The sequence below is a fragment of the Somniosus microcephalus genome, chromosome 8 (genome assembly GCF_052327205.1).
Source record: "Somniosus microcephalus isolate GS21.2 chromosome 8, FLI_Smic_1.0, whole genome shotgun sequence".
Taxonomy (NCBI): domain Eukaryota; kingdom Metazoa; phylum Chordata; class Chondrichthyes; order Squaliformes; family Somniosidae; genus Somniosus; species Somniosus microcephalus.
Genome location: NC_140994.1, coordinates 135,229,493 through 135,334,490, shown reverse-complemented (window position 1 = coordinate 135,334,490; position 104,998 = coordinate 135,229,493). Strand labels below are relative to the sequence as shown.

The 104,998-nt window shown below is 44.3% G+C and overlaps 1 long non-coding RNA gene across 1 annotated transcript; it reads right to left on the bottom strand.

Annotated features, from left to right (window-relative positions):
* Nucleotides 1-32,884: 32,884 nt before the first annotated feature.
* On the bottom strand, nt 32,885-103,741 carry LOC147113807 (uncharacterized). The gene is made up of 3 exons (XR_015079274.1): nt 103,477-103,741; nt 42,946-43,147; nt 32,885-33,617 (listed from the first exon to the last, which is right to left on the bottom strand). It is a non-coding gene; the product is annotated as an uncharacterized LOC147113807 (long non-coding RNA).
* Between the last annotated feature and the right edge of the window lie 1,257 nt (nt 103,742-104,998).

The following is a 104,998-nucleotide window of genomic DNA, read 5'->3' as shown; positions in this document are numbered from 1 at the left end:
CTACACTTTGGAACAGAAGACTGTACAGATAGGGGCCGACATTTTAGATATTACGACCCACCTTGGTGGGACGTTTTTGAAAGTATAGAGGTCCCCTCCTGGATTCGTATGGCATCCCACATCTTAGTAGTCTGTCAGCTAGGGATCGTCCTCTACCTGGTTTGTGTCCAGTGTAGGAGAAAGGGTCCTGGGGTAGAATTTAAAGCGAAAATGTTGTGGAAGGACCAGTATGCCCGGGTGGAAGAAGAAACACCCATGTGAGCTTTGTGTCGCATCACTACCGAGTGATGGCAGATTCGTTTGTTATTTTTAATAAAGCTTGTTACTTCCATTCGTTATTTTTAATAAATATGGTTTTGGCCTGATGTTAATTTTATTAAAGATTGTATGTTGTAATAAAGTTTTATGATGTCCCAAGTAGTGCAGGAGTATTGGTCCCCTCCGTGCTTGGATTATTGTAACAGATCATATTTTCTATCGATAGATGCCTGCCGTGCACTGCGGTTTTCTCTAAGTAAGGGGAATGTATGTGTCGGGGGATCGTGAATAGATAAATATTGGGGAAGGTTGTTTCTGGGGGGTCAGAAATTTTGCTCACCTTGATTGGACACTTCAAGCAAGTTTCAGTATCCTAGGGAGGACTGAAAGGATTCGCAAATTTCATGTCTCCCCCAAGGATTTACTTTTGGTTTATTAAAGAAACCCTGGTTGGACTGAGTTTAAAATCCAGGGCACAACAAGATGGCTGCGGTCAGCCTCATGGCCAAAGCCTGTAAGTTTCACTTCGGACTGACAGCTTGTATTCTGATGACTGTGAGAAGGAACTTTCCAGAACTTGAATGCAGACAGACCTTCTGCATTTATGCTTTAGAAGCAAACCCAGTGGCATTCGGGCCTCTGATTAAAAGCCATCAAGGCTGTTTGCACAAACAATCAAGAGCAGACAGGGCCTATTGAATATATAGTGGGACAAGCTCAGCTGCATTCAGGCCTTCGTTTAGAGCACGTCAACATTGTTTACCTAAGTACTTCAAAACGATCAACGGGGCATTCAGACTGGAATGGCCCCATCATGAAACCAGTTGGACAAAGGGGAACACTGAGTAGACCAATAAAACTGATTACCAGCCATCCAGGTCGATGGGCCCCGATCGGTACCTTTTGTATGAGTTTCAATACGTCCAGATTAGACAAAAGAAATGAGCTGATCTGGCGGGAGATGAGGGCTACCGGGAAGGGTATAACTAGTCCCTCGGGAGGCCATTTCTCTCTCTCGCTCCCGCCTCACCTCCGGTGCCCTGCCTTACCATCAACCCAGCAAGAGGATCGTCGACGAAGAGCCCGTCCAGGGAAGTAGAATACCCGCAGTTACTTTTAAATTACTGGGGTATCTCTCCTTTGGGCGGTGAAAACCTAAGACATCAGCAGGCAACAGGGCACGGAGCAGGCATTTCAACATCCTAGACTGGTGAGCATCAATTTTCTGGCCCATCACAAGATAATCTAGATAGGTGTAAAGGGTGGGAGTTAAAGGGAATTGCTAAAGTGTCATTTTAGTCAATTTCCCTCGATGTGTCCATTTCTCCTCGCCCGTTAAGTGTAATTGTGCTGCATCCATAGTGATTTTCTCTGTATAGTAATTGTTCTCTATTTTAATAAACATTGGTTTTCTTTGCACCGAACCACTGGTCTCGTTTGTCTATATCGCTACTTGTAAAAAAGTCCGGTGGTCAGAACCAAAGGGGAAGCGATTCAAACCGCACGGGGCTGGAGCAGCTCAGACACACTACTGACTGACCAGACACAAACCCCAAACTAAAACCCCCTACGGGGTAATATATTAGCATGGATAGAGAATTGGCTAACTAACAGAAAGCAGAGAGTCGGTATAAATGGATCATTTTCCGGTTGGCAAATGATAACTAGTGGGGTGCCACAAGGATCAGTGCTGGGGTCTCAACTATTTACAATCTACATTAATGACTTGGATGAAGGGACCAAGTGTAATGTAGCCAAGTTTGCAGATGATACAAAGATGGGTAGGAAAGCAAGTTGTGCAGAGGACTCAAAGCATCTGTAAAGGGATATAGACAGGCTAAGTGAGTGGGCAAACATTTGGCAGATGGAGTATAATGTAGGAAAGTGCGAGGTTATCCACTTTGGCAGGAAAAATAAAAAAGCAAATTATTATATAAATGAAGAAAGACTACAAGATGCTACAGTTCAGAGGGACCTGGGGGTCCTTGTGCATGAAGCACAAAAAGTTAGCATGCAGGTACAGTAAGTAATCAAAAAGGCAAATGGAATGTTGGCCTTTATTGCAAGGGGGTTGGAGCATAAAAGCAGGGAAGTCCTGCTACAACTGTACAGGGTACTGGTGAGACTACACCTTGAGTACTGCATGCAGTTTTGGTCTCCTTATTTAAGGAAGGATATACTTGCATTGGAGGCAGTTCAGAGATGATTCACTAGGTTAATTCCAGAGATGAGGGGGTTGACTAATGAGGAAAGGTTGAGCAGGCTGGGCTTATACTTATTGGAATTTAGAAGAATGAGAGGTGATCTTATTGAAGCATATAAGATACTGAGGAGGCACGACAAGGTAGATGCAGAGAGGATGTTTCCCCTCGTGGGGAAATCTAGAACTCAGGGCACAGTTTCAGAATAAAGGGTCGCCCTTTTAGAACTGAGATGAGGAGGAATTTCTTCTCTCAGAGGGTCGTAAATCTGTGGAATTCTCTGCTCCAGAGAGCTGGGGAGGCTGGGTCATTAAATACATTTAAGGTGGAGATAGACACATTTTTGCAAGATAAGGGAGTGAAGGGTTATGGGGAGCGGGCAGGGAAGTGGCTTTGAGCCCAAGATCAGCCATGATCTTATTGAATGGCGGAGCAGGCTCGAGAGGCCAAGTGGCCTATTCCTGCTCCTATTTCTTATGTTCTTAACAATGTAGGATAGTGCTGCACATTCATTATTTTTAAACCATGTGAAGCCAAGTTGCACCGATTGAACTAAGCAACTCGAATCATGCCTATTACTCTATTACTCTGTATGTTTATACTCACTGGAATAAAGCAGCTTACAATTCAAAGAAAGCTTCATTTTATCTAATGTTACATCAGCCCACCTTCACAGAAATTGAAGAAGTACATCTTCAAAAGACACGAAAATCCAGTCTAGAGAATAAGGGAGCTCTTTTGTTACATTCCTGGGCCCCACTATCCTACAAGTAGATATAGGGCAATATGAGGTTATTCCCATAAAAGTAAAAGGCTGAGACTATTTATGGGAGAAACTGATGCCCCTGAAAAGGTTTCTATGACAGACTATAATTCGTAACAATGATTTTCGCTGGTGATATTGCTCTATAAAAAACAAAATGTAATACCTGATGTTCTCGTCATGTGGAAGATGAGATTGTAAATAAAGGAAAACTTAGAATGGTCCATCTTCCACAATCTATGGCAGTTGAACTGACCAAACTAACTCCTAGTTTTATAATTGAGCTATTCTAGTTTGTACATTTTTACTTTTGACCTTATTTATACTTTCAATGGATCACATTATTTTGCATTATAACAATGGACTTGTGGCATGATGAGAAATTGATTATAGAGATATGATAACACTTAGATCTATGTGATACTTCTGGTCTAAAAATCTACAGTGCTTCTTTTGCTTTGTTCCAACCTGGCCAGATGTGTTTCCAAAATGTTCTGCTATATCTCCCACACTGTCTTAACATCGCCATCTCTGCCTTTGTTTTCTTTCCGTCTTCATCTTAGTCAGCTCTATGCTTCACTTTTCCCCATTCTTCCATAGACCAAAGTTTCTGTCTTTCACTTTTCCTACCGTATCCTTTCTCTGTCTTCTCTCTTATTCAGCTCTGCCCTTGACGTTTCCCCACTGAATCCCAATGTCATCAGTGTCCTTGTTCTTTCCTGCCCTGTTCTGGAGCACAACTCAAAGTGCATCAGAGAATGACAGGGACAGGCTAAGCTGAGTTTTTTTTACCATATATACATTTATTTTAGCTTGAAATAAAATTGAAAGGAGAATATCTTTTAAGTTCAATTTTTTGCATTGAGCAAAGTGAAAAAACAGGTCTGACTGGTTGAAAGCTAATACTGAAGATGGAAGATGCAACACTCTGCCAAAGATAAATGAAGTGTGCAATGCAGGCGTGATTTGTGACTGTCTGACTTTGTGATCTTACCCTATTCAAATGAATGATGGTGTCTCACACTGGAGTGTGTTCTCGTCTGTTTCTCTCTGTTCTTTTCCTGCTGTCTCATGAGGAGTCAGACTAGGTCAACAAGGACAGAGCTGATAGGCGAGCGAGACAGGAAACATGCAGTAGGTTGGACAAGTGTGAATTTATAGAGGGTGGAATATGGAAGGCCTGGGAGAGAGAGTGTGGTCAAACCCTTTGGTAAGAATCCGTTTGCATGACAGCACAAACAGTATCCACTTGCAATACATTAAAAGAACGACAAATTAAAATCAATATTCAAAAGCACCAAATCCTTTCCTGCCGACACCTATGGTGCCCTAGAACCTTGGCAGAATCCTGGAGAGGTTGTGATGGGGAGGGCACAATTTTTCATATTTCCTGGTTGTGTCCAAAGGAAGAAGAGATGCACAAAAGACTGGAGTCAGGCTGGAATTTTCTCAAGGGAGGCAGGTTGGGGGCGGGGGGCCTCTGAGGCGGGCGGTGTAGTGTATGTACCCGTCTATCTTTAAGGGAACTACTTTAGGTGTGGCACTATTTGTTTGGCTTCTGTATACTGTAATACCGATAGTGACCACACCAGTATATAAGTGTTGTGCCAGGAGTTATTGGGCAGATTCGCCCGGACCTTCGAATAGTAAAGACCTGTTTTGTTTGTTACTTCTGAAGTCTGTGTATTTATTAACTGCACAACCCACAGACTTTACAGTGGCGACAAGTCCGATCGTACCCTGCGGCAAGATTACCAAAGCAAGAAGAGCGTCGAAGAGAGGCAACCGCCCTCGTCTTGCTGCTGGAAGAAAACACGAGGCTGCAGCAGGAGAGAGGTGGAAGACTTTAGCAACAAAAGCTTCCATTAGCAACAGGCACTGACTACCCTTCTACCACGGTGCGGAGTGAGCCGATCAGCAGGGAACAAGGCGGCCGAAGAGACTGTGAGTAGGGGAAGGTGTAGAGAATATCCAGAGGATAAGGGCAGAGCAATCGACCTCGGTCGAGGGGGAGCTGTGCCGGCCAAAAGTCGGGTCCAACGGCGTCGGGTGACAGCCGGACCGCGATCGGCGGGAAAAATCCGGGCAGCGACCGCAGCCACGAAGCGCTGAGCCTGCGAGTAGGCACGGGAAGAGAAACCCAGCCGCAGCCGGGGAGGGAAACACCGGTCTGCGAGAGGGCTGGGGAGGCGAACGGGAACCGTGCGGGTGAGAGCCGGGTGCGGAGAGAGAGACTGCGAGGAGCCAGTCCAGCGGCTGAGCTGTTCTCCACCAACGGGGTACTCAGAGCCGGCAAAACCGAACGTGCGGGAGTGGGTGAGAGACACAGCCGAAAACGGGGTGAGAGACTGCGCGAGAGCCAGTCCAGCGGCTGAACTGTTCTCCACCAACGGGGTACCCAGGGCCGGTAGCACCGAACGTGCGGGTGAGAGAGCGACAGAGCCGGGTACGGAGAGAGAGACTGCGCGAGAGCCAGTCCAGCGGCTGAACTGTCCTCCGTTAACGGGGTGTACCCAGCGCCGGTTGGGCCGTGCGGGCGGGAGGAAAAGACATAGCCGAGTAAGGGGAGCTGTGCGGAAGCCAGCCAGCGGCTGAACCTGTCCGCTGTGGGGGAAGCGTACCCCTTCCACCGGGAAGAAACGCGGGAAGCCGCTATTAGGCGGAGAAGACGCCAGAAGCGGGAAACCGCCATTGAAGTGGGTGGGGCGAGAAAGGAAGAGCGGGAAACCGCCATTTTTGCGGGAAAACCGCCATCTTGATTGACATACTGCCATTGAAGTGGGCGGGGAGAGAAGGAAAGAGCGGGAAACCGCCGATTTCGCGGGAAAACCGCCATCTTAGAAATACACAAATAAATAAGAATACTTAAAGAAATACTGGTGCTGCTCCCAAGGGAAGAAAAATGCCTAAGCGAGGGAATATTAACGACTTTAATTCGGAAATAGAAGACTGGGCCACGTACGTGGAACGCATAGAGATCTATTGCGAAGCCAACAAAATAGAGGAAGACGACAAGGCGATAACATTGCTAAACTCGATGGGGGCAAAAACATACGGGCTCTTGAAGCATCTAATAGCACCAAATAAACCAGCGGCTCAGACCTTCTAAGAGATTGTGGCTGTGCTGAAGGACCATTTGAACCCCACACCGCTGATGCTGGCTGAACGATTCAAATTCTACGCAAGAACACAGAAGAAAGACGAAAGCAATGCGGAATACTTGGTCGAACTGCGTAGGCTAGCGAAATACTGCCAGTTCGGAGGGAATCTGACAGAAGCGCTGCGGGACAAGTTCGTATGCGGATTGTCCAAAGAAGGGACGCAGAAGCGACTACTGGAAGAGAACGACCTCACACTGGACACGGCTGTCCTTATAGCTGCATCGCACGAAGCCGCAGCGAAAGGAACGGCGGAAATGCAACTAAAGGCGGCGGCACTTGGGGTGGACCAAATTACTTCAAGCACAACAAAATGCTACTGTTGTGGGAAGACCACGCATGACCAGAATCAATGCTGGTTTAAGAACCAAGAGTGTAGGAAATGTGGCAAACTGGGTCACATCGCGAAGGTATGCCGATCCGGGAAAAAGACCAATAATCAAAGGAAGCCACCACAAGAAAAGTACAACAAGGTACACAAGGTGGCTGAGAAGAGTTCAGACGAACAGAATTCAGACTCAGACCCAAACAACCAGGAGCTGGGTAGGCTGAGAATCCACAATGTGGGTAAAGAAACGGATCTACAGGCCATCTGGGTCATACTAAAAATAGCTGGAGTCCAAGTAAGAATGGAGCTGGACACTGGATCAGCTCTATCAGTCATCAACCGAAGGGACTACCACCGGCTATTCTCTCACATACCTTTAAGAAATACCAAGTTCGTATTACAGGCATACACGGGGCATAACGTATACCCCGTGGGGAAAATAAGAGTCAAGGTGAGAGATAGGGGTAAAGAACACCCAAGAATGAACTTGTACGTATTACCTGAGGGAGGACCACCACTTCTAGGACGGGAGTGGATTAAGAAAATAGACATGGAATGGCATTACCTAAAAGCCATAATGAGGGAGGACTCGGTGCAAGCTATTAGCTCAGATTCTGAAATGGATGATGATAAGACCAAGTCGAATATGGAAGACAAGGCTAAAAGGGACTTGCCGACGATGGGAAAGAAAACGAAGACATGCAGAAGGACTTATGGTACCAAGAAGAATAAAGCTGCAGAGCAGAACTCCAGGTTGACAGAGAATTCTGAGCCTGTTCAAGCAAAGGATTCATCCATGACGGAAGAACACCGAGCTCGGACGCAAACTTATGTCAAAGTACGACAACAATTAGAACAGTTGAGTGACCGTCTCGTACAAGAGATGAAAAATATGGAAAGGTTCTGGGACACCGAATGGGAGAACCTGGAAAGACTACAGAGACAGCTAGCTCAAGCAGAGAGCGACCATAGAGCCATCGTGGTCAAATACCAATCACATTCCCCTGATGCTGTTCAGGAACTAGAATATTTACAGAATGAACCAAAGGAAGAGGAATCTTCAGGGAGCCAGGATTTTATTCCAGTTCTGCTCTACGACTCCTTACAAGCAGAGTGTGAGAAGTTGAAAGAACAGTATGAACAGGCCCAGGCTACAATTCTGGAGGGGGTTAACTCGGCAGCCTCCGAAAAGCTAGTTTCAGTAGAAGCATATGAACAACTAAAGGTTGAACATGAGCAAGAAGTCCAACGGCTGCAGGAAATTCTTGATGAGCTCAAGGCCAAGACAGACTCATCGGTAGGAGATCCATCCATAGATGAGAAATTAGAGGTGAAAATCATGGCAGAGCATGAAAGACAGGATGTCCAAGAACTTATAAAAACATTGAAGGACACCCAAGACAAATATGAGGCGGCAATGACCGAGGTTCAACAACTTGAAGAACAGATTCAACTGGGAATCCTTTCAGTGGAAGAACAGGACACTGTAAGAATGGTCCCTGAACATGAACTAGAGAGCATCAGGGCGCAACTTTTCCGAGCGCTGAAAGCCAAAGTTCAAGAGGAACATAAGGTGGAAGTATTGGAGAAAGAGGTGGAGGAAATGGAGAAGGCTCTGATCCACCGTGTTCCCAGGGAAGAGTTAACGGTCAGCCAACTCCTTCATATGCTGAAGGACAAGACTCTGCAAGGGGAACAATCTGAACACGAGCTTTAATCTTCAGGGGGAACGAGTTCGGAGCTCTCAAAAGTCACGGAGATAGCTGAGGTGGTAACACAAATTTTACAAGGATGCCAAAAGTACGTTGAATCACGTCAAGGTGAACAGAAGAATGTGGAAACCGTTACTTCAGTAGAAGGGTTAAATAGCCTGATAACGCAATTACCGATGGAAAGGAAGGTATTGAACTCACAAATGAGGTCCGTCGTGAAGGAATGGCAGATAACCCAGGAAGAGCGGGATGAATATGAATGCATGAAGAAGGCTTTTCAAGAAAGATGTTTAGGGAAGGAACCACCGTCAGCTAACGTCCAGACGGGTGAGGAGGAAGAAGAAGTCTCTCTCGCTGGCCTAACTCAGGACGAACCCGAATATTACCATGACCTGTTTAGTGACACTGAATATTACGAGGATGTGGTCTGCCCAGCTTGTGATGAAAACTCTCAAAGTGCTGAAATCCAGAGGAAGCACTTAAGGTCTATGGAACATAGAGAGTTGGTGGCGCTACAGCTGGCAGCCGAGAAAGGAGCTCCGAGAGTTTCAAAAAGGCAGAAAAGAAAAAGAAGAAGCAGAAGATAATAACTGTCTAAAATATATTAGCACTTCTACCATTCCAGGCGGGACATTACGAAAGGAGCTAAATTAGTTGAAAAACTGGAAAATGTCAAGACAGCCAGTTGGTTGTAAAAGTCCGCACTGCTGGTTCAACAGGACGAAGGTTCAAGCTGTTACGTCAAGAAAAAGGCTATGGAGGAGTCACGCTAGCCAGGTAATCCAGCTACACCAAAGAAATGTTGTTCGGAACGAGTCAAGATCAGAGACTGAATCTATGAACTATTTCTGCAGAGACTGAACCTGTGAACTGTTTCCACCGAGATTATATTTGTAAATTGTTTTCTATGACATTGACTCCACCGAGATTATGTCTGTAATTTGTTTTATAGGAAGTTGAAGATATGTATGTTTAACGGGGACTCTGTAAGTAATAAGCTAAAAAGGGAGGATTGTAGTGTATGTACCCGTCTATCTTTAAGGGAACTACTTTAGGTGTGGCACTATTTGTTTGGCTTCTGTATACTGTAATACCGATAGTGACCACACCAGTATATAAGTGTTGTGCCAGGAGTTATTGGGCAGATTCGCCCGGACCTTCGAATAGTAAAGACCTGTTTTGTTTGTTACTTCTGAAGTCTGTGTATTTATTAACTGCACAACCCACAGACTTTACAGGCGGGAGGCTGGGATTCCCACAGTCCCTGCCGACTTTATTGGCAGGGCCTCAAGAACAGGAATATAACTTTGTGAGCTTTAAAAGATTGATGTCTTTATGAAGGTGTTTGACAAATCTTTACATAGAATCATTGTAGAAATTGTTCGTTTTTCAAAATTCTGATAGGTTTGGAGTGTAATCAGTAAAACATTGGCCGCGATTTTATTAATGGAGGCGGGTTGGGTGTGAGTCAGGTGTTTTCCAGCTCCCAGTCCTGTCCCTAGCTGCATTCGGCCCACAGACGTGATTTTGCCTTGATTCACTTTGTTAAGCCTGCCCTGCAGGCTTGCCAGCCAATTAGCAGGAAGCCGGTCAGATGACCTCATTTGATGATGCGTCATCTGCCGGTTTCCTTACAGGGACCATGCACAATTTTATTTGACAGTTGATTTCTCAGTGTTTGACAGCATTGAGGTGCTGAAAACACTGACAATCACTGCACAAAGGTGACCTCTTGCACCCTGGCTCTCCAATGACTTCCCTCCATAGGCTGGAATAGATGGCAGCTGCAGGTGAGGTGACAGAAGCGATCTGTCACTGGTGAGAGAGGTTCTCCCAATGAGGTGGTACTGGGCATGGATTTAAAAACTTGTAACCTAAAGAAAAGTGTAAATGTATTAAAAATGCAGTTCCCAACATTTTCTTTCCTCTGAGACCCACCACGTGCAACGTTGGATCCTTCTGCAGCTGTCATCAATCCAGAAACATTACAGCAGACTCACAACACGCCACACTTACCTGGCGTGGTGTCCAGACGTCGGGAAACCTGAGCCAGAAGCGGCAAAATTCAAAAATAGGCTGTCAACTACTGGCAACTACCTGTTAATAGGCACGTAATTGCCTTTAACCCTCTTCCCGCCGCTAGGTGTCGGGTCAATTCGCAAATCGGGGACCCAACACTTGGGAAAATTGTTTGGAGGCAGGTTGCTGGCGGGATTGCAACCCGTCGTCAATCAAAATGATTTTAACCTTTGACCCACCTCCAAACCCGCCCTCTGAGCGCTGACAAAATCCAGCCCATTGTTTCTTCTGTATGGGACCCGATATTTGCCCAGGAGGCTGAAAACGTCCGAAGAGCCTGGCAAGGCTGGGGACGACAGGACATCATTATTGTTTTTTGATCCGTTTCTCACCCAGCATCTGGACAAATTGGCAGCCTGGCAGGAATCTGTAGCCGGGACCCTTGGGGATGCTACCTGGCAATCAGGAGGAGGGAAGGCCGGGGATTGTGGTGGGTAGGGGGGTAGGTCAAGGATTGTGGATGGGGGAACCATTGGCGATCTTCCGGGGGTGGGGCAAGACCGATGGCTTCCTTGTGAGGCCTGAGGGAACACTCCTGCTCCTCCTGGCCCACAAGAAGTGCTGAGAAAGGCATTTTAAACTGTAGAGCCAGCAGCTCCTGCCTCCCCCTGCCCCACCCCCCTTTCACTGCCAGGGTTCCTGACCCCTGGAAAACCCATGCAGCAGCGGTGAATATTAAATCGAGCGCCCAAAAAGCAGTGCACAGAGTGTTGGGGACGTATTCCTCATATTTAAATATTTAACACCCCCCCCCTACCTGTTGTGTGTGGGGAGGGGGTGGTTGATATCGAGTGGATATAGATTGTGCATTGACATGAGAAGAATAAGGGGAGATGTTAGTAGAAATGTTTTCACACAAAAGGTTATTAGAACATGGAATGCATTACCATAATTAGCTACTGAAGCAGAAACTATAACATTACTTAAAATGGAACTGGATAAGTATTTCAAAAAGCATGTAAAAAGACAGGACAGGAACACAGGATTAGAGCAATCCCATGTTTGAATTCCTCCAATCAGGTTTCCGCCCTTGCCACAGTACCGAAACGGCTTTCAACAAAGTCACAAATGACATCCTTTGTGACTGTGACAAAAGTAAACTATCCCTCCTCGTCCTTCTTGACTTGTCTGCAGCCTTTGACAGGGTTGACCACTCCATCCTTCTCCAATGCCTCTCCACCATCGTCCAGCTGGGTGGGACTGCACTCGCCTGGTTCCATTCTTATCTATCTAATCGTAGCCAGAGAATCACCTGCAACGGCTTATCTTCCCGCTCCCGCATCGTTACCTCTGGTGTCCCCGAAGGATCTATCCTTGGCCCCCTCCTATTTCTCATTTACATGTTGCCCCTTGGTGACATCATCCGAAAACACAGCGTCAGTTTCCACATGTACGCTGACGACACCCAGCTCAACCTCACCACCACTTCTCTCGCACCCTCCACAGTCTCTAAATTGTAAGACTGCTTGTCCGACATCCAGTTCTGGATGAACAGAAATTTTCTCCAATTAAATATCGGAAAGACCGAAGCCATTGTTTTCGGTCCCTGCCACAAACTCCGTTCCCTAGCCACTGACTCCATCCCTCTCCCTAACTTCTGTCTGAGGCTGAACCACACTGTTCGCAAGCTTGGTGTCATATTTGACCCTGAAATGAGCTTCCGACCACATATCCGCAGCATAACTAAGACTGCCTATTTCCACCTCCGTAACATTGCTCGCCTCCACCCCTGCCTCAGCTCATCCGCTACTGAAACCCTCATCCATGCCTTTTGTTACCTCTAGACTTGACTATTCCAGCACACTCCTGGCTGGCCTCCCACATTCTACTCTACGTAAACTTGAGGTCATCCAAAACTCGGCTGTCTGTGTCCTAACCCGCACCAAGTCCCATTCGCCCATCTCCCCTGTGCTCGCTGACCTACATTGGCTCCCGGTTAAACAACACCTCGATTTCAAAATTCTCATCTTGCTTTCAAATCCCACCATGGCCTCGCCCTTCCCTATCTCTGTAATCTCCTTCAGCCCCACAAACGTCCAAGATATCTGCGCTCCTCTAAGCCTGCCCTCTTGAGCATCCCTGATTTCAATCGCTCAACCTTTGGTGGCCATGCCTTCTGTTGCCTAGGCTCTAAGTTCTGGAATTCCCTGCCTAAACCTCTCCGCCTCTCTACCTCTCTTTCCTCCTTTAAGTGCTCCTTAAAACCTACCTTTTTGACCAAGCTTTTGGTCACCTGCCCTAAGTTTTCCTTATGTGGCTCAGTGTCAAACTTTTTTGTCTTTTAACACTCCTGTGAAGCGCCTTGGGATGTTTTACTACATTAAAGGTGCTATATAAATACAAGTTGTTGTTGTAGCTCTGGTACAGTTATGATGGCCCAATGGCCTCTTCTGTACTGTAAGCCCCTCCAGTTCATGTGATCATTTTTCAAGTGTGAGCTTGTGTGTTGCTGGTTTATTGAACTATGGAAGGCATCACAGCTATGCTCAATTTTGTTCTCTGGTAACATCCACACACATGCACTTTCCATTAGATGGCAGTCAGGAGTTGGAATCCTCCCCTCATTTTTCTCCTCTCCTTTTCCAAATCAGGGGTATAAAAAAAAGAAAAAAAGAAAGACTTGCATTTATATAGCTCCTTTCACCGGACATCTCAAAGCACTTTACAGTCAATTAAGTACTTTTTGAAGTGGAGTCACTGTTGTAATGTAGGAAACGCAGCAGCCAATTTGTGCACAGCAAGGTCCCACAAACAGCAATGTGATAATGACCAGATCATCTGTTTTTGTTATGTTGGTTGAGCGATAAATATTGACCAGGACACTGGGGATAACTCTCCTGCTCTTCTTCGAAATAGTGCCATGGGATCTTTTACATCCACCTGAGAGAGCAGACAGGACCTCGGTTTAACGACTCATCCAAAAGACGGCACCTCCGACAGTGCAGCACTCCCTCAGCACTGCACTGGAGTATCAGCCTAGCTTTATGTGTTCAAGTCCCTGGAGTGAGACTTGAACCCACAACCTTCTGACTCAGAGGCGAGTGTGCTATCCACTGAGCCACAGCTGACACGTGGGGCAATTAATACTGATGCATTTTCTCAGCCACTGGTTTGAATAGACCACCTTTATTGATGAATAAGATACTGACTTGCATTACATCGATGCCGACAGCAAAATTAAAACTTCCTCTGAGTTGCATGAGAAGAATGGTGCTCCGTCTCTGCTGCAATGCAACCTTATGGACACTAGATGTCCCCATACTACTAACCAAGATTTTTCATGGCACAAAACATTTGAGCAGATGCAGACAGGTTCTCTTCAGCATTCTGATTCATACATGCAATGTAAAAATCTACAGATTTATTAATTTAGTTCCAATTTTCAGTGAGGCTTGCTGCTGCTACCCCTGTGTGTCTTTGTATCATTGTGACTCTAACTTGCTTATTGAATGGGTGCTGTCTCCATGAAAAAGTTTTGGTGGAACCTTTTCCTTGGGAAGGAAGAGTTGTATATCATTTTGGTTGCAATGATGTATTTCAACATGTTTATGTCCATGTACATAAATCACTAAAACCTAGTGCACAGGTTTTTATCTCCAGGGGGATGGAATACAAAGTGGAAAAAGTTGTACAGAGCCTTGGTCAGACCCCGTCTGAGGTACTGTGTTTAGATTTCGACACCACACCTGAGGAAGGATTTATTGGTTGGGGGTGTGGGGAGGTGGTGTGGGCACAGATTCACCAGAATGATACCAGGGCTGAGAACAGGTTGCATAAACTTGGCTTATATTCCCTTGAGTTTAGCAGGTTGAGGAGCGATTTAATTGACGTGTTTTTAAAATGATAAAAGGATTTGATAGAGAGAGGCTATTTTTCCTCTGGTGGGAGAATCCAGGACATGGGGGCAGAATCTCAAAATTAGAGCCAGGCCATTTAAGAGTGAAATCAGGAAGCACTTCTTCACACAAAGGGTAGTAAAAATTTGGAATTCTCTTCACCACCGCGCACCCACGCACCCCCCGCCCCCCCCCGCCCCCACACCCCCCACCTCAAAAGGCTGGATTCTGAAATTGAAGCTTTCATGACTGAGATTGATACAGGTATCATGGGAAATGGATCAGAGGTAGGTAAATGGAATTGAGGTATGGATCGGCCGTGATCTAATTGAATGGCGGGGCAGACTCAAGTGGCTGAATGGCCTACTCCTGTTACTATGTAGATTAGTGTTCAAATAAGCTACAACGATGCATTGGTGTTACTAACAGATGTTTCTCTATGTCTACTCCTGTACGGTGATGTTTTAAGTGAGAAGCCAGATGCATGACTAGTCAACAACATAAGCAGCAAAGTAAAAGATCCCTGAGGAACTTGCTGCTTCAGCATAAACACCTGATGGAAAATAAAGGCTTTTTCTTTGCAAGAAAAATGTAAGTACAATGAAAATTGGGGAAACCTGAGCCTCAAAGATATGATGCATTGTCAACCCAAATTACTCTTAGCCAGAGGCTATCGTACAAGTCTAATTGTTACAGATAAGAATTGGAACAATAACTGTGTTGGCAGAAATCATATGGTGCATTGCTCTTGCTAAGAAATGTGAGATTGTTTGATAACATTATGCAGCTGTACTAGCCTGAATTCTGCCTGTCTTGGTTGTTCCTTACTGAAGGGGGCAGAGTCTTCATGAAAGGGCTCAGGAAACATTTCCTGGGCTTTTGTGGTGATATTTTGAAGTGCATCTACATGTCATTTGAATGTGACATCTGTGCAATGGAAATTATAGCCCATCTCCCTCTTAAAGCAAAATATTTGCAAAGCACTTTCATGAAGCCAAGGCCCTTGTAAACATGAGTGTTGTAATAGGCAAATGGGTTGTGTGAGTCTGTATATAGTTACTATATAAGGATATATACTTTGTTCATGACATGGTGCAGACCAGTATTATAGTTAAAAGCATACTGTGTATATATATTCAACACAATTCCATTATCTCTTTCTGAGCAGGCTATTTTATTGTCAATACACAATGTTTTTGTTTATCAATGTAACAAATTTATTAAATGATAATTTTTCCATAAGTCAGCAACTTTTGATGGCACCTTCTGTGAATCACACATGCTTTTGATGTTCTAGGTCTTGATTCTATATTTTATCTTCTTCATCATCTTCTGATTACTGCTTGTTCCTCTAACTTCTTTTGAGTCAAGATCTTAGTTCCATTGCCTTGATTAGTCAGGTGAGACCTTGCGAGGAGTTCGCAAATTCTTCTTGTTATGTTGTGCTTCAAAAGAGCTTCAGACTAAATCAGAGGTGGAAGGCTCTCTGGAAGATGGTTTGCTACTGGACAGCACCAAGAAAACTCCTGCCTCTCAGCTACAATAAGAAATGGTGGCAAGGCCAGAAAATCTCAGGTATCATTTCGTTCTGCAACATTCCCTAATCTCTTGTCTGCAGGGGTATTGTTGCAACATGGAAATACAATCTGTCAACCTTATGTTAATTCGTTCTTGTCTCCGCATTATTTAATGCGCTAAAAAGACAGTGGCTTTGTGTTTCCTTCACCTGAGGAACAGCCTACTGGTGAGGCTTTCTGTCAAGCGGCACATATGACCATCCATTTGGGTGAGGTACCGTAGGTCTCCAGCACCCTAAAATGAGTCACTACTTTCAAGGGAAGGAGCAAAATAAGAGTGTACAGCTCCTTTTAAGCAAGATGTCAGTATTCAATGGCTTCTGACAAATCAAAACTATGCACATTAAAGCAAATCTAAAATCAATACATAAATACATCTTGTTTAAAAGTATTAACTACAACAACAGCTTGTATTTATATAGCGCCTTTAGCTTAGTAAAACGTCCAGAGGTGCTTCACAGGAGTGTTATCAAAACAAAATTTGACACTGGGTCACACAAGGAGATATTGGGACAGGTGACCAAAAGCTTGGTCAAAGAGGTAGGTTTTAAGGAGCGTCTTAAAGGAGGAAAGAGAGGTAGAGAGGTTTAGGGAGGTAATTCCAGAGCTTGGGTCCTAGGCAGCTGAAGGCACGGCCACCAATGGTTGAGCGATTAAAATCGAGGATGCTCAAAAGGCCAGAATTGGAGAAGCGCAGATATCTGAGTGTTGTAGGGCTGGAGGAGGTTACAGAGATAGGGAAGGGCAAGGCTATGGAGGGATTTGAAAACCAGGAAGATTTTTTTTTACAAATTACATGCTGTAATTTTATTGAAATCAGAAAGCTTCTCTGATCCTTTACTTATCATTGCTCAGAGACCTTTTGAGATCTCACCCAGAGAGCCATTCTCAAATGTTTTCCCTTGATATATAGCTAATAGCTCCCAGGGGAAGAGGGAGAAGTGCTTGCACAAGCATTTGTCAGCGGGGAAGCATTCCGACTGGGAGGAGGGGAGCCGAGCATGGCGGCCAGAGGCCGGACCGGAAGCGGGAGAAGCAGGCCTGGGCCGTCGGACCATGGAGCCGGCGACGGTGAGGTGGAGGCCGCGGTGACCGGAGGATGTGTTCGGCAAGTCGGGAGGAGGCAACGCAGCGCATTGAGCAGCAGCAGCAGCCACGATGACTCGCAGTCCGACTGGGAGGAGGGGAGCCGGGAATGGTGGCCAGAGGGTGAGCGGGAGAAGCAGGCCACCACACATGGAGCCGAGCCGGCAACCGTGAGGAGGAGGCCGCGGTGACGAGGAGGACGGAGCGGCTGACGGACATCGTGCTCCCACTGCCACTGGATGCCAAAGAATTGACTTTCTGAACACGGCGCTGTAAAAATAGCTGACGTGTCCCTACGGGGAGTAAGCATTCCATTGTACTAGTACATATGGCAAATAAAATTGAATTGAATTGAATTGAATTGAATTGAAGTATGGGCAACATGTACTCAGAGGCAGCAGATAAAATGTTACTTTTCCACCTCCTTTATCTACCAGTTTTCTTCCTCCTCTGAAAGGCATGGACTCCTTTTGAACCTTAAAGTGAGTGTCAGCCAAACCTAATCCTGTCCCCTTACTCAAAATCCACACCGAGTGCATGTTCAAAATTTGAGTCGGCTGTCAATACCTTCTCGGGTTCAGTGGTGCCACTCACTCACTTAGATGATCTGAGAGTCTTAATTTGTGTAAGTTGACTCGCACTGCCCTATATCTACCTGCACAATTGAGTAATCCAGGAATCTAACTATAGTACCCCCTTGTGATCTGAACCAGATATTTCTAACTTCCCAGCATTGTCCTTCTCATAGCCTTTTTCTGGGCTTCACTACTTTGTTTCATTAACCTGGCGGCTAGTGTCTGTCTTTGTTTTATTCCCTTGCTGCTCACGGCCTGAAAAGGAAGGCTTGGCAGACCTCTTGCACAGAATCAGTGACTGCCCAACACAATGGATCTGAGCTGCTTATCGATTACCAAGAAAATCTAATAAATTGTTTATTATTTATAGTCTGCGGAAAGAGATTCAGTTAGCTCACTAGCATCTTTAACTACCAATTGTCTCACTCCCTTCTTTTTATTGGATGAGTGCAATGTGCTTTAAAACATAACATTTAAAATAACTTTTTTTCCAAATCCCTTCTGAGGAAAAATGGTCAAAGATCTTGAAACAGTACACTTCCAGCAATGAAGCAGGGTTTACTGGATAACAACAACTGCATTTATATAAAATTCTTCATGTCAAAGATGGGTCCAAATGATTTAGATGCAGCCAACTGGACACCAAGCAAAAGGCAACACAGGTAGATGGAATGAGTTGGAGCGGTGTGATATTTTGAAGGTAGAAAAATGTTGTCTTGATGACCGCTTTCTTCACCACACCTATTCTAAGTTCTGGATCAAGCAATACACCATGCTTTGAACTACTGGATTTGATCCGAGGTTGGTAGAGTTAAGAAGATAAGTATGTAAGAGCTGACAAGAATCAAAAAGGATGGCTTTGGCTTTACCTACATTGAGCTGATGAAAATTTTGATTTGTCCAAGACTTGTTGTTGAAAAGGCAATTGGAGGAGAATTGAGCAATAGATTTGGAATCGAAAGGCAGAGATAAAGCTGAATGTCAATGGACTTGATCCTGTGATTCAGAATATTGTCACCAAAGACAAGCATAGGGACCAAGGAAAGAGTTTTGGGGTATGCCAGGAAAAGGGACATGAGCAGTTCCTCCCCCGCCCCACCCTCCACCCCCGCCTTGCTAACCTGGGATGCTGAAGCATAGAGACATGGTTCTCGAGAAAATATCCTGACTGGCAGCAGATAAAGCCTTTTATTAAACAAATTGAACTGCAAGTAATTATAGCTTATAGCAAAGAGGTTTGAAGGGCCTTGTTCAAAAAGGGAAGATAATTGAACAGCTTGTTTTGTTGTAAATGCTTTCAAAAGAATGCTTCTCTACTACAGTACTTAGAATTGTATTATTGTGGAACATGAATATTCAGTTGCATCTTACCGACTGAACCTCGTTCGTATACAAAGCATAATATGTATTATTTAATATGATTAATTTCATTTTGCTAACAGTAATTTAGTGCCTTAAAGTGCGGTGACATTTTTTTATAGGGGAGCTGCCAAAAGCAACATTCAATTCTTCTCCAAACTGTGGTCTGCAGAGGATGTTGTGCTCCCCATTGCTGGGGAAGACCATGGAGTGGGATAAGGAAATCCACAAACTCTCCCAGTGGAAATCTCTTTATTCAGTTTGCAGGAGGCTTCATCTGGTGGCCCTGATAAGACCACCTAGATGATGGCACAGAGCTGCTTAAAAGCACCCATTATTATCCAACCATACTGTGCCATGTTGAACTGTCTGAGAATTATGTTTTTGTATCACATGGACACAGTTAGTCCATGTCCTGTGTATTTTATTTGTATAGGTTTAGCTTATAGCAGCAGATCTCCCGTGGCATTGTTATTGGTAGGTTGGAGGATATAACGACCAGATCACTGGCAGAGCAGGCTTTATGTCCACTCGTCTCAATCCACCCTGACCCTGGCGGATATTGTGGGTTCTTGTTGATTATAATAGTTATGCCTGGCTCCTAGCAGTACATCCGTTCCCTCTGAATCACCCATCTTGGAAGGGGGGTAAATCGCTGTGGCACTTGCCATGGCATAGTATGGCTGGCAGTGCAGGTCTGGATAAAAATTGTATTTGTATTTTTTTTTTGTAAAGTTTTTGCACTGTGATCAATTGACATTTAATTTGAATACACCCACCCACATTTCTCATGCTCACCTGCCCAGGAACTATCCATGCCTCTGTTGTCACACTATCCCTTCCTTTTCCTATTGTCCTCTTGCTTCCCTTACCCCATTGAAGTATTCTCCCCTTTTCTTCCTTGTTGCATCCTTCCATTCCTCCTCACCTCACTTGTCCCCCTTTTACCTCTTTGTTGCTTTTCTCCCCAAGGATAGGCAGCCAGAGGTTACTTACTCTCTGCCTCTTATCACTTCTACCCCCTCCTTGTCATATGCTTATGGAGGGAGTCACAACACGCAGGGAGGTTCTCTTCCCCTCCCATGGGCGGAAGAGACCTCCCAGGAGACCAACACAGCCAGGTTGCACAAGCAGGGATGTCATCAGGAAGACCTGGGTACACTGGCACAAACGTTTCAATGCTCTCAGTAGATCATGAAACATTAGTACAAAGCCACACTCAACCTTATCCTGCTGTGCCTCTCATCACATCTCCATCTCACTAGCCACCCCTCACACTCACCCTCATCCTAGTGCAATCATACCAACTAACAACACACAAGGGTAGCCACTTGGGTGTTTTATCCAATGTTCATGTAAAGTTTCTGTTAATGTGCTATTAAACATTGAAACCTTTATTTTCAACACTTTCCATTCTTGGACAGATTTGTGTTCACCTTTGGAAGTGGCTTAGGGAGTTGCAGTGCATGGTGAGACATAACGGTGCCCTCCGCAATGGTGGTGAGTGTAAAAAGAATGGCTTGGACATTGTGGGGATGCTTTATGGTGTTGGTGTGGGGTGGTGCCAACCTGGCGCATCATGTGGTAGCCAGGGTGTACAGCATCAAGTGAAGTAATTCTGTCCATGGTGAAGACATCCCTGACCTCCTGGGCAGCAATGTGCTTGGGTGCTGATGCCCTCTGTCTTGTGCAGCATCAGGTGATTGCGGAGAAGGTTGGTGTTGTTTTTGGTGCTGCTGGCATTGGGGCTGACCGTGGTCAGATTCTGAGGACCAATGTTGATGGAATAGATGTCAGGTGAAGTAGAGATGACAGGAGCATTCTGTCAATGGTGTGAGAGTTCTTCCAATGAGGTGAGAGTGGATGGAGAGTGGAAAGTGGAAAGCCTGCAGAATCTGCGCTGGAAATTGTCTGAGAAACAGCTTATGGTTGAGGAAAGTGATGATCTGTCAGGTGGGAGCTTTTACTGTACATTTGAAGCTGTCAAGTAATCATGGCCATGAAGTTAAAGTTAAAAAGTAAGTTAAAAAAGCTTACATTATAATGAGTCTAACTGGGTCGCCCGCCACTGCCTGTCGGGTCTGCTCAGCACTGACAGACCTGACATTGGGAAAGGAGCGTTGTGGTTCCCGACCCACAGTCAAAAAAAAAAATACTTTCCCATCCAACCTGCCACCGATCCCGCCTGCTGACACCCTGAAAAATTCCGGCCACTTGGATGAGGGGACCAAGTATAATGTATCCAAGTTTGATGACGATACAAAGCTAGGTGGGAAAGTAAGCAGTGAGGTGGACGCAAAGAGGCTGCAAAGGGATATAGTCCAGTTAAGTGATTTGGCAAGAAGGTGACAGATGGCAAATAATGTAGGGAAGTGTGAAATTATCCACTTTGGTAAGAAGAATGGAAAAGCAGAATATTTTTTAAAAGGTGAGAGACGAGTAAATGTTGGTGTTCAAAGGGAATTGGGGTCCTTGTACACGAATCACAAAAAGTTAATGTGCAGGTACAGCAAGCAATTAGGAAGGCAAATGGCATGTGTAATGTATACATTGAAGGGACTACTTTGCTTTGTGGATGTACATCCTTAGTTGCGAGCGTATATAACAGACGCGTATCGATTTGTATAGTCAGTGCCGAAGTTCCAGTTAACCAGTAAAGATCACTTGAAGTTACTCTCAGCCTCTGCTGCTTTATTATTTTATGTAGTTGTGTATAGCGGTACAAACACAAAAAATTGGCGACGAGAATTATGAACCTACGTCTTCCTATTCTGGCATCGCATCCAGAGGACACCGAAACTTGGAAGAAAGGAGCAAGAAGGCAGAGAAAACGGAGCACGCTTGCTAAGCTAGGCAGGGGATACGTAAGTTAAGTGAAAAGTGCACAGGACTTGCATGACGCTAGCTAACTAGTAAAGAAAGAAAAACGGGTTTGGAAAAAAAAAATTGCAGCATTTGATAGCAGCATTGAAGACTGGGCAACTTACATTGAAAGAGTGGCGTTGTACTGTGAGGCTAACGGAGTGGGGGTAGAAAAGAAAGCCACTGTTTTGCTAAGTGTTATGGGCACAAAGACATATGGGCTGCTACACAGGTTATTAACCCCTGAAAAGCCAGCAAACAAAACATTCAAACAAATAGTGGAGACACTCCAAGACCATTTAAGCTCCAAACCACTGCTCATAGCCGAAAGATTTAAATTCCTTAAACGGAACCAGAGCAAAAATTAAAGCATTTCTGAATATTTGACAAAGTTGCGCAAATTATCAGAACATTGCCAATTTGGAGTGGGCTTATCAGACGCATTGAGGGACAGATTTGTGTGTGGCATGCAAAATGAAAGCACACAAAAGAAGCTCTTGTCTGAAAAAGACCTCACATTGGAGAAGGCTCTGAGTATCGCAATATTAATGGAAGCAGCAGCACGTGGCGCTTTAGAAATTCAACAAAAATCCCTGGAATATTCAACTAATAAAATGTCACTGAAACAAGAAAAGAAGTGTTATCGCTGTGGCAAAATGTCACATGACCACAATGACTGTTGGTTTAAAGACAAAGGGCTAGAAATTCAGTAGGCTTTGCGCCCAGTTTTCGCCCAAAGAGGGCTTTTGCACCACTTGATGAGGTTGCGCCGATATTCAGCGCTGCGGTAATGGCGGCGTTAGCCAGTAGCGCTGCGCCGCCGCCGATGACGTCATCGGTGTGCACAGTGCCCCGCTACCGCCCCGATACCAGCCCGACCGCCATATTGAGTAGCGGCCGCCTCTTCCGTAGCGGCCGCAAACAACGTTCAGAGACCGGGGCCGTACTGCAGCCTTAGTGGGGTGAGTTAAGGTGGAGGTGCGGCCGGCCGCTTTTTCGGCGGCCGCCTGCCCGCACCTCCTTCCCCGGCCTCCTCCACCTCCCCCCCCCCGCGGCATTGCCGGCTGTTTTTCTGGAGCCCGGCACTTCTCCGTGGTGCCGGGCTCATTTGCCGGCAGTAGCGAGCGTCGATCTCGCTGTTGCAGGCACCTCCCCCTTAAGAGAGGGAGGAAGGCCTGCAGTACCGCAGCCTGCCGCTCCACAGCGGGTGGCGCTGCGGCAACTAGCGCGCCGAAATTCAGTTTCAGCGCCCCAAGCGGGGCCGGCCACACCCTTGAACAGTGGCCGTCTTCGACTTGGGGCGCTGAAACTGAATATCCGATGGGCGCGAGTGGCTCCGCGCCCAGCGGTAACTTCTGGGCGCAAGCGAGCTGGCGGGGCCTAACTGAATTCCTAGGCCAAAGACTGCAGACAATGTGGCAGACAAGGGCACATTGAAAGAGTCTGCAAAGCAAATAAGAAGCAGAAAACTGATACAATACAGAGTAACAAGAAGGTACATCAAGTGACTGAAAACAAGAAACCTTTCAAAGAAAGATACAAGAAGGTACACCACGTGACTGGAAACAGTTCAGATTAAAAAAAAGTGACACAGACTCAGAGGAAGAGGATTTGGCTTGTCTGAAACTACACAGTGTGGAAGAGACAGAGGATCACAGAATAACATGGGTTACTCCAGAAGTGGCAGGAGTTAGGCTGAAAATGGAGTTGGACACAGGCTCAGCTTTAACAGTGATCTCTGTACATGACTACAAATGACTGTTTTCACACATACCGCTAAGGCCAACTAAAGTACTGTTAAAGGCATACACAGGACAAAGAGTGTGCCCCAAAGGTAAAATAAAAGTGACAGTGACATACAAAGAAAAAAAAATACTGCAAATGAACCTCTATGTACTGAAAAATGGAGGACCACCATTGCTGGGACGCGAATGGCTCAGGAAAATACAGTTGGATTGGCACACCATCCAAGCACTGTTTGTGTCAGCAAAGGAGGACAGCAACGCCACTTCTGAGAGACTGTCACAAATACTCTCTGACTCTCAGGAAGTGTTCAAGAAGGGAATAGGAACACTTAAGGGCATGAAAGCAATAATTAAGATTGAGGAGAATGCAAATCCAAAGTTCCACAAGGCCAGACCAGTGCCTTATGCAATTCGCCCTTCAGTAGAAGCAGAGCTGGAGAACTTGGAGCAGTTAGGGGTCCTGTCCAAGGTGGATTGGAGTGAATGGGCCACACCTATAGTTCCAGTGATGAAGAAAACCTCCAGCACAAAACCAGGAAAGCCAAGAAAAGTACGCATCTGCGGAGTCTTTAAAGTGACTGTTAACCCAGTCCTCCACACAGTACAGTACCCATTGCCTCGCATTGAGGACATTTTTGCTTCCCTGTCAAGAGGGGAATGCTTCACAAAGATTGACTTGGCCCAGGCCTATCTCCAAATGGAAATTGATGATGCATCAAAGAAGTACCTGACAATAAATACGCACAAAGGCCTTTACCAGTACAATCGGCTGGTATTCGGAATAGCATCAGCTCCTGCAATCTGGCAAAGGGCAATGGACCAAGTCCTGCAGGGGATTCCAGGTACTCAGTGTTATCTTGATGACATCATCATTACTGGCAAGAATGACAACGACCGCCTTTCCAACCTTGAACAGGTGCTCATCAGATTATGGGAGTATGGGCTCCGAGCGAATCGAGACAAGTGTGAGTTTTTCAAAAAGGAAATCTCATACTGTGGACATGTGATTGACAAGGATGGTTTACACAAGTCTCCAGACAAGATTGAAGCTGTGATTAATGCACCAACACCTGAAAATGTGTCTCAGTTGAGATCATATCTTGGACTGGTGAACTACTATCACAAGTTCTTGCCCAACAGTGTTACATCCACTAAATGCACTGCTAAAGACAGGGTCGCAATGGAAGTGGAGTAACAGCTGTGAACAAGCTTTTCAAGAGAGTAAAAGACTCATTACTTCAGAAGAGGTGCTAGCTCACTTTGACCCATCCTTACCTATTCGACTGGTATGTGATGCTTCACCCCATGGCATTGGTGCCGTGTTGTCACATAAGTTCCCAGACGGCTCAGAAAGACCAATAGCCTTTGCCTCAAGATCATTGACTGCAGCTGAACGCAATTATGCACAGATTGACAGAGAGGCCCTCAGCCTTGTGTGGGGAGTCAAGAAATTCAACCACTACTTGTATGGTCAACAGTTTACACTGTTAACTGACCACCAGCCTCTCGTTTCAATCTTCAACCCAAGGAAGGGCGTTCCAGTGATGGCACAACGGCTGCAGCGATGGTCACTCTTCCTAGGGGCTCAACTGTATGTCATTGAATACAAGGGGACCAAGCAACATGGCAACGCCGATGGTTTGTCACGTTTACCACTGCCGACCTCAGAGGGAACTACAACAGTTGACTCAGCAGAGGTATTTCACACAACAATAGTTGAGCAGCTACCAGTGACAAACTCCCTCATTGAATGAGAAACACGCAATGACCCTACATTGTCAAAAGTTTATGACATCACTGTGAAGGGATGGCCAGCGCTTGGTGACTTATTGTTTCCAGCATTCTTAGATAGGAGGGAGCAGTTATCAGTGTGTCAGGGAACACTGATGTGTGGCTCACGAGTTGTGATTCCTCCCAAGCTTCGTAACCGAGTGCTAGATGAACTGCATGAAGGCCACTTAGGTACGGTAAAGATGAAAAGCCTTGCCCGTGGATATGTGTGGTGGCCGGGAATTGATAAACAGATCGAGGACCTGACAAAGAGCTGCTCAGGATGTCAAAAGGTCCAGAACGCACCACCACAAGCCCCTCTCCATCCATGGGAATGGCCCTCATCACCATGGCAACGTGTGCACATCGACTTTGCTGGACCGTTCATGGACTCCATGTTCTTGATTGCAGTCGATGCACATTCCAAATGGCCCGAGGTCATTAAAATGAAATTAACCACATCTGAAAAGACCATTTCAGTTTTGAGGACCATGTTCGCTAGAAATGGCCTACCAGAACAAATCTGCACAGACAATGGATGACAATTTGTCTCTGATGAATTCAAAGGTTTCATGAGGTTAGAATAAAGGGTGCTCCTTCACTTCCTGGTTCCCTGTCTGTGAGAATTCTGCAATGTGATTGGCTGCTTAGACAGCTTGTTGGTGTCACAGCAGCTCGCGCAATGGATTTCCCAATAAATTGCACTGATCTTAATTGAACATCGGAAAAGCCGAACTTCTCGCCACAGAGATTGCGAGATATTTGTGGGAAGCTTTCTTCGGGGCCTGCTGCGAATGCCTTTGCTTCACTGCAGACCGCAAATTATGGGCCATTAAGAGTAAAATTAAATGTATATTCTCATCACTATCATTTTCTGCTTTACACACTTCATTGGCAAGAGCACTTGCAATTATATAGCACCTTTCTCCATCTCAGATCGTCCCAAAGTGCTTCCCTTTTATTTTGAAGTTTGGGACGTGATCTTGCCAGCCCTGGGGAGGTGGGTATGGAGGCGGGACTGCCAGGAAAATGGCATCTTGCCAGGAGGCAGGTAGCCGACCCACGCCGGGATCCATCTCCTTGGAGGCGGGTAGGGGACTACAGCCACTTAACTGCCCGTTAACAGGTAGATAAGAGGATTATCCCCATTTTGCCCACACAAGTGTGTGCTTCCCGAAGGCTCCGAACCCCGCGAGGGTCACCTAACCCCGCCAGGGTCACCGAGGTGAGTAGTGGGTCTGTGGGGGTCAGAGGGGTGCAAAAGTGTGCTGTGAAGGTAGGTGATGGGTACAAGTGTGGAGAGGTGAGTGTGTGAGGTAAGTGGAAAGTGTTAGAAAAAGTTTACTTACCTTTGTTTCTTCCTGCAGGCTTCAAGAGTAGGGGATGCGGAGAGTCTCACACCTCCGCAGCAGAGATGACAGATGGCCGTTGCATTCTCCAATGCAACAACCATCTAATTTCTGCAAAAGAAAGAGGTTTGATGAGGTCTTGAATTCAAGAACTCAAACTAAAGAGAATGTCAGTGTTTGATAGCTTCACAGAGCTGTCAAACGATGACAATTCATATTGTCAAAAATTTTTGACAGATGATACATCATACGTTGACGTTCTCTGTAACCGGCTTTCCCTTAATTGGCTTGCTAAGCCCACTGGGCGGGCTTAACAAGGTCAATCAAGGGAAAATAGTGTGGGTTGGCCAGAAGTTGATGGAGGCAGGACTGAAACCCAACAAGTGGGAGTCCCGCCTCCAAAAGCTTCCCATTGGCAAAATCCAGCCCATAGTCACTGTTGTAATGTGGGGAAACGTGGCAGCCAATATGCGCGCAGCAAGCTCCCACAAACAGCAATGAGATAAATGATCAATTAAACATTTTGCCAATGTTGAGGGATAAATGTAGGCCAGGATATTGGGAGAACTTCTCTTTTGTAAAGTTATTTTAAATAACTTTTTCAAGCACCGCCTAAATTGAATTTGGAAGGTTTTGCTAAATCTTAAACCTACAGTATTTAAATGCTCAGTGGTCCTACTTGACATTGCAGTGTATTATATAGTTTCATTCACTGTGATGCTTTGGAATTCTGATTGAAGCTTGGATCAACCTGCAGCCAGGTAAGCCGACAGCTGGAGCTCGCTCTGGTAGCTTGAGAAGAGAATGTTTTTGCCTTTAGCCTGTCTTCTCCTCTATCAAAGTTGAATATTATTGTACCCGAGGTCTGAGATATAAACTGATAGCCTTTAGCTTGGCAACTGGAGTAGGAGCTTCTGCATTCACTTAATGAGTAGGAATATGGTGATTTGTTCTTCCGACTGATAACACTGGCTTCATACTGTGAGGAATGTAACGTGCCATTGGCTGCACACTCAAGTGAAGCATTAGTTTATGCTTGCTGTCTAACATGCCTCAATTAGGGATATGGTGATTTCTCCTTCATGATGATCATGCTAGGATTTGTACTGGCTGCATACTGTGAGGAATATGCAGTGCCATTGGCTTTGCTGTCTAACATATCTCATTTTGAATGGAGGGTGTGTTGTGGACAAATACAAATTGCAGAGCAACAACTGCCATCAGATGCGCTTAGCTACTAGCCCAGATATAATTCCTATGTGGCTTTCTAACAAATGCATATGAAAACAGGTCAGTGAATCATTTCCTCTTGAGGGATTCTGCTAACCTTTGGTAAAAACAGTTGAGAATTCAACTTCTCTTTGAACTAATAGGTTTGGCAACGGTCAACCATTTAAGCTTGCAAAATATACATTTCAGTAACTATTGAAGTGTAATCTGTTTTATCAGCCCAAGATCACTTGGGTTTTTCCCTTTTTAACATGTCAATAATATTTTGGTTTCAGATCAAGATGAATGGTGTTGAAAATAACTACACTGCGGTCTGTCCAGTCAAGCTCTGTTGTTGACCTTGCACTTTGAAGACTTTACTGCATAGTCCTGGCTACTGGTTCATTGCATTCTTTTTGGTTTTCACAAGTGTTCTGCTGCACACTTTTTGATGCATTTAGCAAACATTCAAAAATATATATCTTAAGAGCATTTGGCACATTGGAGGTGGCTGAAAAGCAGGAGCTCCTGCAATTAGTTCAATTGGTAAATAAAAGTGTCATCACTATTATTACCCTAAATTAGCTTGAGGGTCACTAGTACATTGTCCTGAGTTAGTTATATTAACTTAAGCCATGATGGATAAGCTTATTAGCAGGCAATTAATAAGCCCTGAACAGGGACATGTCCCCAGGTAAATTAGCTAAAAGGACCATAGGTAGCAGTAGGACTAAATAGACCAAATCAACTAAATTGGCTGATGGACCAGGAGTAGATTCTTCTCCCACAATGTTCCATTGTGTGGAATAATTTTCCATCAATAAAACTGGTTTGTACAGTCAAGAACAGCACCGTCAAGAAGGCAAGATATACATTTGGGTGCTAATATAATACTGTACAAGAAACTCTCGTTTTAAATGGCACCTAAATATCTGGAATTCTCTATTAACCAGCAAAATTCTCACGCCGAAAACAACACCTCAATAACCGGCAATGTTGCCGAGTCTGAGTCCGAGTCCCCCGTGGTGGCCGAGTTAGTCAGTGGGGGTAGTTCTCCAAACTGCCACTACTCGGCTTCTTGGCGCTGTCGGAAGTCGGAACACCTCAATACCCCTGTAACAGGAGTCTGACTCTCCCGCGCTGCCAGTAGTTTCTTCTGATCTGCCATTTTACAGGAGCACTGTGTGTCTCCCACGCTGCTGGTAGTCTTGCATTGCATTACCTTCAACTTGCAGTACTGTACTTAATCAAGCATCTTCCACCATCCATTTAACACAACATTCTGTAGGTGAGTACCCAATTACTGTATACTGCACATTTCTTGATTTTTTTAAATTTTTCTTTGTTAAAAATAGCCTCGGTAGATAACCCTCTCCGTCATCCGGAATTTTTGATCAACCGGCAACATGTCGGTCCCGTCGGTGCCAGATACCAAAGAGTTTCCTGTAGTATGGTAATGTCACTGCAGTCATCCATTGAACTGTGGGATAATATGGCACAGCTAATGAAGATGATATCCCATGGATTCTGGAACAAAGTTTGACAGTAATTGGGAAACTTCCGTATCGGATCAAAGCACTTTTCGGAGGGCATCAATGCTTTTATGACCAGAACAATGCTGATCCTTTTCCCACCTATTTCTATATGCCTCTAATCACAGTTGTACTTCTCTACTTAACGGACAGCAATCAAAATTGAGTATTAATGTATTAATAAAAGCCAAGGCCATTGTTTTAAATGACTACTTACTTGCTTTGTAGCTGTTTCCAGGTAAAATAATAAAACTTGATTGTAAATGGGTTTCCAAAAGATTAACTATGTAACTGATGTGCACTGTTTTTGTTTTCAGTTATTCATAATATCAAAATTTTGAAAAGTGAAGTTGTCTCATCAATGAGGCTCAGGAGAAAGGTAATTAATTTCACAACTGATGCACTGTATGGAACTGTTTGAATCATGTTTCTAAATCTCAGTATGTACTAGGTCATTTTCAGTCTATGAACTGTGAACATAATAAAAGCTAATTAGTGCAAATAAACATTGCTGAGTGTCAAGAGCAATCACATCGGAGCTGTAGTTTCTCCAGAATTTGATTGTGTATCTCACTGACAACAGCACTGACTTGGCAATTACCATAATGCTCATGTACTAAAAATCTTGCAGATTTTTGCTCTTGACAAACACCAGCTTTTCTACAGAAATCAAGTTTATGCATGTTGGCATCATTTCTAGAGATCAAGGTAATGCACAAAACTCATGATGTAGTAAAAAGCACAACAGAAAGTGTCTCAATTGCTTGCTTGGCACTTTTCTGTTGCTAGTATGTCTGTACAACTCAGAAATCATAGCTAAGAGGACAGGTTCAAGATCAGTGCCTTGATCCATGCTCATGGTACCCTATAGTTGGCTTTCAGCAGATGTACTGGAGTGAATTATGGAAGCTGACCATACAATTTCCTTCCTGCCCTTCAAGGAAGCACCAGGAGTGCACTTGGGGCATTTCTACAGAGGCATAGCTTAAGTGTGGAAGTTGCCCATGAGTGGAATCATGGGCATAAAGCTGCATCCTATAACTCTGTGCCACAGTGCATTGGCAGTCCAAACTGGTGTAGCAAATTGCTGTTCAAGATGGACAAGAGGACACTTTTTCTGGTTTCCCTGTTCTGAAGGTGGTGGCTCATGCTGTGTAATGGCTCTATGGATGCCAATAGCTGGGATGGAATTCCATGGGATCCCATGGGATCCAGCAGCTCTCCAGCCACCCAAATGTTAATTCTTCACACATGTGCACAGTGAATGAAGCTGTTGAGCAGTGGAAGTTAAGAGCTGATTAAGCCAGTCTGTCTGGTCCAATTTTCCCATAAACCCTTTTTTCAGCAAGTGATCAGTAATATAAATCCTATCTAATTTCCCTCCTCACTATCCCCTTCCCCATCCCCAGCCTGGGGTTGCTGAAATCAATTGTTGTGCTCTGATGCCGTCTCAGCTAAGATGAGGGCAGTATGCACAGACCACAAATTTAAACTAGACCATCCTTATCTGTATGCCCCAGTACTACATCACACAGGGCATCAATCCACAGTGCCATTCAGGAGTTCTAGAGATCGGTATAGGTTTTTGTGTAGAGCCAGTCCAACAATGCATTACATACCATGACACCAGATCATGGCTTCTTTCGCAATATAGGATATGAGGAATGAACTGATCTGGAGGTACTGCATAAATCGCTGAGGTACGTTGAGGGAGCCATGTCTGAAATGGATGTTGTTTATGCAACCTTTTTCAGCCAATATAGTCCCACGGCATGAATAGTCTGTTATTGAAACATCATAAGAGTATAAAAATGGTCACTATCTATTTTACACAGTTCCAAGTTTGAACTGCAGATTATCAACAAGTGCCTTCCTTTACTGGAGAGCACAAACACAAATATACAGGGAACAGGAGAAGGTCTAATCCGCGTAGAGAACTGGCCAGTGTAAGATTGCCACAGGTGGTGCATAGCTCTTAAGTAGCATCAAAAGCTATAGTTTAACACGTCTGGATCTTGGGACAAATGATGTTATCATTCTTCCACAGCATGTACTGGAACAGTACAAAGATGAATTAACGATGGAGGTTTAGAGTATGCAAAGTTATTTTCAAGCAATTGGATAAATGTAGGGAAAGAATGCAAAACAGCAATTAAATTCATTTATTATATTGTACAAACCTCAATGGCATCAATAGAGGTTCACCCATTTTTGGAAATGCCATCTCCGCTAAGATGAGGGAAGTATGCACAAAATGTAATTTTAAATTTGCCAATGTATTGTGATTTTTTTGTTTTAAATTTCCTATAAACCAGCTTAATACAAAAATATATATTTTTTTAAAGAATGAGATTTACTTCCCATTGACGGCATTTTAAAGACTTTAAAAAGAAATTGAAACTAAAAACCGCTTTTGAATAACTATAGACAATTGGACTTCAGTCATCAAGTCCTGAGGTCCTAATTCAATAGCTACAATTTAATCTATCAATATACTTCAGCTGAAAAATGAGTTTGGAAGGGACAATACTAACTAATACAGACAGGTTCTGGAATCAAGTGGACAGTATGGAGAGTTCCATTTGAAAAAGTAGGAACCCCTTATAGCTGAAAATAATGGTAAACTTTGTAAACTATTTGACCTAAAATAAAAACAGGAAATGTGCAAATACACAGCAGATTCGTCAGCATCTGAAATGACTCATGATGGGTCAAAGTTTTGTGAGATAAGCACTTTATCAGAATGAGCTCTAACAAAGGGTCTCTAACCGAAAAGTTAACCTATCTTTTCTCCTTCAGATGGTGATGGACCTACTGTGTACTTCCAGCATTTTCAGGCTTTATTTCTGATTTTCAACATTTTGGTTTTCATTAATATTAAGTTAGACTATTGGGTACTTTGTTATCAGTCACAATGTTAGGGCACCTTGCACTGCAGAATAGTGTGTGCTACTTCAGTAGACCAGCCTATCGATGTGTTATAGCTTTGTTAATACATAATCAATACTGCTAAGCTGCTCCTGCAATAAAGAAAGAGCTTGCATTTATATAACGCCTTTCATGATCTCAGGATGTTCCAAAACACTTCACAGCCAACTGATTCAACCAAAACCACAAACAGTCTAGTCATTATCGCATTGCTGTTTGTGGGACCTTGCTGTGCACAAATTGGCTGCTGTGTTTCCTACATTACAACAGCAACGACACTTCAAAAGTATTTCATTGGCTGTGAAGAGCTTTGGGACATCCTGAGGTCATGAAAGACGTTATATAAAAGCAGAATAATGAAGATTATCTTAGTTGCTTGTTCACAATGTTTTAATTTTTAAAAAGGTTTCATACTTTCCACAGATGTGAGAGTAGTAGTGTATTTAAGGGCAATATAGCAAGAAGTACCTTTATTGTTTAAATAAAAACCTACCCCTATCTGAAAACAGCACTGCATATAGAATATAGATTTATTTTATGTATAAAAACCATATTGGTGTGATGAAAGATATAACATTTATTGAAGGCAGAAATATTCAAACATCTACTTGCATTAAGCAAAAAGATAGCTAATATGGATTGAGATGAAGACAGGAAAAATTATGGCAGGCCAACCTACACTGTGCTGTCTACAAGAATTCTGCACGATTAAATAAAGTGCCTATTCTATAAAGTTTAGCCATCTGATCTCACCCATGTATCTGCATTATCTACAAAATCCAATTCTGCCAGTCTAAAAGAACCAACTATATGAAAGCATAATATAACATGAAATGATGCTGTCACAGACAATTTCTATGGGTCTCCTATCATTTTGAATGATTGATATGCCTTTTGTTGACTGGCTGTACTTGCTTCTACTAACTTGTTAGGTACATGAATGTGCAGCAGTTCCTACATATTACACTCTCCTCCCCCATTACACTCTTTTTTTAATTTGCTCTAAGAATTTTGCTTTTCTTACCTCCAAAGCTATGCCCTATTCTATCTTCCTGCTATTTTCAGTCCTTAACGTCTCACTTGGGTAGGTCATGGTTCCATTACAGATTATTATTTCATCTGCCCATTATTTAAATGTGTCTTTGCATTGGGTGCTTGTGCTCGTTGGTTCAGTGCATTGCTCCTGCTCATTCCATTTGCCAGCAATTTGAAGGGGTTTCCTCAAACTGATGAAATTATTTCCCAAGTTGCTTGTTAAATGTCTCCTCTTCCACAAGATTAATGAATCCTCTATAATAAGCACAAGGTGAGACAAAATATTAGCTTCAAGTACTGCTCGGATTTCACTATTGCTCAAGTAGAACAGTTTTATTGCAAGAGAATAACGTATTAAGTTGCACAAAGAATGTCTTTTTCTATGAGTCACCGCTTCCATTAATAATATTTTTACAAATTGTAACTTAGGTGTAAATTGCTGGGTTTTCCAATATCTCTAAATGACACAGACTTTTGGTTGCTTACTTACCTCATTAGTGTACGCAGGCTGTCCCAAACAAGTGGCCACTGCATGGAGGTAAAAAGCTTCCAAGCTGCAGAACTGAGTACCATGGGCTGAGAAACATTAACTTGAACAACTCATGGAATTCAGTTCTCACAGCTGGGGGCATCTTCCAACAGTCTGAAGGCTTAGCCATCAAAAATCCATATCTTGTGAAGTCTAGTGTTGATTGGCAATAAAAGTCTTGACTTTCATTCAGTCATGTTGCCCTCAAGATAACTGCAAAACATTTAAATCAAAGCAAGAGAAAATGGGTTAAAGAGACTTTGGGCTTGATTTTCCAAGCCCCGAGGAGGCGGGCATGGAGGCGGGACAGCACGTAAAATCGGAGAAATTAGGGGCAGGTTTGCCACTCACCCCCATCCCGCCTCCGTGCCCTTTTGCCAGGAGGCGGGAAGATGTCCAGCTTCGGGTCCCGTCTCCTGGAGGCAGGAAAGACTTTTAATCCTTTTAACTGCCTGTTAACAGGTAGTTAACAGGCAGAAAAAGGGATTAGTGCCACTTTACCTTCACAGGTGAAGGCTTCCCGACCTCGGAGAACCCCGCTGGGTTAGAGGAGACGTGGAGGAGGTCTGCGGCGGTCAGAGGCACCTGGAAGTAAGGTGTAGAGGTGAGTGATGGGTGCAAGTGTGGAGTGGTAAGTATGCAAGGTAAGTGATAAGTTTATAAAAGTGTTCACTTACCTTTTTTTACTTCTGTAGCCTTTAGCCATGCTGGATTGGGAGAGTGGATATCCACCTTGTCAATTTCAGGTAATGGCTGATGGACCCTCCGATCCATCAGACATCTGAAATTTACTTTTTTACAATGTTTTTTCAGTTCTCACCACAAATACGAATCAAACTCAAGAGAATGTCAGTGTTTGACAGCTTTACAGAGCTGTCAAACGCTGTCATTTCTTCTTTCAAGAAGTCATGACAGATAGCACGTCTGACATTGATGTGATCTGTCAGTGATTTCTTCCCTAATTGGCTTGCTGAGCCCGTGGGCTTAACCAACTCCATCAGGGGAAAATCCCTCTGAATGGTCAGGTGAGGATGGAGGTGGGACATTGACATGACAAGCAGCAGTCCTGCCTCCAAGTTGCCTCCATTGACAAAATCCAGCCCTAAGGGATTGATTTACTGTCCCTGATTTTGCAAGGTCAGTTAATTAACATGCTTCCTGTTCACCATGCACAGATAGGTGCAAACATAAGGAGCCCACTGATAGTGGGGGCAGGATAACTGGTGCAACAACCATCCTTAAAGTCTCCTTGCTATCATTTAAAGAGGAGGTGCATTAAGTGAATAAATGTATCAAAATCGATCTCTACCTCATGGCAGGGAAAAGGCTAAGGAACAAGACAGCTCCATGTGAAGATGCTGCCCTAGAGGTGATGCTCCAACTAGTGCAGCAAAGGTCTGCCTGTGGGGCAGACTGGCATCCGCCTATTAGAACAGCTGTTCAGAATGCCTGAATAGAGGTGGCTAAGTGAGTGAACACAATCTCCCATGTCTAAATGTGGGAGCAAATGCTAAAGATGTTTTGAGGCATCATGAAGATTGCAAAACTAAAATGACCTAGTTTTTGTCTGCAGAATCTATGGTCATCATATTCATATCAGAGAGCTTACTCACAACTTGGTGCAACTTCACTGAGACAGCATGCAAAGTACTCAACCAATATTTCTGCACTTTTACACAAGCACATTAGTATTGTAAGTTGAGCCCACAGTGCTTGTGTGCACGCTACATGTTCGTGAACTTAAACAAGTTCCGATGCAGGGTGGCAACTTGGATGTTGGTGTCTCTGGCCTTTGCAATTCTAAAACCATATAGGCTGTATCTGCTTAAAGGAAAAATGGTCACATAAGAGACATGAGCAAAAGCAAACTAGAGAAAGGTATTGCAATTGGGGGAATTGACTAATTTTAAGAAAGCACCCTTAAAATGTTGAAGCAGGAAACCATAGTAGGAGTGGAGGAGGGTAAGGTTGTAGACTTAGTCCAAGCTGGGGATAGAAGCATTGTTTGCTTATTATTTTCCCCCTACTCAGTGACACACAGACATGCAATACACTACAGCAATATCCATAAGATTTGTTTGAAGGGATGTTTCACTGCCAGAATACCAGCATACGTCCCTCTTCTTTTCCTATAGATGTCCAGAAAGAAACTGATCCAAGAGCTAACATTTCACAATATCTCCTCCTTCAACCTCCAAACATTTGGGAGTGACAATTACTTTTATTATTTTGAATAGCCCCGATACCCCCAAAGGCAATTTTTCAGCAGAGATGGTAATTTTTCTGTAGTGGCTTCAGAAGTAGCCTTGCCATTATTTAGCACAGTTGTGAATTGCAGTGAAATTTAAAATTGATCATTGCCAACTTGAAGCGTTAGACTTCACAATGTCCAGGCTCATGCTGAGTGCCTGACCCCACTGCAAAATATTCAGACTTCTTCCCTCTAAACTCACTGTTGATTAGCAATTGGGACCACTTTTGTTAGATCCGTGTATTTTGATGTTGTGTGTCCTTCAATAACTAGACACGAGACTGCAGGGAACAATCAACAGGTGTTTACTGGATGAGGGTTACTCTAAAACTAAACGTACAGATCTCTACTCAGGGTTTATATACAGGTTTGGTCACTGCCGGTACTACAGTATACAGGAGCTGTAAAAAGTCGTTCTCCCCTTAAAGGTACATACACTACAATTCCTCCCCTTTTAGATTGACAGTACCATAACATTCATTTAACAATTAACACTTTTAACATGCACATTAACTGAAAATAGTCCATTTATAAATTTAAGTCTTTGGGGCAGCTTCCTGATCCTTTCTGGATAGTGCCTTTCCTGAGTGTCTTGTTCTTGGTGCGGAGGCCCCCTGTCGTCAGTTGGTTCATCAGCTTCCGATGCTACTGTTTCTGGGGTAGATGCTACCTGTATGTCGGGTTCATCACCAGGTGCGCGAGACATGGGGTTGACTCGTTCCTGTGACTCTAGGATCTGGTCGACATGGCATCTCACAATGTTCTCCCCAACATCCACTGTGTACATTAGTGGCCCCTGCCGTGTGCATATGGTTCCTGGTTGCCATTTCTCTGTTCGGTAGTCGCGGGCCAAGACTGGTTGCCCTACATTGAAGCTCCTTGTCAGCTTCTCATTGATGTGTTGGAATTGCTTATTCTCAACATCTCTTCGTACATTTGGTCTGAGCAAATCCAGACGAGATCTCAACCTTCCGTTAAAGAACATCATGGCCGGGGTCTGGTTGGTGACTGCATGTGTCGCATTTCAGTAGGCTAACAGGAAATTGTCCACCTTATGCTCCAGTGGAATGTCATCATCGCACATGCCCCTTACTGCTTTCTTAAAGGATTGTACGAACCTCTCAGCCAAACCATTTGTGGCTGGATGATATGGGGCGGATGTGTAATGCCTTACCCCATTCCTTTTCATGAATCTTCGAAACTCTTCAGACACAAACTGTGGTCCGTTATCAGAGCAAATCTGCTCTGGCAAGCCGTTCCTGGCAAATATGGTCCGTAGGACTGCAATAGTTTTCTCCGTGGTGGTGGACGACATTTTGATCACCTCAGGCCATTTCGAGTGCGCATCCACGGCTATTAGAAACATTGAGTCCATGAATGGACCAGCAAAATCAATGTGCACCCGTTGCCATGGAGATGAGGGCCACTCCCATGGGTGTAGAGGGGCATGTGGTGGTGTATTTTGGACCTTCTGGTATCCTGAACAACTCTTTGTCAGGTCCTCAATTTGCTGATCGATCCCCGGCCACCACACATAAGCCCTAGCAAGGCTTTTCATTTTCACCCCTCCCAGATGGCCTTCGTGAAGCTCATTTAGTACTCTCTCCCTTAATTTGGGTGGAATTACCACTCGGGATCCACACATCAAGGTCCCCTGGCATACTGACAGCTGTTCTCTTCTGGATGAGAATGCTGGCAACAGTGAGTCGCCATGTGTTGGCCATCCCTTCACCATCAAGTCATATACCCGAGACAGTGTCAGGTCATTTTGGGTCTCCTTCTCTATATCAGCGTTAGTTACTAGCAAGCGTTCAATTATAGTCGAATAAAATATTTCAACAGGGTCCATTGCTGGTGCTTCCTCCGCAGTAGGCAGTGGCAGGCGTGATAGCCCATCAGCGTTTCCATGCTGTTTCGTGCCTTTTAGTGTTCCAAGTCCCTCCTGGAACACTTCTTGTGCGTCAGTTAGCATTTTTGACAGTCGTTCAGGTGTGGCGTCGTCATCCTTTTTGGCATCTACAGTCAGTGCTTGTATGGAATGCCAATCTAGCTGTATCTTTCGGATCCATTCACGCCCTAGTAGTGGTGGTCCTCCATCTGGCAATACATATAGGTCCATTTTTGGTGTTTCCTTGCCATTATATATAACGTTCACCCTTATTTTTCCTTGGGGTAGACTTTTTGCCCCGTGTACGTCTTCAAGACAATCTCTGTATCTCTCAAGGGTATATGTGACAATAGCCGCTTGTAGTCCCTAGGACGTGAATGGATCCGGAAGATACAGCTAGATTGGCATTCCATACAAGCACTGACTGTAGATGCCAAAAAGGATGACGAGGCCACACCTGGACGACTGTCAAAAATGCTAACTGATGCACAAGAAGTGTTCCAGGAGGGACTTGGAACACTAAAAGGCATAAAAGCGACGGTCAAAATAGAGGAAAATGCAAGCCCAAAGTTTTTTAAGGCCAGACCGGTGCCTTATGCGATCCGCCCAGCTGTCGAAGCAGAGCTGGAAGGTTTGGAACGTTCAGGAGTACTGTCCAAAGTGGACTGGAGTGAGTGGGCCCCACCCATCGTTCCTGTAATGAAGAGGTCGTTGAGTAATACGCCTGGGGAACCAAAGAAAGTTCGCATCTGTGGGGACTTTAAGGTGAAAGTGAACCCAGTCCTTCACACGGTACAATATCCGCTTCCGCGGCTTGAAGATATTTTCGCCTCGCTATCTGGAGGGAAACGTTTCACTAAGATTGATCTGGCCCAGGCGTACCTGCAAATGGAGGTAGAAGAAGCCTCGAAACAGTACCTCACGATCAACACTCATAAAGGTCTCTACCAATAAAACTGGCTGGTGTTCGGGGCAGCATCAGCTCCGGCTATTTGGCAAAGGGCAATGGATCAAGTCCTGCAAGGGATTCCAGGGACCCAGTGTTATTTGGAGGAAATCCTGGTCACGGGTGAAAATGACAGTGCTCACCTTGCCAACCTGGAGCAGGTGCTCACTAGATTGAAGGAATATGGGCTCCGAGCAAATCACCACAAATGCGAGTTTTTCCAGAAGCAGATCTCGTATTGTGGCCACGTTATTGATGAAGAGGGGTTACATAAGTCCCCTGAAAAGATTGAGGCAGTAGTCAAGGCTCCAGCACCGGAAAATGTGTCACAACTGAGGTCGTTCCTCGGGCTGGTGAACTACTACCATAAGTTCTTGCCGAATTTGTCTACAGTACTACACCCACTGAACGAGCTTTCCAGAAGTGCAAAGAATTGATCACATCAAAAGAGGTGTTGGCTCATTTCAACCCAGCACGACCAATTCGGTTGGCGTGTGATGCATCACCCTATGGCATTGGAGCGGTGCTGTCGCACAAGTTCCCGGACGGCTCGGAGAGGCCGGTAGCCTTTGCGTCTCGGTCACTAACCTCAGCCGAGCGTAACTACGCCCAGATTGACAGGGAGGCCCTCAGCCTAGTGTGGGGAGTGAAAAAGTTCAACCACTATCTGCACGGGCAGAAGTTCACCTTGCTGACTGACCACCAACCACTTGTCTCCATCTTTAATCCAAAGAAGGGCGTGCCGGTGATGACTGCGCAACGGCTACAAAGATGGTCCCTTTTTCTAGGGGCGAACCAATATGAAATCGAGTATAAGGGCACGAAACAGCATGGAAACGCTGATGGGCTATCACGCCTGCCACTGCCTACTGCGGAGGAAGCACCAGCAGTGGACCCTGTCGAAATATTTTATTCGACTATAATTGAACGCTTGCCAGTAACTAACGCTGATATACAGAAGGAGACCCAAAATGACCCGACACTGTCTCGGGTACATGACTTGACGGTGAAGGGATGGCCAACCCATGGCGACTCACTGTTGCCAGCATTCTGATCCAGAAGAGAACAGCTGTCAGTATGCCAGGGGACCTTGATATGTGGATCCCGAGTGGTAATTCTACCCAAGTTAAGGGAGAGAGTACTAAATGAGCTTCACGAAGGCCATCTGGGAGGGGTGAAAATGAAAAGCCTTGCCAGGGCTTGTGTGGTGGCCGGGGATCGATCAGCAAATTGAGGACCTGACAAAGAGCTGTTCAGGATGCCAGAAGGTCCAAAATGCACCACCACATGCCCCTCTACACCCATGGGAGTGGCCCTCATCTCCATGGCAATGGGTGCACATTGATTTTGCTGGTCCATTCATGGACTCAATGTTTCTAATAGCCGTGGATGCACACTCGAAATGGCCTGAGGTGATCAAAATGTCGTCCACCACCACGGAGAAAACTATTGCAGTCCTACGGACCATATTTGACAGGAACGGCTTGCCAGAGCAGATTTGCTCTGATAACGGACTACAGTTTGTGTCTGAAGAGTTTCGAAGATTCATGAAAAGGAATGGGGTAAGGCATTACACATCCGCCCCGTATCATCCAGCCACAAATGGATTGGCTGAGAGGTTCGTACAAACCTTTAAGAAAGCAGTAAGGGCCATGTGCGATGACGACATTCCACTGCAGCATAAGGTGGACAATTTCCTGTTAGCCTACCGAAATGCGACACATGCAGTCACCAACTAGACCCCGGCCATGATGTTCTTTAACGGAAGGTTGAGATCTCGTCTGGATTTGCTCAGACCAAATGTACGAAGAGATGTTGAGAATAAGCAATTCCAGCACATCACTGAGAAGCCGACAAGGAGCTTCAATGTAGGGCAACCAGTCTTGGCCCGCGACTACCGAACAGAGAAATGGCAACCAGGGACGATATGCACACGGCAGGGGCCACTAATGTACACAGTGGATGTTGGGGAGAACATTGTGAGACGCCATGTCGACCAGATCCTAGAGTCACAGGAACGAGTCAACCCCATGTCTCGCGCACCTGGTGATGAACCCGACATACAGGTAGCATCTATCCCAGAAACAGTAGCATCGGAAGCTGATGAACCAACTGACGACAGGGGGCCTCCGCACCAAGAACAAGACACTCAGGAAAGGCGCTATCCAGAAAGGATCAGGAAGCCGCCCCAAAGACTGAATTTATAAATGGACTATTTTTAGTAATGTGCATGTTAAAAGTGTTAATTGTTAAATGAATGTTATGGTGCTGTCAATCTAAAAGGGGAGGAATTGTAGTGTATGTACCTTTAAGGGGAGAACTACTTTTTACAGCTCCTGTATACTGTAGTACCGGCAGTGACCACACTTGTATATAAACCCTGAGTAGAAATCTGTACGTTTAGTTTTAGAGTAACCCTCATCCAGTAAACACCTGTTAATTGTTCCCTGCCGTCTCGTGTCTAGTTATTGAAGGACACACAACATCAAAAATACACGGATCTAACAGAAACCAATACTGCTACCAGCCCCGCCCCCCCCCCCCCCCCCCCACTATTGAGAAGTAAATCACTCCTCCCCACCCCCTTCCATAGAGATGGACATTTCCCTTGGCTTAGTTCAACATTGTGAAAAAAATGGACTCTGACCCATTACACTCCCCCCCCCCCCCCCCCCACACACACAACAGAGCAGGAAATAGGCCATGACCCAGTCACATCCATTACTTCCTATTCCCTCTGCTGACTGGAGTGGGGCATGTTGCACGTCTCCTGTTCGTTATACTTGTTCCTGCACCCTTCAACTCAAAACATTTTTGGCCACAAAGTTTCGGGAAGTGCGAGCTGATAACAGCGTGGCAAGGGCATCTGGGACCTTTATGAACAATGGGACAAACAATGTAACAATGATTAAAAAATAAATAGATTAAGGACTGAGAAGGAGGGTGAATTAGAGTGGGTGAATTCAATGTCAATCAGGTACAGAAAGAGAAATAGAGAGGGAAAGAAAGATTGATTGAGAGGAAAAAGAGATAGAAAGGAAAATTAAGATTTAGTTTAATTTTAAAATCTGACATTTTTAAAGTCTCTAACAATAATTCACTACCTGAAGGAATAAGACAGACAAGTTATAATTGTTTACTTACTGCGCAAGAGAGGTTGATTGGCAGTCATTAACAATTATCATGTAATTAAAAGGGTACTTGCGCAATTAATTACTACGCTTAAATTTTTGTGAGTTTAATAAGCAATTAATGTGCAAATGCAGCAAACACACGCGGAGATTAAGGGAGAGATGCTGTTTTCACGAAGCTAATGGTGGAGCAGCACAAATCTGCCAGCAACTTGTGGCGATTCACAATTCACGGGGTGTCTTTCCCTTGCTAAAAGTTGCTGGCTGATTTGCACATTAATAACGGCGTGCCTCATTCACACTTATTTTGCAGCAAATTCTGGGCTAATTATAAAATGTACACACATCACAAACAGATGATCTGGTCATTATCACATTGCTGTTTGTGGGATCATGCTGTGCGCAAATTGGCTGCCACGTTTCCTACATTACAACAGTCACTACACTTCAAAAACGCACTTGATTGCCTATAAAGCGCTTAGGGACATCCTGAGGTCGCGAAAGGTGCTATCTAAATACAAGTTTCTCTTTTCTTTCTTTACACTCTTAAAAAGGTTGTTTTTCCCCCCAAATTTCAGTCTACTTTGTTACACAAATGAGGGTTTTGTAACAGAATAAAGTGCGCAAAAATAAATCAAATGGTAAACATTTCAGCTAGGGATGGCAGTATATGCCTGGGCAGCCTTTACGGAGCACTGTTGCTGCATGTTTTACTGCGCCGTGTCACATGGTTATCACTGGCTGTAATCCAGCACTTGTGGTAACGTCTGTCACTTTACGCAACAATAGAAAATTGCTAGAATACTACACATCAAATAAATATGGGGGACGTACTAACCATCTGTTATGTAATGTTCCATTTGTAGTACTGTAGCATCATACGGTGCTTTCCCGGCAATGTGAGCAGTTTAGGGAGAAGGTTTTATTGAAGAAAACACGTGTAACTTGCACTAGTAAAGGAGAAAGATAGCTATGGTCATCCAGTCAGCTTGGTAGTGCTCTTGGACTGTCATTTCCATATCCTGCTGGCAGAAACCAACCTGCATTTGTAATCATAAAAGAAAAAAAGACTTGCATTTATATAGCATCGTTCATGACCACCAGGCATCCCAAAGTGCTTTACAGCTAATGATGTACTTTTTGAAGTGTAGTCACTGTTGTAATATCGGAATGTAATCACAGTGTTTTAATTAGCAGGAAGCAAATACCTGAAACTCCAAAACTGTTCCCAGAAGCAGCTGGTGGCCCAAATCAAGATTACAAAACTATTTGAGCAGCTTTTAATACTTGCCAGTTTCAGATCGATGGCTTCAAAAAAAATGTTGAGTGATTTAGGTCATTTTTCTCCTGTTTACTCATTCCCCATTGGTACCTATGAACCGAATCAAACTGATTTTGATTTGTTCATGTTTAAGAAATCAATATATTTAATTGGTAACTTAATAGATGAATGCTCATCTCACCCAATTACAATGTTGTTTACCTTGTGGAGATATGGGCCTAGCAATTGACACCAATACTGAATATCAGGCGCTGCGCGTAATGGGCGGCTGATCCGATACCGCTCGTTTTGCACCACCGCCCAAGTCGAATTTCTAGGTCATGGTGCTTTTGAGGTGCATACCATTTATGTCACTATCGGGTGTGATGCTTTTGTAGTGTATGATGAGATGGATACACACTGGATGTAAGGCTTTTAATTATATAGATTCAATGGTTTCAGTTACTGATGCATTAGCATACAGGAATATAGATACTATTCTGTAGCCATAGGACATTTTCACCCCAGGCATATTGACTGTCAAATGTGCCTTGCCAATGCTACAGGTTGAGGAGGAGGATCATGAAGCAGTATTACTAGTATCCGACTGTAGATTCAGGTTCAGTATCAAAATTCACACCCCAATTTGGTTTCAAGATTTACTAAAATAGTAGTACTCACACTGCTAGTTCTTGAGTCAGGCCGGCATGTTTATGCTGAACGACAAAGGCCACTATAACTGTACCTCAACATCCTGCAGCAATCCAAAATAGCTATAGAGAATACCAAAAGGAAAACTTCACGTACTTTCTCCTCAGACCTGGAGCAGAAATTCCAGTGCAAAGTTAGCCGTAACTTATGAAATCACAGTTGTTGGGACACACATTAACCTTGCCAATCACTCAGTGTAGCTTGTCTAAATCTCTCGACTACCAAGGTAAAATTTGAGAGATCTTGCTTATTACTGTTTTCTGCTTGCTGCATCCTGTTATGTCTGCTTCTTAACAAAATGAAGAGTCAAGTCAATTTTTCTCTTCTCCCTTTCTCACCACATGATTTAAAAAGTATAACAACTGTTATCAGTTGGGTTACTAAATTTCTCATTTAACATGGCCAGTCAAATGTTTCCTAATCCTGGAATGATCAGACTTTTGTATTTGTTAATCTTAGTCTGAACGATAAGATTTTTACAACTGCTTTGAACTATTTTCATTGCTATCCTCTGATGTGTGGAACACATTGGTTTCCCTTAATAATAAAAGTTATTTTGTAACTGCAGGGTTTTCAGGATCAATGCAGTTTTTTTATGGAATAAAGTAGTTATTACCCCTTTTTTTTTAGAAGTTTAGATGAAGGGCCAAGACCCACAATGCAGGACACCAAGAGTAAAAGAAAAGGCAAAATAAATTGGGGAGTAGTGGTTAGTTGCTCCTACTTAGATTTTGACTGCTGAAGATAATAAGAGGAAGGAAAGATTGAAAGAGGTGAGAAATTCCACCATACATGCCAATATATAAAAACTAGTAAAAGCTAACAAACAACTATTATGTCCGTGTGTAATTGAGACACAGACTGCAGGAGTTGGTTATAACAGGTCATTACTGAGTGGAGACAAACTGGAACTACTGTGCAAAAGTTACTACACAGGCTTATATACAGGGGTGGTCACTACTGGTACTGCAGTATACAGGGGCTGCAGAATATAGTTCCTTTTAGCTAAAGAGTACATAACATTCGATTAATAATTAAATAACATATTTACAATTACAGTTGCTAGATACATTAGCTGAAGTTAAGCAATTATAAGTTCAGTCTTTGAGGAGGCTTCCTGATTCTGTCTGGATAACGCCTCTTTGGGATATCAGGTTCTTCTGGCAAAGTTGATTCGGGATCAACGTCGTCGTTTGGTTCGTCTGCTTCCAATATCACCGATTCTGAGGTAGATGCAATTGGTACTTCGGTTTCATCACCAGGTATATCGGATCGTGGTGTGGAATTGACGTTTTCCAGTGACTCTAGAATCTGGTCAGCATGGCGTCTTACAATGCTCTCTCCAACGTCCACGGTATACATTAGAGGTCCTTGCCGCGTACAGATGCTTGCTGGCTGCCATTTCTCTGTGCGGTAGTCCCGGGCCAAAACTGGTTGACCTATCTTAAAACTCCTGGTCAGCCTTTCATTCATATTCTGAAACTGCCTGTTCTCCACATCTCTTCTGATGTTTGGCTTAACCAAATCCAAGCGGCATCGTAGTCTTCAATTGAAGAACATCATGGCTGGAGCTTGGTTGGTAACCGCATGTGTTGCATTCCGGTAGGCAAACAAGAAGTTATCCACCTTGTGTTGTAGGGGTATGTCTTCATTACACATTGCCTTGATAGCCTTCTTGAATGTTTGAACGAACCTCTCAGCCAATCCATTGGTGGCTGGATGATATGGGGCGGATGTGTAATGCTTAACACCATTGTTCTTTAAGAACCTCTGGAAATCTTCAGACACAAACTGTGGTCCATTGTCGGAGCAAATCTGTTCAGGCAGCCCATTTCTGGCGAATATGGTTCGTACGACTGTGACAGTTTTTTCTGTGGTGGTTGAGGACATTTTTATTACCTCTGGCCACTTTGAATGTGCATCCACCGCAATTAAAAACATCGAATCCATAAATGGACCAGCAAAATCAATGTGCACCTTTTGCCATGGAGATGAGGGCCACTCCCATGGATGTAGAGGGGCTTGTGGTGGGGCGTTTTGGACCTTCTGGCATCCTGTACAGCTCTTGGTCATCTCTTCGATTTCTCTATCGATTCCCGGCCACCACACAAACGCTCTGGCTAAGTTCTTCATTTTTACCCCTCCCAGATGACCCTCATGAAGCTCATTGAGCACTCTATCCTTCAATTTGGGTGGAATTACTACTCTGGATCCACACATCAAGGTTCCTCTGCACACTGACAGCTGTTCTCTTCTCGGCGAGAATGCTGGCAACAGTGGTTCGCCATGTGCTGGCCATCCCTTCATCGTTAAATCATAGACCCAGGAGAGTGTCGGGTCATTTCGTGTTTCCTTTTCTATGCTTGCATTCGTCACAGGGAGACATTCGACTATGGTCGAGTGGAATATCTCCACTGGATCCACTGCAGGTGCTTCTTCCACCGTCGGCAATGGTAGGCGCGACAATCCATCAGCATTCCCATGCTGTTTAGTTCCTTTGTCCTCGATGTCATATTGGTGTGCCCCTAGGAAAAGGGACCACCTCTGTAGCCGTTGTGCTGTCATTATTGGGACGCCCTTCTGAGGGTTGAAAATGGAGATGAGAGGTTGATGATCAGTTAGTAAAGTAAATTTCTGACCATGCAGGTAGTGATTGAACTTCTTCACCCCCCACACCAGGCTGAGGGCCTCTCTGTCAATCTGGGCGTAATTACGCTCGGCTGAAGTTAACGAGCGTGACGCAAAAGCTATCGGCCTCTCTGAACCATCAAGGAATTTATGTGACAGTACCGCTCCAATGCCGTAGGGAGACGCATCACACGCCAGTCTTATCGGTAGTGATGGGTTGTAGTGAGCCAATACTCCTCTTGAAGTGATTAGGTCTTTACTCTTCTGAAAGGCCCACTTACATTCATCGCTCCATTTCCATGCTACTCCAGTTTGTAGTAGGGCATTCAGTGGGTGCAGAATTGTCGACAAATTCGGCAAAAACATATGGTAGTAATTCATCAATCCAAGGAATGACCTCAGTTGCGACACATTTTCAGGCGCTGGAGCCTTAACTACCGCTTCAATTTTGTCAGGGGACTTATGTAACCCCTCTTCATCAATCACGTGGCCACAATACGATATCTGTTTCTTAAAAAACTCGCACTTGGGGCGGTTGGCTCGTAGCCCATGTTCTCTTAGTCTAGTGAGCACCTGCTCTAGGTTGGCAAGGTGTTCACTGTCATTTTCACCTGTCACTAGGATGTCGTCCAAGTAACACCGAGTCCCCTGAATCCCTTGCAGGACTTGTTCCATCGCTCTTTGCCATATCGCCGGAGCTGATGCCACTCCGAATACCAGTCGATTATACTGGTAAAGACCTTTGTGAGTGTTTATCGTGAGATACTTCCTAGAGGATTCTTCAACCTCCATCTGCAAATATGCTTGTGCTAGGTCAATTTTTGTAAAACGCTTCCCTCCAGATAGTGAGGCAAAAATATCTTCTATCCTCGGGAGAGGATATTGTACTGTGTGAAGGACTGGGTTCACCGTCACCTTGAAGTCCCCACAGATGCGAACCTTCCTTGGCTCCTCAGACTTATTGTTTAACGTTTTCTTCATGACAGGAACGATGGGTGTCGCCCACTCGCTCCATTCTACCTTAGATAACACGCCTGCATTCTCCAGATTCTCCAGCTCTGCCTCGACAGCTGGGCGAATTGCATATGGTACCGGTCTTGCTTTGAAAAACTTGGGAATTGCATTCTCTTCTATTTTTATCGAGGCGGTTACACCTTTAAGAGTTCCCAGTTCTTGTTGAAATACCTCTTTGGCGTTAGCTAAGATTGTTGACAATCGTCCAGGTGTGATGTCGTCATCCTTTTTACCAGCCACCGTCATTGCCTGAATGGAGTGCCAGTCTAAACTTATCTTTCTGATCCATTCACGTCCCAATAACGGTGGTCCACCATCTTGCAGTATGTACAGATACAATTTCTGTTTGTCCTTGCCGTTGTATTCGACAGGCACCCTTATTTTCCCTCTGGGGTATACTTTTTGCCCCGTATACATCTTCAAGACAATGGATGTCTCTTTCAAGGGTATGTGTGAGAATAGCCACTCGTAGTCTCGTCGATTCACGATGGTCAGGGCTGATCCTGTATCCAATTCCATTTTGACTTGCGACCCTGCTATTGTGAGGGTGACCCAAATGGTTCGGTGATCCTCTTTTGCGATTACGTTGTGAAGTTTGAGACAGCTTAGTCTCTTGTTCCCGGATTCACTATCGCTCATCTGGTCTTCGGAACTACTGTCCGTCATCTTTTGTACTTTCCTGTACTGTTCCTTAGTAGCCTTTTTGTTGTCGTTAGTCTTCTTTCCAGACCTGCAAACTCATGCAATGTGTCCCATCTTTCCGCATTGCCTGCATATTTTGTCCTTGGACCAGCAGTCCTTCTGGTCATGGGTTGTTCTGCCGCAGCGGTAACATTTTTCAAATCCCTGTGTCATTTCGTGGGCGCCGTATTCCTGTGGCTTTTGCTGTATTTCCGCAGCTCCCCTTGCTGCTGCTTCACACGATACTGCCACGCTGAAAGCCTTATCTAGCGTCAGCTCTTTCTCTGAGAGTAACCTCTTCTGGGTTCCTTCACTCAGGAGTCCACAGACAAATTTGTCCCGTAAGGTATCTGCCAGTCCTGCTCCGAACTGGCAGTGCTTTGATAGCTTGCGTAGTTCTGTAAGGTAATCAGCATTGCTCTCATCTTTATGCTGATTTCTCCTGTGGAATTTAAATCTTTCTGCTATCAGCAGCGGTGTAGGATTTAGGTGTTCCTGTAGGATATCAACAATTTTGTTAAAACTCTTCGCCATTGGTTTGGCTGAATGTGGTAAACCACTGTTTGTTTCTATTCCACTGTGTACATGCCTGGACATGCCTCGGCTGACTCCTCCCACAAGTCCTAGTATAAAGGTGACTGCTCCCCAGCCCTTTGTATTTCTGGACCGGTCGACCACTCGAGGCAGACCTTCATTCTTTTGTTAATAAAAGCCTTTAGTTACTCTCTTAACTCTCAGTCTTTTATGAGTAATTGATAGCGCATCACTGGAGTAATCAGCTTCCGCAATAGGCCGTACGTTCTTGCGCCCATTAAGTTTAGTAGTACCGATGCCTTTTTCTCATCGGCTACTTCGTTTGCCTCGCAATATACTTTGACTCTTTTCACATACGTGGTCCAGTCTTCTATTGCATTATCGAAGGCAGTGATATTGCCAGTCTTCGGCATCTTGGAAATCTAAGATGGCGCCTCCTGCACTTTGCCTTCTTCCCCGCTGCTGCTAGCACTGTTGCTGGCGTTTTATGCCTTGATGGCGACGCCCTATGGTCTTCGCGCACTTCCCCCCGCGCTGCTGCTAACGCCGCTCTCCGCGGTTCCCGTGGCAAACTGCAGCTCCTCACGGCTTTCTGCGCTTCTAATTTCTTTTATTTCCCCGTCGTCGGAGCAACCCTGCGGGACACTTTCCTCCCTCTTCTCGGGTCTGTACGCTGCCCGGCTTTGTAGCACCGGCCGCGCCCTGTGTGCTCCACCCTCTCTCTCTCTCTCTCTCTCTCTCTCTCTCTCCTCTTCCCGACAACGCTGCTTGGCCCCGTTGAAAAGCCACCCGATCGAGCTCTAGCCCGCCGCAGCCCAGGAAGGATCAGTGTACTACCTGCCACCAGCCCGATTAGCTGGAACACCATCGACAGGATAACCAAGCCCCGGTCTCGACAGCCTCTCCTGCAAATCTTCAACTCCGATGAATCAGAGGCGGTTGCCTACGGTCGACGCTCGTTTCTTCTGTTTGTTTTATTTATTTATTTATTTATTTCTTCCTTCTGGCCTCGACCTCGGACAACTTCGCTTCAGGGATGGATCCCCATGAGGTGGTGCAGACTGTAGGTAAGTTCGGATCTGCTCGCCGCCAGTATTATGTCAATGTGTAATTGAGACACGGACTGCAGGAGTTGGTTATAACAGGTCTTTACTGAGTGGAGACAAACTGGAACAACTATGCAAAAGTTACTTCACAGGCTTATATACAGGGGTGGTCACTACTGGTACTGCAGTATACAGGGGCTGCAGAATATAGTTCCTTCTGCAAAGTACATACACTACAACAACCTCAAATAAAAACCTGACACAGCTCTAGAGCTTGCAACTTAGGAATGGCCCTGATGTGTTAAGTAGTCATAAAGCCTTTGTAGCTTAAACAGTATGTATACACATTCTTTTACTTGTAGTGGAGGGGGAAAAGAGCATAAGTACATAAAAAATTGAAGGCGAAATCCAAGTGTTGAAGGAAAAAAATTGGTGGTACAAATCTAGAGAGATTTGAGGGTGTGCTCCCTTGTAAAATGTTGAATTGTACATTAAAATGAAGCATTTTGGTTAATTTTAACCACAATTACTGATTACTTCACAATTTGTAGATTTAATCTTTTTGAAAAATGAAAAACAAAGTGAACCTTGAATTTTTAACAGAGTACTTACCCAAAAGTTACCTCAACAATCACACTTCTACATCCAATGCCACTGCTTCAGTTCACAAAGGCATTCTACCCAATCTAGACCCAATGTTCTCAATGACACTGTATGGCGTTCAATTGCCTCACCTTACAAAGAGGCACTCTCTTCTCTTCTAAGTTTTGGTAAGTGTTCAAGCTAACACTCTCTTCTCCTTCTCCCTATGAATTCAACTTGCCACTCTTCTCCCCCTCCAACCCAGTTAAGCTGGTGTTTTCCCTCCACTCCCTCAGTTCAAGCTGGCACTTTTCCCTCTTCCTTGATTAATTCTGACTCTCCTTCCAGTCTCTCAAAGTGCCACTCATGGCTTCTTCACCCTTCCCTGTCCCCTTCATTAGTATCCATTCTTCCTTCAATTACCATCCAGCTTCCCTCTTCCTTTCCTTCATTGCTGTACATTTCACCCTTCATTGCCATCTATTTCAGCACAACCCACTTCATCTTGGTCTCTCACTACCATTCATTCTGTCTCCTCACATTTCGGAGATATCCATTTTTCTTCTATCACTGCCTCCCCCGCCAATCTCACTTTTACCTGAATTTGGTAGCGAATGCATGAAATGGGTCCCTGTCTCTTCTCAATGTTACTCCCATTGCTAATGGCCACCATTGTGGCCTCCGTATACTGAAGGCAGAAAAACTTCCAGCCAATAGTAAACAAAGGGCACAATCCTGCCCATTATAGCTGGGACCAGTATTTAGAGGGGAGGGTGATCTGTTCCAGTGAGTTAGTCACTTGACTTGGGAGGAATAAGATTGGCGGAGAAGGGTTTAGCTGCGTTAATATTTGTCAGCAGGTGCCGATATGCTAATCTTTAGCAACCAACCAAGTAGAGACTGAATCTGCTCCCACCCCCTCACCACCTCTTTGAAAATAGCTCAAACCTAGTTACAATAGTTCCAATAACTGATAATAGCAGCATTCAACATTAATGATTTGAATTCAGAGCTCAATGCAAAACTGGTCAGGTTTGCAGATGATGCTAAACTTGAATGTGTAGTTAAATAAGAGGAGGCAGCGCAGGAACCACACGTTATGTAAATGAACAGAGCAATAGCAAATACAGAGAAGTGTAAAGTACCACTCATAGGAAGATAAACTGGATGACTTCATGATTTGGATTGAAACAGTTAAGAATGAAGTTAAGAGACCTAGGATTCTTAATATACTTGACACTCAATATGCCCAACCTCTGCATCAATTAACAAATCAAATAGAAAGCGGAGATACATAGCCAAAAGAATAGAACACAAGTCAGAAGAAGTCATGGTCAAATTTTCTGGTGCTTTGGTCAGGCAGCACCTTGAATAGTGTGTCCAGTTCTGTGACCAAGGGACAGGTTTCCATTCTAGCCCTAAACAGAAGAGCCTTGAGACAAAGAAAGAAATACTTGCATTTATATAGCACCTTTCACGACCCCGGGGCATCCCAAAGCGCTTTACAGCCAATGCAGTACTTTTGAAGTGTAGTCACTGTTGGCATCAGAGGACTAAATTATGAGAAAAGTGAAGAAACTGAGTTTTTCAATCTTGAAAGATAACTGAGAGGTGATCTTAAAAGGTAAATAAGATTGTAAATGGTATGGTAAAGGTATATCCAGGATAGTACTTCAAAATTTACGAGAGGAAGCCAGTTCAAACCAGTAAAAGACAAATTTAGGATTGATGTCAGGAAATTATTTTCCATGCAGAATAATCAACAAATGGAATAGGCTTCCAAGAAGGAAACTCTGGAATTATCAAGAACCAGCTGGAATCTATGGTAGGGGACTGTTGGATCATTCGGATAGATGATCTGAGATAACTGAGTAGGATTCCTCATCCATATCAGTTATGTGAAGATGAATGGATTATCTATGACATTACAGGAAACATTACAACATTCATCTGTACACCTGTATGGAGAGAGTGCCATTTTTGTAAACAAATAGGGCAACCCAAACCTGTAAAGCTCTGAACTGGGCAAAATTTAGGTACTCCTAATTTAATCTAAATTGTCCAATTTGGGTCACAATCATTTTTAGTTTAGATCTACTTGATGCCTAAATGTCATTGCATAGTTATATACAGCAATTCAAACAATACTGAATATAAAAGCCAAATCCAAAGCGATTTAAACTAGATATTTGGATTTTCAGAAATAGTTGAGTTTTGGCCCATTTGGTTTCAAACAGGGGGCCAGTTTCCATTTCCTTTGCATGTGCAATGCCAATTTGTTAACTGTGAAATTGTTTGGCAAATGGTAGATGTACATAGCCCGCACTACGGAAAACAATGTGACTGCAGCAAGAAAAACTGTGATCTTTCTGGGTGTACACACATCTGCCTGTCTGGTATATTGATTAAGGGAACGTGTGTACAAATTCTTGAGCACTGTGCTAGAGTGAGAGTGTATGTGAATTGGCTGACAACTAACTGAGAGTAGATGGGGGATATTTATTCCTTGCAGTCCAATTCGAGGATATTTCTGAGCTCTCTGGTAGTCTAGTAGGGTGTATATATTTGCTCTCCCCATGTAGGAATTTGTTTTCTTTGTCTTTTGAAGTAAGATCATCTAGTTCATCGCAATGTATGAACAAGCATTGGCAAGTACTAATATTTTGACTTTATCAGATGTAATACAGCAAGAAGCTGAATATTGTTGCCAAGGCAACAAATATATTCATCCAAATGAGAAAAAAATTTGAAATGCATTTAAAGTTACTTTTATCCTCATAAGAACCGAAGAACATAAGACGTAGGAACAGGAGTAGGTCACTTGGCCCCTCGAGCCTGCTCCGCCATTCAATAAGATCATGGCTGATCTGATCTTGGCCTCAACTCCAATTCCCTGCCCGCTCCCCATAACCCTCAACTCCCTTACCTTTCAAAAATCTGTCTCTCTCCACATTAAATATATTCAATGACCCAGCCTCCACAGCTCTCTGGGGAAGAGATTTCCAAAGATTCACGACCCTCCGAGAAGGAATTCCTCCTCATTTCCTTTTTAAATGGGTGCCCCCTTATTCTGAAATTATGACCCCTAGTTCTAGATTCCCCCACGAGGGGAAACATCCTCTCTGCATCTACCCTGTCAAGCCCCTGCAGGATCTTATGTTTCAATAAGATCCCCTCTCATTCTTCTAAACTCCAATGAGTATAGGCCCAACTTGCTCAACCTTTCTTCATAAGACAACCCTTTCATCTCTGGAATCAACCTCGTGAACCTTCTCTGAACTGCCTCCAAAGCAAGTCTATCCTTCCTTAAATAAGGAGACCAAAACTGTACGCAGTACTCCAGGTGTGGTCTCATCAATGCCCTGTAAAGTTGTAACAGGACTTCCCTACTTTTGCAATAAAGGCCAACACTCCATTTGCCTTCCTAATTATTTGCTGTACCTGCATGCTAACTTTTTGTGATTCGTGTACAAGGACCCCCAAATCTCTCTGTACCTCAGCATTTTGTAATCTTTCCCCATTTAAATAATAACCTGCTTTTTTATTTTTCCTACCAAAGTGGATAACCTCGCATTTTCTCACATTATACTCCATCTGCCAGATTCCTGCCCACTCTATATCCCTTGGAGATTCTTTGCGTCCTCCACACAATTTGCTTTCCCACCTATCTTTGTATCATCAGCAAATTTGGCTATATTACATCTGGTCCCTTCATCCAAGTCATTAATATAGATTGTAAATAGTTGAGGCCCCAGCACTGATCCCTGCGGCACCCCACTAGTTACAGTTTCCCGACTCTCTGTTTTCTGTTAGTTAGTCAATCCTCTATCCATGCTAATATATTACCCCCAAACCCGTGAGCTCTTATCTTGTGTAGTAATCTTTTATGTGGCATCTTATCGAATGCTTTCTGGAAATCTAAATACACATCTACTGGTTCCCCTTTATCCACCCTGCTCATTACATCCTCGAAGAACTCCAGCAAATTTGTCAAACTCCAGCAAATTTAAAGGGCACGATTTTCCCAATGGAGGCAGGTTTCAGTTTGGGTGGGTTCCAAACCCGCCTCCACTGAGAGGTGGGAAAAATTTGCGATTTTCCCCTAATTGACCAGTTGATTTCAGAGGTGTGTGTTCTCCTGGGCCAATTAGTCTTTTGGGACTGAAACTCGCCTCTGCTGACGTCACTTATCCAGCTTCATTTAAGGGCTGCTTGCTGCCTTGGCTCATTCCATTGGTTTTTGGTTGATGCTGCACCACCTGTTATCTCCTTCAAGAATGGCCAACTCCAAGGCAAGGGCTTCCCCGAGGTTCTCCGATGAGGCACTGGGTATCCTGGTTGAGGGGGCGAGACCCAGCAGGGAGGTGCTCTTCCCCTCATCTGGGAGGAAGAGGCCTCCCAAAGAAACCAAGGCTGTGTGGGTCCAGCTGGCAAGGGATATAACCTCCAGATCAGTGTGTAGCAGAACATGGCTGCAGTGCTGTAAAAGGTTCAATGACCTTGTAAGATCAGGCAACGTGAGTATACCTTCAGCTTGACCCTCCTTCTGCTCCCCGTCTCCTCTCATCACCAGCTCTCTGCATTGTCAACCTCCTCCTCCACATCCCACTTTACCCTTACACCCTTCACCATCCCGCTCACTCTATGAACCCAATCACTTCACTATTCAACTATGCTGCCCTCACACTCCCTTTCAATGTTATGCAATGACAACGACTAACAACGCACAGGGAGGGCCCTTGGACATGGAACCTCACTCCATCTTTGTGTCCTTCTAAGCATCTATGCTCTGGACTCTCTACACTCCCTCCATCATTCTCACTCCAACTCCACTTGTCTCACTCACTGCAGGAAAAGAGAGCCCACAATAGAAGGGAAAGGGCGAAGACAGGAGGCAGGTCACCTTCCATAGCCCTTCTAACTCAGGCTGAAGAGGCAGCCCTGGACATCACTGGCGCAGAGGTGGAGGTGGAAGTGGGGGACGGACAGATGGGTGATGCAGTCCAAGCTGGTGACAGAATAGTTTCGCGTCTCTCTCATTTACACTACTTGAGTGACTGAAATGGCTGCTGGTCTACATTATTAGAATGCCCCTTGAGCATCTGCACTATTGCATGTGCATGTCAGACTTCCGTCAAATGTCTAACCCATGCCTTTACTCCCCCACAGGACCATCCACAGAGCGCCCCCCCCCCCCCCACTGTCTATGAGGAAGAGGCTGGGCAGCAAGACTCCTCAGGGGAACCTGCAGCCTCTGAGGACGCAGCATCAGCAGATTTAAGCGCACCCAGCACCAGCGCAGATACATAGAATAGTGTTGTCACCGTGTGGAGACTGGGACAGCAGTGGAGAGTCCTTGCCGGAGGTCGCAAACCGCAAACTCCCCTAGCTCTGCTCCGCTGCATGTGGACCCTGTGCCTCTGGGTCCATCCAAAAGGAGAGCAGTGCTGGAACTCCAGGAGCAAGTGCAGGAGTCTCTGACAGGTATTGTCTCCAGGGTCACTGCAAGTGTAGAGAGGATGGAGGAGTCCAGCTCTAACATGAGTAGTACCAATGGGGAGGCAACAGCGCATATATGCAGCACCATGGAAAGGATGGCAACCTCCATGGAAAGGCTGGTTATGGCCATACAGGAAATAAGTCGCCAGAGTCAGGAAAACAAGGGGCGTGATCTTGCCAGCCCTGGGGAGGCGGGTATGGAGGCGGGACTGCCGGGAAAATGGCAGAATTTGGGGCAGGTGACCAACCCATCTCCATGCCATCTTGCCAGGAGATGGGTAGCCGACCTGCACTGGGTTCCATCTCCTTGAAGGCGGGAAGGGGATTACAGCCACTTAACGACCTGTTGACAGGCAGGTAAGAGGATTATCCCCATTTTGCCCACACAAGTGCGGGCTTCCCGAAGGCTCCGAACCCCACCAGGGTCACCGAGGTGAGTAGTGGGTCTGCGGGGGTCGGAGGAGTGCAAAAGTGCGCTGTGAAGGTAAGTGATGGGTGCAAGTGTGGAGAGGTGAGTGTGTGAGGTAAGTGGAAAGTGTTAGAAAACGTTTACTTACCTTTGTTTCTTCCTGCAGGCTTCAAGAGTTGGGTATACGGAGATTCTCGCACCTCCGCGGCAGAGATGACAGATGGCCGTTGCATTCTTCAATGCAACAACCATCTAACTTCTGCAAAAGAAAGATCTGATGAGGTCTTGAATTCAAGAACTCATCAAACTACAGAGAATGTCAGTGCTTGACAGCTTCACAGAGCTGTCAAACAATGACAATTCATCTGTCAAAAATTTTTGACAGATGAAACATCATACATTGACATTCACTGTAACCGGCTTTCCCTTAATTGGCCTGCTAAGCCCGCTGTGCAGGCTTAACAAGGTCAATTAAGGGGAAATAGCGTGGGTTGGCCAGCAGTTGATGGGAGCGGGACTGAAACCTGACAAGTAGGAGTCCCACCTCCAAAAGCTCCCCATTGGCAAAATCCAGCCCATGGTGATTTTTCAGAATAGACTAACATCTCTGGAGGAGCGATGGGCAGCTATTGAGCAGAGAAACCAGAGCTTCGTGGAAGTTCTTTTGATTAGGACTGCCAGTGCAGATATGGGTTCCCATGGCCCCCCTGATGTGCAGCAAGGTGCTCCCAAGCCACTTGCAAGCGCTGAGGTGGACCTGACCCATGAGAGGGAAGTTGGTGGCAGAGAACAAGGAAGTGGGGGCTCCTCTCCAAGCACTCACACTTCCATGTCACTGCATAGCCCTCTGTCAGAGCCCCACCAGATTCCGCACCCAACTGAGATGTGCGTCTCAGCCCCTGCACTGCCACAGGATGAGCAGACGTTTGGCGAGCCCTCACAGACTCGGAAACCCAGAAACGCCCGCCAAAAGTGTCGAAGCAGGAGCAGCATCAAAGTGAGCAAGGGGCCTCCACTTCTGCTGAAGCCATAGGGAGAGCACCACGTAGGAGCACGCGCAAGAGAAAAATAAAGCACCATTAGTCACAAGGGTAGGCACTTGGGTGATTGTTTCTGTTTATTGATGAAATGCCATCCCTGTTTGAATATATAAAAATGAGGTAATGACAAACTGTTGGTGTGATGGCATCTGTTATTTTGCCTTCGGCAGCTTCGCGACACTTGCATGGTTCGGTTGGTGGCCAGAGCGAAAGGAGGCCAGAGAGTAATTTCCATTGTCTATCGTGTGTTAAGATGGAGCCAAGGACATGTGCCAAAATGGGCAACCTATGCAATTTTGGTCAGGATGAGTGCATCCCTTGCATCACGGGCAGCCATGTGCTCACGTGCTGCCGCTGCTGCTGGTCGATACACTGCCGCTCGGTCCTCCTCCTCTTCCTTCTCATCTGAGGAGGCTATGAACTGAGCCACTTGCTCATCAGGAAGCTGCAAGCCACGACACTGTACCATGTTGTGCAGTGCACAGCAGGCCATGACCATTCTGGAGACCCTGGCTGCTGAGTACTGCAGAGCTCCACCTGATCTATCAAGGCATCAGAATCACATCTTCAGCAAACCAATGGTTTGCGCGATGATGGACCTGGTCGAAATGTGGCTGGTGTTGTAGCACGCTTCAGCCTAGTTAGCTGGCCTCCTGATCGACGTCATTAGCCACTTCTTCAGGGGGTCACCAAGGAGCCATCCGTTAAGTTGGTTTGGCAGATTAAAGAGTGGAGGAACACTAGAGTTCTGCAGCATGAAAGAGTCATGGCAACTACCACAGAACTTGGCGCAAACATGCAAAATCTCCTTCTTATGGTTACACACCAGCTATACATTGAGGGAGTGGAAAACCTTGCTGTTGACAAAGAGAGCTGGGTTGTGATGGGGTGCCCTAAGGGCAACATGTGTGCAGTCTATGACGCCCTGCACCATTGGCAAGCCTGCCATATTTGCAAAGTCAACTGACCGCATGGTTACACTTGCTTGATCCCTTGAGAAGTGGATGTAATTGTGGGCCTTTGCGAAAATGGCATTGGTAACCTGCATGATGCAACTGTGGGCGGCCGACTGGGAGATGCCGCTGATGATCCCTGGAAGGAGCCTGAGGCAAAAATGTTGAGTGCGGTGGTGACTTTGACAGCCACTGGTAAGGGGTGTCCACCTGTTCCTCTGGGCTCCAGGTGTTGGTGCAGCAATGCACAGATGTCTCCGACAACCTCTCGCGAAAGTCTCAGCCTCCTTTGGCACTGCAGCTCAGTCATGTTGAGGTAGCTCATCCTCTGTCTGTAAACCCTGTGTTGGGGGTATCTCCTGCGGCGACGTGCTTCCATGTGCTGGTGCCTTCTGCCCTGTGCTGCATCAGGTGGCTGAGCAGAAGGTTGGGGCTCCTGCTGCTGAGCTGCCTGGTTCTGCTGCTGCCATGGCTGCTCCTCATCCGAATCTTGAGGTCCACGGTGAAAGGAAGTAAATCATTCCCATGCTGCTGACAGATACCTCCGTTGGGGAAGCGTTCAGTCCAAGCAGGGAGAGGGTCTTCCAAGGAGGTCCCACAGTTGAGAGATAGAAGCTGCAGTACCTCTGCCTTTGGTAGGCCTGCTAAAAGTGCTGGAAGACCTTTGGAACAAAAGTTCTGTCACCTGCAACTGATCCCTGATGAAAGCTCCATTTTAATGTTGGAGCTGCAGCTGTGAGGAAGCCACCCACTAGTCAACCCGCCAGGATTAGCTGGCATGGTTTAGGACGATCGTGCAATATGCACAAAATGTGGTAAAATAACAAAGGCCTGTCAAAATAGGATTATAGAGGCCCTTAACGACTATTTAAGGGTCTTAACTACCTCTCCCAACTGATGGAGGCGGGACCGAATCGCACCCATGAAACTCGCCTCCGGCAACATTGCGCGGAGGTGGGTTCCGAACCCGCCCTCAGTTTTTGACATTTTGCCAACTGTCCTGCCTCCAAACCCGCCTCCTTGGGGCTGGGAAAATCGCCCCCTTTTTCATGTGTGTCATAAACTAGATGCTCAAAATAGGATTATCATAATTGTTCTTCCATCTCAAAGTTCAGAAGTAATATTGTATTCAATTATGATCTGGCGCATTGACTTATTGAACCACATATTGGTAGAACTTGAGTTCTTTATGGTCAGTTCCTGTTCATAGTCATATGTTAGCAGACGAGGAGAGGAAATTTAGAGCAAATAGACCAACAGTTCACTTGGGTACCCAAGAACAACAGTTCTGGAGTAATGTAGGGAAAAATCAGAGAGTACATTGCCTGCCTCTCCCTCATTTTGGACGTGGTGTACAAAATAATTCACATGTAATTACTTCAACAGAGAATAGTAAATGATTTTGGAATAGGGTAAACAAGGTATGCATATCTTGCAATGATGTTTTTTAACAAAATCAATATGAGGTACACTTCTTTACCATAGGGTAGAAAAAGACTTCTTGAGGTGGAATATTCCACCTAGTAAACTGGGTGGTTACTCATTGTACAGTATTTGAGTATATAATTAAAGAAAGAGTGAGCTTGCACTAGTGTGTGCCTTTCACAACCTCAGGATGTCCCCAAGCACTTCACAGCCAAATGTATTCACAGGTGTAAAGTAGGGAAGCACAGTAACCAATTTACGCACAGCAAGGTCCCACAAACAACGGTGAGATAAATGACCAGATAATCTATTTTAGTGAGGTTGGTTAAGGAATTAATGTTTGCCAGGACACTGGGAGAACTCCCCTGCAGTTAGCAGATTTGAGTGTCCACGACAGTCAAGATTTGAACCACAGTAACGCAAATAGACATCATGACCAGTGCAGCAGTAAGACCACTATGTATCAAAGACTGAACCTTGATTTACAAGCATCAGACAGGGGTTCACTACATACGGGGCAACTGATTGCTTACCCAGCATGCTAATGCTTGGCTCAGGATTTGTCATTTGTCCTTCGATGTCGAAGAAGACAGCCAGAATATCAGCAAGACATCCTTCGCTGGTGTTTACATTCATCATCAGCAATGCGACGGGTGTTATAGTAGGAGGTGCCTTCATGGATTTTTTTTTTAAACTTGCTTTCTTATCTTGAGCAAGTTGTTCCCACTTAGGGATGTCTGCTAGCACTATTCAGTCACGTTGAAGCAATCTTTATATCTCTTGCTGACCACCACAAAATCGCTTCCCAGTTTCAATGTGCCATAAAAGATCATCTTTGGGATTTGTTCATCAGACATTTGCACCACACGACCTGACCATCATAGCCATGCCTTTATGATCCGTGCATCTATGCTTGGCATGTCAGCTTTTTTTGAAGAACTTCAGTGTCAAGGATCTTGTCGCCATCTGATCTTCATTAGTCGTGTGAGGCAGGTAAGATGAAAATGATTCAGTTTCTTAATGTGGCGTGAATATGTTGTCCAAGTCTCACTGGTATAAAGCAGGGTCATCAGAAAAGCAGCCCTGTATACTTTGAGTTCAGGATTACTATTCCTACATGTGTAAATATATTCACACTGCCTCCGAATCTGTAGCAAATTAGTTCACATTGATGGTGATTACTTTAATAGATGAAAAAAATAGGTGGTGAACAGTATTTGTAAACTGTGGTGGGATGAAGCTGCCAGTTCATTAGGTATGCATCTACTGGTAAATATAAAATCCTAAGATTAATTTTTAAGTTTCTGCAATGAAAGATGTAAATATTCTTTATCAGCAGCTTGATAAGCTAGCTTATTTTTAAAGCCATTTCAGTTTATGATGCGACAGTCCTTGGGTTCAGGATGCTGCGAGTTTTGCGCCCGTATGAATTAGGAATGGTCAGTTCAGTCTTGTTGTTAGACTGTATGTTCACTGCAAGCTCCCAGCCTGGATTAGGCCTGCTGCCTGGATCTCACTCAGTTGGGCTGCAGGAAATATGTGACAGCTGCAGCACTTAAATGGCAGGTATTGGCGGAGAAATTGCAATGCATCTCGCATGTTTTCAAGGTCCAAAATGGGTGCAACGAAGTTCAATACAGCAGCTCAATTGGCGTTCATGGTGGCTGCCTGCAACAAGTGCCGGCATCATTTAAATACAAGGGTCCTGTGACTGATTCACCACCCCGTGTGAAGAAATTTCTTCTCATCTCAGTCCTGAATGGCCTACCCTTTATCCTGAGGCTGTGGCCCCTGGTTCTAGACTCCCCAGCCAAGGGAAACATTCTCCCAGCATCCATCCTATCAAGCCCTGTAATACTTTTGTATTCTTCAATGAGATTCCCTCTCATTCTTCTGAATTCAAGAGAATACAGGCCTAGTTTACTCAATCTCTTCTCATACGACAGTCCCGCCATCCCAGGAATCAATCTCGTGAACCTTTGTTGCACTCCCTCTATGGCAAGTATATCCTTCCTTAGGTAAGGAGACCAACATTGTACACAGTACTCCAGGTGTGGTCTCACCAAGACCCTATATAATTGGAGTAAGACTTCTTTACTCCTGTACTCAAATCCTCTTGTAATGAAGGCCAGCATGTCATTTGCCTTCCTAATGGATTGCTGCACCTGCACATTCACTTCCAGTGACTCATGTACAAGGACACCCAGGTGCCTTTGAGCATCTACATTCCCCAATCTTTCACCATTTAGGAAATACTCTGCCTTTCTGTTTTTTCTACCAAAGTGGATAACTTCAAATTTATCCACATTATATTCCGTCTGCCATGTTCTCGCCCACTCACTGAGTTTGTCGAGATCCCCTTGAAGCCTCTTCACATCCTCTTCGCAACGGACACTGCCACCTAGCTTTGTTTCATCAGCAAATTTGGAAATGTTACATTTAGTCCCCTCATCCAAATCATTGATATAGATTGTGAATAGCTGGGGCCCAAGCACCGATCCTTGCGGTACCCCACTAGTCACAGCCTGCCATCCTGAAATGACCCGTTTATCCCTACTTTGTTTTCTGTCTGTTAACCAATTCTCAATCCATGCGAGTATATTACCCCCAATTCCATGTGCCCTAATTTTGTTCACCAACCTCTTGTGTGGAACCTTATCAAAGGCCTTCTGAAAATCCAAATACACCACATCTACCGGTTCCCCTTTGTCTACTCCACTAGTTTGAAACCTGCTTACTGAATGTTCCTGCCATGATTTGGTGAGCGAGTTATTGAAGTGACGTTTCAGGCTGCATGGACATCAAGTTCATGAAAAGATCCTGAATCTCATTGAAGAATACAAAAGTATTACAGGGCTTGATAGGATGGATGCTGGGAGAATGTTTCCCTTGGCTGGGGAGTCTAGAACCAGGGGCCACAGCCTCAGGATAAAGGGTAGGCCATTCAGGACTGAGATGAGAAGAAATTTCTTCACACAGTGGGTGGTGAACCTTTGGAATTCTCTACCCCAGAGGGCTGTGGAGGCTCAGTCATTGGGTATATTCAAAACAGAAGTCACTAGATTTCTGACTAGTAAGGGCATCAAGGGATATTGCAATAGAGCCAGTGAATGGAGTTGAGGGAGAAGATTAGCCATGATCTCATTGAATGGCGGAGCAGGCTTGAAGGGCTTGTCGAGATTGCCTACTCCTGTTCCTATTTCTTATGTTCTTATGTAAAAGTGGTATTTAAAGGGGTCCTCACCTCCATTAGTGTAAATTTATGGTTAGTTGTTTAAGGCTGCCAGGGTGTTTTTAGGCTAGGCTTTTGGCAGTTTTGGTAAGTGTTTGTCTGTTTAATTCTTTTGAAGAGTGAGTTTGTGGAGGGCAAGAATTATTTCACAGAATTTGCTTGTTCTGAATTACTGAACTTGGGAATCCTGCTGGGCTTATCATTGAAGCGCTGAAATCAGGAGGACGAAAGGCCGCAAAGGCCTGCACAGTTTACAAGAAAAGTGTAAAGGAGGCGAGGGCACAGGAGACCTTAGAGCAATTGGGTATTCATGAACAGAACATCATACCTGAACCCAACAGAGGAGCAGGGTGTAAGGTGGCTGCGATCCAACAGGGATAAGGTCACTTACCTGTGCCACCTATTGAAGCCGAATACTACTGCATGCACTGCACTGCCTGTGGCAGTGAAGGTTACTATTTTCTCTGGTAGGTAAAATCAATTACAAGTGGGCACTATCTTAAAATTAGAGCCAGGCCATTTAGGAGTGAAATCGGAAAGTCCTTGTGGCTCTATATTTTTATGTCTCTGCTCCTTCGAAAATGCTGCTGGTGACGTCACCAACATCAGTGAGTTTTCTGTGCACACGCCGATCCAACAGGTCACTGATGCACTCTTTGAGAAGTGTCAACCTTTCATTACCTTGCCCATGGAGGCTGACAAGTGGGAAGAAAGAGTACTGGGATTTACCCGCATTGCTGGATTCCCGCAGGTGCAGGGCACCGTAGACTGCACACACATAGCGCTGCATCAGGAACCAGCTCTTTTTCTCAACAGGAAGGACTTCCATGCACTCAATCTTCAGTTTGTTTGTGACCACAGGCAGCAACTTGTGCAGGTCTGTGCACGGTTTCCTGGCAGTAGACAAGACGCTTTCATACTGCATCAGTCTTCACTACCCCCTCTGTTCCACCCCAACCATCGGTTAGCAGGCTGGCTGCTGGGGGACAAAGGCAACTGGCTAATGACTCCTGTCAGGAACCCAGCCACTGATGCAGAGTGATGATGTAATGAGAGCCATGCAGCAACAAGGTTTCTGTTGTGTATGTACCTTTAAGGGAATAACTGGTCTCAGACTGCAGTACCGGCAGTGACCACCCCTGTGTAAACGGCCCTAGCAGGCTTCTGTAGTTTCAGTTTCCAGGTTGTCTCCACTCAGTAAAGACTTGTTATAATCAACTCCTGCAGTCCGTGTCTCAATTATACACGGACATAATACTGGCGATGAGTAAGAAACGAACTTACCTGCAACTCGGCAGCACCTCAGACGACGTTATTGAAGGTCGAAGCCAGAAGAAAGAAAAAAAAATAATCCAAAGAAACTCGAGAAACGGGCGTCGACCGTGGGCAACGGCCCTCCAAATCATCGAATTGAAAAGTGCAGGAGAGACTGTCGAGAGCCAGGCTTGGTCTCCAGTCTGTGGTTTCCCAGCTAATCGAGCTGGTGGCAGGTAGTTCACTGATCCTTCCTGGGCTGCGGCGGGCTAGAGATCAATCGGGTGACTCTGCAACGGGGCCGGGCAGCGAGTCGGGAAGCAAAGAGAGAGAGAGGGTGGAGCACACAGGGCGCGGCCGGTGCTTCACAGCCGGGCAGCGTTCGGACCTAAGAAGAGGGAGGGAAGTGTCCCAGAGGGTCCGCTCCACGACGGGAACAGTTCTTCAATTAACGGAGCAAATATTGAAGCGCGATAGAAAAATAAAAATACAGCGGAGAGTGGCGTTGGCAGCAGCGATCGGGGAGGCGCGAAGACCATAGGGCGTCGCCATTACAGGATAGTAAAATAAATATAATCGCCAGCAACAGCGTTGGCAGCAGCGGCAGCGGCGGGAAACCACGGGAGGCGCCATCTTAACTCGTCGGGGAAGAAGGAAAAGCGTGGGGGGCGCCATTTTGATCCATCGGGGACGAAGGCAAAGCGCAGGAGGCGCCATCATGGATTTTCAAGATGCCAAAGACTGCCGATGTCACTGCCTTTGATAATGCAATTGAAGACTGGACCACGTATGTGGAAAGAGTCGAGGTATATTGCGAGGCAAACGAAATAGGCGATGAGAAAAAGGCATCGGTATTGCTAAATTTAATGGGTGCAAGAACGTATGGCCTATTGCGGGACCTGATTACTCCAGCCAAACCGAAGGCGAAGAGTTTTAACAAAATTGTTGCTATCCTACAGGAACACCTAATTCCGACACCGCTGCTGATAGCAGAAAGATTAAATTCCACAGGAGAAATCAGCATAAAAATGAGAGCAATGCTGATTACCTTACGGAACTACGCAAGCTATCAAAGCACTGCCAGTTCAGAGCAGGACTAGCAGATACCTTACGGGACAAATTTGTCTGTGGACTCCTGAGTGAAGGAACCCAGAAGAGGTTACTCTCAGAGAAAGAGCTAACGCTAGATAAGGCTTTCAGCGTGGCAGTATCGTACGAAGCAGCAGCAAGGGGAGCTGTGGAAATACACCAAAAGCCACAGGAATACGGCACCCACGAAATGACACGGGGATTTAAAAATGTTATCGCTGCGGCAGAACAAACCATGACCAGAAGGACTGCTGGTCCAAGGACAAAATATGCAGGCAATGTGGAAGATGGGACACACTGCACAAGTTTGCAGGTCTGGGAAGAAGACCAACGACAACAAAAAGGCTACTAAGGAACCGTACAGGAAAGTACAAAAGATGACGGACAGTAGTTCCGAAGACCAGATGAGCGATAGTGAATCCGGGAACAAGAGACTAAGCTGTCTCAAACTTCACAATGTAATTGCAAAAGAGGATCACCGAACCATTTGGGTCACCCTCACGATAGCAGGGTCCCAAGTCAAAATGGAATTGGATACAGGATCAGCTCTAACCGTCATGAATCGACGAGACTACGAGCAGCTATTCTCACACATACCCTTGAGAGAGACATCCATTGTCTTGAGGACGTATACGGGGCAAAAAGTATACCCCAGAGGAAAAATAACGGTGCCTGTCGAATACAACGGCAAGAAAATACGGAAATTGTATCTCTACATTCTGCAAGATGGTGGACCATCATTATTGGGACGTGAATGGATCAGAAAGATAAGTTTAGACTGGCACTCCATTCAGGCACTGACAGTGGCTGGTAAAAAGGATGACGACGTCACTCCTGGACGATTGTCAACAATCTTAGCTGACGCCAAAGAGGTATTTCAACAAGAACTGGGCACTCTTAAAGGTGTCACCGCCTCGATAAAAATAGAAGAGAATGCAATTCCCAAGTTTTTCAAAGCATGACCGGTACCATATGCAATTCGCCCAGCCGTCGAGGCAGAGCTGGAGAATCTGGAGAAGGCAGGCGTGTTATCTAAGGTAGACTGGAGCGAGTGGGCGACACCCATCATTCCTGTCATGAAGAAAACGTTAAACAATAAGTCTGAGGAGCCAAGGAAGGTTCGCATCTGTGGGGACTTCAAGGTGACGGTGAACCCAGTCCTTCACACAGTACAATATCCTCTTCCAAGGATAGAAGATATCTTCGCCTCACTATCTGGAGGGAAGCGTTTTACAAAAATTGACCTAGCACAAGCATATTTGCAGATGGAGGTTGAAGAATCCTCTAGGAAGTATCTCACGATAAACACTCACAAAGGTCTTTACCAGTATAATCGACTGGTATTCGGAGTGGCATCAGCTCCGGCAATATGGCAAAGAGCGATGGAACAAGTCCTGCAAGGGATTCAGGGGACTCGGTGTTACTTGGACGACATCCTAGTGACAGGTGAAAATGACAGTGAACACCTTGCCAACCTAGAGCAGGTGCTCACTAGACTACGTGAACATGGGCTAAGAGCCAATCGCCCTAAGTGCGAGTTTTTAAGAAACAGATATCGTATTGTGGCCACGTGATTGATGAAGAGGGGTTGCATAAGTCCCCTGACAAAATTGAAGCGGTAGTTAAGGCTCCAGCACCTGAAAATGTGTCGCAACTGAGGTCATTCCTCGGATTGGTGAATTACTACCATAAGTTTTTGCCGAATTTGTCCACAATTCTGCATCCACTGAACGCCCTACTATGAACGGGAGTAGCATGGAAATGGAGCGATGAATGTAAGCGGGCCTTTCAGAAGAGTAAGGACCTAATCACTTCAAGAGAAGTATTGGCTCACTACAACCCATCACTACCGATAAGACTGGCGTGTGATGCGTCTCCCTACGGTGTTGGGGCGGTACTGTCACATAAATTCCTTGATGGTTCAGAGAGGCCGATAGCTTTTGCTTCATGCTCGTTAACTTCAGCCGAGCGTAACTACGCCCAGATTGACAGAGAGGCCCTCAGCCTGGTGTGGGGGGTGAAGAAGTTCAATCACTACCTGCACGGTCAGAAATTTACTCTACTAACTGATCATCAACCTCTCATCTCCATTTTCAACCCTCAGAAGGGCGTACCGATAATGACGGCACAACGGCTACAGAGGTGGTCCTTTTTCCTAGGGGCACACCAACATGACATCGAGTACAAAGGAACTAAACAGCATGGGAATGCTGATGGATTGTCGCGCCTACCGTTGCCGAAGGTGGAAGAAGCACCTGCAGTGGATCCAGTGGAGATATTCCACTCGACCATAGTCGAATGTCTCCCTGTGACGAATGCAAACATAGAAAAGGAAACATGAAATGACCCGACACTCTCCTGGGTCTATGATTTAATGGTGAAGGGATGGCCAGCACATGGCGAACCACTGCCGCCAGCATTCTCGCCGAGAAGAGAACAGCTGTCAGTGTGCAGAGGAACCTTGATGTGTGGATCCAGAGTAGTAATTCCACCCAAATTGAAGGATAGAGTGCTCAATGAGCTTCATGAGGGTCATCTGGGAGGGGTAAAAATGAAGAACTTAGCCAGAGCGTTTGTGTGGTGGCCGGGAATCGATAGAGAAATCGAAGAGATGACCAGGAGCTGTACAGGATGCCAGAAGGTCCAAAACGCCCCACCACAATCCCCTCTACATCCATGGGATTGGCCCTCATCTCCATGGCAAAGGGTGCACATTGAATTTGCTGGTCCCTTTATGGACTCGATGTTTTTAATTGTGGTGGATGCACATTCAAAGTGGCCAGATGTAATAAAAATGTCCTCAACCACCACAAAAAAAATTATCACAGTCTTACGAACCATATTCGCCAGGAATGGGCTGCCTGAACAGATTTGCTCTGACAATGGACCACAGTTTGTGTCTGAAGAGTTCCGGAGGTTCTTAAAGAACAATGGTGTTAAGCATTACACATCTGCCCCATATCATCCAGCCACTAATGGATTAGCCGAGAGGTTTGTTCAAACATTCAAGAAGGCTATCAAGGCAATGTGTAATGAAGATATACCCCTACAACACAAGGTGGATAACTTCTTGTTTGCCTACCGAAATGCGACACATGCGGTTACCAACCAAACTCCAGCCATGATGTTCTTCAATTGAAGACTACGATGCCGCTTGGATTTGGTTAAGCCAAACGTCAGAAGAGATGTGGAGAACAGGCAGTTTCAGAATATGAATGAAAGGCCGACCAGGAGTTTTAAGATAGGTCAACCAGTTTTGGCCCGGGACTACCGCACAGAGAAATGGCAGCCAGGAACGATCTGTACACGGCAAGGACCTCTAATGTATACCGTGGACGTTGGAGAGAGCATTGTAAGACGCCATGCTGACCAGATTCTAGAGTCACTGGAAAACGTCAACTCCACACCATGATCTGATACACCTGGCGATGAAACCGAAATACCAATTGCATCTACCGCAGATTCGGTGATATTGGAAGCCGACGAACCAAACAACGACATTGATCCCGACTCAACCTTGCCAGAAGAACCTGATATCCCAAAGAGGCATTATCCAGACAGAATCAGGAAGCCTCCTCAAAGACTGAACTTATAATTGCTTAACTTCAACCAATGTATCTAGCAACCGTAATTGTAATTAGTTGTTATTTAGTTGTTAAATGAATGTTATGTACTGTTTATCTAAAAGGGGAGGAATTGTTGTGTATGTACCTTTAAGGGAATAACTGGTCTCAGACTGCAGTACCGGCAGTGACCACCCCTGTATAAAAGGCCCTAGCAGGCTTCTGTATTTTCAGTTTCCAGGTTGTCTCCATTCAGTAAAGACTTGTTATAATCAACTCCTGCAGTCCGTGTCTCAATTATACACGGACATAATAGTTTCAATTGTGCAAACCATTGACATCCTGAAAGAACGGTTCTGCTGTTGAGGTCAAGCTTTTTGTCACCAGTCCTAATATCTCTTTATGGCTTGGTGTCAAATTTTATCCAATTATGCTGCTGTGAAGTACCTTGGGATGTTTTACTACATTAAATGCAAGTTGTTGTTGTAGGTTGTTCGAAACAATTGCAGTGTTAAATTATTTTAAGATTTCAGTATGATGAGTTTCAGTTGTTAGGTAGAGCTTGCATTTGATCCCTGCTGCAGTATGACATTGCATGATGAGCTTTCATAAGGTTGTATGAAAGCTTACGGTGGAATGGCAGGGAATGAATAACATGCCATGAGGAATACTTGGGGCAACTACTTGCCTTTAAAATATGTCCTGTAGCCTGAACTTGGCAACTTTTTGCCAACTTCTTCCAGATTTAGATCCTCTGGGTGATGGTGACGGCATTCGCCCTGTCGGCTATCTCTTGCCAGGATTTCTGCACCAGTCACTTTGTTGAAGACTGCCTCTCCATGGCACTCCCTGTACATCTAGAGCAGGATTAGTAAATCTGGAGGCACCTGATTGAGAAACCTCCATTATGTCATCATTTTCCAGCACCAACATCTTCCTTTCTGTTGCAGACAAGAATGCTGCAGTTTAAATCACAACTACAGCCATTTAGATGAGTTGTTAGTTGCTGATCTGATGCCAACATTCAATTAAAAAGCCCGCTGTGGGAGCGGGAACTCGTACTGAGTATGCGAGTGAATTCTCAACCACACTCTATGCATTACCTGCTTAGATTTCCTCGCCAAACGCAGTTTTCAGGATGCGGACTCAAGTGCTAGGAAATCTTAGCAATTGTTCTGAATTCCATGGGTGCTTTCAATGCTACTCCTTGATTGATGCAGAAAAGAGCATAATTGACCAACGCAGGAATCCTACACCCTTTGCCCTCCCACACTGCAATCCCCAGATGGCCTACCCAAAATAATCTATTAATAACCTATGCTGAAAAGGAGAGAAGAAATTTAATGGTAGTTCAATAGTAGAAAATGTAGGATTTTCCCAATAAAAGATCTTTGGCCTGTCTCATAATTAATCTTTGATTTTTAAAATCAACTACATCGTGCCTCATTGATGTCTGTACTTGAAAGGAAATGGCCAAGAGCAATTTGCTTTTAATTTATGAATATCAATGTATGTTTTCTGATCTTTCTTCCTGGCTTTGCAACTAAAATAGCTGGGAGGCACTCGTCACATGGATTGTCCCATCAATGTGCAATGGTGGATTGAGCAACAGTATACCTGCAGTGATCTTTATACCACACATTATTATTATTATTATTTGACACTGGTGACTAAACAACATTAATATGAAAATGTCTGTCTGATAATGTATGCACTAAAGTGGCCCTTTTAGTACTTTTCCAAAATTAATTGCAGGTGCAGTTTTTGGAGTGGAGGTGTTCAGAATGAATACAATCCCTACCTATTGATGGATAAGGAGTGGCCATTGACATAAATCCAAAGCGACTGTAACAGTTCAGCTTCTAACTGGCTGCCTTCATACAGATGGTTACAACAGTTAGATGCTGAAATAGTAAGATGAGAAGTTGGGTCTGAAAGGATGAGATCAAATGAGCTGAAAACTTCTGAACTTGTGAACAACAAGCAAATGTTAAAATCCTGCAGTGTCTCTATTATTGCCAAGTCACTGGTCCATCTAATTTTCCAGACCCCTGTTGTCAGCTCCCTATAGGTCATCTTTACTCCTTCCACCAGGTCCAACAACCTTTTTCTGAGGACAATGTCCCTTTTAATGTCTATTTCTATCATCATTCATATAAACTGTAAGAATTATCATAATTTCTGTAGTTGTGTAGTTTTAAAAGCTCATAATTGACCTTGGCTCAATGGTAGCACTCTGGATCCGAGTCAGAAGGTTGTGGGAAGTCCCACTCCAGAGAATTGAGAACATAATCCAGATTGACACTCCAGCGTAATACTGAGGGGGTGCTGCACTGTCGGATGAGACGTTAGACTGACGCTCCATCTGCCCTCTCAGATGGACGTTAAATATCTCATGGCACTACTCGAAGATGAGCAGGGAAATTTTTCCTAGTACCACTCAACCAACATCACTAAAAACAGATTATCTCATTGTTGTTTGTGGGAGCTTGCTGTGTGCAAATTCGCTGCTGTGTTTCCTATATTACAACAGTGATGATGTCATGAAAGGCACTATAGAAATGCAAGTCTTTTTTTATATAAGAGGTGCATACCGTTCAGACACCTCCACCATTCTAAAAGAGCAATTCCTTCCCTGTGAAGGGCCAAACAGTGCCAATACTTAGCTTGCAGTGCATGATGTCAACACCTTGAGGTTGGGGAATACCGGCAAAATACTTGCACTTCAGTCCACGACAGTGTGACATTTGTTTTGCTTGTTTCCACACCAATCACTAGTATTTCTTCATATTTACAGCATTACATCTGAGCCCTCCGTAGGGGGAGTCACTGCATATTCTAACATCGTTACATGCACCGTTTTAAATGTTTTGTATGATGCTCTACCATAAGCCAACTTTTAGGCCCTTTTTTAGCAGATGAAAAAGTTAACTAGTTCAAAAATCATTACAGTGTGTATCTTATGGTTTTAATAGATTACTGGAACAATGAAAAGTAACACAAAATCAGCGCTTGTATTTCAACAGACACATGTGAATTCAGGGCCATGAGTCACATATATTCTCGCATACAATTTAATCACTTGGTGTATTTCATTACAATATCAATGTAAAGTGAGACTCAGGCAGTATGACATACTTCTTCCTCAGGCTGGACCAAGGATCAACTCTTCTCCAAGTCACTGAGGGTTCTTGTCATTTTTCTATCTGTCTATTTTCATCACGTAGCCCCTGTGTTTACCATAGCTGCAGGTACAGTTTTCTTTGATAAATTGCTTGTGACCATATCGAGCGTCTAGTCCGTTTATATAGTTCATTATGAACATTTTTATCATGATATATTAGCATTTAAACTGTTTTATTCAAATCCTCCAATGATCAGCACCACTGAAGTGAGTTTTTTGATAAATTTCTATTTCTCTTACGGGATAATAAGATAAAATACCTGAGCACTCGCTGCATTCTTTGCTGTCCCCGTAACAGTAGTAGCTGTAAATTTCAGTTACAGGGAGTGTGTTCTTCTGAATTGGCATGTAATCCTAGATGTTACTCTGCACTTGCCAATGTCACAATCATCGCTTGTTACTGCTGATTACCCCCCACCCCAAACTCCCCGATGTGTTGACATGAATGGGGACGATCATCATCCATGATCTCAGTGGAGTGGAACTTCATCAGCGGGAGCTCTACACAATGGCCCGGATTTTGCGGTAGAACTAAAAGTGAGGCTATCAGCGCTCACCGTTATTAAAGTGTAAATCGGACAGCAACTTCCGGCGACCGCACATGCAGTTAAACGCGGAAATCAGGAAGTTGCTGTTCGAGTTGCCCTGCTCCTTCAAAAGCTTTCCTAGCCAGTCTCTCACCAAGAAACTCTGTATTCAAATACATGGAAGGGCGTGAAGCTGGGGTACATACATGATAGATACCCACTAAACACGCCAGAAGTAGTTAGGGCTTGTCCAATCAGGTGCAAGTGAATTTTTATCAGCATGTTAAGTATTAATTATTACCAAACAACCTCTCTGGCACTGAAAATCAACTTTTACAAGTAACAGGTTTTAAGTATTATTGGAGATTTAAAAAAAAAAAAAATTTTTCTTTCTGCCTCTTAAATCTCTTAATCCCATCTTTGTTTTCCTCTTTTTATTTTGCTTGCTGTACATGATTTGACGTTGAATTAACTATTCAAACTTGCACATCCTGGTTCAGACTCTGTGGGCAGGATTTTCATTGGGCCGTGGAGGTGGGATTGGAGGCGTGTGGGAGGTTAAAATCTCGAAATCGGGAGGCACGAACTCATCCCGCCCCAACTCGCCTCCATGCCAATTTCAAAGGAGGCGGATACCCGTCCTGTGCTGGGACCCGCCTCCCTGAGGCGGGAAGGGGATTAGTGCCAATTAACTGCCTATTAACAGGCAGTTTTTAGCCTAATCCCTATTTTTAGCCCTGAAGTGTGGGATTCCCGATGGCTCCAAACCACGCCAAGTTAGCGAGGCGGACCGTTGGGCTGAAGGGCTTGGAGGCTTCGAGATGTCCGGTGTTCAGGTGAGTGATGGGTGCATGAGTGCAGAGGTAAGTGTGTTTGGTGTGTGTAAAGTGTTTAAATAAGTTTTAATTACTTTTACTTACCTTTACAGCCTTCCTTCCTTCAGGTCTCGGGAGTCCCTCATCTCACCGGCACAGAAAGCAGAATGGCTGCGAGCTGTCAAAAGTTGCAGCGTTCAGCTTTCTATTCTGGAGAGATCTCTAAATCAGCCTGAGAGGAAGGAATTAACCTGGAGTACAGATTGTCAGTGTTTGACAGCTTCAAACAGCTGTCAAACGCTGATATTTCATCTGTCAAAAGCTTTTGACAGATGAAATGTCAATCTGTGATGTCACCTGTTGCCGGTGACCCTTAATTGGCCTGCTGAGCCCACTGGGCGGGCTTAACAAGGTCAATCAAGTGAAAATCGCGTGGGTTGGCCACAACTCGATGGAGGTGGGACTACAACCCCGAAAGTTGTAGTCCCACCTCCTACATGCCTCCTCAATGAAAATCCAGCCCTTCATGTCTCAGTCAGGATTCTTTAATCTAATTGGTTAAGGAGATACACAGTCATGTGCCCTGTTCACACAGGTTCAAGATCCCCTGTAGGGGACACTGCTGTTTTGGATTTCTAATAACCGCAAGTTCCAGTGCAAAAGCCCATAGCAAGTCTGTGGACAAGTGTAAGTGTAATGAATGGCAAGCACCATTCGTTCGTCACTGACCGCAAAATCAGGGCCAAAATGCCTGCTTGCAAGCAGCTGCCCTGAACTAACAATTTAAAGCTGTTGTATAGCATCTATGACCACGCTGTAACCCAGGAGACTATATTTCTAAGGAGATATTTAAGCCATCCTGCCACCACCCCCTCCCCCCATATTACCGTTTGTAATGTTAGATTACAAAAAATGTTAAAAGCATGTCAAAATTCCCAATAACCAGATAATTTGCTTCCAAAAATTTGCTGCACTAGGCAGTTCATCAACTCTGCCTGACTTGCTCAGTGGACCAGAATTGCATAACATATAGTTAGTATAAAATTCCTCTCGGTGAGATAAAACCCAAAATTTGATTCCGTTGCAGTCAAGGAAATAGTTCACCTCAATATTGTTTTATGACTAAATTTACGCAATTGGATCAGTATAACTTTAATAAACTTGTGATTAAAGGAGTGGATGTTCCTTAAGAGGGAGCACTGTTGGCATTAGAAGCACTAATCACGCAATTCTACTGTCTACCAATTAAAAGTATATGGCTTCACTACAAGCAGAGACATGATTTGTAACAACAGCAACTTGCATTTATTTTGCGCCTTTAACATAGTAAAACATCCCAAAGCACTTCACAGGAGTGTAATCAGACAAAGATTTGACACTGAGCCAAAGAAGGAGAATTAGGACAGGTAACCAAACGCTTGGTCAATGAGAGGTTTTAAGGAATGTCCTAAAGGAGGAGAGAGAGGTGGCGAGGCTTAGGGCCTAGACAGCTGATGGCACGGCCACCTGTGGTGGGTCGAAAGAAGTCAGGGATGCATAGGAGGCCAGATTTGGAGGAAATCTGAGAACTCTGACAGCTCTAGGGTTGGAGGAGGTTACAGAGGTAGGGAGGGGCAAGGTCATGGAGGGATTTGAACACAAGGATAAGAATTTTAAATTTGAGGCTTAGCCAGACCGGGAGCCAATGTAGGTCAGTGAGCACAGGGGTGAGGGGTGCTGGGTGAATGGGACGGTTCAAGTCCGATTACGGGCAGCAGGGTTTAGGATGACACCTGTAACATACTATTGTTCCTGAACACCGATTACAGTGCTATCTACAACCGCTTCCCATTGCAGCAACATTTATCAACCAGCTCCATAAACACCATGCAACACTCAGTCTTATCATAGGAACCATTTCTACAAATTTATTTCCAAACAGAATGTGCAAGTAAATAGAAATTTGCAATTCAGTCAATCGTGGATCCTGAATTCAAAAAGGTTAGTATAATGTTGTGCGGGTTAGGTTGATTGACCATGATAAATTGACCCTTAGTGTTAGGGGGATTAAATACGTGGGGTTACGGGGATAGGGTGGGATATGTGTTGGTGTAGGGGTTACGGGGATCGGGTGGGATATGTGTCGGTGCAGGCTCGATGGGCCGAAATGGCCTCTATCTGCACTGTGGGGTTTCTGTGATTCTGTGAATGTTGATTGAACTCTTCCTTAAAAAGAACTAAATGATTATTCAATTGGGAACTAGAGTGAAGATTATAAAGACATAACATTCTTTAGAGAACACAATGGGTCCTGTGCTGTTGGGACCATGGGTGAGTCAACTTTAGAATGCAGCTGAGTTGAATAGCACAGGTGTAATATCAGATTAATATGGTGAAGCCTTGTTCAATTACGTTTGTGAGTCAGATTAATTTCAGAGATTTTTTGTAGTGAAGGTTTTCTCTGGGATTGGTTTCCTCTCAAAAGGCTGAGCAGGCTTGGTGGAGTCCATAATAGGGAACATTTCACATGTTTTGTCGAGGGAATGAGGTTGATGAACCAAGTGCCCTTTTCATATTTTTAATTTTATCTCTTAAATATTTCTATGTATTTCTGGTCTCTGGAGGAGAAGGAGGATTGAAAGGAGAGGGAGAAGGAGAAAAACTATTTGGACTCTGGTCCACCACTTAACATAAGAACATAAGAAGTAGGAGCAGGAGTAGGTCATACGGCCCCTTGGGCCTGCTCCGCCATTCAATAGGATCATGGCTGATCCGAATCTAGACTCACGTCCACTTCCCTGCCCTCTCCCCGTAACCACTAATTCCCTTGTCTGCTAGGAAACTGTCTATCTCTGTTTTAAATTTATTTAATGTTGCAGCTTCCACAGCTCTCTGGGGTAGCAAATTCTATAGATTTACTACCCTCTGAGTGAAGAAGTTTCTCCTCATCTCAGTTTTGAAAGGGCAGCCCCTTATTCTAAGATTACGCCCCCTAGTTCTAGTCTCACCCATCAGTGGAAACATCCTCACAGCATCCACCCGATCAAGACCCCTCACAATCTTATATGTTTCAATAAGATCGCCTCTCATTCTTCTGAACTCCAATGAGTGGAGGCCCAACCTACTCAACCTTTCCTCATACGTCAACCCCCTCATCTCCGGAATCAACCAAGTGAACCTTCTCTGAACCGCCTCGAGAGCAAGTATATCTTTTCTCAAATATGGAAACCAAAACAGCACGCAGTATTCCAGGTGTGGCCTCACCAATACCCTGTATAACTGCAGCAAGACCTCCCTGTTTTTATACTCCATCCCCCTTGCAATAAAAGCCAAGATTCCATTGGCCTTCCTGATCACCTGCTGCACCTGCATACTAACTTTTTGTGTTTCATGCACCAGGACCCCCAGATCCCTTTGTAATGTAGCACTTTGCAGTTTCTCTCCATTTAGATAATAACTTGCTCTTTGATTTTTTCTGCCAAAGTGCATAACCCCACACTTTCCAATATTATATTCCATCTGCCAAATCTCTGCCCACTCACTTAGCCTGTCTATGTCCTTTTACAGGTTTTTAATGTCCTCCTCACTCACTGCTTTCCCTCCCATCTTTGTATCGTCGGCAAACTTGGATACGTTGCACTCGGTCCCTTCCTCCAAATCGTTAATATAGATTGTAAAGAGTTGGGGTCCCAGTACTGACCCCTGCAGAACACCACTAGTTACTGATTGCCATCCTGAGAATGAACCATTTATCCCAACTCTTTGTTTTCTGTTAGATAGCCAATCTTCCACCCATGCCAGTATATGACCCCCAATCCTGTGATTTTTTTATCTTGATCAGTAATCTTTTGTGTGGAACCTTGTCAAATGCCTTTTGGAAGTCCAGATACACTACATCCACTGGTTCCCCTTTATCCACCCTTTATGTTACGTCCTCAAAGAATTCGAGCAAATTTGTCAAACATGACTTCCCCTTCATAAAACCATGCTGACTCTGTCCTATTAAATTATGTTTATCCAAAAGCTCTGTTACTATGATAGTCGCACTATCATAGCTCAGATTCGCGAAGGATGTGGCGTGGACTACAATCTATTACAGACTACAAAGGGAAACCAAACTATGTCATGCCCAGCAATGCCTCTCTCCCGGATGAGCTTAACACTTTTTACACCCAGTTTGAGGCCAACAACAACAACTGGCCTGTTACAAGGGCACCCGCGGTTCAGGACGACTGGGTCTTCTCAATCTCCGTGGCTGACGTGAGCAAGACCTTTAAGAGAGTGAACACCCACAAAGCACCCGGTCCAGATGGAATCCCTGGGCGTGTCCTTAGAGCATGCGCTGACCAGCTGGCAGCTGTGTTTACGGATATATTCAACCGTTCATTGTACCAGTCTGTAGTCCCCACCCACTTCAAGATGACATCGGTTATTCCAGTCCCCAAAAAACCAAAAGTAACCTGTTTAAACGACTACTGCCCCATAGCACTCACTTCTGTCATCATGAAGTGCTTTGAGAGGCTGGTCAAAACCCACATCAACTCGTTACTACCTGACACACTGGACCCACTCCAATTTGCCTACCGCCCAAACAGATCTAGGGACGATGCCATCGCCACTGTACGGCACACTGCCTTATCACACCTGGATAAAAGGAACACCTATGTGAGAATGTTGTTCATTGATTATAGTTCAGCATTCAATACCATTATCCCCTCCAAGCTTGTCAACAAGCTCAGTGAGCTAGGACTTAACACCTCCCTATGCAACTGGATCCTGGACTTCCTGACGGGAAGACCCCAGATGGTGAAAATAGGCAGAAACACCTCCTCCACACTGATCCTGAACACGGGAGCTCCCCAGGGTTGTGTGCTCAGCCCCCTTCTGTACTCCCTGTTTACTCACGACTGCATGGTCACGCACAACTACAACTCCATCATCAAGTTTGCTGATGACACTACCGTTGTAGGCCTGATCACAGATGGTGAGGAGACAGGCTACAGGGAGGAGGTAAGAGCCCTAGGAGAATGGTGCAAGTACAACAACCTCTCCCTCAACATCAGCAAAACAAAGGAGATGATCGTGGATTACAGGAAGCGGCAGGGGGAGGGACACACCCCAATCTACATCGAAGGGGCTGAGGTGGAGAGGGTCAGCAGCTTCAAATTCCTGGGTGTATTCATTACGGAGGACTTAACGTGGTCTCATCACATCGACATTGTAACCAAGAAGGCATGCCAATGCCTGTTCTTCCTCAGGAGACTGAAGAAATTTGGAATGGCCCCCCAGATTCTCACCAACTTCTACCGGTGCACCATCGAGAGTATCCTGTCCGGCTGCATCACTACCTGGTATGGCAACTGCACCGCCACAGACCGCAAGGCTCTATAGATGGTAGTGATAGCTGCACAACACCCTATAGGAATTAAACTACCTGCTGCGCAGGATATCTACCCCGAGAGGTGCCGGGGGAAGGCCCTGAGAATCATTAAAGATGCGAGTCACCCCAGCCACAACCTCTTCTCCCTGCTCCCGTCCGGTAAGAGATACCGAAGCATATGGTCTCGTACCAACAGGTTTCGAAACAGCTTCTACCCCCAGGCCATAAGATTCATGAACGATTAATTTATTATTATTTATTACTGTTGTTTTATTTATTATTACTGTCTTTCTATTAGTATTTCTATTAGTATTTTTATCATTGTTATGCCATATTTATTCCAATGTTGGGAGGACTCGTAAAAATCAACACTTCATTGTGCAGTACACACGTCTGTTGCATATATGACAAATAAAATTGAATTGAATTGAATACTGTTTCCTTAATAATGGACTCCAACAATTTGCCAACCACAGATGTTAGGCTAACTGGTCTATAGTTTCCAGCTTTTTGTCTACTTCCCTTCTTAAATAAGGGTGTTACATTAGCAGTTTTCCAATCTGCCGGGACCTTTCCTGAGTCCAGGGAGTTTTGGAAAATAATCACCAATGCATCCACAATCCCTACCGCCACTTCTCTCAAGACCCTAGGATGTAGGCCATCAGGTCCGGGGGATTTATCCGCCTTAAGTCCCATTATTATACCGAGTACCATCTCCTTAGTGATTTTAATCGTGTTTAGCTCCTCCCACACCATTGCCCCCTGTTTGTCCAGTGTTGGGATATTTTTAGTGTCCTCTACTGTAAAGACTGATACAAAATATTTGTTCAGCGTCTTTGCCATCTCCATGTTCCCCACCACTAGTTTCCTGGTCTCATCCTCTAAGGGACCAACGTTCACTTTAGCCACCCTTTTTTTCTTTTTATATAGCTGTAGAAACTATTGCTATCTGTTTTTATATTTTTTGCCAGTTTACTTTCATAATCTATCTTCCCTTTCTTAATTAATCTTTTAGTTATTGTTTGCTGGCTTTTAAATGCTTCCCAATCTTCTATCCTCCCACTAGATTTGGCTACTTTATATGCCCTTGTTTTCAGTCGGATACTATCCTTTATTACTTTACTAAGCCACGGATGGCTGTCTTTTCTTTTACTCCCCTTTTTCCTCAGTGGAATATATTTATCTTGGGTTCTGTTTATGCTCTGATATATTCAGTGAATATGGCCTCAAATAATAGAAAAGTATTTTGCAAAGAATAGACTGAAAGATACTCACACTCACAGTCACAGTCACAGTCACAGTCACACTCACACTCACACTCACGGCTCAGTGGTAATTTCCTACATTACAACAGTGACTCCACTTCAAAAGTACTTCATTGGCTGTAAAGTGCTTTGAGATGTCCGGTTGTCATGAAAGGCACTATATAAATGCAAGTTTTTCTTTAAGAAGATCATTGAGTTCAAGACCCACTCCATGACCTGAGCACATAGTCTAGGCTGACTCTTTGGTATAGTACTGAAGCAGTGCAATGTTATCAGAGGTGCCGTCTTTCGGCAGAGCGATAAACCGAAGCCTTGTTAAAGATCACATGGCAATATTCAAAGAAGAGAAGGCCTGGCCTGTATTTATCCTTCAGCCAACATCACTAAATCAGGTTATCTGGTCATTAAGGATCTTGCTGTATTACTACATCACAATAGTGAATACACTTCAAAAGTACTTAATTTACTGTGAAGTGCTTTGGGATACCCCAAGGTCATGCAAGGTGCTATACAAATGCAAGTCTTTAATTTTTGGGCTTTCTGACTTGTTTCTGGCTGTATACTGCAGTATTATAAATAGACCAGCTCATTACCAAAATGACTAAACAGGATGACCTACAGTAGCATTAAAAGAGAACCCAACTGCGTGAAGAATATTTTGTATGGATTTTTATTAATCTTAATGTACAATAATGCTTTGCTAAATTGAATGCTGAAATAATTGTGATATTAGAAGAATAGTAAGTAATTAGTAGCTTTCAGCACCCAATGAGTAATATATGCAGGGGAGAAAAAATACACAGAAAAGTAAAACCGCATGTGTTCAAAATGACTAAAATGCAGAAACTTCAGCCATTTCAAGCAAAAAATAGTGAGCGACATGACAAAATTAGGAGACTGTGAAAATGGAGTCCCTAATTCTGTAGGTGCTTAAAATAATATGGGTATGTGGGGGGGGGGGGAGGAAATAATCAAGGTTTGTCCCTTTGACAACATCTTACGAACTAATATTCCTTCATTAAAGCATATTCAGTAATATATTAATTATGTACAATTGTAGAGATGATGTATGACATGTTTTATCAGTTGTCTGAATACTGATTATATTACTATGGTGAATAAAATGTGCTAATTTGCTATCATTCCCAGGTAGTACTTAATCATGTCTGCTGTTTAATGATAAGCCTGGGGGCATCTTATCCATTTAAACTTGGGAATGGGGATCTTTCCCTGATTATACTTTCTGTTGCATATCAAATTACAGAACAGAATTAGGCACTGCCTTATAATGGCCATCCCCTATTCCCATACTGCCCACTTCATATATCTAGTAATAGTGATTCTTCAACACAGACAGACAGCACCTCATGTTTTGTTAGCTGAGCTTTACAGACCAGGAAGGTTTGGATCTGTGCTGAGTTTGCTGATCTTTTTAAGATGGCACTAATGGTGCTAATATTAGCTTTAGTATCCCTGGGCTAGAGAAAAGAAATTAGGTCATAGTTCCTGGTTGCATTTTAATCAAAGACCCATGCTGGGCACTCTGCAGGTGTGGATGTAGGCAAGGTTGGGATTGGACTCCGCTGTAACACCCCTCCCCACATTTGAAAACCCTGCCAACATTCACTGTCCAGGGTCAAATGTGAAGATGACCAATTGGGTGATGAACTGGAGGGTAACCACTACCCATGGAATCCTGCTCAAACAGGAGGCAATGATTCAGTAAAGGAGAGAAAATGGTCCAAAAAAACATGGACCTCTTATAATAGCTGTTCTCCTTCCCCATACCATTTACAAGTCACTGTAAATACTCAGTGTGAACCCAAAAATAGTGGCTCTTTATAACTCTGAAAGGCAGCAACCCATTTTGTTGTGTTATCAATAGGGGAAATTGAAGTTAAGCATTCCCATTTGGCTGTTTTGAGAAGAACTAAATTCAGATTATTCCTAAATTTAGCAGTCCCTGTTACTGTAAAGAAATTGACTGCATGCATGCATGCATAAACTTCCTTGACCCCTAAATAATGATAGATTTTTGTTATGCAAGGGTATTAAGGGTTACAAAAACCAGGTGGGTAGATGGAGTTAATAGCACATCATGGGTAGCAAGTTTAGGGAGTTGGTCACACCGCAGGTAAATGATGCACAGGCAGGAAGAGAATGCGTGACCACCAGACAGAGTAGTAGGCGCAGGCAGGTAATGCAGGGGTCCCCGGTGGCCATTCCCCTCTCAAACAGATATACTGCTTTGGATATTGGTGAGGGAGATGGCTTATCAGAGGAAGGCAGCAGCAGCCAACTTCCTGGCACCATGGATGGCTCTGCTGCACAGGATGGGAAGAAAAAGAGTGGGAGAGCTATAGTGATAGGGGATTTTATTGTAAGGGGAATAGATGGACGTTTCTGCAGCCGCAAACGAGACTCCAGGATGGTATGTTGCCTCCCTGGTGCAAGGGTCAAGGATGTCTCGGAGCGGCTACAGAGCATTTTGGAAGGGGAGGGTGAACAGCCAGTTGTCGTGGTGCATATAGGTACCAATGATTTAGGTAAAAAACGGGATGAGGTCCTAAAAGCTGAATATAGGGAGTTAGGAGGTAAATTAAAAAATAGGACCTCAAAAGGTAGTAATCTCCAGATTGCTACCAGTGCCACATGCTAGTCAGAGTAGAAATAGAAGGATATTTCAGGTGACTACATGGCTAGAGGAATGGTGCAAGGGGGAGGGATTCAAATTGGAACCGGTTCTGGGGGAGGTGGGACCAGTACAAAATGGATGGTTTGCACCTGGACAGGACTGGGACCAAGATCCTAGGGGGAGTGTTTGCTAGTGCTGTGGGGGAGGGTTTAAACAAAAATGGCAGGGGGTTGGGAACCTGTGCAGGGAGACAGAGGAAAGGAAAACAAGAATAGAAGCAAAAGACAGAAAGGAGAAAACCAAAAGTGGCAGTCAGAGTAATCAAGGGTTTAAATCAAACATGGCCACAGTAAATAATAATTCTAAAAGGTCTAAGAGTGTTAAAAAAACAAGCCTGAAGGCTTTGTGTCTTAATGCGAGGAGCATTCTTAATGAGGTGGATGAATTAGCTGCACAAATAGATGTAAATGGATATGATATGATTGGGATTATGGAAACATGGCTCCAGGGTAACCAGGGCTGGGAACTCAACATCCAGGGGTATTCAATATTCAGGAAAGAAAGACAAAGGAAAAGGAGGTGGGGTAGCATTGCTGGTTAAAGAGGAGATTAACACAATTGTAAGGAAGGGTATTAGCTCTGATGATGTAGAATCTGTATGGGTAGAGCTGAGAAATACCAAGGGACAGAAAACGTTAGTGGGAGTTGTATACAGACCCCCAAATAGTAATGCGGAGGTTGGGGATGGCATTAAAAGGGAAATTAGAGATGCGTGCAATAAGGGCACAGCAGTTATAATGCATGACTTTAATCTACATATAGATTGGGCTAACCACATTAGTAACAATACTGTGGAGGAGGAATTCCTGGAGTGTATACGGGATGGTTTCCTGGACCAATATGTTGAGGAACCAACTAGAGATCAGGCCATCATAGATTGGGTATTATGTAATGAAAAAGGAATAATTAGCAATCTTGTTGTGCGAGGCCCCTTGGGGCGGAGCCATCATAATATGATCGAATTCTTCATTAAGATGGAGAGTGAAGTATTTGACTCAGAGACTAGGGTCCTCAATTTAAATAAAGGAAACTATGATGGTATGAGGCGCGAGTTGGGTAGGATTGATTGGGGAATGTTACTTAAAGGGTTGACGGTGGATAGGCAATGGCAAACATTTAAAGATCGCATGGATGAACTACAGAATTTGTTCATCCCTGTTTGGCATAAAAATAAAACAAAAAAGGTGAATCAACCATGGCTAACAAGGGAAATTAGGGATAGCATAAGAAATTAGCCAGAAAAAGCAGCAAACCAGAGGATTGGGTGAAGTTTAGGATTCAACAAAGGAGGACAAAGGGATTAATTAAGATGGGAAAATAGAGTATGAGAGTAAGCTTGCTGGGAACATAAAAACTGACTGTAAAAGCTTCTTTAGATATGTGAAGAGAAAAAGATTGGTGAAGTCAAGCGTAGGTCCCTTGCAGTCAGAATCAGTGGAATTTATAATGGGGAACAAAGAAATGGGGGACCAATTAAATATATACTTTGGGTCTGTCTTTACAAAGGAGGACACCAATAACCTCCCAGAGATGTCGGGGAACATCGGGTCTAATGAGAGGGAGGAATTAAAAGAAATCAGTATTTGTAGGGAAATGGTGTTGGGGAAATTGATGGGATTGATGGTCGATAAATCCCCAGGGCCTGATAATCTACACCCTAGGGTACTTAAGGAAGTGGCCCTAGAAATAGTAGGTGCATTGCTGGTCATCTTCCAAAATTCTATAGACTCTGGAACAGTTCCCATGGATTGGAGGGTAGCTAATGTTACCCCACTATTCAAAAAAGGTGGTAGAGAGAAAATGGGGAATTATAGACCGGTAAGCCTGACATTGGTAGTGGGGAAAATGCTAGAGTCCATTATAAAAGATGTAATAGCAGAGCACTTGGAAAACAGTGACAGGATCGGATAAAGTCAACATGGATTTACAAAATGTAAATCGTACTTGACTAATCTACTGGAATTTTTTGAGGATGTAACTGGTAAAATAGATAAGGGAGAACAAGTGGATGTGGTGTATTTGGACTTTCAGAAGGCTTTCGATAAGGTCCCGCATAAGAGATTAGCGTGCAAAGTTTAGGCACATGGAATTGGGGGCAAGGTACTGACTTGGATAGAGAACTGGTTGGCAGACAGCAAGCAAAGAGTTTGAATAAACGGGTCTTTTTCCGAGTGGCAGGCAGTGACTAGTGGGGTACCGCAGGGATCGGTCCTAGGACCCCAGCTATTCACACTATATATTAATGATCTAGATGTAATATCTCCAAGTTTGCAGACGACACAAAGCTGGGTGGGCGTGTGTGCTGTGAGGAGGATGCCGAGAAACTCCAGTATGTTTTGGACAGGTTGGGTAATTGGGCAGATGCAGTATAATGTGGATAAATGTGAGGTTATCCACTTTGGTGGCAAAAATAGGAAGGCAGATTATTATCTGAACGGCAATAGATTGGGAGAAGGGGAAGTGCAATGAGACCTGGGTGTCCTTGTGCACCAGTCGCTGAAGGTAAGCATGCAGGTGCAGCAGGCGGTTAAGAAGGCAAATGGTATGTTGGCCTTTGTAGCGAGAGGGTTTGAGTACAAGTACAAGGATGTCCTGCTGCAGTTGTCCAGGGCCTTGGTGAGACTGCACCTTGAGTATTGTGTGCAGTTTTGGTCACCTTCTCTGAGGAAGGATGTTCTTGCCATGGAGGGAGTGCAGCGAAAATTCACCAGGCTGATACCTGGGATGGCAGGAATGACGTATGAGGAGAGATTGGGTCGATTGGGCTTATACTCGCTGGAGCTTAGAAGAATGAGAGGGGATCTCATTGAAACCTATAAAATTCTAACAGGACTAGACAGACTTGATGCAGGAAGGGTGTTCCCGATGGCCGGGGTGCCCAGAACCAGGGGTCACAGTCTAAGGATAAGGGGTAAGCCATTTAGGACAGAGATGAGGAGGAATTTCTTCACCCATAGAGTGGTGAACCTGTGGAATTCTCTACCACAGAAGGCAGCTGAGGCCAATTCATTAAATATATTCAAGAAGGAGTTAGATATATTTCTTAAGGCTAAAGGGATCAAGGGATATGAGGAGAAGGCAGGGACAGGGTACTAAATTTGGATGATCAGCCTTGATATCATTGAATGGCGGAGCAGGCTCGAGGGGCCGAATGGCCTATTCCTGCTCCTATCTTCTATGTTTCTATGTTAAGATGCAGATCACTCATAATCTAATTGAACGTCAGAACAGACTCATCGGGCTGAATGGACTACTCCTGTTCCTATGTTCCATGTGCAATGCCAGTCTCAGTGCTCTGTCATAGCAATTGTGTGTAGAGAGAAACACTGTACACATCCCCACAAATGTACAATGCTATTTGCAATACACTGTTTTCATAGCACATACACATAGACTCGTTAAACCACCGCTTCAGATCTTTGATTTTTTGGTACTTGTAAACTATTCTTCTCTTGTAATTAATTAATGTTTATATACTAATCAAAAATAACTTTCTAAGTTGTGGTTTTCATACAAATTTCATCTAACTGAGCAGTTGCAGAAACCTCCATGAAAAAACAATTCTACAATTAAGAAAACCAGCATGGTTTCCCAGAGTCCTCCTTCAGAATCTAACCACCATACACATTTCTTGAATTTCTCTATTTGGAACTTACCAGAACGTAGAACAGAACCTGGGCATTGGTGAGCCAAGGGTCCGTGGCTGCATTGCAGGATGAGCTTTTTTCTGAACTATGCTGTTGGAAGGCCAATTGCCCCAGCCCATTCTTGTTGCAATGGGCTGGTTGTGGGCTTCTCTTTGTCAAAATAGGATGTCATTCAAGGTAGGTCTGGAAGAGGAGAAAAATACCTGTTCACAAAATGCAGGAAATTTTAATTAACTTGGAAAAGTAAAGAATTGCTCTTTACTTAACCTTTTGAGCTATATATGTTTTGGGCAGTGCAGGTTCTAGAACAGGATTCAAAAGCACCTTCAGAGGATGGGCGTAAGCTCATATAGGGTCGACTTTCCCGCTTGCCTGGGTGTGTCAGGTGGTAGATCCAGGTGCAGACCATTTGACTTGGCCTGACATATCCCAGGCATAGGCCCACCCCTTGACAGGGCCTTGAACCTTAGAATTCTACTACTGCTACAGACCAGGGAAGCCTGCAGGAGCAGTAATTGCTGCTAGCTCTGAGGCCTACTAGTTACTGTCCAAAGACAGCAACCAGAAGGCCTCGAGCCTAAGTTTTCTTAGTGGCCATGGGATAAAGATGACTGATGGGCCTTCAATAACCACAAAACTAGAAGTTATAGACTTAAACAAGTTGGCTTTTAATCACTAAGATCAGAGCTAACATCTCAACACGCCGACTGGTTCACAGGAATGAGTCATACAGATCCTGGGATCTTTATGTAAGAGAAGTCAGGGGTGGAGCCAAGAGCCAAGACCTGGAACCTCCCAGGTTAGTCGGGAAAGAGGAAGTGAAACTATACACAGTGGGGGAGGGTAATATACATGAGTGCAAAACGAATACAGGATCAAGACAAACAGATTTCATTACATTCACCCCTTCTATAGATTTAGTCCATCGGGGTGATGTTTCTTAAAAGTTGGTATAAGTGAGTCTGTCAGGAGGTTTTGCAGTTCTCAGTGATCGGCGCAAAGCCGGTTGGGGTGCCTCTAGGGGAGTGGATTCTGGTTCCTCCGCTGTCCGGGCCTCCGCAGTGTCTTCCAGGTTATCTGCAGTGTCCTCCAGGTTAAAGTTGGGTATTGATACCTCTGGGCGTCCTGTCTCTTTGTAGTGTAGGTCTTCATCGGGTAGTCTCCCATCGTTCTCTCCGCTCCCCAAGGGAGCGAGGTCTTTTATGGAAACAGTGTCCTCTCGCCTGTCAGAGTATTCGATATAGGCGTACTGAGGGTTTGCATGGAGGAGCTGTACCTTTTCCACAAGGGGGTCCGTTTTATGGCCTCTCACGTGCTTCTGCAATAGTACTGTCCCCGGAGACGTCAGCCACGCGGGTAGAGATATGCCCGAGGTGGATTTCCGGGGGAAAACGAACATCTTTTCGTGAGGGGTAGCGTTAGTGGCAGTACATAACAGAGACCTTATGGAGTGGAGCACGTCTGGGAGGACTTCCTGCCAGCGGGAGGTCGGACGGCCTTTTGACTTTAAGGCTAACGTGACAGCCTTCCAAACAGCAGCATTCTCCCTTTCCACTTGCCCATTACCCCGGGGGTTGTAGCTAATGGTTCTGCTAGTGGCTATCCCCTTCGAGAGCAAGAACTGGCGCAGCTCGTCACTCATGAATGACGTCCCCCTATCGCTGTGTATGTAGTTCGGCATGCCAAACATGCAGAATAGATTACAGAGACACTTGATGACCGTGGCACTGGTCATGTCTGGGCAGGGAATGGCGAAGGGGAAGCGGGAATATTCATCAATGATATTGAGGAAGTATACGTTACGATCGGCAGAGGGAAGGGGTCCCTTGAAGTCCAGACTTAGGCGCTCGAATGGCCGTGTGGCTTTGATAAGGTGTGCACGGTCAGGCCTGTAGAAACGAGGCTTGCATTCCGCACAGATGCGGCAGGCTCTGGTCATTGCCCTGACCTCCTCGATAGAGTGCGGCAGATTGCGGGACTTTATAAAATGGTATAGTCGAGTGACCCCTGGGTGACAGAGGTCGTTGTGGAGACCCTGTAATTTGTCCGTATGAATGCTGGCACACATTCCCCGTGATAGGGCGTCTGGGGGTTCATTAAGGGCTCCCGGCCTGTACATAATATCATAGTCGAACGTGGATAGTTCGATCCTCCACCTGAGTATTTTGTCATTCTTGATTTTCCCCCTTTGTTTGTTATTAAACATGAAAGCCACCAACCGCTGGTCGGTGAGCAGGGTGAAACGTTTGCTGGCTAGGTAGTGTCTCCAGTGCCGCACTGCCTCCACTATAGCCTGTGCCTCCTTCTCGACAGAAGAGTGCCTGATTTCAGGTCCCTGAAGGGTTCGGGAGAAGAAGTCCACAGGTCTCCCAGCCTGATTGAGGGTCGCAGCTAAGGCAAAGTCTGACGCATCGCTTTCGACTTGAAAGGGAATGCATTCGTCCACTGCACACACTGCAGCCCTTTCAATGTCCTGTTTAATACTGGTGAAAGCCTCCCGAGCTTCAGCTGATAGTGGGAAGGACGTCGATTTAATGAGGGGTCGGGCCTGATCAGAGTAATTGGGCACCCATTGGGCATAATACGAAAAAAATCCCAGGCACCTTTTTAAAGCTTTGGGATTGTGTGGCAGGGGCAGTTCCTTTAGGGGGCGTAATCGGTCAGGGTCCGGTCCAATTACCCCATCTTCCACCACACAGCCGAGGATACAGAGACGGGTTGTGTTGAAGACACATTTGTCTTCGTTGTAGGTTAGATTCAGCTTTAGGGCAGTTTTTAAAAATCTCGCAAGATTTAGATCGTGGTCTTTCTGGTTGTGCCCGCAGATAGTGACATTGTCCAGATAGGGGTAGGTAGCTTGTAGTTTATTCTCGTCAACCATGCGGTCCATCTCACGTTGGAAGACCAAGACCCCATTTGTTACCCCGAAGGGCACTCTGAGAAAATGGTAGAGGCGCCCGTTCGCCTCAAAGGCGGTGTATGGGCGGTCCTCCGTTCTAATGGGGAGCTGGTGATACGCGGATTTGAGGTCGATAGTCGAGAAGACTCGGTATTGCGCAATCTGGTTGACCATTTCTGATATGCGGGGTAAAGGGTAGGCGTCCAGCTGGGTATAAATATTAACAATCTAGCTGTAGTCAATTACCATCCGTTTCTTTTCGCTATTTTTAACTATGACTACTTAGGCATGCCACGGGCTGGTACTGCATTCAATAATGCCTTCCCGCAGGAGTCTGTCCACTTCCGCCTTGATAAAGTGTCTGTCTTCCAGACTGTACCGTCTACTTTTGGTCGCTATGGGCCTACAGTTCGGAGCGAGATTAGCGAATAAAGAGGGCGGGCTGATTTTTAAGGTTGATAGGCCACAGACTGTGAGTGGCGGCTGGGACCCGCCATATGCTAGCGTGACACTTTCGTGGTGGCACTGGAAGTCCAGGCCCAAGATTACATTAACAGAGTTCTGGCATCACAAGGAGTTTAAAATCCTTGTAGTTCGTGCCTTTTACAGTCAGTGTTACCACACAGTAGCCCAAAATGTCCGAAGTGTGGGGCTTAACAGCCATAGCAATTCTGCTCCGTGTAGGGGTTACCGTTAATGAGTGCCGCCATACCAGGCTAGGGTGGATAAAACTCTCGGTACTCCCACAGTCAATTAAACATTTCGTTAAATTCCTTTTACCTGTATGTCCATCATGGATTTTGTCAACGGGTGTGGCCTGGATTGATCCACCGTGATCGAAGCCACTGTTGGGCCCTGGGCGGCCGTTGAGTCGGGAAAAGATGGCGGATCCCAAGATGGCGGCCCGCACGGCATGCACGAGGCGGTGACGGAGTTGGAAATCGGATTCCCCCTGCAGACTTTGCTAAAATGCCCCTTTTTCTTACATTTGAAGCATGTAGCGTCCTTCGCTGGGCATCGTTGTCTGGGGTGCTTGGCCTGGCCGCAGAAGTAGCATTTCGGGCCTCGAGACATTGCCGCTGTAGTAGGACTCCTGGGTGAACTTCTGTGTGGGGACTCCGGCGGCATAGAGCTGGTCTGAGACCTGGATGGGGAAGATGGCTGATTCCAAGATGGCGGCCCCCTCGGCGCGCACGAGGCGGTGAGGGCCGCATGGCCGGAAGAATAAGAGTCAGAGTTTTTCTGGGCCACGTCCAGCGATCGCGCAGTGGCCACTGCCTTTTTTAAGTCCAGGACCTCCTTCTCCAGCAGTCTCTGCCGGACATAATTCGATTTGAGGCCCGTGATGAAGGAATCGTGGACCAATTCGTCAGAGTACGCGTTGGCCGTCACGGCCTTGCAGTTACAGTCCCGGACCAGGTCCTTTAGGCCCTGTAAGAAATCGTCCATTGATTCCTCTGGTCACTGCCTGCGTGTAGCCAGCAGATGTCTGGCGTACACTTCGTTTACCGGCCTCTGGTATTGGACCTTCAGGATAGTGATGGCCTCCGTGTAAGAGGTGGCGTCCCGGATGAACGAATAAATCCGATGACTTAAGCGAGTAGTCAGTAGACTCAGTTTATCTACCTCGCTAGCGGATGAGGCCCCCGCGAAGAGTTCGAAGCATTTGAGCCAGTGTCCAAATTGATTTGATGCTTCAGCAGAATGTGGATCCAAGTCCAGACGCTTTGGTTTTAGTAGTCGATCCATCCTAGTATTCTTTAGTGATTAAAATTGATGGGCCTTCAATAACCACAAAACTAGAAGTTATAGACTTAAACAAGTTGGCTTTTAATCACTAAGATCAGAGCTAACATCTCAACACGCCGACTGGTTCACAGGAATGAGTCATACAGATCCTGGGATCTTTATGTAAGAGAAGTCAGGGGCGGAGCCAAGAGCCAAGACCTGGAACCTCCCAGGTTAGTCGGGAAAGAGGAAGTGAAACTATACACAGTGGGGGAGGGTAATATACATGAGTGCAAAACGAATACAGGATCAAGACAAACAGATTTCATTACAATGACATTTAATTTTTTTGGTCTTCATGATCTTGCCTGTTCCTCTGCTCCAAAGAGGGCTGGGTGCCAGGCCTAAGATTCACTATTTCTGGGCACCAAGGAAAATGCCTGGCGACATCACTCGCAACTGATTTGTATAGCTTTTTGAATGCTTCTGCTGCTGCAGAGGTTCGAGCTGTTTCCCCTATTTTTCTCATCTTCCTGTGCAATGCATGTCCTGCAGCCAATGGCAGACCTGCTTATCTAGTGTGGTTCTGAGCCAGCCACAGCCAGTGGGTGGTGTCTGAGAGGGGCACAAGGATTACTGCCCTCCTGATGACCCCTCTCTTCCCGATGGGGAGAAGTCTAACCTTTGTTTTCTGCCTTTAAAATTCGATAGACTCTGGAACAGTTCCCATGGATTGGAGGGTAGCTAATGTTGCCCCACTATTCAAAAAAGGTGGTAGAGAGAATACGGGGAATTATAGACCGGTAAGCCTGACATCGGTAGTGGGGAAAATGCTAGAGTCCATTATAAAAGATGTAATAGCAGAGCACTTGGAAAACAGTGACAGGATCGGACAAAGTCAACATGGATTTACAAAAGGTAAATCATGCTTGACTAATCTACTGGAATTTTTTTGAGGATGTAACTAGTAGAATAGCTAAGGGAGAACCAGTGGATGTGGTGTATTTGGATTTTCAGAAGGCTTTCGATAAGGTCCTGCATAAGAGATTAGTGTGTAAAGTTAAGGCACATGGGATTGGGGGCAAGGTACTGACTTGGATAGAGAACTGGTTGGCAGACAGAAAGCAAAGAGTTGGAATAAACAGCTCTTTTTCCGAGTGACAGACAGTGACTAGTGGGGTACCGCAGGGATCGGTCCTAGGACCCCAGCTATTCATAATATATATAAATGATCTAGACGAGGGAACTAGATGTAATATCTCCAAGTTTGCAGACGACACAAAGCTGGGTGGGCATGTGTGCTGTGAGGAGGATGCCGAGAAACTCCAGTATGATTTGGACAGGTTGGGTGATTGGGCAGAAGCATGGCAGATGCAGTATAATGTGGATAAATGCGAGGTTATCCACTTTGGTGGCGAAAACAGGAAGGTAGATTATTATCTGAACGGCAATAGATTGGGAGAAGGGGAAGTGCAACGAGACCTGGGTGTCCTTGTGCACCAGTCGCTGAAGGTAAGCATGCAGGTGCAGCAGGCGGTTAAGAAGGCAAATGGTATGTTGGCCTTCGTAGTGAGAGGGTTTGAGTACAAGTACAAGGATGTCTTGCTGCAGTTGTACAGGGCCTTGGTGAGACCACACCTTGAGTATTGTGTGCAGTTTTGGTCACCTTATCTGAGGAAGGATGTTCTTGCCATGGAGGGAGTGCAGCGAAGGTTCACCAGACTGATACCTGGGATGGCAGGAATGACGTATGAGGAGAGATTGGGTCGATTGGGCTTATACTCGCTGGAGTTTAGAAGAATGAGAGGGGATCTCATTGAAACTTATAAAATTCTAACAGGGCTGGACAGACTAGATGCAGGAAGGATGTTCCCAATGGCAGGGGAGTCCAGAACCAGGGGTCACAGTCTAAGGATAAGGGGTAAGCCATTTAGGACAGAGATGAGGAGGAATTTCTTCACCCAGAGTGTGGTGAACCTGTGGAATTCTCTGCCACAGAAGGCAGTGGAGGCCAATTCATTAAATATATTCAAGAAGGAGTTGGATATATTTCTTAAGGCTAAAGGGATCAAGGGCTATGGGGAGAAGGCAGGAACGGGGTACTGAATTTGGATGATCAGCCATGATCTCATTGAATGGCGGAGCAGGCTCGAGGGGCCAAATGGCCTACTCCTGCTCCTATTTTCTATGTTTCTATGTATCTGAGATTGTAACTCAGTTTCATATGAGATCAAATCTACTTATTTATTTTCTCTTCCTTCTCTTTCCTCCCCTCGCCCCCCCCCACCTCCCAAACTCCTGTACAGCCATATATTAATGCTTTATCATGCAACGAGAGTTGCCGCCGGCTAGGATAATTCTAGTCAGTTGCTCTGTTGGGGTGTCTGGAAACTTCTAACAGGTGGTACTTTTGTTTTTAAAATAGATGCCTTTTTCTCTACTTGCAGTCAAACCTCCATTGGTCTGACTCCAATTCTTTACCATCCCACTTTGGCTAAATGAGATCACCAACCATGTCAAATGGCTGCTGATGTCAACGAGTTGTCGAGCTGTAATTGTTGCCTGTGAATGTAGTACCCAGATGAACTCAAACTCAACAAACTTATTGATCTGGGCTGAGCATTAATCAACTTGCTTTGGAGATTTTTTTTTTAATCAAGTTTGTTTTCAGGCAGATTATGACCCTGAAACAGCCAGCAAATATCCTTCCCTGAAAACTCTTAATTGCAATGTGTAGCTGGTGGAAAAGTTTCCTGTGGCCAAAGAAAACAGGAGATAAATTCATCGATCCTGTACTCTTGGCAGGTGGGTGCGCACTCCGAGCGCATGGCTCCGAGATAGGGCTATAATAATACTCTTGACCCATCCTTCCTTCGAACGTGGCTCCCATGCTGCTAGTGCGGGTTTGTTGAATTTACTCATTGGCCTGTTGCAATATAATCTTCTGAAATTTTGGGGTGGATTTTAAACTCTACACTCCCGGCAGAAACCGAGCAGGTAGGCCGTTAAAATCATCCGGGTGACTTACCCATTGATGTCACACCACAATTCTGCCGTCTTCAATTTTAACCTGCTCCTCTGAGCAGGCAGCAAAGGCATCCACCTAAAGCCAACCACGTCCGCTTTAAATATGCAGATCCGGGTCCGATTAATATAGCTGCTGAGTCTTTCCCTCAGATGAAGACAAGTGAGAAGGGGATCGGAAGCAGACCATTCAATGGAAATTTTTCACTTTCCTTTGTGAGGCCACCTACTATGAGGCTTAATAAGGCCAATCAGGGGAAAATCCCTTTGACAGAGCGGCTGCAGTTGGGATTGGGGCTGGAACCTGGAAACCAGATCTCCTGCCACCATCCCGACGCCGCTGAGAAAATCGTAGCCATCGAGTGGAGGCTACAACATCTTACTGGGTAGGGACAGAAACTAGGAGAGGGGTAGCTTTCGCTTTCCAGAGGCTGGTGAAAGAATATATTGGCGGAGGTTTTGGCACCAGAAGTTGGGGCCTAAAAAAATTGATGAAAGGATAAATACTATGAAGAAAAATAATACTGTTTTTTAAAAAAAGTTGTGGGTAAATACTTCATCAAACATTATTTTTCCTTTCCAAAATTCATCCTTCCTCTCCTGAAAGTGCTGACTCTTGCTAGGTTAGGTACGGTTCCACTGGCACCGGTAGCCCTCCACTACTTCACTCAAGCACCCATTTTTTGTGAGAGTCTAGATGAAGGTGTCAGCCTTGGCCCAGTGGTAGCACTCTTGCCTCTGAGTCAGAAGGTTGTGGGTTCAAGTTCCATTCCAGAGACTTGAGCACATAATCTAGTAAAGGACTGCATTCTCAGAGTCATCTTTTGGATGAGACATTAAATCAACACCCCATCTGCCCTCTCAGGTAGACACAAAAGATCCTGTGGCACTATTCGAAAAAGAGCAGGGGTGTCTTGGCCAACATTTATCCCTGAATCAACATCATTAAAAACAGATTATGCGGTAATTATCTCATTGCTGCATCTGGGACCTTGCTGTGCACAAATTGGTTGCCACTTTCCCCACATTACAACAGTGGCTACATTTCAAAAGTACTTTGTTGGCTGTGAAGCGCTTTGGGACTTCCTGAGGATGTGAAAGACTATATAAATGCAAATTCTTTCTTCTTTCTTTTAGGTGTTGGCTGTCAACTGTGGAGGCCAGCAGAGTCATACCCAATCCTCTCCTCCATGATTCAAACACTTTGATTTTCAGGCAATGAATGTGAAAATCTATATATATCAAAAGTTTTACCATTGCAGCAATTGTTTCGACACGAGGCCTGAGACTAGTTCTCTGCACGATTAAAAGATTCTGTTGATCACCTTTCAAGTTCATTGTGTCCACTGACCCTTGGTCTCCAAATAAAATTCAAAGGCCTAGAAATTCAGTTTGGGCCCGCCAGCTGGTTTGCGCCCAAAAGTTAGCGCTGAGCGCGGAGCCAGTTGCGCCCGTCAGATATTCGTTTTTTGCGCTCCAAGTCGGAACCGGGCGCTATTCCAGGGTGTGCCCGCCCCCGCTTGGGGCGCTGAAACTGAATTTCAGCGCTGTAGGCGCCGCTGCGCCACCCGATGCGGTGCGGCAGGCTGCGGTACTGCAGGCCTCCTCCTTCTCTTAAGGTGGAGGTGCCTGCAACGGGGAGATCGCCGCTGGATTGTGCCGGGGGGTGGTGGAGGAGGCCGGGGAAGGAGGTGCGGGCCGCACCTCCACCTTTATGCGCCCCACTAAGGCTGCAGTAAGGCCCTGGTCTCCGGATGTAAGTAGCGGCCGCCACGGAGGAGGCGGCAGCAACTGAATATGGGATTCGGGCCGGCATCGGGGCGGAACCGGGGCACTGCGCACACCGATGATGTCATCGGTGCCGGCGCAGCGCTACCGGCTACCGCCGCCATTACCGCAGCGCTGAATATCAGCGCGAACTCCTCTATTGGCGCAAAAGCCCTCTTTGGGCGAAAACTGGGCGCAAAGCCAACCGAATTTCTAGGCCAAAGACTTTTAAGAACTGGCTAAATGCAAAGCTGTCAACCTTGGAAAATGCCTGGTGTGTAACTTATGATCTACAAGAGTAAGCCAGTAAACAAAGTAATTTAAACACGTGTCCGCATTTGCTTTAAAACTTGCAATGCTTCAACAAAGGTCAGGTTTGATAGAAAAATAACTGAAACTTGATCAGCCTACCTAAACTGCAAACTAGAAATTAAGCATTGTTCAGACAGAGCTTACACTTACCCTGCAGTCAATAGGATGCTTATACAGAGGCACATAGAATACTGCTTTAATTTGTGTCCTCTATCAGTATACCAGAGAATTTATAACATTGTGACAGCCCGCTACAGCAGTAGTAATGCCTTCTTAGTGATCTGCACTTTAACCTCATTGTTTGTGATTTCATTTGAACTCTCCAATTAGGTTTCAGCCAATAGCTCACTACTGGGTATCCATTATTCTATTTATAAACTCTCCAAGCTTCTCCTATTAGATTACTGTCTTGTGACTGTTCCCACTCATATTGCAAGTTAGATGGAGAAAGTTGGAGAAAGTTAGATGGCTGTAATTAGCAAAGTGTTTTGGTTGAACACTATCCTCAGCTAGCGTGCAATTTTTCTGAACTCGCCCAAGTACAAAATACCATAGTTACCAAGCCATTTTCCCACCCAGACAAGGACTAGAGAGTAAGGGTGCCCTTTTTTACACTGAAATTTTATTTTACAGGTTTATAAATTGATAAAATCCATTTTAATGAATGTGAAAGGAAATAGCCCTAAGAGTACTACAGACACAAGCACACACGCTCGTACTCTAGCAGTCTCGCTCTACCTCTCTCTCCCTTTCTTTCTCTCTCTCTGTCTGTCTCTCTCTTTCTTTCCCTCTCTCCTTTTTTTTGAAAAATGAGCTATGTGATGGGACCCACATGTTGGCCTGAGGTTCCCCATGCAATGATTTATTGAGGGAAGGAAAGAAAGTCGGGAAGACAGTCATCCATGCTGGTCTTGTACCCACCACGCAGTTGCTTAGAAAGTGTCACTGGTAGAGACGTGAGGAATGTAGGAATGAATCACGCCCTCATTGGGGTGCAGCCCATGGAGCATGGCAGGGGGAACCTCAAAAGAAAATCTTACAAGAGCTGCGCTAGAAAAACAGAAAATGCTGGAAATACTCGGCAGGTCAGGCAGCTTCTGTGCAGAGAGAAACAGAGTTAACGTTTCGGGTTGATGAAGTTCATCGACCTGAAACATCAATCCTGTTTCAGATTTTATTTCAGATTTCCAGCATCTGCAGTATTTTGCTTTTGTAAGAGCTATGCTATATTGTGGTTCATTCTTGCATTACAACAGTGACTACACTTCAAAAAGTACTTCATTGACTGTAAAGCACATTGGGACGTCTGGTGGTCATGAAAGATGCTATATAAATGCAAGTCTTTCTTCTTTCTTTAGTTTTTTAAATTCATTCATGGGATGTGAGCATCACTGGCAAGGCCAGCATTTATTGCCCATCTCTAATTGCCCTTGAGAAGGTGGTGGTGAGCCACCTTCTTGAACCGCTGCAGTCCGTGTGGTGATGGTACTCCCACAGTACTGTTAGGGAGGGAGTTCCAGGATTTTGACCCAGCGACGATGAAGGAACGGCGATATATTTCCAAGTCAGGATGGTGTGTAACTAGTCACTCTTTTTTGTTTCATCACATATTGTTTTAACTTTTCATTAACTTTAACCTTGTAACAGCAACATAAAATGCGTTTGAAACTTTACACTGCCCTCCCCAGACTGCCCATAAACAGCCACTTAGGGGAATTACTGAAGGCAAATCACTGATTCACAAAGTAGAGTTCATATATAAATTGTTACTGGCACCGAAAAACTTTACAAAAGCCTGGCTGTTAATTGAAAAGTGTCAAAGTGCAATCGTCAGCTGAAGCAGTTTCATTTTTTTCTAAGGTGGTGTTACTGCCCATTCCGTCGGCTAACAGATTTTTGCAAGTAATTCTGTATTTAAGTGGGCGATAAGTACATATTGATTGTGTGGTGATGCGTTATATTTCACTTTAAGCACAGTAGAAGAAATGGCAGGGCTGTTATTCTAGAATGAAATTATGTTTGGTTTTAACCGTAGCTAAATATGGATCACGTGTAAGTAACTTAATGATATATTTCATGTCCATTACCAATGAAGAAAAAAAGATTTGCCAAACCCCTTAGATGTAGATGGAGTTCTTTTAGAGTGAACAGTTGCCCCCCCCCCCACCCCACTGCCACCCCTTATGTGCAGTGCTGAGCTATATGGACTCGAAGGCCCCAGGTTCGATTTTTAGTTTTGTGTTGAGTTAACCGATCTCATACTGAGCAGCAATCAGGATGCTGAAATTGTCTTTGGTATCCCTGGTGTAAGAGAGGATGGTGTAAGTGAAGAAAAACTATCAGCCATGGTTCCTGCTCCTCGTCACTGTCTCATTTCATGTTTAAGCCATTTCCTATTGGGAAAGGTGCAAATGTGTGGGCACCAGCTGAGGACTGGATCGTGCTCGGCTCTGATGCCACCCACTGCCAAATAGTCACTAGGCTCATTGGTGGCGAATGGCCGCTGTGGCCATGTACCAAAGGGCTGCAGGCACTATTGCAACCATACATCATCATGAGTCAACACCGTCAAGGAAAACAGGCAGAAAATTGGTACAGAAAATGAATAGTCAGTTGTTCTTGGATACCTGTAAGATATTCAAAGGAAACAATTCACTTACACAAATTACTAAGCACTTCATGATTATATTGTTGCCATGATACACAGGAGAAAGGGAAATATTCATGAGATAATTGTTGTTAAATCATTTATTCATAATTGAGGAGCCGATACCTATGAAGCTTTTCTTTAGTAATATGAAAAATTTATTGTAACATAAATGTGAGTGGGTTAAGTTAGGATGACATCTCACTCTCCAGGTAGAATGACATTGATGTTAATGTTGGAGACTCTCATTGGATAGGCCATAAATATGATTAAATTTATTTCTTTTAAGTGTTGATTTTTTTTTTTTTATTTGCAGAAAAAAAATGCAAACATTCCTACCAAAATACAGTTCCTATCATTGAAAATGAGTATGGTAGTGTAGTGGTTATGTTGCTGGACTAGTAATCCAGAGGTCTGAGCTAATAATCCAGAGAACATGGCAGTGTGAGAAATTGAATTCAGCTTATATAAAAAAAAAAGCTGAAATAAAAAACAAAGTAACCATGAAGCTGTTGGCTTGTCGTAAAAATCCAACTGGGAAGGAAACCTGACGTCTGGCCGTCTGGCCTATGTGTGACTCCAGTCCCACAGCAAAGTGTTTGACTCTTAACTGCCCTCTGAAGTATCCTAGCAACTCAATCGGTTGTATCACCACTCAGTTGCCATCTCAAGGACAGCTAGGTATGGGCAATAAATGCTGGCCTTGCCAAAAATGAATTAAAAAAAATATTCCCAATGCCTTAAGAATAAGTGTATTTAACAGTAACTAATCTGAAATATTGGATGATTTGTTTCTGTTTTGTTTTTAGTAAAACTAATATTAAAAAGGGAACCGTAATGATGGCTTCATAGGCAGATGGCTCTATTTTCTTAAAGCCTTTCCTGTTGCCATGATGCCATAAGATAAAGGAGGGAAATGTGGAGCAGACATTTTGTAATCTAAGGCCAGTGAAGTCTATCAGAATGGATTTTTCTGGTTTTGAGATTTGGTTTTAGTTAACATCTAATGCCAGATAGTCATATAGTCAAAATAGAATGAGAAAAAATGTGGGAATGCTAGAAGTCTGAGATAAAAACAGAAAATGCTGAAAATGCATATTAGGTCAGTCAAGAACCTTAAAGTGAAAAGACAGATTATAACATTTCTGATTACACGCCCAAAATATTAACCTGTCTTCTCTCTTCACAGATACTAACTGACCTGCTTTTCTGTTTTCATAGCAGATGGGATGGGTACGTACCACTCACCTATTGTGAAAAGGAGTAACTGTTCCTCTTAATGTTTAAGAACATAAGGAATAGGGGCAGGAGTAGGCTATACAATCCCTCGAGCCTGCTCCTCCATTCAATAAGATCATGGCTGATCTTTGACCTCAACTCCACTTTCCCACCCCATCCCCATATCTTCTGATTCCCTATGGTAGAGGTACTGACCTGCCATCAGATAAATATAGCCCACGCGATTGCGCTACATTAAAACAACAATATAATGAATCGCAAGAGTTTGACTGCATAACTCACACACTCATCAAGTTGCTCAGTTGTTTGTGATAAAGTAATATAATGGGGTAGATTTTCAACACACCGCCCGGGCAATGGAAATGAAAATCGAGCGGTTTCTATAAGGGATGGCTAATCTGCAACGCCCGAGCGGCAAATTGGAAATCTACCCCAACAACCTATCCTTTTGGCTTTGATGTGTAAATATGCATATTATCGGTGGGCTGCAGTAACATGATCTAATGTGTGAAGGTAACATTGTTAATTATTCTTGAAATGTAAGTCAAATTTATCTAATGTATACAATTAGTGATGGGGATTCTTAGTAGGATTGATGTAGCCAGTAAAAAGTTTCTACCATAGACCTCTAGCGTAGGCTAAATATGCTAAAAACTGTACCAAGTGTGCTCATAAAGGACACATTAATATCAGTTTGCAGCTAATGAGTGGGTCAAACACAATTCACAGTCTGTAATTGTTACAGTGAGGGACTGGTTTGTTTTATTCCTGAACTGTTGTGGTAACAGTTTAAATGGATCATTTTCACAATATTTTGTGGCTAATATTCTTTGAGCAGAATAAAGATGTTGAAATTATTTAAATAGCAACTATGTGATTTATGTGCAGTTAACACCATTTCGTATCTAATAAAGAGATTTAGGCACAAATCGATTGTGAATATATTTTTTTTAATACCAAATAGTTTTGTTTTCAATGATGACCCACGAAACAGCTTCCAACTCTATCAATGGAAACTTTTTCTTTTAAATTGTGTCAATTTTGTATAAATTATTTAAATGTAATATTTTATAGTAATTGACAACAACAATCTATTTTTTGAAGTGGTGCCTCCTTAAATGTCTGATGCAGATGGAACAGTAATGACCTGTTCTACCTGTTCTCGTGAACCTTTGCAAATTCTACAATAACAGTTTTACAATAGGGCCCGAAATTCCTCCTTAAAATAAAGGCAATATGCCTGTTTTTCCTGTGTAATTAATAACCTAATGAAATTTTGGACGACACAACTTTTCAAAAGGGCAATTGCTGAGAATGCAATTTTGTTAGTGGGTCATTAATTACATAGAAAAACGGAGGAGGGGGGGGAAAGGAATTTAAGGCCCAATAATTACCTTCATTGATGTGTGATGTGTAATTGCCTGTTAACCTACACCCTGTGCTTTCTACCATTTGGTCTGCCTAGATAGCATACTTCATCCACTCAGGACATTTGGGCAACTTGCCTCCAGGCTGCTACCAGTGCGGCATTGAAGCCGTTAATATAAGAGACGTGACAGTGGTCCCAGGATAATTCACACCACTTTTTTTTTACTCCTTCCCAGTGGGCAGTGTGCAGCATATGTTTATTTTTCATTTGTACACTACAATAACTCTATAATTAGTGCTGATATTCTCAGAATTGTGGACACAGTTCTGTAAATCCTGTCTTCCTCATTTCATGCCGGCTAACATAAAATGCCTTTGGTGTAAAATTCCGTGGAAATTCTGTTGCTTTTGAGGAAGGGGTGAGGCAATTTGAAAATTAGTAATCTTATGTTGTTCAAACTGGTCCAAATTTACTTTTTGGGAGTAATAAAATTATAAATTTGGGAAAGCTATTAAAATATGGACACATTATTCCTAATGAATTTCTATTTTTATGAAATGAGGGCAAGTGTTCTTCTTTTATTTTATATATATATATATATATATATATATTTATTAATATAAAATATCTAAAAATATAGATTAGAGAGATAGCTAGTCAGTTATATAGATGGATATTGCAAATAATATCAAGGCAACGAACCCTTCATTTTACTAAGGCTGACATGAATTGTTCCTTTCGCAATGCAGTTGAACAGTGAACATTGCTGCCTGTTTGCTGTAAATGCTATATTTAGTCTTGGCAATGTTTCATACCAAAGTGCAAGCATTAAAATTTAGCAATTTTGGGTGTAGGAACAATCTCACAAATGCCACCACCGCTGAGCTCGCTCTGTCGCATGTGAGGTGAAAGGACTGGTTACAAAACAGATATTCTTGAGACATGAGGTGAAGTGCAACATTAGTTGCTGTGAATCTAAAAATACAAAAAATACATACAGCCCTTCATTGTGTTAAATGTGGTTTAAGTTGTCAAAAAGGGGGAGTTAAAATCTTGGGATTGTACGTGTTTTTAAAATATGTTCTGGTCAAACGTTTTAATGTTTTTTGTTAATTTCTAAGTTAGGCTATCGGACAGTAAATGGGTAACCCTTTAAACAGCATTATTAATTTTTTTTTTTTTTTAGTGAAGGCTTTGCTGTGCATTAGCTATAATTCTCATTGTCTTGTAAAGATTTTAAAATGGAGGAAACCTTAAAATGTTACGATGATTAGATCTCATTTCTCAAATTATATTTTCAATCCTTTAAATAGGAATACGCTGCAATGGTAAAAGATTTATTAGTATGAATTGATTTTCTGTTACTAAATTAATATTTTTTAACTGAATTGTTTTCAAAGCATTCATAATCACACTAAGTACCATTTGTTACCAAACATATTAAAATATAAAATCTATAGTAAAGGATCTGAAATTGTTGGCCTGGTTCTCCTTTGCTATTGTATGAGTTTCAACAAGCCTGTAGGCTATGCCATGTTACATGTGATTTCAAAATATTTGTTACATTAAGGGAACTGTACATACACTGAGCTATTTATATCACAATAATCATATAGACACAATCTTAAAATGTTCTGATCCAAAAGTTAATTGAAGATTTCAACAAACATACTTTAACATAATTTTTAAAACATCAACATTTTGCGCCAAATTGAATCCTTGTAAATTATTTCTGAATATTAATTTCTTAGCATTTTTGAGTGGAAAGATTTACTGACCTGATTGCATCAAGGTAACAATTTACACTAGTGCTGTTTACAATTATTTTATTTTAATTTTTAATAGTTTCTCAGCCTATGCAGAAACATAGGCAAATATATATTTTTTTAATGCTTTTAAAGATAATTGGTATTAATTAACTGACTTGCCAGTCTTGATCCAGCTTAGTGTATCCAAAAAAAATCAAATTACCTTGCTGCGTTTTCAGCTCCGAGCCTTTCAGTGACAAAGGTTCTCACAGTTTCTGTCTACGCCTCGAATATAGTTTCTGTGCCTCTTTCATTTTTCCTGCTCCATCTTCATCTACAAAACTTACTCAGGATGATTGGGCAGTTTCTCCTCCCCCATAGTCACCCATTACACATCATTTTCTAGCCGATACATCTGAATGAAATGACTGCACCTTGTGTTTTCATTTACTGAACACCTACAGTGAACATTATATGTGACCAGTCCGTAAACATTTATATGTATATAAAGGAAAATGTGCTGCTAATTTGCATAAGCGTGGATTCCATTCACACGTCTTGATGCATTTTTAGCTGTGGGAAGTTCCCCTTATATCCCAGCTCATTTAAAACTCATGACATGATACCAGACCAATGTCCCTTTGGTTGAACTGCTTATATATTACAACAGAAAAATCTCATCCATTTGCATGAAGCTTATTTTTTTATTAGAAATTAGGAGTATAGTTCTTTAAAAAGAAAACTAGAAAATGGAGTTATAATTTCTTTTGAAAAGTGTTAGATCAGGCATAAATTCTGAGAAAACCCCAGCACTGCACCTAAAAAGGAAGTAATGGTCGATCACTTGATTCTTCAGCTTCCTGTCTGTAAATTCCGTGGGTAGATTCGGGGAAATCCTGAAAACATTATCACTGGAACAGATATGTTCAGTCACTTTTTAAACAAGAAATAGTTTCAGTAGAAAACTTTTTCTTGTACTGAAACATAGCAATGGAGTACGGGTACCCTGACAATAAGCAGAAGCGTCCCAGAAAGATTATTTCAAACATATTACAGTGCAGCAGTATTATTTTGACACTCTTTTCCGTTGAAATTTATTGGACCTTCTGAACAGTAAAATGAGTTCAATGATCTGTTAAAAAGCCTTAAAAGATTATAGTAACATTGTTCAAATAGGAACAAGGAAACTTTGAGAAAAAGGTCTAAGCAAAAGTTGAATTTACATTGTATTTGCAAAATGGCAGGTCTAATGACATTTAATTTGGTCCAGTGCCATTTTTTAATTTAGAGCTATGACAAATTTAATGTTCTAAAAAGAGATAATGCTGGAAATGCTCAGCAGGTCAGGCAGCATCTGTGGAGAGAGAAACAGAGTTAACGTTTCAGGTCAATGACTTTTCATCAGAACTGGAATAGGTTAGAGATGTACCAGTTTTTAAGCAAATACCGAGGCAGGGAAAGGGGAGAGGGGAGGAAAAAACAAAAGGGTGGTAGGGTGATAGGGTGGAGAGCTGGAGTGATTAAATGACAAAAGGGATGATGGTGCAAGGCAAAAGGTGGGGGTAATGGGACAAGTAAAGACTGTGGCAACAAGAGCAGGTCAGAGGCTAGGTATTCTGTGGCGAGTGTCTCACCTCCTGACTCCCCAAAGTATTTCCATCATCTACAAGGCATAAGTAAGGAGTGTGATGGAATACTCTCCACTTGCCTGGATGAGTGCAGCTCCAACAACACTCAAGAAGCTC